This window comes from Castor canadensis, chromosome 7 (assembly GCF_047511655.1).
Source record: "Castor canadensis chromosome 7, mCasCan1.hap1v2, whole genome shotgun sequence".
NCBI classification, from domain to species: Eukaryota; Metazoa; Chordata; class Mammalia; order Rodentia; family Castoridae; genus Castor; species Castor canadensis.
This window is the reverse complement of record NC_133392.1, coordinates 53,498,699-53,642,877: the sequence shown is the minus strand read 5'-3', so window position 1 is coordinate 53,642,877 and position 144,179 is coordinate 53,498,699. Positions and strand designations below refer to the sequence as shown.

Here is a 144,179-nt window from a genome sequence, read left to right as displayed (position 1 = left end):
AGCCAGCAGCAGCAGCAGCATCAATGGCAGCCTCACAAGTAGCCTGCAGGTAGCCAATCAAAATTCTCCATCAAAATCTCACATCCTCCTTCAGCAAGTCTTTTATATCCTGTGGTAAACAAGGAGGTGGAGCAACAGTTCTCCAGGAGGGGCATGACATTGTAACAAGAGAAACCTGCTCTCTCTCTCTCTGAATGTAAACAATTTAGGAAAAGCAGCTGTGCTACATTTTGCCTTTGCCCCCTTCTGTGGCTGGGGCCATGCCAAACTCAGCCTGTACATCATTGAGCACAACTGTGCTTATGTCAAGTTCTCATAATCCACTCCCCACACTTCATATTAAGTTTCCTTCTGTGACAGACACTGTGAGGTACACCATTTCAGAGTCTTTACAATCTTGTCCACATTTTATCAAGAAAGGCTGAAGAATAGAGAAATTAACTGTAAGCAAGGTATAACCTGGCTCTTCTTTTTCTTACCTTGGAAACTTACAAAGAGAAATTCACCCTTATATAAAACAGTACAGTGAACATTTATCACAGGGCTGTCACCATCCCGCCCCCATCCCAGTCTTCCCTCCTATGCCTCTTGCTCACAGTCTTTTGGTGCTTCCCCTTAGGGCTCAAGTTTCTGTTATGTGGTCTTGATACTAGACCATGGGCTCTTATGTCATAAAAACAGTAGAATGGGACCAAGCCATGTATTACAAACATGACAGCCATGATCCTTTATTGTGACTTTGAAGGGAGTTAACAATGATCAAAGAGTTGATCTGGCTACTCACTTAACAAACAGAACAATAGACTTTTATTGATTTTTCTGGAGTGGGTTAAAATTTGGCAATTGTCTATTAGTCGTGGGTATAATTTCAAAAGTTTTTTTCTGTCTGTGCACAAGGATTCTGACCTGAGGTTTGCAGGCTAACAGGTGATGACTTAATACAGAAACTCTGAGTTACTCATTGTCATGTATAAACATCCTGGCTTCATGGTTTGGTCTGGACTTATGATAGGCTGAGGAACTGTAGGCTCTGAGATGTGGAGAAAGCACAAGGGCAGGGTAGAAGAAATGTATACCAACTCCAAGGGGCAACAGGCCAAGTTAACCCTGTATTATTATAGTCTTGGCTATAAATTTTTTCAATGATCAACATGTTTGCATGAAAAACTGAATAGCATCTGACCCAAGGGGTAAGAGACAAATGAAACAGACACAAGGTGAAGACAGAAATACCAAGCCTTTTATCTCATTTTAGTCACCCATCAGATATCTATCTGTAGACTCCAGGGGATGGTCTGTGTTTGCAGCAAAAGCAGTTTTTTAAGTTTCTACAAAGTAACTCACACATCAGAGGTGTTATAGTAAAACTAATAAAAAACTAATTAAGTATTACCAGCTGTATGACTTCCAAAATTAGTGATTTGATTTTTAAATGAACTAAGAACAAGTGAAACTAGAGAGCTTATTTAAGTTTTCCTGAGGTAACAATTCCTGCTTGTCTTTGTCATTTATGTGGCCATCTTGAATCCTACCAATTTAATTTAATTTATTTTTTTTTTTTCATTTTTCTTTTATTATTCATATGTGCATACAAGGCTTGGTTCATTTCTCCCCCCTGCCCCCAGCCCCTCCCTTACCACCCACTCTGCCCCCTCCCTCTCCCCCCACTCAATACCCTGCAGAAACTATTTTGCCCTTATCTCTAATTTTGTTGTAGAGAGAGTATAAGCAATAATAGGAAGGAACAAGGGTTTTTGCTGGTTGAGATAAGGACAGCTATACAGGGCATTGACTCACATTGATTTCCTGTGCGTGGGTGTTACCTTCTAGGTTAATTCTTTTTGATCTAACCTTTTCTCTAGTTCCTGTTCCCCTTTTCCTATTGGCCTCAGTTGCTTTAAGGTGTCTGCTTTAGTTTCTCTGCGTTAAGGGCAACAAATGCTAGCTAGTTTTTTAGGTGTCTTACCTATCCTCACCCCTTCCTTGTGTGCTCTCGCTTTTATCATGTGCTCATAGTCCAATCCCCTTGTTGTGTTTGCCCTACCAATTTTAGATTGGTCTAGACATAAAGGGCTCCTAGTCTGTAAGCATTCTGGCCTTGTAGCCTAATCTGGTGCTTTATGACAAAGCTGTTAAAGCATACTTTTAATTGTTAACTGGTTAAGGTCCCAGAGTTTATTTGCCTTTTGTCCCCTTGTGGTGTTCCCTACCTGTCTCAGTCTGTCTGGCTTCTCTCTGGTCTGTCATCTAAGCTTCACTTCTTATGCCAGCCTCAGGAATCTCCCATATGCCGCACTCTTTAAGAATACTTTCCTTCCTTCCCTTCATTATGGCAAGCTACCTATTGAGCCCTACATTTGCTGGTGGTTATTAATGGTTACCTCTGTGAGGGTACCAAGACCTCTATTTGAGCCATTATCTTAATTTAAACAAAAGGCTTCACCTCTACTGGCAGTTTTAGATACTGTTCTGATGATTAAAGAGATATTTTGCTGGTTGTTTCCTCATTAACTGTGGTCTCACTTATTATTAGGTGGTCTTGTGCAAGACTCTAGGAAAATCAATCAGAATTAATTTTATAAAAAAGATTCTATAGCAATTCAGCGCTAAAGTAATCTGAATTTCTGACATGGTTTTCCCTTATAAGTCTTTAAAAAAATCAGAGTTCTGTATTTCACACAAGTAGAGGAAGTCTCCACGCAATGTATGAAATTAGCAGACGTAAAAAGGAAAATTATTTTTGGTAGAAGAACAAGACTTCCTCTTATCTTTCAAGAAGAAAAAGCCAGGCTGAGGCCATTTATCATTACCAAGGACAAAATGTAATTTAGCATCTTAAACACCTTCAAATTCTCTTTCCACATAATAGTTGACTTTTAAAAAAGAGTCAGCTGTATCCAAAAGTATATTCAACATGCTTCCCTAGACAGAAAACATTCTAGAGTTTTAATTTATTTGTTTCTGGTGTAACTGGGAGGCAAGGAGAAAAATCCAAACTCTAAATAGATAACAAAATCTACATGCCATGAACTGTTAGAGTCACACTTCCAAAAACAGTCTTCCAAATGTTTATACCCTGTTTCATCACCCAAATAATGCTTCAGTAGTTTATTCATCCTTACTGCAATAGCAAAGAACTCTGCCAAAACTCTTCTGTAGAACAGGTATAAAGCTTGCCAGAAGCATAGAACTGGAGCCCCAGTAATCATTTTGTTCTGGTTGATACATTTAATCCCAACAAAAAGTTTGTAAAGAAGTATGTATTCCTCACTCCTTCCAATTTTCCTTGACATATACAGTAATAAGGCAGATACTGAATCAGAATAGAATAACTATGGCAATAATAAAACATGGCTGTACCTGTTTAAATATTGTACTTCAGGTTTGTGAAGTGGATCAAGTGATAGAGCACCTGCCTAGCAAATGCAAGGCTTTCAGTACAACCTCCAGTACCACATACATGGCTGCAAGTTCCTTGACAGTTCCCTCATCATTGAGAGATGGGATTCCTGTTCCTACCTTTGAATCTTGACAAGCTTGTGACAGCTTAAACTTCTAGAATGTGATTTCCAAGGCTAGGCCATACAATTTCTGCCTTGTTTGCCAGAATGTGCTTCTTGAATCCTTGAGCCACCATGTAAGAATCTGACTGCCCTGAATTCATGCCATACTGGAAAGGCCAAGGGGTGGCACTCCAGTGACCAGTCCCAGCAGAGTCCATACTCTTTCAATCATCTGTCCCGCCCAAGGAGACAGAGTGAAGCTAACCTTGACCTCACAGACAAACCAGTTTTTCCAGCTAAATACCACTGAGAAATAGGAAAAACAAAAACAAAACAGAAAACCTTGAGAAACTCTGCTGAAATCTTGACCTACAAAATCATGAGATGCTATTTTATCCAGCAAGCTTTGGAAATTTCATTTTATAGCAATAAATAACCAAAACAACTAAGTCTATCCTAAGTTGATAGGCATTGATCAGCACACCTCTATGAGGCAGAACAGTTCTATTTGACAGACAAGAAACTGAACCACAGTCACCCAGTAACACAGAACTAGAGCCTGATTCCAGCTATCGCAGAGAACTGTGTGTTCTTTCTTCACTACAACATCTTTTCATTTTGGTCCTTTTCAAATGAGGATCTGAAAAATTAACTGAGTCCGTTATCTTTCAAATTATGTGCTTTGGAGCCTGTGAGTTCCAAAAAAGGTGACTCAAAGCTCACCGTGGGGGAGGAAGCAGTGCAGGTAGGACTGCCAAACAAGAGGTGGCAGTTGGAGCATGAGGGTTGGCTCTGTCTCAAGCCAAATTTGTTATGCTTTCAGTAGTCATATAAAGAATGTTGGTATTTCACTTAAGATACTTTTTGAGAAAAAATTCCATTACTAAAACAAACCTAAAAAAAAGTTTTCAAAAAAGTTATATAGTCCAAGCTCCTCATTTTAAAACTAAAGAGCCATGACCTGATAAACAAAGTGTCTTGCTCAGTGTTATACTTACTTATTGACCAATCAGATTCCATGATCCTATTCCAGTGATCTTGCCATGTTATATATAATTAGCCTGCGTCATGCAAATTAGCAATACTCAAGACCAAGGTGGGTCAGTTTATCCCAGTAACATTCACTGAGCATCTCTCAGGTACCAGTGACACAGCAGATTCTGGAGATAGAATGCTGAACATTGTGGGTATGGTCATTGTTCTTATCATGGTTATAACTCAAATAGGAAATAACCACCAGCCAAAGAAATTACTTTTCTTTCAACAAATGGCTTCAGTTTCCATCCCCATCTTGTCCCTAAGAAGAATAATTAAGAGAGAAAATATTAAAGATCATTTTACTTAGTCTATTTCTGAAGAGAGAAGCTGAGTTGTAACCATAGAAAAGAAAGCAGGTTAAGTAGAATAATTCAGAAATATGCATATGTAGTTCTCCATTAAGCAGATTAGGGTCATGCATGTAAGAGCACAAGACAATATAGAGTCTTAAGATTACTGTAAAATTTCCACAGTGCATTTCAAAGGAGTACATCTACTTCTTTGTGTTGTTTATTCCATTTTGTGTGAGAATATTGCCAGAAAGTTTTTCAAGTACCACACTCTGAGATAGCATTTAATATAATACTGCACAAGAAGATCAAATTAAACACAAGTAAGAATGAGAGACAGCTTTCAGAAAAGAAATAGGACATTTGTGAGAATATGTAGACCAGGTGATTTCCAAGCGTCTTCATGTACAGATATAACTAAAAAAGTTACCACATCAATTCAGTCATAAAAGTTCAATCCTTTCAGGCAAATCAATTATAGAACTTGTGAACCAAGTAACTCCTAATGACTGAGATAACACAGTGGAGTCTTTTATTCTTCAAGGTGCAAAAGGGATATTTTAAACTTTATATTTTAATTTTAATTTAAACAGATAAAAGCTCTGCTTCAACTCTTGAGACACTCTGGCTGTAGGAACAATCTTTTCAATTCATTCTCCTCTTTAAAAGACTCCAATTTTGGTAAATTCACTCATCCACAAACTCTTTACTTTTTATGACCCATAATTTAACTAAAAAGTTTTTTTGTTTTTCAATAGAGAAAGCACATTTGTATGACATTGTCAACACTGAATAATATATTACATCAAACTAAAATTCTAGACAGTGATCATATATATATATTACATATGAATTATATTTACCATCTATAAAACATAAATAAAACTACTTCACATAAATATATTCTGATGTTTATTTAATTTTTGGTGGCTCAAGAGGCACAACAGTGTCACCGTTGTAAACATTTATTCTCTTTGTCTGCAATAATAAATATAAGTGCTGACAAATATTGAACTAGGTCTTTACTGGGCAAAATGCTAAAAAGCTTTTAAAATCAATCTTTAATATGAGCATTTTATGGATGGAACTGGAGAACATCATCTTAAGGGAAGTTAGCCAGGCTCAGAAAGCCAAAGGCCACATGTTTTCTCTCATATATGAAATATAGACCCAATACAAATACAAGCAATATTATACATATGTAGAAATTTATACAGAGCATGTATCAAAAAGTGGGTGTGGTAAAGAAGACCAAGGGATGAGGAAAAGAAGGAAAGAATGATGGTGAATAATAATGAAATACATCACATCTGTGAAGAAACAAAACACAAGGAAACATGCTGAAGACAACACAGATGAGGGGAAAGGGTGAGGAAGTGCAAATGTTGAGAGGGTTACATTGACTTAAGCATAATGCATGTACAGATATAATACAAAGTCAAAAATCTCACTGACCAACAAACAGTCACCTAAACAACAAAGGACAAGAATGAAAAACAGGTCACACAAAGGGGAGGGCACTAATGGAAGGGCGAGGATAAAAAAAAAGTGAGCATTTTACTTCCATTTGTCTAAAAAAGCATCTTTTAAAAAATTAATTTGTGCATGCTTACATACATTTATGTCCCCAAATGGCAGATGAACTTTTTGTGACTGCAACCTGAAGCTTTATATTTTGAAACTTTACTTATGAATCTCTCACACCTGAGCCCAACCTGAAAATAATACTCAATAAATGCTCATAGAAAATAGATAACCAATAGCATTTTATAACATGTCACTTATAGTCATTACTTGTGTTTTGTTTTTGTTTTTTGAAACAACCTTCAAAAGAAGAAAGTCAAGTAAAACTTGTTAATTTTACAAAATAATACTAAATGAGGAAACACTGAAACCATTTCCTCTAAAGTCAAGAATGAGACAAGGGTGTCTACTTTTCTCACTCTTATTTAATACAGTACTGAAATTTCTGGTCAGAGCAATAAGGCAAGAAAAAGAAATAAAAGGGATTCAAATAGGGAAGGAAGAAGTTAAATTATCCCTATTTGTAGATTCTATATTTAAAAGATCCTAAGACTCCACCAAAAACCTCCTACATCTGATAAACACTTTTGGCAATATAGCAAGATATAAAATCAACATACAAAAGTTAGTACATTTCCTACATACCAACAATGTACAGGTTGAGAAAGAAATCAGGAAAACAATCCCATTCACAATAGCCTCAAAAGAAAAATAAATAAATAAGGTAACTAAATATAAACTTAACCAAGGAGGTGAGAGACCTCTACAATGAAAACTATAAAACCTTAATATAAAAAAGTTGAAGAAGACACCAGAAGACGAAAGACCTTCTATGTTTATGGATTGGCAGTCATGAAAATGACTATATTACCAAAAGCAATATGCAGACAATGCAATGACCATAAAGTCTTAATGTCATTCTTCATAGAAATAGAAAAATCAATCCTAAAAGTCATATGAAAGAATAAAAGACCCTGAATATCAATAGCAACCCTGAACAAAAAGAGTAACACTGGAAGTATCCCAATACCAGGCTTCAAATTATTCTACAGCGTCATGGTAACCAAAACAGCATGGTACTGGCACAAAAACAGACACAAAGACCAATGTAACAGAAGACCCAGAAATAAAACCATACAACTACAACCATCTGATCTTTGACAAAGGAGCCACAGACATACACTGGAGAAAAGACAGCCTCTTCAACAAATAGTTCTGGAAAAACTGTCTATCTATGTGCAAAAGACTTAAACTAGACCCCTATCTTTCACTCTGTACAAAAATAAACTCTAACTAACCCAAAGATCTTAACGTAAGACTTGTCCTTTCCTACTACAGGACAAAATAGGGAACATGCTGGAAGATATAGACATGGGTAATTATTTTCTGAATAGGATTTGAATTGTCCAGGAAATAAGAGTAAGAATTGACAAATGGGACTGCACCAAATTAAAAAGTTTCTGCACATCAAAAGAAACAGTTATTACAACCAAGAAACAGCTCACAGAATGGGGAAAAATCTTTATCTGCTACTCAGCAGATAAGGGATTACTATCCAAAATGTACAAAGAGCTCAAAAAACTAAACAACAGAAGAACAAATAATCCAACTAAATGGGCAAATAAAATGAACAGACAGTTGGTAGAATAAATAAAAATGGCTAAAAAAAATACATGAAGCAAGGTTCAACATCCTTAGTCATAAAGGAAATGGTAATCAAAACTAGACTGAGATTCATCATCAAGAAAACAAATAACAAATGCTGATGAGGATACAGGGGAAAAGGAACCCTCATACACTGTTGGTGGGAATGTAAACTAGTACAATTGCTGTGGAAATCAGGTTCCTTAAAAAATTAAAATAGACCTACCTTGTGACCTTCCATACCACTCTTGTGCATATGTCTGGAGGAGTACAGACCAATATACAAGAGAGATATCTGCTTACCTGTATTTATTGCTGCTCTCTTCACAATAGTCCAACTGTGGAATCAGCCAAGGTACCTAACAAACAATGAATACATACACACACACACACTACTCTGCCACAAAGAAAAATGAAATTATGTCATTTGCAGGAAAATGAGTGGAATTAGAGATCATCATGTTGAGCAAGATAAGCCAAGCTCAAAAGGACAAGGAACACATTTTCACTGATTTGTAGCACCTAGACCTACATGATGATGATTATAATAACAATAATAATGGGACATGAATGTATATGGGGGATGATCTGGGGGGATCAGCAGGACTGGGGAGGATGAAAGGAAAGAAGACTGAGGAATGAAGAGGGTTGAAGTATGCTGCATATATACACATGAAGATAGCATAATGAAATCCACCACTGCTTGAAAGAAGTGAGGAGGGAGAGAGAGAGTGGGAATATATTGGAGGCAGTGCACTTGTTTAAGGTACACTGGATGTATTTATGGAATGATCACAATAAAATCCCCTTGTATTATTAATGTATGATAAATCAGAAATAAAAAAAATGTCACTCTTCCAGTCATAGTATTATTATGTGACAGAAACAGGGGTCAACTCTTGTTGCCAAATTCTGCCTCCTTTCTATTCCTAGGCTCTACCTCCCTCAGAGAAGGAGGAAAATCAAAACTTTCACATTGTTTGTTGTTATTCTGGTAAAATAGGACAGTGTGTGGTGAGTTCACATATTCATTTCTTTATTCTTTGGTACTGAACTTTTTCCATTTCCTTCACAATACTTATTATAGTAAGTTTGCACTAACATATATGAGTGTGTTTTTATTTGTTGTCTATCTCTCCAACCAGACTGCAAGTTCACAGGGCAGGAAGCAGGTCACTTTAATTACCCTTGTATGTTACCCAGAGCCCAGCCCAGCACCTCTGCATACTGGGCATAAAATAAACATTTTTTGAGAATAGAACATTGCATAGATTTTTTCCATTCTGTCCTCCCTCCTTAAGCTACAAGAGTATTGCAGGCATGTTTACCCTCAGGAGGAAGTGACATTGAGCAAATGCCGCATAAGACTGGGCATCCTGGAATCTACCCTTGTCTGTTGACATCTCAGTGCCACCTAATTGACGTTTTTTTCTCAAATATTAGCTGTTTGTCTCATTCACATGTTGTTCCATATTATCAGAAATTTTCTTCCCAGGTAGGAAAAATAAAACTTTTATAGATTCTTCATTTAATTGTCTTACATTTTTTAATTTTGAAAGAAAAATCTATACTTGACATATTGGCACAAACAAGGAATCTTCAAAGATCCATATATTTACTGGGAATTGGTGGCTCGCTCCTATAATCCTAGCTACCTGGAAGGCTAAGAATGGGAGGGTTGTGGTTCAAAGCCAGCTCAGGCAAATGGTTCATGAGACCCCCCCCCCCATCTCCAAATTAACCAGAAAAAGTTAGGCTGGTGGTGTGACTCAGGCAGCAGAGCACCTGCTCTGCAAGTGAGAATTTCTTAATTCAAACTCCAGTCCTAACAACAACAAAAGAACTCATATACTTGATATAAAAGTCAAACATATAATATATAAAATGTAAGCATTCCTCTAACCCAGTCCTATTTCCAGAGAAAACCTTTTTTTTTCATTTCTTCTGTACCCTTATATTCATTTATTTCTGTGTGTGTGTGTTGAATGCTATTGAATGTTAGTGTTCTCAAGGTGTTTCTTTCAAGTGTAATGTAAATATGTATCTTTTATATGTTGATTTTCAGAATCTGACAGCAATCTAAGAGCAATCTTAGTAGATATCACCTCCAAATTTTTCTCAATTATTTCAGTAAGAGAATTCCATTACCTCTCACAAATGAAATTAAAACATCTAATATCTTAAGATTAAAGAAAGACTCTGAAGCATTACTAAGATTTTATTTTTAATTTACCTTGTGATTTCCTTCCCTTCATTTCAGTTCTTTCTCCTTACCTGAATAAAACATTATCCAAAACACATACAAGCATAAAAGCTTTGTGATGAGGTGGGAAGAAGAGTGCAGGTTAAGTCCCAAGAACTAGTCCCAAACCAAGTTAACAATCCTCTCTCTACCATCATGTTCTTGTGTATGAAGTGTATAAAGTGAAGGTAGGACTTTCTGTTTTATAGGATATTTGTGCTCAAAATATATAACGTACCCAATAAATTTTCAAAACTACCTTACGAGCTCTTCGGTTCTAGCATTCATATCATATCTATGCTGGTATCCCTAACAAAGTGTCAGGTAGGGGAGATGCATGCAAATTACCTTTTTCAGTGAAGTGTGTTGCCTTCAGTGTTTCAGGGAGCCTGGGTAGAACCTACCAGTTTTACTGAGGACCAATTCCTATAGAGCTTCTAAGATTTTGAGAAACGGGCCCATCCCATCCAATCCTTAAATAAGAACATATTTAGATAAAGAGAACAAAAAATTATACAGCAATACCCTTAAGTAGGGTGATGTCTTCACTTACTATCCAAACCAAGGCACTTCAGAGGGTAAAAAAAAAAAAACTTTTAGTAATTGCACAGGGATAGCAAGCACAAACTAGAACCGTCTTGAGTAAACCTTGACATAGATCACCCAACCTGAAATGTTACCCAGACTTTGGTAGGATACTAAATATGACCTATATATACTTATATATGACTACATAATGACCTGGTGTGCCAAAATATCCAGCTGCTCAGTCCTTATGCTTTAGAGCTTAGTCTATGATAAAGCATATTGTTTTGCTCACCAAGGAAATAAGAAGACCTAATATCCAATGATGATGTGGCTGGGGTGCAGCTCAGTGGTAAAGCATGATTAGCATGCACAAGGCCTCAGGTTTAATCCCAGAACCCCACTCCAAATCTAATTATGATACTTTGATAAAGCTAAACTGATTCCACTTAAAGATGTATATCTTTGAGAGTATGTCTTTCTTATTCTTTGCTTTGGTACTTATATGTCATTTTAAGTGTGTGATGGTCACTGTTTTCTTTTTTCTAAATTTTTCTCAATATTAGTTTCAGTTTGGAGTGTATTCAATTATCAGGAATGGTAACCCACTAAAATAGGTCTGACAAAAATTTGGAAGTAGTAGTTAAGGGCTACTATGAAGGTTCTGTGCTGTCACCAAAGACCTAGGCGCTTACATTTCTACTCTATCAACCATTGCATGGTGGCTCTTCACCTTGTGGTAGCAATATAGCTGCTGCAATTCTAACCATCATATTCAAATTCTAGATAGGATGAAGTGGGAGAATGACAAGGGCCTTCCATCCATAATATTTAGTTGCTGCTTTTAAATTTGGTAATAGAAACCCCCCTGCAGTAGATACTCCTTTTCATTTCATTAGACAGAACAGGGTCATATGACAATCCTTAGATTAACTATTGGCCAGGGGACAGCATAACAGCAAGAGAGTTCTTTGTAAAATGAATTCCAAATCATATCATGCCTCTGCTCAAACCCTCCATTTATTTTCTGTTGTGCTCAGGATAAAAGTCAAAATCTAATAGGTGTTTTATCAACAATTGTTGAATGAATGAATGAGTTACCACCAAAGTCTTTACACCAAAATTATGACCCTTCCCACCTTGTTTCTGTGTTCCCTGTTTGACCTTGTCTCCTTTTGTTCTTGTACTTTCTGTTCCAAACATCCTAGCCTGTTCACTGTTCGTTGAGTACATTCATCTTGCCTTCCCTGCAAGGCCTCTGTACTTGCAGCCTCCAGATGCAGCACTCACTCCCTTCTCACGGAGGCCATCAATACCCATCATCTGTAAAATAACCACCGTCCCCTACCTCTCAGCCTATTGCTCCCTGTCTACTTCTGCTTAATTTTCTCCCATGTCTACCATCTGGTATACGCCATTAGCTTTTGTATTTAGTTATAGCTTATTCCCAGTAGAATACGGTCATACCTCAGAATTCATGGATTGATTTCAGAACCTCCACTTCATACCAAAATCTGTAAGCATTTTAGAATTCCTTTCATAAAATGTTAAAATATTTGCATATAACCTACATGTGTTCTTCCATATACTTTAAATCACCTCAAATTAGTTACAATACCTAATACAGCATAAGTACTATGTAAATAGTTGTTATATTATATTGTTTAGAGAATAATTACAATTTTAAAAGTCTGTACATGTTTAGTACATATGCAATTTTTTAATATTTTCAATCCACAGTTGGTTGAATCCAGGGATGTGAAAAACATGGACATGGAGAATCAACTATATAAGCTGATTCTTCCTCCTCCTCCTCCTCCTCCTCTTCCTTCCTCTTCTTCTTCTTCTTCTATAGTAAAAGGGGGTTTCATTGTGATGATGGCAGAGATGTGAACAATGCACTTTGAAGAAGTTCACCCCTTCTATTATATTCCTTTAGTACCCCCTCCTCTTCCCCTCCTTTTCAGTGTTTGGTAGACTATGCTATTTTCATGTGTATGTGTATGTATATGTATATGTATATGTATATGTATATGTATATGTATATGTATATGTATATGTATATGTATATTTATATGTATTTCAATCCTCTTCACCCTTCCCAGTACTCTCTCTTTCCCTCTCTTCCCAACCCCCACTAATATTTCCCCCATACAGTCCCCATATTACACTCAAGTCCCATTATTATAATCACATTTTAGGTTTAGATTCCACAGACAATTGAAAACATACAATATTTGGATTTTTGAGCTTGGCTTATCTTGCTAAACTTGATGATCTTCAGTTCCATCCATTTTGTATAAATGATATAATTTTATTCTTCTTTATAGATGAATAGATTAACTTCTTAATGCTTAATGCTTAAGCTTAATGCTTGCTAGGCAGGTATTCTACCACTTGAACCGTACTCCATCCCTATACATAAGCTTCTTGAGGGCAGGGGCTTTGTCTGTGTTGACCACTGCTGTATCTGGAAGTCTTGGAACTATACCTGATTCATAGTATGTGCTGTATTAACAATCATCGAATGAATGAATGAATGCATTAATACCAAAATCTTAGGATTCACCCTTAGGCCTAAGGTAGAGGCTTATAACGTAATGCTAAGTAAAAAACAATACTTAGAGTTGTTTTTGCAGATCTATAGCTATATACATTCCACATAGAAGCCAAACAAAAGATGAGAAAAAAAACACACCAAAATGAAACACTGGCTCTCTCTAGTTGGTAGATTAACTATTAATCTAGTTCGTAGATTAAAATTTCCACAATGACAATGAATAAAAATTTCTGTAACATTTTATTCTGAGGAGCATAGAATAAAAGGACTGTTTACAAATGTGTGGGAAGGATTTAAATAGAGTGATTGTCAGAACCCAGAGAAGGTGGCTGTATGGAGAAAGTTGTCTAACAGGAACTGAAGTCTTTTTATAGAGAAATGCTACCAACCCACAGTGATCCTGCAGGGAGGGAATAGGGGAAAAAAATTCCTCCAACCTCTCTCTCCACTTCTCCAATCTCTTGCTGGTGCCTCTTCTTGGCCAAAACCAACAGGAAGCCAAGGTAAGGAGCTGGTTAGTGCAGGCCAGGCTCCCAGCATACAAGGTAGGGTGAGGAAGAGTGAAGAGTAGATATGTGAAGTCAAATGGAAAATTGCTAAGACATCTGGGTAACGGGCTGATTGGTGATCATGATTTTCTCCTTTGTAGCTGTTTTCTTCCAACTTTCAAGAAAGAACATGTGTTGCTTTTTAAATGGAAAAAGTGTTTTCAAACCCTAAATATATTCCTTTTTTTTTTTTTGAGACAGAGTCTTCATATATAGCACAGGTTGACCTGTAAGTCAGTAGCCCAGGCTGGACTTGAACACAAAGTCTTCTTACCTTAGTGTCTCCAGTTCTGAGCTCAAATCCTAATTATGCTTTTCTTAATGCAAAAATGTAGTATATTTAGGAGCTAAAGGGTGTGTGTACACAAGGGAGTTAGGGAGGTGAAATCCACCCCATCTTTATAAAACCCTTTATTATAGCACTGGAAACAATTCAATGCCCATCAGCAATCAAATAGAAAGTATATTCCTAAAATTAATCCTATATGACTGCAAATAGAGTAAAATCTATACTCTTCGCCTCAGCTCTGGCCCTGTCTACCTCATCAACATGATCACTTCCATTCTGCTTTAGTTAACTGACCTTTACGTTCTTCAAATATGTCACTTATTTTTCTTTAATCTTTCATCTAGGGATTCTGCTTATTCATGTATTGTGTGATTTATTGTTGCTTCCTACCAGAATGTAAGCTCCCTTAATAGCAAGGACCTCATTGGTCTTAAACACCACCATCTTCACCCATAGTGCCCATTCATATTCAGCACTAAGCTCCTCCCATTTTAATGAATGTCTGTCTACTAGTTATTTCCCTTCCAAACATGCACCAAGGGAATGGGACAGAAGAATGGAGAGAACTATCTCCTTGTTCATATCTTAAGACAGAATGAGTACAAAGTGCTTTCAGGTCTGTTGTGAAATCCAGAGTTGAAATGGTGATAAAAGGTTATCTAGTTTCATGTAAAATTCCAAGAGCAAAGTCCCACTTGCCAAGAGAAACCATTCATTTTCATAAAGCATACTATTTCTTTTGAACATTAACTACTCAGTTATAACTTATAGTTTGGTTTGTCTTCCTGTGATGAGCCTGATTTTCCATTTAATGTAAAGGAACAGATGCTCCATGCACGCTGGAGGCTGGGAGATCTGTTCTCCTTGTGCTCATCTCTCACCCACAGCCCCACTGAGTATTCTCCACATTGTGACTTATCCCAAATTGTGCAGCACAGAAGCAGGCAGAATGCTGCCAATTTCCTGACATTTGATCATCATTCTGCTAAAACACACACACACACACACACACACATTTAGATTAGTAATAGAAGTGGATTCCTCATACAAGTTTGTAACAAACCAGGAAGAAGGAGTCGAACTCAAGTGATTAGGTTTTCAGACAGAAAACAATCTGTGAGTGTTAAAAGACAAATTCAGAATGTGTTTCTTCAAATCTAGTCAATTTCCAACAGTGATTACTGACCCAGAACTAAAATTTTTATTCCAATCAGTAAATAAATAGAGCAAGAATTTATCTCCTAGGGATTCTACTTAAATAATTTTGAAATTATTCTAATCTATTCTTTTTCAGGGTCTGATGTAGTCACTAGGATTTATTAATGGGTTGTTTCTTAGGAATTTATGTTTAAAACATATAGGAAAGTGTTTTACTTCTTTGGGTCCTATTTTCTACAGCCAGGGCAATAGGAATGTGGGGAAAGAGTTGCCTACTGTCTCCTTGCCAAGCATAGGCTCTCAGTGAGTTGGTAAAGAGAAGAAAGATGGCTATGAAGTAGTCCTGTACCTAGAAGGGCCACCAGACTCAGAGGCAGAGGATGAGATCATTTGCTTTGTTGAAGGGGTAGGGCAAAGATGAAATGAAGAGAACAATAATGTGGGTGGGTAGAAAGGTTTCTAGATACTCTAACCTTGGTTTTTCATTTCTAAAAATTAGTGGGAACTAACAGGATGTTTCAATTTTCCAAATGAAAGCATCGTGGCAGATACTACCTGCCACCCACTCAATAGTATTTCCTTCTCCCCTTCCACCTTACTAGTCAGACTTGTTCAGTTAGAGAGGGTGAATCATAAGACTTTGATGAATGTTAACTCATTCATCATTTAACAAGCATCTATTATGAATCAGTCATTAAAAGCAGAGGAAGATGAGGAGAAAGATGAGCAAGAGGTGGAGGTGAAAGAAGAAATTTACATAAGTTATTCATACATAAAAGATCTGTTAAAGAATAAATTGGTTTTCTCTGAAGAAGGGAACTAATTGACGAACAAGTGAGAGGAAGATTTTTCGTTGCAACTTTTTATACCTTTTAATTTTTGAATCACATGCATGTGTTGCCTATTTGCAAAAGTAAATTAATAATTTAAAAAGTTATAGTAGTCTACATTTTATAATTACAAGCTAATGACGCCTGTTCATAGTGTTTCTCCCTTCAATACTTTGCTTTCTTGATTCGCACAAAAAAAAGATAATGTACTGAGTCCTCCAGACAGGTGGTATTTGTTTTAATAGCTGCCTTTTTGTCAAAATCAGAACAGCAGGTGGGAGGTTTCCATAAACCCCAGAGAGATCTCTGATGCTGGTGGTGCTGCCAAAGATGGCTGTAGCAATGGTCAGTTTGAAAGGTCCATAGAGTCCCCTGGGAGCCTCAGATGGGGGTTTCATTGTTGTCCATATTGTATGGGGTCAGCAAAGGGAGGCTTGTGTGATTATAAGTGGTCACCCCCAAAGTTTTACCCAACAATGCAGCCCAAGCATATCAACAACAGCAAATAGCAGTGGCCTAGAGAGTCTATGACAGACAGAAACAATACTTTCCAGGGGTTATAGAGTGACAACTCTTAGCAGAGCTTCCCTTAATGGTGTGGAATCCAGGGAAGGAAAAGACCTCTTTTGTTTAAAGGAGCAAATTAAAGTTATTTCTTTTATCTCACTGTGTATTACTTTATAGTATTTCTTCTCTTTTCTGTTCTGGATTTTCCATTTCACTGACTATAGCAAGTTGAATATCCAATTAGCTCAGTGTAACCTAAGAACAGCCCCTCTCTTCCAAAGTAGATGTTTGGATTCCTCTACAAAAGGTTGAAACTTTCCAATAAAAGCAAATAAAAAGACACATTTTAAGTAAGTTGCACATGCATTCTCCTAGTTTTCTATGTCAGATCCCCAGAGAAAGCCCATTATTCCTCCAAATGGATTTTCTGACCCCTTAAACAAATACAGCATTCTGTTCCTCTCATTACTTGTCACAATAAATATTTTCAAATTAATGTATTGCACAGTTAATATGTATGACATTGTTGCTTTCTTATAAATTTGCAGTCAAACTTTGAAGCAAACAGGTACATAGTAGCAGAATACATCTACACAGTTTCAAATATATATAAAGCCCATTTTATTCCTTACATTCTAATTTCTGAAAGAATAACTGAAGCATAATAAATGCCTTCTTTCCTTACTGTAATTTCATGAACCTAATGAGAAATACAGGACACTAAAAATGCTAAGCCTCAAAACTGAAATCTTTCAATGTTTATCCAACAGATATTAGCTTCTCTTTCATGTTAAAATGTTTATTTTTAATGTACATGAGACTTTCCCATAGCTGTTCATGTTGCTTTCAAGTGGTTAAAAGAGCGAGGAAGAGAGAACATTACAGTCTTTTTTATTTCTATAGAAGATGTTTTCTAAGATGAAATTCAAGATGTTATCTATCAAGATATGTCTATTCCAAGCCAATATGAGCATTAGGACAAATTTTAGAATAATGTGTGTTTTAGGAAGTAAGGAAGAGGTCTGGAGAGATGAACCAATGTGGGTTGCAATACACATGTGCATGGAAGCAACACTAGGAATCTCTTTGTATAGCTATCATTATCTCAAACTAGCAAAAACACTATGTCTTTCTTATTATCTCTTATGTTTTCTCTTCAACAAAATTGGAGAACAAGAGGGCTGGACAGGTTCTGCCTGAAAGCAGGATGGGAAGGGTGGAGAAGAGGGAGATGGCCCAAACAATGTAATATATACATGTGAGTAAATGTAAAAATGATAAAATAAAATTTAAAAAATGTTGAGATGACAAAAAAAGACAAACAAAAAGGAAAAAAAGAGGTTATTTTGCAAAAGTACTTTGATAGCATGACCAAACTCAAAAGTTAGGGTAAGGAATAGATCAATGTTTTTGTTTAAAAATTTTATTTCTAAGAGCAAATAGGTGCCAAAGTCTGGATGAACAGTCCTCTGACTTTTGTATTCTTAACCTCTCATGTCAGACCTATCCAAGGAGAAATGTTCTCTCATTAACTCTAACTTACTTCCCTGGATAATTTCTGCACCCTTAATGTCTTTCCTTCACTTTCTGAACATTGCTGCATGTACTTTATGTATATTCAATAGTGAGCCCAATGGTGGCTCAGTAATTCATATTTTCACAATAGTACAGTAAAATATTCTAGCATATGGATAGTTGAATGTGAACAGGTCTTGAAAGCCTGGTGGCCCAAACCTGAAAGGAAAGTCAAGGCAATTTTAGCGTTAGTTATTTGAGTGTTACCAAAGTATGTCTCAGCAAAATAAAACTCAGAAAGTACCAAGTCAACTTTTAACATCAGCAATAGTTTCCTGGGGAGCTCATTGAGAGGAAAGTGGGAGAATGTTATCACTACAAAATGAGTTGGTAATTTTAGAGGAATATTTTACAAACATGAGACTTTGATGATCTGTTATTCAGTGCCTGAACTGAAATCTCTATTTTTCTAGACATAATTAGAAAACAAGGTCAGTTATAAATGCCATGATTGATGAAAATTAAAAATTCTGTTTTTATGACTTTATAATATGAATTAGAGATATGTGCACTAAAAAGTTGTAATAAAATAACTAGATTCTAAATCAACAAAAAGCCTAGGAGAGCATTTAAAAGTACAACCTTGCTACTACTGTCCCCTGTTTATTTTTGATGAGAAAGAGATTAGAAAAGTCATCCAGTGCCAGTGGGTCAGTCAGCACTAGCTTAGAATTAACCAAATGCACCAAAAGTTCATTTGTCCCTCTGATTTTGTTCATCATTTTCTCACAATCTTAACTTTCTAAAACTAATCTGTCATCTTACCTACTCTTGGAAGGTTTTGTAGAAACTTTGATTTAATCTTACACTGACTTGGATACCGTTCTCTGTCTTTCCTTTGCAAAACCATGACGTAGAGTACACGTGGCACTAATCTATTGTATTTTCATCTTTGGTTTCCTTTTTCTTCTGATTCCTTCACTGAACTGAAAAAGCAGGTGCTATGTGTCTTAATTTCTATATCCTCAGCACCTAGATGAAAGCCACGATGTATTAGGAGCTTAGTGAAAAATGTCTTTAAAAGAATCAATTGTGGCGGAATTCCAAGATGGCAGCTAGAGGTAGGAAGCAGAAAGCGAGCCTCCTATAGTGAAATCTTGGAGAGACACTGGAGACACACTTTGCAGGCATAATCACCGAGAAAAGGCATAACTTTGACTCCTCCACATCTCCAGCCGGCGCAGAGAATCTCCACTTCACGTTAAACGGAGAACCGAAGAGGACCCCCGGGCCGCCAGTGGCCGGCGCCCAGACGGCTTGGGAAGACGCGGACCAGGTGAGCTTTGCAGTACCGCGGTAGCCCCACAGACAAGCCTGGGCCAGAGCAGCATAGCCCCCTGGACAGACTGACCTCCACCTGGGAAAAAAAGAGAAACTGAGTACTAAGCAATAAGAACAGTTAAGACACGCTGGAAAGAGGGTGGGGCGCCCTGAGCGCTGAAGATTGGGGGAAGGGAATCCTTCCCGGGACTGTAAATAAATGAGCCGGGCGGGCCGGAGAGGCTCTGGCGGGAGCGGGGCGTGTGCCCAGCAACCAGGAGCGGGGAAGCTTGTGAGAGGAGGGAAGACCCACTTCCCACGTGAACTGTAAATAAACACGCAGGCCTGACAACGCGGGGCAGTGTCACCTTTCCCAGTGCTTGGAAAGGGGAAAGCCTGTAGCAGAGGCCCCCAGCACAGGAGAACTCTGAGCAAACAAAGCCTGTGGGACCAGGTGAGTGCTAGCTCACCCCAGAGATCTGCATAAATAACACCGCCAGCTACAGGCTGAGAGCAGCAGGCAGGCAAGCCACAGTTGCAGATACCACTCTCAGAACTGCCTCCAGACGCTTTTTTTTCTTTTTCTCCCTACCTTTGATGAGAGAACAACCGAATTACACCTGCAAGCCGAAAAACTTACTGAAACTGTATTGCATTTGAACTGGGGACACTTGGTGGGGCTTTTTTTTTTTTTTTTCTTCTGTGTGTGTGTGAGTGTAGTTTTGTTCTACTTTATGCATCCCCTTTGATGAGACAACTACAGAACAACATCTGAGGCACCAACTCCAGGACTGGAGATTGAGACGGACATCCAAATTATTAAGACTGAAATTGCATTGCATATAAACTTGGAAGTTTTTTGGTTTTTTTTTTTAATTTTCTATTTTCCATTTTATTTTAATTCATTTTTATAAATAGATATTACTTTCATATACTTATTTTTTATTTTTTTTATCTTTCATTTTCAATCCTCTCTCTGTCTCTCTATTGACTGTTCAGCTTACTGTCGATTAGTACACTAACACTCCCTGTTTATACCTTTGAAACTCTCTTGTCTGATACCTTGTTCTGCTTTCTCCCTCTTGTCTGTATATTTGTTTTCCCCTTTTCTTTAACTTCTTGCTTTCCATCTCAGCTCACTCTTCCATTCTCAATATTACCATTGTTATTATTACAAGCTAGAAAATACTTAATTACACACAGTACAGGGACAGTAACAACACCAAGGACAATGACAGGAAGACAGAAAAAACAAGGAAACCAGTTTCCCCACAGCAAAAAATTAGTACAGGAACCAGAGGGGAATGAAGAGGACAGAAACTCAGATCCAGACTCCAACAAAATGAAGATAAACTATGCCAAAGGACCCAATGAAGCCCACAAGAATAATTTAAAAGAAGACATACTACAAGTACTCAATGAGAATTTTATAGAGATGATACTGGATAGGGTCAACCAAAATGTACAGGAGACACTCAAGAAATTCCAAGACAATAAAAATAGAGAATTTGAAAAAGCAAAAGAAGAAATAAAGGAAACCATAGAAGCACTGTATAAACACCAAAGTGAAAGAGAGAACACAATGAATAAATGGATAAATGAACTCAGGACAAAAATAGACAACAATAAAGAAGAAAACTGCCAGGATATGGAAAACCTCAGAAAAAAGAACGAAACAGACCTGCAAAACAAAACGGAAGGCCAATTCAGCAGAATAGAACAAACAGAAGACAGAATCTCAGAACTTGAAGATGAAATGGTAATTAAAGGAAAAACTGAAGAACTATTAATTAAACAACTCAAGACCTGTGAAAAGAAAATGCAAGAACTCACTGACTCCATCAAAAGACCAAACTTGAGAATCATGGGCATCGAAGAAGGAGAAGAGGTGCAAGCGAAGGGAATGCGTAATATATTCAACAAAATAATAACGGAAAATTTCCCAAATCTAGAGAAAGATATTCCCATACAAATGCAAGAGGCCTCCAGGACACCAAACAGACCAGATCAAAATAGAACTACTCCACGACATATCATCATTAAAACAACAAGTTCAGAAACTAAGGAAAGAATATTGAAGGCTGTAAGAGAGAAAAAACAAGTAACATACAAAGGTAAACCCATCAAAATAACAGCAGACTTCTCAACAGAAACATTAAAAACAAGAAGAGCGTGGGGTGAGATCTTCCAGGCACTGAATGAAAATAACTTCAACCCCAGGATACTCTACCCAGCAAAGCTATCATTCAAAATAGATGGAGCAATAAAAGTCTTCCATGATAAGCAGAAACTAAAACAATATGTGACCACAAAGCCACCATTACAAAAGATTCTGCAAGGGATCCTGCACACAGAAAGTGACACCCAACTTAACCATGAAAAGGCAGGCAGCACCAAACCACAGGATAAGAAAAAGCAAGACAGTAGAGAGTAACATCAAGTTAGGTACACACAATCAAACCTTCAAACAACTAAGATAACTAAATGATAGGAATCACCACGTAACTATCAGTACTAACACTTAATGTTAATGGACTTAATTCACCCATCAAAAGACACCATTTGACAAAATGGATTAAAAAAGAAGATCCAACAATTTGTTGCTTACAGGAGACTCATCTCACTGACAGAAATAAGCATATGCTTAGGATGAAAGGCTGGAAGAAGATTTACCAAGCCAATGGCCCTCGAAAACAAGCAGGAATAGCAATACTTATCTCTGACAAAGTAGACTTCAAACCTACATTGATCAAACGAGATAAAGAAGGACATTCCATACTAATAAAAGGGGAAATAGACCAAAAGGAAATAATAATCATCAATCTGTACGCACCCAATGTCAACGCACCCAATTTCATCAAACATACCCTGAAAGACCTAAAAGCATATATAAACGCCAACACAGTGGTTGTGGGAGACTTTAACACTCCATTATCATCAATAGATAGGTCATCCAAACAAAAACTCAATAAAGAAATCCAAGATCTAAAATATGCAATAGATCAAGTGGACCTAGTAGATGTCTACAGAACATTTCATCCAACCTCTACACAATATACATTCTTCTCAGCAGCCCATGGAACCTTCTCCAAAATAGATCATATCCTAGGGCACAAAGCAAGCCTCAGCAAATATAAGAAAATAGAAATAATACCATGCATACTATCTGATCACAATGCAGTAAAAGTAGAACTCAACAACAAAAGTAAAGACAAAAAACATGCAAACAGCTGGAAACTAAATAACTCATTATTTAATGAAGAATGGATCATCGATGCAATAAAAGAGGAAATTAAAAAGTTCCTAGAAGTCAATGAAAATGAAAACACAACCTACCGGAACCTATGGGACACAGCTAAGGCAGTCTTGAGAGGAAAGTTTATAGCCATGAGTGCATATATTAAAAAGACTGTAAGATCCCAAATCAATGACCTAATGATACATCTCAAACTCCTAGAAAAACAAGAACAAGCAAATCCCAAAACAAATAGAAGGAGAGAAATAATAAAAATAAGAGCTGAAATCAACAAAATAGAAAACAAAAAAACCATACAAAGAATTAATGAAACAAAAAGTTGGTTCTTTGAAAAAATAAACAAGATCGATAGACCCCTGGCAAACCTGACTAAAATGAGGAGAGAAAAAACCCAAATTAGTAGAATTAGGAATGCAAAAGGGGAGATAACAACAAACACCATGGAAGTCCAGGAAATCATCAGAGACTACTTTGAGAACCTATATTCAAATAAATTTGAAAATCAAAAAGAAATGGACAGATTTCTAGATACATATGATCATCCAAAACTGAACCAAGAGGAAATTAATCACCTGAATAGACCTATAACACAAAATGAAATTGAAGCAGCAATCAAGAGTCTCCCCAAAAAGAAAAGTCCAGGACCTGATGGAGTCTCTGCTGAATTCTATCAGACCTTTAAAGAAGAACTGATACCAACCCTCCTTAAACTGTTCCATGAAATAGAAAGGGAAGGAAAACTGCCAAACACATTTTATGAAGCCAGTATTACACTTATCCCAAAACCAGGCAAAGACACCTCCAAAAAGGAGAACTATAGGCCAATCTCCTTAATGAACATTGATGCAAAACTCCTCAACAAAATAATGGCAAATCTAATTCAGCAACACATCAAAAAGATTATTCACCACGACCAGGTAGGCTTCATCCCAGGGATGCAGGTGTGGTTCAACATATGAAAATCAATAAACGTAATAAACCACATTAACAGAAGCAAAGACAAAAACCACTTGATCATCTCAATAGATGCAGAAAAAGCCTTTGATAAGATCCAACATCATTTCATGATAAAAGCTCTAAGAAAACTAGGAATAGAAGGAAAGTTCCTCAACATTATAAAAGCTATATGTGACAAACCTACAGCCAGCATTATACTTAACGGAGAAAAATTAAAACCATTCCCTCTAAAATCAGGAACCAGACAAGGATGCCCACTATCTCCACTCCTATTCAACATAGTACTGGAATTCCTAGCCAGAGCAATTAGGCAAGAAGAAGGAATAAAAGGAATACAAATAGGTAAAGAAACTGTCAAAATATCCCTATTTGCAGAAGACATGATCCTATACCTTAAAGACCCAAAAACCTCTACTCAGAAGCTTGTAGACATCATCAATAGCTATAGCAAGGTAGCAGGATATAAAATCAACATAGAAAAATCATTAGCATTTCTATACACTAACAATGAGCAAACTGAAAAAGAAAGTAAGAAAACAATTCCATTTACAATAGCCTCAAAAAAAATCAAATACCTAAGTGTAAACCTAACAAAAGATGTGAAAGACCTCTACAAGGAAAACTATACAATTCTGAAGAAAGAGATTGAGGAAGACTATAGAAAGTGGAGAGATCCCCCATGCTCATGGATTGGTAGAATCAACATAGTAAAAATGTCGATACTCCCCAAAGTAATCTACATGTTTAATGCAATTCCCATCAAAATTCCAATGACATTCATTAAAGAGATTGAAAAATCTACTGTGAAATTTATATGGAAACACAAGATTCCACGAATAGCCAAGGCAATACTCAGTCAAAAGAACAATGCAGGAGGTATCACAATACCTGACTTCAAACTATATTACAAAGCAATAACAATAAAAACAGCATGGTACTGGCACAAAAACAGACATGAAGACCAGTGGAACAGAATAGAGGATCCAGATATGAAGCCACACAACTATGAGCAACTTATCTTTGACAAAGGAGCTAAAAATATACGATGGAGAAATAGCAGCCTCTTCAACAAAAACTGCTGGGAAAACTGGTTAGCAGTCTGCAAAAAACTGAAACTAGATCCATGTATATCACCCTATACCAAGATTAACTCAAAATGGATCAAGGATCTTAATATCAGACCCCAAACTCTTAAGTTGATACAAGAAAGAGTAGGAAATACTCTGGAGTTAGTAGGTATAGATAAGAACTTTCTCAATGAAACCCCAGCAGCACAGCAACTAAGAGATAGCATAGATAAATGGGACCTCATAAAACTAAAAAGCTTCTGTTCATCAAAAGAAATGGTCTCTAAACTGAAGAGAACACCCACAGAGTGGGAGAAAATATTTGCCAATTATACATCAGACAAAGGACTGATAACCAGAATATACAGGGAACTTAAAAAACTAAATTCTCCCAAAACTAATGAACCAATAAAGAAATGGGCATGTGAACTAAACAGAACTTTCTCAAAAGAAGAAATTCAAATGGCCAGAAAACACATGAAAAAATGCTCACTATTTCTAGCAATAAAGGAAATGCAAATTAAAACCACGCTAAGATTCCACCTCACCCCTGTTAGAATAGCCATCATCAGCAACACCACCAACAACAGGTGTTGGCGAGGATGCGGGGAAAAAGGAACCCTCTTACATTATTGGTGGGAATGTAGACTAGTACAACCACTCTGGAAAAAAATTTGGAGGCTACTTAAAAAGCTGGACATCGATCTAACCATTTGATCCAGCAATACCACTCTTGGGGATATACCCAAAAGACTGTTACTCCAGAGGCACCTGCACATCCATGTTTATTGCGGCACTATTCACAATAGCCAAGTTATGGAAACAGCCAAGATGCCCCAGCACTGACGAATGGATTAAGAAAATGTGGTATCTATACACAATGGAATTTTATGCAGCCATGAAGAAGAACAAAATGTTATCATTCGCTGGTAAATGGATGGAATTGGAGAACATCATTCTGAGTGAGGTTAGCCTGGCCCAAAAGACCAAAAATCGTATGTTCTCCCTCATATGTGGACATTAGATCAAGGGCAAACACAACAAGGGGTTTGGACTATAAGCACATGATAAAAGCGAGAGCACACAAGGGAGGGGTGAGGATAGGTAAGACACCTAAAAAACTAGCTAGCATTTGTTGCCCTTAATGCAGAGAAACTAAAGCAGATACCTTAAAGCAACTGAGGCCAATAGGAAAAGGGGACCAGGAACTAGAGAAAAGGTTAGATCAAAAAGAATTAACCTAGAAGGTAACACCCACGCACAGGAAATCAATGTGAGTCAATGCCCTGTATAGCTATCCTTATCTCAACCAGCAAAACCCCTTGTTCCTTCCTATTATTGCTTATACTCTCTCTACAACAAAATTAGAGATAAGGGCAAAATAGTTTCTGCTGGGTATTGAGGTGGGGGAGCGGGAGGGGGTGGAGTGGGTGGTAAGGGAGGGGGTGGGGGCAGGGGGGAGAAATGAACCAAGCCTTGTATGCACATATGAATAATAAAAGAAAAATGAAAAAAAAAAATAGAATAAAGAATTGTACCCAGCCCGCCACCTTGCACAAAACAAGCGCTTGAGTTATATATGAAGGAAGGAAAAAATGTTTAAGAGAAATTTCTATCTCCATCCAATAAATATTGAATTGACCAAGAAAAAAAAAAATAAAAAAAAAATAAAAGAATCAATTGCTAGAACCAAGATCTCTCTACCTCCAAGATTGTTCTTTACTCATCATACAGCCTATATATAGGGCATGTCAATATTGACTTATTTTTATTATTACACTTAACATCTAGGTTTTGTTTACTTATTTGTTTTGTTTGTCTACAGGATCCACCTGCATTTTTCTAGTTAACGGCATTAAAAAATCACTCACTCTGTGCGGTTCGGGTAGGGTGAACACCATTTCTACCTCTGGCAGTAGTCAGGAGACCCAATCATTTTGTTTTGTGCCCCCTGGCTAAAAGAAGAGTTCCAAAGAATGGTGTAGAACTCAAGTCAGATGATTTTGACTAAATCATAGATTGCTATAGGAACTCTTAGGAAGGAAGTCCCCTTTAGACTGAAGCAGTATTAGTAACCAGGTGTTAGTTAGAACCTGTTTAGGTCAGCTACTTCAAGCTCAGTAATGAAGCCAACACAAAGCATACAGAGTGGAAAGAAAGAGATGAATATTAGGTAATATCCCTTAAATTTTGCAACTAGCCAAGCCTTGAGTAGACAATACTAGTTATAATGCTTTTGGCTACAAATAATAAAACATCTCATTAAAAGTGAGTATTTATTTACTTTCCCAACATAGTAAGGTGCATGAATAGTTTGTTCTAGCACTGATTTGGTAGAATGAATCAGGGGTCTTGGTCTCCACCTCTTGTCTAACCATTGCAGCATCATATCCTTATGCAGCTATATCCAAAGATGGGAAACACAAGTGGATTCTCCTCAAAACCACTTTCTTTTGGTTATGTAGAAAAGGGTTTTCCAAAAGTCTCAAGTTGACTTCTCCTTACATTCCATTGACCAAGATTAGGTCCTGTGCCTATGCCCTAGCTGCGTGGAGGCAGGAAAAGGCAGATCTGTCATAGTTCCGCCTCCACAGTGAGAGGCAGGCTCTTGCAGCCAGGAAAAATGTGATGGGGGGTTGATTATTAGCAGGATCTCCAACACTGATTTCCCTAGGATCTTCAGGTACATGAAGAAAAATAGCTCCCTTTTGTAGACCACTTTGAGTCAGGTTTCTGACCCTTGCAGCCAATCGTATATAATGTAATGTTTCCCTTTTAAAATTTGTATTTTTATTATAAATTATCAGAGAAATAATTAGTTAGGAATGTTCCTTTTTAAAATCAGGGTTTTATTTCCCTAGTTTCACTTAGGTTTACCCAAACATTCATGAATATTAAGTAGAGTCATTAATATACTTACTGAGAAAATAATTGACCCGTTATCTCACAAACCAGGCTTTGGTACAATTTCAAAATCAAATCAGCTAACATTTTGTAGGGTTCTTCATCTTTATCTTGTTTTCAACCTTTGAGATAAAAATAATTTTGAAGTTCAAGAGTAATATACTCTTTTATCCTCTACACATTCTCTAAATGCATGTCATTTCATTGCTCATTTTCTTTTTCTTCAAGAAAATTTTAAAGGAAGGCACAGAACAAAAAACTGCTCTCAACTGACTGGCAGAATTGGGACTCAGAAGTTTTCTTCTTAAAAAAAACTAGGCTATTTCCAATAAAAATAGTTCTTTAGTGAATTTTTCGTGACTAACTTTTAAAGACTTGAACCATTTGTAAATTAGATAATCTTTCTAGTTTTTTTTTCTAGATGATGTTGCTTTATTTTTTCAAAAGCCAAGACAGATGGCTTATTTATTTTTAAGTTTAATTATAGTTGGATGTGTGAGAAGCATACTTAATGTCTTTTGTGTAAATTTTCTCAAAACTTTGCACATAATTTTGTGAATACTAAATATTCTCAAATTTCATAATGGGTTCAGAGATTGGATATCAACAGGGCAGTTGTACTAATCTGGAATGAATAGTTATACAAAGTGAGCTTTTATTCCAATTATAATTTTATGGAGAATATCAAACTCTCTGAGTATAATTACAGCTTAGTGAATAAAAGTATACTCTGAGTAGGGAACTAAGGTAAATGCTAATTCTAATTGCATTATTGAGTTCTCCTGAGACAAATACTTTTTAAATTCTGGTATATTTCAAATCATTTGTTAATATAATTAAAGTTGACAATGCAATTGGTGCTTAAAATATGGAGAAGATGAAAATATTTAGAACCACTGGAAAATTTGGTGGGAAAAAACCAAAACCAATCTGACCATTTCTCAGGGTTTCTCAACCTTGGCACCTTTGACAATTTAAGCCAGATTATCCTTTGCTGAGGGGTCTGTACTGCAACATCCATGGCCTCTTTTTACTAGAGGCCAGTAGTGCCTTCCTCCAGTGTAGCAACCAAAAATATCTCTAAGCTTTGACAAATGTTCCCTGGGGAGCAAAACTGGCCACAAATGAGAGCTATCACTCATGTGTAAACTACCAAAATGTAAGAAATTCAGAGGACGGGGAAATGTGAAGGGTCAACAAAATCCAGATTCTGAGAAATTCTACGGGTCAAATGACCTGCTTTTTTCTATGAAGATTTTTTTTTCTTTTATTATTCATATGTGCATACAAGGCTTGGGTCATTTCTCCCCCCTGCCCCACCCCCTCCCTTACCACCCACTCCGCCCCCTCCCTCTCCCCCCCCAATACCCAGCAGAAACTATTTTGCCCTTATCTCTAATTTTGTTGAAGAGAGAGTATAAGCAATAATAGAAAGGAACAAGTGTTCCTGGTTGAGATAAGGATAGCTATACAGGGAGTGGACTCACATTAATTTCCTGTGTGTGTGTGTTGCCTTCTAGGTTAATTCTTTTTTTTTTTTTTTTTCATTTTTCTTTTATTATTCATATGTGCATACAAGGCTTGGTTCATTTCTCCCCCCTGCCCCCACCCCCTCCCTTACCACCCACTCCGCCCCCTCCCTCTCCCCCCCCCTCAATACCCAGCAGAAACTATTTTGCCCTTATTTCTAATTTTGTTGTAGAGAGATAAGCAATAATAGGAAGGAACAAGTGTTCCTGGTTGAGATAAGGATAGCTATACAGGGAGTTGACTCACATTAATTTCCTGTGCATGTGTGTTACCTTCTAGGTTAATTCTTTTTGATCTCACCTTTTCTCTAGTTCCTGGTCCCCTTTTCCTATTGGCCTCAGTTGCTTTTAAGGTATCTGCTTTAGTTTCTCTGAGTTAAGGGCAACAAATGCAAGCTAATTTTTTTAGGCGCCTTACCTATCCTCACCCTCCCTTGTGTGCTCTCGCTTTTATCATGTGCTGTCGGAGACAAGGCTCCCTTTGTGAGCCATTCTGTCTTGACCTTGCCCACGGTTGTTTGTCCCAACTTCTCCACCTCCAGCACAAGATGGCGCCGTCCCTGCTTCTCTTCCGGGAGTTTACCTTGCCGCCGGCGCGAACGTGCACCCTATCAGAAGTCCTATAGCAGAACCAGCCAACCAGCCTGCACCTCGTCGTACCCCTCACTCCCTCAGCACATAAATACCCCTGTGTGAACAATAAAATTTTGCAGCTTGATCAGAACCCTTGTCTTGCTGTCTCCTTCGTGTCTCTTGTCCCTTCATTCTTCCCCTTCTAGGTTCGCTACCCACGCTGATGTGTCCTGCAGGACGGGACATCTGGCGCCCAATGTGGCTGTAGCTATTCCTGTGATTGCGGGGAGAACACCGTCCTCTGGAAAGGCTTGGTGCCAAGCAGAGTTCGCGATCGCCTCGGCTAACGCAACCGAGAGACAGATCCAGGAGGAGAGTGAGGACGGCGAACGGTGAGTGACCCACCATGGGACAAGCAGTGTCGTCACATGATTTGTTTCTTTCAGGCCTCAAGGAGGCCCTCAAGACACGAGGGGCGCGTGTTAGGAAAAAAGATTTGAGGTCATTTTTTTGTTACATAGGAGATTTATGTCCTTGGTTTCCTCTTGAAGGAACCATTGATGGTAAGAGATGGCTCCGGGTCGGAGACTGTTTAAAAGACTATTATGAATCTTTTGGCCCCGAAAAAGTCCCTGTGACCGCCTTTTCTTATTGGAACTTGATTAATGAAATACTCAAAAGTGCTCCCTTTGATAATGGTACCTTAAGACTTGTTAAAATCGGGCAAAATGCTATGCAGACGGCTTCCCGCCCTCCTTCCAGGTGTCCTTCCGTTTCTATTGATATAGATTCTTCACAATCTAACTCAAAATCTGATAACCCTGCCCCACCCCAGGACCCAAAGGATAAAGAAATTACCCACCTCTACCCAGTCCTAAACCCTGACGATGCCTTAACTGTTGAAGAACAGGCTACCCTTGAGGAAACAGCTGCCCGTTACCGTTCAGAGCAAGACCCGTCCTTGACGGACCCCCCTTTATACACTCCTCCTGCCTTTTGTGCTCCGGCCCTGCAAGGGCCTACTGCCCCTCCAGACATTTTCTCTCCGCTTCCCTTACCTAACTTAGCCCCCTTACATGAGTCCCTCCAACACAGACGAGAGCAAATTAAACTTTTAAAAGAATTAAGGTCTCTTGACCTTGAGCTTCACTCATTAGCTCTAGACACAGAATCTATACGTCCCAGCCCAAAACAGTCTAAAATAAAAGCTAAGCCACACCATCGGGCTGTTCTCACCTTTCTGGTCACTCGCAGCCAAACAGAGACAGAGCTTTCCCATACGGAGAATAGGGAAAATGATGATAGGGACTCAGACTCAGATGAGGAGGAACACTACAATGCAGGAGAGGAACAAGAGGAAACAGGACAAAAACAAGGTTCAGAGGATGAGGAGCCCACCTCTAGGCAGGATGAAACCCAAAATGCCTATAAAAAATTAAGTCTACACTTTCTCGAAAAACTTAAAAAGGCTTGTGCTCAATATGGTCCCACTGCGCCTTATACGTTGGCTTTATTAGAAAATCAAAGCACACAATGGCTTACTCCAAATGATTGGAAATTTCTAGCCCGAGCTACTCTCAGTGCTGGAGATTTCCTGCTATGGAATGCAGATTTTAAAGACCACTGTAGGGAAACTGCTCAAAAAAATCTGACTAAAACCTCTTCTAAATCCTGGACCTATGCCAAATTAGTGGGTAACGCGCCATATGACACCAACTCTAGACAAGCATGTCTCCCTGTGGGGCTTTTGGCGCAAATTCAAACAGCTGGCTTACATGCTTGGAGACGCCTCCCTCAAAAGGGCTCGGCTACCACCTCCTTGGCAAAAATTCGACAAGGGCCCGATGAGCCTTATAGTGACTTTGCTGCCCGGCTCAATTTAGCTGCAGAGCGCTTACTTGGTCCAAGCGAAAGCGAAAGTGCCTTTGTTAAACATCTTGCCTTTGAAAACGCCAACCCAGCTTGTCAGGATGTTCTTCGACCACATAAGACTAAAGGAGAACTTTCTGACTTTATTAGACTTTGTGCTGGGGTAGGTACGGCCCATGCCATGGGCCTAGCCATAGGTGCTGCCTTTACCAAGGCTCTCCATAACCCTGGCTCACGGACTTGCTTTAATTGTAATCAGCCTGTCCATTTTGCACGTAAATGCCCAAAGGCAATAACCCCCCAGATCGGGGCTCAAACCGAGGCTAAACCACCCACCACTCTCTGCCCTCGTTGTGGCAAGGGCCGTCACTGGGCTAATGAATGCAGGTCTAAGACTAATGCTCTTGGACAACCTATTTTTCCCCGCTTGTCGGAAAACTCCTCACGGGGCCAGCCCCTGGCCCCGATATCCCCCAGGACAAACCCAGGGGCAATAAGGTTTGTCCCTTCCCAAGCCCCCAACCTTCCTCAAAACCCTTCTCCACTATCTCTTCCCTCCAAAGAGCCACCCCAGGCAGTGCAGGATTGGACCTCTGTGCCACCACCGATACAATATTAGATTCAATGCAGGGACCCCAGTTAATACCCACTGGAGTTGTGGGTCCCCCTCCATCTCACATGTGTGCTCTTATTCTTGGAAGAGCCTCCACCACCTTACAGGGTGTACAAGTCTTCCCTGGCATTGTTGATAATGATTTTACTGGAGAGATACAAATATTAGCCACAGCTATTAATGGGGTTGCAGCCATTCCAGCAGGAACAAGGCTCGCACAATTACTTCTCCTCCCCCTACACTCAGGAGGCACCTCCACTGCCCAGAGCCTACCACGGGGGACTGCCTCCTTGGGGTCCTCTGATATCTACTGGGTACAACCCATCTCTCAGGAAAGGCCCTCCCTTACCCTAGTTATTGAAGGAAAAGAGTTTCAAGGAGTTTTAGATACTGGGGCCGACGCCACCATTATATCCCAACAATATTGGCCCCCGGGCTGGCCCCTCACCCCATCCTTAACTGACCTCAAAGGAATAGGACAATCAAAAAACCCCCTAGTCAGTTCTAAGGTTCTTCACTGGTCTGATAGGGAAGGCAACAAAGGAACTGTCACTCCCTTTGTTATCCCTGGTCTCCCAGTTAACTTATGGGGCCGAGATATCCTAAGCCAGATGGAAGTTATTTTGGCCAGCCCTAACTCCATAGTTACCCATCAAATGCTCCGTATGGACTTTGTCCCAGGCACGGGCCTTGGTAAACAGAGACAAGGAATAACTAAACCCATACTAGCCACACAAAAAACCAATACACAGGGGCTTGGGTATTTGGATTTTTAGTGTCGGCCCCTGACCCTCCTGTACCCCATGCAGATAAAATTATTTGGGAAACTCAAATTCCTGTGTGGGTGGATCAGTGGCCCCTTACCCAAGAAAAATTAAAGGCTGCTTCCATGTTAGTACAGGAACAGCTAGCAGCCGACCATGTAGAGCCCTCAACCTCACCATGGAATACTCCTATTTTTGTTATCAAAAAAAAATCAGGCAAATGGCGCCTTTTACAAGATTTGCGCGCCATCAATAGAGTCATGCGCCCCATGGGAGCACTACAGCCAGGTATTCCTACACCAGTAGCTATCCCCAAAGACTATTATAAAATGGTTATTGACTTAAAAGATTGCTTTTTCACCATCCCTTTACATCCTGAGGATAGACCCTATTTTAAAGCCTTTAGTCTCCCTCGCATCAATTTTCAGGGTCCTATGCAGAGATTTCAATGGAAGGTACTTCCCCAAGGTATGGCCAACAGCCCTAGTCTTTGTCAAAAATATGTCGCACAGGCAGTTGACCCTGTGAGAAAACGATGGCCACAAATTTACATCTTACATTACATGGATGATTTGTTGATTGCCGCACCTGATACTCATAATCTTAATGGTTGCTACCTGGATCTCTATAAAGCCCTCACTACCTTGGGATTACAAATAGCACCTGATAAGGTTCAAACACAAGACCCTTATACCTATTTGGGCCTTCAACTCCAAGGCAACCAAATCCAAACTCCCAAGATACAATTACGTGTAGATCATCTTCACACCCTTAATGATTTTCAAAAATTAATGGGAGACATTCAATGGCTAAGACCGTATTTAAAATTACCCACTTGTGTACTCTTACCCCTTAATGATATTTTAAAAGGTGACTCCCACCCCACCTCCCCTCGAAAACTCACCCCCGAGGCTCAACAGGCATTAAACCAAGTCACAAAAGCCATTACCCAACAGTTTGTTACACAAATTTCTTATAACCTCCCCCTGATCCTGGTCATTCTACATACTCCCCACACACCTACAGGAATTTTTTGGCAAAGGGATCCACATTTTAAAAATAAAGGTTGCCCCTTGTTCTGGGTCCATTTACCCACCACATCCTCCAAGGTTATTACTGTTTATCCTGCTCAGGTAGCTTCTGTTATTGTCAAAGGTCGTTTACTCTCTCGACAACACTTTGGCAAGGACCCTGATAAAATCTTAATCCCGTACACTAAAGACCAAACCCAATTTTTATTACATACAGAAGACGAATGGAGCATTGCTCTATCAGGGTTTTTAGGAACAATTGATAATCACCTCCCAAGTGACCCCCTTTTACATTTTGCCCAATTACATCCCTTTATTTTTCCCAAAATTACTCAAAAGGCTCCCATTCCTCAAGCCCTCACTGTTTTCACAGATGGCTCCAGTAATGGCTGTGCGGTCTTTGTTGTCGGTAATCAACCTACTACCTTTGAGACTGCCTATCAGTCAGCACAGCTTGTGGAACTGTTTGCCATAGCACAAGTTTTTATAACCTTTCTCGATAAACCTGTTAATATTTATACAGACAGTGCCTACATTGCTCATTCTGTGCCCCTGCTGGAGATTTCACCCGCCATTAAGGCCTCTTCCAATGCGGCCTTTCTGTTTCATCAGCTTCAACAGCTAATCCAGACCAGACGCCACCCATTTTTCTTAGGCCATATCAGAGCACACTCTGACCTTCCCGGTCCCCTTACACAGGGAAACGCCCAAGCTGATGCAGCTACGCGCTCTATCTTTCCAATCTTTGCCGGCTCCATCCAAAGAGCCACCGAGTTACACACTCTTCACCATCTAAATTCCCAAAGCCTTCAATTGTTTTGTAAAATTACCAGACAACAGGCACGAGAGATAGTTAAGGCATGCCCTGCCTGCACTATCTCCCTTCCCATTCAACATTTGGGAGTCAATCCCCGAGGATTATTACCCAACCAGGTGTGGCAAATGGATGTTACTCATTTTCCCGAATTCGGAAAAACCAAATATATACATGTTACTATAGATACCTTCAGTGGCTTTATTTTTGCATCTCCACACTCTGGGGAAGCTACCAAAGATGCCCTTTCTCATCTTGTTTCAGCCTTCACCGTTATGGGTAAACCTACACACATTAAGACAGATAATGGCCCTGCATATACCAGTTCTAAGTTTAAACAGTTCTGTTCTACTCTACAAATTTCCCATACTACTGGGATTCCTTATAATCCCCAGGGTCAGGGCATCGTAGAACGTGCCCACCTCACTCTGAAAACTTGGCTAACCCGTCTTAAAGCCTCTACCCTTACCTTTACCACTCCCAGAGATCGCCTAAACCATACATTATTTACCCTCAACTTTCTCACCCTAGACAGCGACGGCCACTCGGCCGCGGACAGACACTGGCACCCCTCGTCTAACACTGTCCGCCCACCCGTCATGTGGCGCGATCCTCTTACATATAAATGGAAAGGCCCAGATCCTGTCCTCATTTGGGGCTGAGGCTCAGCTTGTGTTTTGGATCAAGAACAGGCTGCCCCTAGATGGTTACCAGAACGCCTAATAAAACAGGTTAATGACTTAACAAAACCCAGGGAGAAAGACCCTCTCCCTGAGGGCGCATTATCTTCTCTTACAGATGCTGTTCACACACTGGATGAAGATCCTGCTTGCGACACTCCTGCTAAACAAGTTTGCTGATGGAGGATTTCGGGACCCTGGCTTAGCCGCTCAAGAGCTTTTTGGTGCCCCCTGTGAATGCAGGGGAGGACACTTGTCCATAGCCCCCACCAGCTATGCCCTGACCGTGGATTGCATAACTAAGGTGGCTTATCAGCGTATAGAGCAAAACTCATACATTGGGGGATTTTGGCAGCCTTCTTGGGTATGTGTTAATAAACCAAAAGTCTCCACCGCTTCAAAAGAAATTAAAAATTGTTCAGCTACCTGTCACCACACTTCGGCAGTGCATAGCTCTTGCTATGCCCAAGCCTCTCTCTGCCGCGGCAAAAACGGACAACAGTTTTTTGAGGCCATTCTTATTGCTGGCTCTGAACAAGGGGTCATGGGGGAGGTAGCGCCGACTCTGTCGTGCAGATACCCGGCTTTCTCAGCCAAACCCAATATACCGTTCACCTCTCCGGCAAATTGGCTGGATGTGAGGGCAGCGCTGGCAAACCCTCCTGCTGGCCCCTTAAGGCCCCTACAGGGGTCTCTGACGGTGGAGGACCCACGGATGCTGTCAAACATCTTCAAGTGATTGAGCTTTTAAAACCCCAAATCCCCGAACTCACATATCACCCCTTAATGTTGCCTAAATCTCAGATTCCAGATTTAGATCCCAATACATTAGATATTTTGGGAAGTACCTTCTCCTTGCTTAACACTTCCAACCCCACACTTGCTAAGGATTGCTGGCTTTGCATGACCACAGGAGCAGTAATGCCCATGGCAATACCTGTCAACTCCACCATAAATAATCAGGATACCTGTCAATCTGGACTTCCTTTTAAAGTACAGCCTATGGATGCACCTACAGTATGCCTTCAAGGCAGGATGCAAAATAATTCTTATGATATTGACGTTGGGGTTAGTTCTTTTGGAAATTGCTCATCAGTTCTAAATTATTCCTCACCCACCCCAGTTCTTTGTCCCCCCAACGGTACAGTTTTTTTGTGTGGAGGAAACTCAGCCTTCCCCAGGCTTCCAGCAAATTGGACTGGTGGCTGTGTTGTTGCCTTATTACTCCCAGACATTACTGTTATTTCAGGAGATGAACCTTTGCCCATTCCTAGCTTAGACACCTTAATTAAAAGACATAAACAGGCAATACAAGCCTTGCCGCTCCTTGCCAGCCTTGGAATAACAGCAGCTATAGGCACAGGTACAGCTGGCTTAGGCACGGCTATACACTCTTACCGTCGCCTATCTCAACAACTTATAGATGATGTACAAACTCTATCTGGAACCATTAAGGATTTACAGGACCAAATAGACTCCCTGGCAGAAGTGGTCCTTCAGAACAGGCGAGGCTTAGATCTGCTAACAGCCAACCAGGGAGGTATCTGCTTGGCCTTAGGGGAAAGATGCTGCTTTTATGCCAATAAATCAGGCATAGTACGCACCAAAATTAAACAGCTTCAAGAAGATTTAGAAAAGAGATGAAGGGAGCTATTTGAAAACCCCCTCTGGACTGGGCTTAATGGAATTCTACCCTACCTTCTTCCACTATTAGGCCCCTTGCTAGGTCTACTTTTAATTGTGATCATAGGGCCCTGCATTATAAACAGGCTGATACAATTCATTAAAGAACAAATTAACACCTTAGCCTCTAAGCCTATACAGGTCCATTATCATCATCTGGATATGGAAGACCGTGCTCCTGAGACCCTCCTTTCAATAAGAACTCGCTAAATGCTCCATCTGGGTTTCCAAATTTTCTCTCTGCCACCCCCTCTTCTTATATAACATTCTTGACCACTCATCGCCCATTGGGCCCTCCTCCACTGGGCCCCTCTGCTTGGGGGAGGCAGCACCCAGGGAGAATGATCATAAAGGCTTTTCTAAACGAGGGTGCAGGTAAGACTGCAGGAGGGTGGATCCTAGGATCCCCAGACCCAAGACCTCTGTATGACATGCCCTGGTGCATGGCGGTTGGCATGCTCCTAAAAAATCCGCCTCCTCAAAAAACATGCCAAGGAGATTCTCTTGAGAACTTAGCAAGGACGCTTGCTTACAAAGCAAAATGATCTCCACCCTGAGGAACTGGGCCTCTGTCATCCCCTCTCAATAAGCCGACATATTCTGGTCATGTTTGTATAAGAATAAGGGGGAAATGTCGGAGACAAGGCTCCCTTTATGAGCCATTCTGTCTTGACCTTGCCCACGGTTGTTTGTCCCAACTTCTCCACCTCCAGCACAAGATGGCGCCGTCCCTGCTTCTCTTCCGGGAGTTTACCTTGCCGCCGGCGCGAACGTGCACCCTATCAGAAGTCCTATAGCAGAACCAGCCAACCAGCCTGCACCTCGTCGTACCCCTCACTCCCTCAGCACATAAATACCCCTGTGTGAACAATAAAATTTTGCAGCTTGATCAGAACCCTTGTCTTGCTGTCTCCTTCGTGTCTCTTGTCCCTTCATTCTTCCCCTTCTAGGTTCGCTACCCACGCTGATGTGTCCTGCAGGACGGGACAATGTGCTCAAAGTCCAATCCCAATGTTGTGTTTGCCCTTGATCTAATGTCCACATATGAGGGAGAACATACGATTTTTGGTCTTTTGGGCCAGGCTAACCTCACTCAGAATGATGTTCTCCAATTCCATCCATTTACCAGCGAATGATAACATTTCGTTCTTCTTCATGCCTGCATAAAATTCCATTGTGTATAGATACCACATTTTCTTAATCTATTCATCAGTGGTGGGGCATCTTGGCTGTTTCCATAACTTGGCTATTGTGAATAGTGCCGCAATAAACATGGGTGTGCGGGTGCCTATGGAGTAACCTGTGTCACAGTCTTTTGGGTATATCCCCAAGAGTGGTATTGCTGGATCAAATGGTAGATCAATGTCTAGCTTTTTAAGTAGCCTCCAAATTTTTTTCCAGAGTGGTTGTACTAGTTTACATTTCCACCAACAGTGTAAGAGGGTTCCTTTTAACCCACATCCTCGCCAACACCTGTTGTTGGTAGTGTTGCTGATGATGGCTATTCTAACAGGGGTGAGGTGGAATCTTAGTGTGGTTTTAATTTGCATTTCCTTTATTGCTAGAGATGGTGAACATTTTTTCATGTGTTTTTTGGCCATTTGAATTTCTTCTTTTGAGAAAGTTCTATTTTCTATGAAGATGTTAATCCATTCCAATGTATGGAATATATTTTGACCTTGACTCATGCATAATATAAAGTTATACAGCAATAAGAGATCTATGAACTCACTGACTGGATAGTTGATGATGTTAAGGAATTATTAGAATCGAAGGATTGTAATTATGTTTTTTAAAATGATTTTATATTTTAGAGAGCCAACTGAAACACTTCAGAAGAAGTGATATGTTATTTTGGCTTTGTTTCAAATTGATCCATGTCTGGGGCTGGGAAGAGAGGAGCAACTTACATAAAACAAGATTGGCTATGAGTTGACAGTGTAAAATCAGATACTAGGCTCATGAAAATTAATTGAGTTGTTCTCTTTGATTTGGATTGTGTTTAATATTTGTCATAAGAAAGAATTTAAAAAATTGTAAATGTGTTTCTAATAGCTTTAAGCTCATATATTATCCCTATACCAACAGCTTAATGTTTTTAGAAAGAGTGATTTAAAATATTAATTACTAAATTAATTGCCCAGAGAAAAACACAATGCATTTGTTGTAATCTAAGTTGGTGGTGTTTATTGATCAACTTCTACAAGTATTACTGAGTGACTATCTTCTTTTAAGCAGACAGAACAAAATCTGGTATATCACTGGTGTAGTAATTAAGTAATGCCCTCCTAGGCTACCATAAATATTAAATTTAAATTTCATCTTTTAACTATTTTCCAAATGTCATTTAAAAATTCAGCTTGGTAGTGGGCATTGTGTTGTATTTTTGTAATCTCAGAACTCAGGAGGTAGAGGAAGATCATGAGTTTCAGACCAGCCTGGGCTACATAGTGAGGCCTTATCTATAAACAAACAAACAAAGAAAACCCCAACTTTATGAACTCTCTGCTACCATACATGTAGGTTAACTCAATTTTCCTAAGATTAAGGTGTGAAGTTCTGCAACCATTGCTTAATTGAATAAAGGACATCCTGTGACCACAAGGTGATTAGTTGAAAAACAGTACAATTCTCATTACTAGTTTATATAAATCTGAAATTTCTCTATATTTTATACCCCTTCAGAAATGTAAATGTTTAAATTGTTTTATGACTTCAACTTACAACCATAATATCCAAATATTAATTTTGTGTTTATTATTATCTTTAACCAATGTAATTGCTATGGTATTAAATCTGGTATCTCCCCAAATATGTTGGCACCTAATAGCCAACGTAATAGTATGACGAGGTAAGACCTTTAAGAAAGTGATTAAGTCGTGAGGGCTCCACCCTTATGAAGGAAATTAGTGCCCTCATAAAAGAAGTTAAAGGGAGCTGCCTCACCTCTTCCACCATATAAGGACACATAGAAGTCAGATATATGAGAAACAGATCCTCACTAGACACTAAATCTGCTGGCACCTTAACTGTGGATTCCCAACCTCCACAACAAAAGATGTATTCGTTGTAGACTAGTACAACCACTCTGGAAAAAAATTTGGAGGCTACTTAAAAAGCTGGACATCGATCTACCATTTGATCCAGCAATACCACTCTTGGGGATATACCCAAAAGACTGTTACTCCAGAGGCACCTGCACATCCATGTTTATTGCGGCACTATTCACAATAGCCAAGTTATGGAAACAGCAAAGATGCCCCACCATCGACAAATGGATTAAGAAAATGTGGTATCTATGCACAATGGAATTTTATGCAGCCATGAAGAAGAACGAAATGTTATCATTCACTGGTAAATGGATGGAATTGGAGAACATCATTCTGAGTGAGGTTAGCCTGGCTCAAAAAACCATAAATCATATGTTCTCCCTCATATGTGGACATTAGATCAAGGGCAAACACAACAAGGGGATTGGACTATGAGCACATGATAAAAGTGAGAGCGCACAAGGGAGGGGTGAGGATAGGTAAGACACCTAAAAAACTAGCTAGCATTTGTTGCCCTTAACGCAGAGAAACTAAAGCAGATACCTTAAAGCAACTGAGGCCGATAGGAAAAGGGAAACAGGTACTAGAGAAAAGGTTAGATCAAAAAGAATTAACCTAGAAGGTAACACCCACGCACAGGAAATTAATGTGAGTCAATGCCCTGTATAGCTATCCTTATCTCAACCAGCAAAACCCCTTGTTCCTTCCTATTATTGCTTATACTCTCTCTACAACAAAATTAGAAATAAGGGCAAAATAGTTTCTGCTGGGTATTGAGGGGGCTGGGGGGGGAGTGAGGGGGTGGAGTGGGTGTTAAGGGAGGGGGTGGGGGCAGGGGGGAGAAATGAACCAAGCCTTGTATACACATATGAATAATAAAAGAAAAATGAAAAAAAAAAGATGTATTCGTGCTATTAATTAATTTCTTGTCCAACATATTTTCTTATAGCAGGCTGAAAAGACTCAGATTGATATTTGTACCAAGAGGTGAGGGTTTTCTTTAACAAGTACCTAAAACCATGAAAATGGCTTTGGAATTGGGTAATGAGTAGAGGTTAGAAGAATTTGGAGGTATAGGTTGGGAAAGGCATTGCTATGAATGGAACATAAAGAACAATTCTAGTGAGGGCGCAGAAGGAAAGAGAAGCTATCGAGAAAGGGTCAGTATTTCTAGAAATTACTTTCCTGGCTGTGATCAGAATGTTGATAGAAATATGGATAGTGAAGGCCATTCTGTTGAGAGCTCAGATGTAGAAATGAGGAACATGTTATTGGAAACTGAAGGAAAGGCTATCCTTGTTGTAAAGGGGCAAAGAGACTGCTGAATTTTATTTGCATCCTAGTACTTTGTGAGAGGCAGAGTTTGCCAGTGATGAGAGAGAATGTTTGACAAAAGAGATGCATTCCATTCCGTTCTATTCCATTTGAAAAGGCAGTGCCTTAAGCTCCAGAATCAGAAATATCTGTTTAAGTTCCAGCCAGGATGGTCATTTGCAGCTGTGTGAATTGAATAAGTTTTAAAATTTTCTGGGTCTTTGTAGCTTCTGTTTCTGTATTTACCTGCCTAAGGATTGAATCTTAAATGAGCTAGAACATACAATGCACTAAGCACCATGACTGCAAAACAAATATACCAAGTAAATGAAGTTGCTTCTGCTGCTTTTCTTATTACATACCCAATCTCTAATTCATACTTCACATCATAGTTCTACTGAAAAGATTTTAAGTTTTCATCTAAGCAAAAAGACTTCAATTCTATTTTTAAGTGGGGAGAATATTTAAAAGGTAGAAAGAAAACACAAAGATAGCATGCTTTTAGCTTGTTTGTATTGAGGCCCACAGAAATAATTTAAGAGAGTGCATAAATTGTGAAGTTGAAATAATTAAGAAATCTACTACTTTTCAGTAACATAGGTGAGCAAGAATTTGACCCCAATCAAGTTAAATGATGAACTTTACATTAAGAATAATTGGTTGGTAAAATTTTCATAAAAGAATTGTGTCTTCAGAATAACGAGTATGCTTATCTTTGTCTGCAGTTATTTTTGCTTTTTTTTTCAATTTAACATTCATTTGTAACTTAGCAATTGCTAAATGAAGTGGTAAATTCTACAAATGCTTAAAGAAATGACCTTTCTCACACGAGTCTCCATGGAAGAAGCTTAACCTTTTGTCATGAGCCTAGCATCTCTGCAATGTGCTTAAGAGTGAAAGGTTTAATTCTTACTCAACACTTCAAATCCATATTCTTTATCATAGCTCGCTAATGCTATGACTCTATTATGTCCTCTGCTGAAGAAATATCAGAGAGTTTGATTCTTAATCTCTTTGATTCTAGCTTAAATTAATAGAAGTTTTGTGTACCAAACATTGAACCACAGAAGTTCAAATCAGAGACAAAGATAATTAAAAACATTAATGTCCCCCCCCCTTTTTTTACTTTTAGCTAAATATCTAGAAGATGAGTTGCCCTGAACCAATACTGTAAGGATGAAAGGGATGTTTGTATTATGAAGTTGAATATGATTAATTTTAGAATAAATCCATTTGTACAAAATGTATTAGAAGCAGAACTAATAAAATTACTGAAGTACTATCATACTAGTGTGCAGTAATTAAATAGAAAATGAGCATATAACATTTAAGGGATGAAAACATGATTTATAATAGCCGTGAGGATTAATAGCTTGCAAGAGAATAGCTAATTTCTTTAAATAGTTTCATCTTATTAAAAAAATAGAAGTGTGAAATGACTTGGATTCATTTCATATTGACCCATGCTAGAAAGAAGCAAGTTGATTGTTAGGAAAGCAAATAAGAGCCAAGAGAAATGATCTATCCTAATTGACCATTAATTAATTTTGACTGGTTATTCTTGCTAGATATTTGCATTAAATTATTAATATTAAAAGTACTTCAATAATTTAGCCAAGTATGTGACATAAGTTATTTTAATGATACATGAAAGACATTAACATTCTGGAATGAATAACTTTATTTGTAAAAGCATAAATATGCCAGTCATAACAGATTCAGATTTGTATTCTCATTAAAAAAATTGATTTCTGTGGCATCATTTACCTAGTGTTGTGTAACCTTTCAATACTAATCTTGTTGATTTGAAGTTTGCAATGCAGTCACAGAAATAAATGATAGTGACCCTGAAAGTGATTTAAGTCGACATGTAGAATTTTACAAAGTTTATTTTAGCATTGAGTTTGAAGGTAGATGTAGCAAGGACTTTTGTTACCCTTTATTATGTGAAATATTAAAGACTTAAAATTCAGGAGATTAACCGTAACCTTCTCCAAGAAAAACTAAAGATGAAGTCAGCAACATTGAGGCTCTCTCTTGGCTTTAGAGAGATGGATGTGACTATTGCTCAAGAGCTCTATCTTAAAAGTAAATCTTACTTTGTTTTTGGAGAGAAAATTGCTGCTATGTAAGGAAGAAAAGATTATTTTCTTAGTGAGTGAATGAAAATATTTGTCCTGTGATGGGTGCAGCTGTGCCATACTATGGTCACGGCATCACTAAGGAAGCATTTTATGTAAAAGACATTGCAACTGTCATGACTACTGAGCTCCTTGTTGATTAACGAACCCCATATAAACTATGATAATTGGGTATGGAAGGCAGAATGACAAGTGGCACAGCAGGATCTTCAGTACGGGGCATTGTTTTATTTCTCATCCTTTCCTTCCCATTTAACTGTCTAACCTCCAACAACACTTACAACTTTTAGGCTCACAGCTGAAAAGACAAACCAGGCTACAGTCTTTCTTCTATTGCTGTTATAGCTGAGAGATGAGCATAAGGAGATGGCTGTTGGGGAAGTAATGCACTTGGGTGAAGCCTTAACCAATAGTGCAAGCAGTCATTTTTTAAAATAATGATAAAATATTGTGCTAGCCCATCATTAACAACTAAACCATGCCCTTTAAAAATATTGTTATCAAAAAAGGCCACATCAATAAACCTCTATGTGAAATGTTCTTTTACCAGGCATAGGGCTTATACCACATGGCATATACCTATAGTTACACAAATATGTAATAAGTGAAAGCTACCAATTTATCATACTACTGAAGATCTATAGAAAGAGATTGCCAATATGTTCTAGTAGCACATTTAAAGAATCTAATAAGTATAGATTCTTTTGTTATTTTTATAATATTTTATTGCAGTCTCTATAATTTTCTCAAAAGTTGTGTAATAGAACTAGATAGAGGTTCTCTAAGGCTTGTTTCAATTTCTAAAATTCATTGAATCTACTTTTCTTTGAAAGTTCTGCAGTACATTTTGCCAAGTCCTAAAAGTTCTGACCTGATTAAGCCATGAAGAAATGATCATTTTTGATAAAATTGTAATATAATAGATTTTTCTCTATACTATAGAAAAATATAGCATTACACCACTGATATCAAGTATATCTATACTTGATAATTGCTAAACCTTCTTACATGCAAAGTACATATGGAAAATCTTATGTTTATTCAAAAATATCTAATTGGTCCCTATACAGATTTAAAGTTAATTTTTAAGACAACCTAAATTATCAATTTCATTTTTGTTAAATTGTATAATATTAAAAAGTAATTTATGGCAATCCTGATTTCCTTAATCTTTATTTTAATCAATTTGAAACTGCAGTAACACACGTTTACTTTTAGTAAGAAATGACCAAAAAGGGGAAGCTAAGTTCACCTTGGATAGTAGAATATACATCATTTTGTATATTATTTCTAAAATTACCTTGAAACTAAGAAAAAATAAGCACAGAAGTGTCAAGTAGAATTTGGCTAAATAAAAACTATGTAAAAATAAGATGTTGGACATTGGGAAGAAAATCTTTTTAGTAGGGAGATTGCTTGGTCTTTTCTATTTAATATTTATGCAATATTTATTTCTGGGCACAGCAATTTTTTGCATTTTTCATTGGCGTATTTTAAATTGTACATAGCAAAATGTTTTTATCATGATATTTCCACTATGGCATAGAATGTACTTTGGTCACACTCACCTCCTCTATTTTGTTTTCTTATCTCCTCCTTCTCCTGCCCCTTTTCTCTTCCCTTTCTACCTCCCTAGTAGTCCCCCTTTAACTTTATGACCTTGATTTTCTGTATTTTTTTTCCTCTCACTTCCACAAATGACAGAAAACATGTGATACTAGACTTTGTAGGCCTGGCTTATTTCACTTAACATGACAATCTCCAGTTCTATACATTTTTCAGTAAATGACATAATTTTTTTTTCATTTTTCTTTTATTATTCATATGTGCATACAAGGCTTGGTTTATTTCTCCCCCCTGCCCCCACCCCCTGCCTGACCACCCACTCCACCCCCTCCCGCTCCCCCCCTCAATACCCAGCAGAAACTATTTTGCCCTTATCTCTAATTTTGTTGTAGAGAGAGTATAAGCAATAATAGGAAGGAACAAGGGGTTTTGCTGGTTGAGATAAGGATAGCTATACAGGGCATTGACTCACATTAATTTCCTGTGCGTGGGTGTTACCTTCTAGGTTAATTCTTTTTCATCCAACCTTTTCTCTAGTTCCTGGTCTCCTTTTCCTATTGGCCTCAGTTGCTTTAAGGTATCTGCTTTAGTTTCTCTGCATTAAGGGCAACAAATGCTAGATAATTTAATTCTTCTTAATGGCTGTGTAAAACTCTGTCTATTCTGTTTACTATTTAAACAGCATTTATTTTCTGGCACAGTGATATTTTAAAGGCATGTTTTAATTCAACACTTTTCAGATATGAGTCAAGTACATGATTAGTTAACAGAATTCTTCCAAATACTTACAACTGCATATTAAGAAACATAAATTAGCTGGGTGCCAGTGGCTCACACCTGTGATCCTAGCTACTCAGGAGGCAGAGATCAGGAGGATTGCAGTTCAAAGCCAGCCTGGGCAAATAGTTTGCAAGATGCTATCTGGAAAATACCCATCACAAAAAGGGCTGGTGGAGTGGCTCAAGGTAAAGGCCTGAGTTCAATCCCCAGTAACACACACACACACATAAACTAAAGCTGTAAGTAAAATTTTACCTATTATTTATAACATGTAAGGGGAAGAGTGACATTGCCACACCAATTTCCACAAAACAAATAAATAAAACTCTAAAAGCTGAAAATATTGTTGGGACACAAAAGATAAAAGGGTGGATCTGGTGACTCTATTCTCTAGCACGCATATAAATGTCCTTTAAGAAAAGTCACAGTCACATTATTTGAGTTACAAGTGACAAAAAGGTCCTTGCCAATATTATATTCTATTTTACACTTCATTTACTTGCTTCAACTAAAAAGAAAATTAGCATGTGGTTTAGAAATAAATGATTGCTTTTCTGTAAATAACAGGTATGAAGAAATGAAATTATATTAATTATATTATATTCACAATCTATAAAAGTATAATTACATTCATGGCAGAGTTGAGGTGAAGAGAAAGTAAAACAGGGTCCAGCACAAAGTAAGCTTTCACTTAGGATTAAAATTAACAGATAATTTGAGTATAACTGACCAGTAAAGTTTATTCAGCTCAAAATGAAACCCAAGTCTCTTAGATTTCCTTCTGCAAGCCAGAAAGAACAGAGATGAGTAATCCATCCCAGATCTAATAAGAGAAGGAACTCAGAGTTTAGTGTATAATTTTTCATTACAAGTGGTTATCACTACTGTGATAGTACCAATCAACTCATAGAATTACCATTGGGCCCTCCCCTACCCACTTGCATATTCATAAGCCAACAAATAGCAAGCCAGAAACAACCACCTCACAAGCCCCAGAGATCATCCTCACTGACAGATTAGCCCGTGCACAATTTAGCTCCTAAACTCTGGAAAGTTTTCGCAGGATGTTTTCTTGTCTTTAAGTTTTCAGAAAAATGATAGTAAAGACATGTTATAAGGCTCTTTGATTTGCGCTTTCTAGTGTGGTCATTTCATGGAAGACAAGGATCGATTCCTAGGGGCTCAGAATTTGGGGGAGAGAGAGAGGAAGATGGAGTTTGCAATCAAAGCAGTTTAATAAGCTTGACTCTACAGAATTTATGGTAAGCAAGTCAACTCAAAATTCACTTTGATATCATGCAACATAAAGATGAAATATTTTCTATGACCAAAATAAACTTTTTTTTCCTTCTGAAATTGTCTTTGGCTTTGTTTTTGTTAGTTATACTTTTAACTTTTGATAGGACTTCAAAAGCATTAAAGCCTCTTTCCAGAGTTTATGATTATAGAGTGTGCGTAGTCACTAAGATATTTTAGATGGCAATACCTCTTCTCCATGTTGAGATTATCAAGTCTTTCATTCCACTGTTATCTGATTTAAATCTTGAGTTTTCATAACTTCTCTAATGTTTTCCTCTTGGGACTGGCATTGTACATTTGGGAATAACCATATTCAATGTTATCAGTGATACCAGCGGCTTATGTTTGCACATGCCTTACATTTTTCAAATACCTTCACTTACACTGGATACCAAAAACAAGCCTGTGAAGCAGAGAGAGGAATAATTAGCATTCTTACATTATAGATTAAGAAACTCAGGTCTGGAGACATCAAATGACTTGCCAAATAGGTATTAGGTAGAAAGACTATAATTGAAATCCTCTGTCCCAAAGTTTTGTACTGTGCCAATCAGGTTGGGTCAGGTAAGGCTATAGCACCAAGCAATCCCCAGATGCACAGACTCAATACAAAGATATGTTTCTTGCCCCTATATATCTACCCCAAGATGCATGGTGCTGTTTTTAGTACTCTTAGACTGAGATAGTATACCATGCACAATCAGGACATTTGTCTGCCATTGGTAGAGAGAAGGAGAAAGAAAATTACAGCAGCTCTACAGAACTTTCTCAAAAGAAGAAATTCAAATGGCCAAAAAACACATGAAAAAATGCTCACCATCTCTAGCCCTAAAGGAAATGCAAATTAAAACCACACTAAGATTCCACCTCACCCCTGTTAGAATAGACATCATTAGCAACACCACTAACAACAGGTGTTGGCAAGGATGTGGGGAAAAAGGAACACTTTTATACTACTGGAGGGAATGCAAACTAGTACAACCACTCTGGAAAAAAATTTGGAGGCTTCTTAAAAATCTGAACATAGATCTACCCTATGATCCAGCAATACCACTCTTGGGGATATACCCAAAAGAATGTGACACAGGTTACTCCAAAGGCACTTGCACATCCATTTTTATTGTAGCACTATTCACAATAGCCAAGCTATGGAAACAGCCAAGATGCCCCACTATTGACGAATATATTAAGAAAATGTGGCATTTATACACAATGGAATTTTATGCAGGCATGAAGAAGAATGAAATCTTATCATGGATGGAACTGGAGAACATCATTCTGAGCAAGGTTAGCCTGGCCCAAAAGACCAAAAATCATATGTTCTCTCTCATATGCGGTTAATAGATTGAGGGTAAACCCAACAAGGGGACTGGACTTTGATCACATGATAAAGCGAGAGCACACAAGGAAGATATGAGGATAGGTAAGACACCTAAAAAACTAGATAGCATTTGTTGCCCTCAATGCAGAGAAACTAATGCAGATACTTTAAAGCAACTGAGGCCAATAGGAGAAGGGGACCAGGAACTAGGGAAAAGTTTAGTTTGAGAAGAATTAATTTAGAAGCTAACACACATGTACAGGAAATCAATGCGAGTCAACTCCCTGTATAGCTATCCTTATCTCAACTAGCAAAAACCTTTGTTCCTTCCTATTATTGCTTATACTCTCTCTTCAACAAAATTAGAGATAAGGCCAAAATAGTTTCTCCCTGATAGTGAGGGGGAAGGGGGGAAAGGAGGGAGCATCATAGGTAAGGGAGGGGGCGGGGGGGAGAAATGCCCCAAACATTGTATGAACATATGAATAAAAAAATTTTTTTAAAAAAAGCAGAAAAAAAAAAAGCTGTAACAAAGACCCTTCTCCTCATGATTCATCAGTCAAAGCAAGTCTCACAGCAGTGTCTACCTTCAAACAGGTAAACCTATGAGGAAGTGAAACAAATTGGAATTTTTTTTGTAAATGCAACTGATGGCACTGATAGTTGGTGTTTCTGCACACTAAATTTCAAGTTTACTCTCCTTTGTGACAGAAATAGGCAGGTGTTCCATGAAAGAGAAAACCTGGATGTTCTGTGTAGTGAGGTTATCGAGCTCAAATGCAGGATCCTGGATGACGATTGTAGTCCATGTATGGGGGTGGGGAGGAGGTGCTTCATGCCTGAAAGTGGCTTAAACCAAAAACCTATGAAATGAAACTGAATCCAATTTTCACTAGAAATGCATGTTTGGAATATCTTCGATCACTATTCCCATTTAAAAAGGAGAAGGATGGGAGACACACAGCACTCGCTGGTCTATAGTAGCTGTGAAATCTCAGAGGGCAAATATAGTAATGATTGTCTGTCCAAAGGGGAGAAAAATGTTCCTTGATTAGAGCTGGGAAGGGACTCTCCAGTCTATTGTGCTTCATGGCACTTGGCTCAACCTTCTGAAAAATTCTTCCTTTTCCATTTTGCTCAAAATGGATCACATTCAAAGGAAATACCAGACATTGTGACACTGTTGGACAAATAGCAGCTTTTTCAGGAAGAAAAAGAAGATAATGTGTTGAGTTTCCTTTAAAACCATTGTGCAGTTTAAAATGCTGTTCTTTAATTATGCTCTTCTTATATTTTTGGTGTTAAAATATCCTTTCCTGTGGACTTCTATATCAGCAGCATGGTGAACTTCATGAAAAAAAATTCCTCTTTTATGTGATAATGTGATGTGAAATATAAGTTTTAAATAAAATATAATTTTATAGCATTTCTGGGATATCTGGAAAGAATAAAAACCTCAAAGGACTAAAAATAGAATAACAATGAAAACAACCAAACAAAAAAGTCTTGAGTTGAAAGCAGAGCTCTACACAAGAAGTACACACACACACACACACACAAACACATAAATGATTTTGCTCTGCTAGAGAGTTTCTCATATTAGGTCTAGGAATCTGGGTCAACTGGTCTCAGACATCTGGAGCCTTATTGCTCCCAGTGGAAGTATATTCAAATCCTTTCTGTAAGAAAGTGTAGATTAATAATACAAACAGCCAATCAATGATTACAAACACAAGGAAACAAACTACTCATATAACAAATTCTATATGTAAATGTCAGTGGAAATGACATCAGATAAATATCCACAAGAACTACAAATATTGGAATGATTAGATGAATAATGTACATCATTGTGAAAAGATTTATACAAATAAGAGAGAAACACAGACATAAAAACAGAAGATTATTCAAAATAACTAGGGAAAGTTGGGCATGATGACACTTGGCACGCTGAGACAGGAGGATTAAGAGTTCCAGACCAGTCTAGGCTACATAGCAAGACCACATCTTATCTGCCCCCTCTCCCCAAACATGAATGGGGAGATTTAAAAATAAATAAAATTGAATTGTTACAAATTTAAAATTTAATTGCTGAGATAAAAAGTTCAGTGGATGGATTTAAGAGGAAACTAGACACAGGTAAACCAAACATATGCTTAGACCTAAGTGGAAAGAACTGAAAAGTTCATTGAAAGACATCACATCTACATCCTGAAAATATGAGATGCTCATGGACATTAATATTCACTATCCTAAACATATAATTAGAAATTCAATCTAACTGAATTTCAATACAATTCTGATAAAAGTTTCAACATGCTATTTTGCTCCTTTAGAACTTGAGAAGTTGAATTAAACTTTTACAGAAAGATCAAAGGACCAATAATAGCCAAGATACTCCAGAGAAGGGGAAAATTGTGGTGAGTATCTAAAAAGAGGAAATTTCCAAAATCTAAACATGAAGAGAGAAATTTGTCTGTCGCCTAATTCAAGGTATTAATGTAACATGGGGGAAAAATTGCCTAAAGAAGGTGCTGAGAGTGACTGAGAGGTCTTGGGGTATAGAGCGAGAAGAATCAGAGAAGAATTTGAGGAAGCAGGTCTGGTTCCATCTGCAAGTGTACCTTCTTCTACTCATGGATGTGTCCAGTTGTACTATTATGCTGCTAAGTACTTAAATCAGTACTTTCAAAAAATTTCTATGCAAATACTCCTAAAAGCTTTTTAAAAAGCTTTTTACCTTTACATATTCCTAAGCATCCATCAGGTCTTACCATACATTTAAATAATTACAAAGGATGTAATTGTTGGTGTGTTGAAAATAATTACAATTCTAAATTTAATATATGATACTTATTAAAAATGTACCCAATGAAAGAGATGATATCCATTCACCATCACCCATTTAAAAAATGTATGAACAAAAGTAGACTTCAAACCTACATTGATCAAATGAGATAAAGAAGGACATTCCATACTAATAAAAGGGGAAATAGACCAAAAGGAACTAATAATTATCAACCTGTATGCACCCAATGTCAACGCACCCAATTTCATCAAACATACCCTGAAAGACCTAAAAGCATATATAAACACCAACACAGTGGTTGTAGGAGACTTTAACACCCCATTATCATCAATAGATAGGTCATCCAAACAAAAAATCAATGAAGAAATCCAAGATCTAAAATACGCAATAGATCAAATGGACCTAGTTGATGTCTACAGAACATTTCATCCAACCTCTACACAATATACATTCTTCTCAGCAGCCCATGGAACCTTCTCCAAAATAGATCATATCCTAGGGCACAAAGCAAGTCTCAGCAAATATAAGAAAACAGAAATTATACCATGCATTCTATCTGATCACAATGCAGTAAAAGTAGAACTCAACAACAAAAGTAAAGGCAAAAAATATGCAAACAGCTGGAAAATAAATAACTCATTACTTAATGAAGAATGGATCATCGATGAAATAAAAGAGGAAGTTAAAAAGTCCCTGGAAGTCAATGAAAATGAAAACACAACCTACCAGAACCTATGGGACACAGCTAAGGCAGTCCTGAGAGGAAAGTTTATAGCCATGAGTGCATATATTAAAAAGACTGTAAGATCCCAAATCAATGACCTACTGATACATCTCAAACTCCTAGAAAAACAAGAACAAGCAAATCCCAAAACAAATAGAAGGAGAGAAATAATAAAAATAAGAGCTGAAATCAACAAAATAGAAACCAAAAAAACATACAAAGAATTAATGAAACAAAAAGTTGGTTCTTTGAAAAAATAAACAAGATCGATAGACCCCTGGCAAACCTGACTAAAATGAGGAGAGAAAAAACCCAAATTAGTAGAATTAGGAATGCAAAAGGGGAGATAACAGTAAACACCATGGAAGTCCAGGAAATCATCAGAGACTACTTTGAGAACCTATATTCAAATAAATTTGAAAATCTAAAAGAAATGGACAGATTTCTAGATACATATGATCATCCAAAACTGAACCAAGAGGAAATTAATCACCTGAATAGACCTATAACACAAAATGAAATTGAAGCAGCAATCAAGAGTCTCCCCAAAAAGAAAAGTCCAGGACCTGATGGAGTCTCTGCTGAATTCTATCAGACCTTTAAAGAAGAACTGATACCAACCCTCCTTAAACTGTTCCATGAAATAGAAAGGGAAGGAAAACTGCCAAACACATTTTATGAAGCCAGTATTACACTTATCCCAAAACCAGGCAAAGACACCTCCAAAAAGGAGAACTATAGGCCAATCTCCTTAATGAACATTGATGCAAAACTCCTCAACAAAATAATGGCAAATCTAATTCAGCAACACATCAAAAAGATTATTCACCACAACCAAGTAGGCTTCATCCCAGGGATGCAGGGGTGGTTCAACATAAGAAAATCAATAAATGTAATAAACCACATTAACAGAAGCAAAGATAAAAACCACTTGATCATCTCAATAGATGCAGAAAAAGCCTTTGATAAGATCCAACATCATTTCATGATAAAAGCTCTAAGAAAACTAGGAATAGAAGGAAAGTTCCTCAACATTATAAAAGCTATATATGACAAACCTACAGCCAGCATTATACTTAACGGAGAAAAACTGAAACCATTCCCTCTAAAATCAGGAACCAGACAAGGATGCCCACTATCTCCACTCCTATTCAACATAGTACTGGAATTCCTAGCCAGAGCAATTAGGCAAGAAGAAGGAATAAAAGGAATACAAATAGGTAAAGAAACTGTCAAAATATCCCTATTTGCAGAAGACATGATCCTATACCTTAAAGACCCAAAAACCTCTACTCAGAAGCTTGTAGACATCATCAATAGCTATAGCAAGGTAGCAGGATATAAAATCAACATAGAAAAATCATTAGCATTTCTATACACTAACAATGAGCAAACTGAAAAAGAAAGTAAGAAAACAATTCCATTTACAATAGGAGGGGTGAGGATAGGTAAGACACCTAAAAAATTAGCTAGCATTTGTTGCCCTTAAAGTAGAGAAACTAAAGCAGATACCTTAAAAGTGACTGAGGCTAATAGGAAAAGGGGACCAGGAACTAGAGAAAAGGTTAGATCAAAAAGAATTAACCTAGAAGGTAACACACATGCACAGGAAATTAATATGAGTCAACTCTCTATATAGCTATCCTTATCTCAACCAGCAAAAACCCTTGTTCCTTCCTATTATTGCTTATACTCTCTCTACAACAAAATTAGAAATAAGGGCAAAATAGTTTCTGCTGGGTATTGAGGGGGTAGCAGGGAGAGGCAGGGGGCAGAGTGGGTGGTAAGGGAGGGGGTGGGGGTAGGGGGGAGAAATGACCCAAGCCTTGTATGCACATATGAATAATAAAAAAAAAATGTATGAACAACTTTACCTCTAAGCTGGAAATTTTAAGTGTACTTAAAATTTAAGTATATGTTTTTCCTACTTAAGCACATGTTTTTATTTTACTTCCCCTACAGAATTTTATCCTAAGACAAACATTTTATGCTTCAGAGGTCTTTTTGTTCACTTTGTCATATTTCTCAGTATCAAACATTTACATAAATTTAATTTTATACATTTTCACATTTCATGAGATGGATAAACCCTTTTCCCTCCATTAGTTTACGTATCCATGGGTAAATATTACTTATGTTAGAATGAGACAGGGTTCAATAATTATACATCTGGTTTTCATTTTTATAAATGGAAGCATTAAGCTCCTGGTTTATTGCTCATAGCAACGCAACCCCAATAATTTTAATTGGCCCTTCAGCCCCAGTTGGTTTTTATAGCCTGGAGCAATGTACTAGGGATGGGTAAAAGTGACAGCTTTCTTTGGACAAATGGGAAAAGGACATTGTGAAGGAAAGGAGGGCAATGTGAGGCCTAGCAAGCAGGTAAGTTGACACATCAATTTAAGGACAGGAAACATAAGTTGAAGATATTGACAATTACTCCCTTAAAACTTCAGACCGTGGAAAGTCATTGTTCCAGTTTGAAGATCACTGATTCAAATCTTCCTCTGACAGATTTGCTTGGTCAGTAAGGAGTATTCTGATTATAATGTCACTTGAATGTCCTCAGGCTTCTGTGTAATATGCAGGATTCATTGGCAGTAATAACTTCAATAGCACTTAATTTTGTCCCTACCTGCTGACAAGACTTTCCATGCCTCTGGACCCCCAACCCCCCCACTACTCCCGAACTGTGGTTCTTAAGTGGTCACAGAAAAATTCACAGAGCCAATTCTTCTGCACCTCTTTCTGGGCACAGGCAACAATGCAATACAGCTGTGCTTCCCAGGCTTTCAAATAATTATAATGTACCGGAGATGGATCAAATGTCAAGTCAAATTTTGGAAGCCAAAAGATATTATTTTGCAAGTAAGTTTTTTAAATGCTATAGATCATCACTATTGTTTAACTTTTGAAAGGATATTCTACATATTTGAAATTATTTATTATGAAATGTTTGATGTATATAAAATACATAATATATATGTAAGTTAGCATGTAAACATTAAAATGAAGACCTATGGATTTATCACCCAACTTGATTAAAACTTGACCAGTAAGTAGCTTTGTATCTGCAGGTCCTGCCTCTATCCTGTCCTCTTGCCTTCCTCCCAGAGACAGCCCCTAATCCGAATTTTGTTTTTAGCATTCTGTTAGTCAGCTTTCCATTGCTGTGACAAAAACACCCAAGAAAAACAGCTTAAAAGAGGAAAGATTTATTTTGGCTCACAGTTTCAGAGGTTTTAGTCCATGGTCAGCTGACTCCATTTGATTCCATTGCTTTTAGGCCCTAGATCCATGGCAAGGCAGAAACATCATGGTGAAAGGTCATAGCAGAGAAAAGCTGCTTTCACCTCATGGAGAATAGAAAGGAGAGAAAGGAAGAAAGAAAGAGAAGGAGGAGGGGGAGACAGGGAGGGGGAGAAGGAAGGAAGAAGGAAGAGAGAGAGAGAGAAAGAGACAGAGTGCGAGCTCCAAGTAGGCCCCATACCCCCTGAAGTTTCTACCACTTTCCAAAAATGCTATCAAATTATGAATCATCTATGAATAGATTGATGAAGTCAGATACCGCATGATCCAATCATGCTTCAAAAACCCCACCTCTGACCACTGCTGCACTGAGTACCAAGTCTTTAGCACATGAGCCTTTAAGGGACATTTCAAATCCAACCCAAAACAAAGCATTATTTGTTAAATACAGACTTTCATCATGTGCCTGTTGCCATAAACAATATTGTTTCAGTTCTCTTGTTATTGTGATTCAAAAAGTTATATCATATGTACTCTTCTGAAACTAGCTTACTTCATTCAGTGTTTCAAAAATTTACCCATATTATTTCATATACCTATTATTTGTTCTTTTTTAAAGATATATGGTATTCCACTGGGTACTGCATCACAATTTATTCATGCTCCTCAAATGAACACTTGGATTGTTTTAACATTCTTAAAAGTAATGTTGCTAGTAAAAATTAGCAAGAATTTCCCAAAGGATACATACCTATGAGTGGAATTTGCTATATCCACATTTTCTACTTTACAAGACACTTCCAAATTTCTTCCAAAGTGATTAGGCCCATTCACATATCTTCCACCAATATGTAATATCCCTCAGATCTGCAAGTTCACCAACTCTTAGTACTGTCAGGTTTATTATTATTGGTGACTACAAAATATTATCTTTGGGACTTTAATCTGCAATTTACAGGCTAATAATAAGGTTGAGTAGTCTTCCATATTTTATTGTCTATTTGGATTCATTGTCCTACAATATATTTATTTTATCCTTTGGTGATTTTCCAACTGGATTTTTATTGATTTATAAGAAGTTTCATTGCTGTTGTTGTTTTAGTAAAGGGGATGGAAGCCAGGGCCTCACGCATGACAGGCAACTGCTCTACCACTGAGCTAACATCCCTGGCCCCTTTTTGCTTTAAGACAGGGTCTGGCTAAGTTGCCTGGGTTTGCCTCAAACTTGTGATCCTCTGCCTGAGCCTTCTGAGTAGTTGGAATTATAGGAGTGCACCACCATAACCAGCTTGTAGGAGTTTCTTTTTTTTAAGGTATACTCTAGATAAGATTTGTCATTCCCGAACATATACAAGCTTTTCCCATTCAGGTCTCAGTGTTCTGCAGGTCCTCCATAGGATGTGTCTTCTTACTCTAGTAATGGCTTATGTTTTTGTGGGAAAGCCAGTTTATAAAGCACTTTTGCAAACCTTATCTGAGTCTCCAAGCAACTTTTAAAAAACAAGATGGGTAATATTTTTCCTGTTTTATAGATAAGGAAATTGAGTGGCTTGCCCAGGTCATAGGTTAATATGTCCTCAGACTGCATTCTATATTTTCCTTCTGATTATATGATGCTTTAGCAGTTTGTAGATTATGGGTTATTCATTTAAGAAAATGCTACACCTCTGCTTAGCATCTTTACCTCAGTTCCTTCTATTTCTCTTTCTTAAATATGATTCAAAATATAGTTCTAGCTTATGAAGCTCATTCTAATTCTATTATTTTTATGATTAACAGATGAATAAAGGAAGCCCAAGAGAATCTTCTAATAGGATTTTACTGAGTCTAGAAAGATATTAGAAATCACAATAATTATCTGTTCTTCAGTAAACTACATTTTAACAATAATGGGTCATATGTAAGGGGGAACTGAGTTCAAGTTCAATATTTTCTTTTAACCTCTCAGGGAGTTACGAAGAGGAATACAGGGACTAAAGAGAAGAAAATATACTTAAGTATTTTTATTATTGGCTGCCCTATGTCAAACATCTACTTTCTACGTAATTACTAAATACCATCTATGTGTTATATCAAATATAACTAATACCTAATGTAATTTACATTAAATATTGACTTTGTCACAGGAAATTATATTGGCAGGGCAGTGATTCCATCACTCAACATCCCTCCTGAACCTTCTGTACCTGTGCAGGGTGGTGGATACCCACCTTCTGGGAGAGCCCAAGGAGGGTGTGTTAAGAGATGCCCAAATTTAACTCTCAAATATTTGAGGTGGTAAAAGATAGTACTTCTTACTTTCTGGAGTTGTAAGATAATTCTCAATTTAGTCAAACTACTGCATGGGAGCTCTAACCTTTTAGTGTTTCCATAGTTGATTTTATTTTCACATGTATTACAAACACCGAAGAGAACTGTTTGATGAAACTAGCAGTAACAAGAAAGAACCTGGGAATAAAGAAGGAATCAGAGGTCCTGCTCTGAGTTATTTTAATCACCAGAGAGTAGTTTGGTACTTAAGCACTTCCAGCCACATCCCTTGATGAAAAATGAAGATAAACCCACATCATGTCTTCTCCAAAGAAAAAGGTCTTTAACAGCAACTATCTATATTCTATAAATTACCAAATATGGCCTTTTTTAGATCACTTTCTTGGAGTGTTATAAATGTATCTACAGTTATATACCTAATATTCACTCATCAAATACTTTTACATCAGTATTCAGTTTTACCTTGGTATCCTGTCTGTTTTCATGAAGTGCTATCTTACACATGTATTTTGATTTCTGGGAGCTGTGTGTGCTAAAATACACTGTGTCTGATGATGAGCTCTCTGTATTTCTTTTATGAGTCAGGTATTATCCCATGCAGCTCACATTAGTAGGGGATAATTATACTACAAAGTGGTAGCATAAAAGAGAGGTGTGCACTTGGGGAAGGGGAACCTAATGACAATGGAATTCAGATCTGTGTTTGGATAAGGTGAGTTGAGCTCTGTGTTGGTAATTTTGAGTTCCACTTAACAGTTGTGTACTAGGATATAGGTCATTAGGAATGACCCACTCCTAATGTAAGGGGAGTGTCATTCCTAACTAGGCAGCTTCTAAGTATCACCTGGTCCAGAGTATCTCAAAGGAGTTAATCCTTTTGAAAGGAAGAGCACTACACCTTCAAACTAACTACTCAAAAAATGGCTTTGTGGATACCATAGTCATGTAATTTAAAATTCACCTGTCTAGGACAAGTCCAAGATTGGTGTGATATTGGGACAACAGACCCAAACAGGAATTGTCCCAGGCGAATAAAAAACATGGTCACCTTATTCATGCAGGGAACAGTGTCCAAGGCCTTCTATAAGGAGAGGGTAGGTGGGCTGATTTGGGTTGACCTTTACCTCAGGGGAAAAAAAATGTCTGAGGCTCAAAAAACGCTTCCTATACCCTTTTCAAAGGGGGCTATCAGAATAAACAAAGAGCAGTGGATTTTAAGGACTTCACAAGGGCCTGAAATCCCTTGAATTAAAAAGAGTTTTTGAAATAACCATTAGGGACAGGAAGAAATAGGGCGCTTGAAAAAAAGTACCCGGTTGTGTTGTTAGTTTTGAAGTTTGTGGTGGTGGTGGAAGGGAGAGAGGAAGAGGGAGAGAACAGAAGAGATGAGAGAGGGAGAACACTGAGATGGGAAGCATCTGGAATCATAAAGAAACCCTGGAGACAATAGATGAGACCTCAAGAAGTGCCTGCTGGTGTTCCAGGAGCCTGATTAAGGCCATGATCTCTGAATGACTTGTTGACCATGAGAGGAGGGACAGCACGCTGAGAGCGATGTCACTGGTTCTCCCTCACGCCCCCTGGTGTTCCTGAGGTGTCTGTGGGCAGCCGCAGCCTGGAGTCTGTCTGACCTCGACCACTTTGGTCGGCTTTCGGTAGGATGCAGACTGAAGGCTCCTAACGCCAACGCAGGACACCATCACCACGCGCCTAGTCCCCACCAGCGGTCAGGTGCGCAGGTCTCCAACTCTTCCCCGCGGCCCCGCCCACTAGCACCTAGGCCCCGCCCACTCCCCCATCCGGTCACGCCCACTTCCCCACCAGCGCCTTAAGTCCCTTGGCCCTCGGGACACTGGCTGTGGGTCTGCGCTTGGGATCTCGGGTTTCCTCAAGCTTCTGGCGGCGGGAGGCGCGCCGCGGGCCCACTGCGCGTGCGTGCAGCGTCCCCGGCGCCCCGTCCCCCTGCGGCCCGGACTTGGTACGGCCGGGCGGTTGGCGTCCTCTTCTGTTCCAGCCAGGGGCGGGCTTTTCAAATCTTTCCTCTGGAACTGTGGCAACGGCCCCGACGTGGGCGAGGGAGATGGAGGGTCCGACGGTGCAGGGGCCGGAGCCGGGCCTGGCGAGGCTTCCTACCCAGCAGGTGAGTGCGAGGGCCAGGTTCCCGGGAGGCCGTGGCTTCCTGCGGTCCTCTGGGAAGCCCCGGCTCGCCTCCGGACCTCCGCCAGAAACAAAGGAGGCGCCAGAAGACGCGCCCCGGGGGTGTTAAGGGGGGAAACTGAGGCCCAGAAACCGGAGGCGATGACAGGGACCTGCGGCGCCCTGCCTGGGGTTGGACGCTCGCGGTTTTGCAGGTGTAGGTGATGCCCAGGGAATCGGGGACCAGGGAACGGCCGGAAAGCCATCGCGCCAATGGAAGGCCGGGCAAAGGAAAGCTGGAGGACACTCTTAATTAGATACACATTTGGGTTTTGTTTTTTAACCATGTAAAGTGGCTAGGGTAGAGATCTTTTTACTTTAATGTGAAGCGTTATTTCTTGGCAACATCAGTTATTAAAGTGTTTATTATGCGTCCCACTCAACCATTTTAATTTTAGTGTCTCGAAAGAAATCGCTGGTGTCTTTTAGCTGGATCTTCACTTCTATTTTAATCTACTTCCTTTTACTGACTTATAAAGTGCGGTCGTTTAAATCACGTAACATTGCCAGGTTTGATTGCTAGCAGTCTTGTTTTCTAGTGTGTTCTCAATATGTTGGGGTTCTTGTGGATATCATAAGTAGGTGTTGGTGTGGCAGTCCGGGTGTATTCACTAGCTTGGTGCGGCGGTGATATTTAGGACTGGCACAGAAAAGAACAACAAGGATAAGGGCTTGGAAGATGTTCAGCTACATGGAATGAAAATACGTGTATACATGTTAAATACAAAGGGTGGGTTGCATACATGTGCGAAGGTAATTTCTAAACATTGTAATATTGTAATACTAAACATTGTAATAATTTCTAAACATTGTAAAATCAAAATAATTGAAATGTAGAATTGTTTATTTTATTTGGATCTTGAAGAAAAATCGCAAACTAATAGTGTCAACTTACCAAGAATTCTGAGAGTTAGTAAGTGAATTTTATGTTTGACTAAATCTGAATTTTTGCTTTGTGTATTTTTTCTCCAAATGAGTGAAGTTGCCATTTTATAAGGTTAAGAGGAACAATTTTGAGGTGGTTAGTCACACACTAGTCAAACACTTTACTCAACCTTGGGGTCATCTCTGATTCTTCACAGCATAGAATATTGGTTTTGGAGTCAGATTCAGGTCAAATCCAACTCTTGTGCAATTTTGAATAAGTTACCTGTCTTTTTTAAGTCTAGTTTGCAAAGTTGTAAAATGTCTAGAATGCCTACCCCTGAAAGTTGTTAGAGTTTTAGAATTTCTCAAAAGTACTCAGCACAGTATAGCACTCAGGACATGTTTGAGAGATGACTATTCTTGTTATTAGCCTTTGTCCCATTCATCTGAACAGTTGGGCCAGTCACTTACCTCTTCTTCTAAGTGTTGAAGCTCCTAAAATAAAAATAAAAGTTTGAGAAGTAATGCCACCTTATTGCACAAAGGTATATGTAGGAAGAAGCATGAATTTAGTAATTCTCTCCCCACTTCCCTTCCCCGGAATGGCCAGGATTAATTCTAGACTTTTTTCTGTACCTAAACAATTTTTAAAATACATTTCTTTTAGAAAACTGAGATTATACTAAATATACTTTTCTGTAATTTTTCTTCTTTTTGGTCTCTTAGCTACCATTAATTCTAGGTGAGTGATAATTTTTTATGAGGATTACTTCTGAATAATTTCTATCTTGTACCAGCAACTTTGCTTTTAAAAATCACTTCTCTATATCAACAGTAAGACCACTTTCTTTGTGTCATTTTAGCTCTTAAGACCTAGTAGAGTTCTCTCTTTTATACAATCTAGATTTCTTCTTTTTAATTTTTGTGATGGTGGGGATTAAGCCCAGAGCCTTGTGTGTGCTAGGCAAGCACTGTACCACCAAGCTACCCCACACCCCCAGCCCTAGAGTTCTACTTTTAAGTTGTCGTATTTCATGTAGAGCCTTACTCAATTTATTTTTATCTACCAACTTTTAAGTACTTACAAGATCAGGACAGTGCCATAGTGCTTCTGTTTGACTTCATTATAAGCAAGTCCTTATTCAGAAATTTGAATCAGAAATAAGAAGAGGATGGCTTTATCCTATTCTCTGTTCTTCCTGGAGACTTGCATTCAACTATTCCAAAAAGGGATGGATATATGGAGCCATGCTTTTGTCTTTGGTCCTAATCAGTCTTGAGTACCTTTATATCCTTATGGTTGAAGCAGCAACAGTGATGATTATAGCTCTCTGTTCTTTAAGGTCAGTAAGTATCATCATTGAATGCTCAGAGAAATAGTCGTTATTCTCACTGTGGATGGCACTAGACATCAGTTCCTCCCTAGCAGCTCTGTGAACACTTATTAACTAAAGACAAGTCCTTTGGCTCCATAAACCATTCTTTGGCTATAGCTGGTACTGCTTGATCAGAGAGGTTTTTCTCTGTTGGTAAAGAATAGATGTGTACCAAAAGAAGTTACATGGGAAACACAAAACAGGAGGACAAGAGAAAGTGATAGGGAGTAGATATGATTGAAAAACATTGTATATATGTATGAAAGTGTTATAATGAAACCCATTATTTTGTAAAGTAAAAAAAACTCCCACTCAACTGGCTGTAATAATAGGCTTTTATTATTAACCGAGTACATCCAAAAGCTTAGCAGTTTCCTGCTTATGTCAACCTTCCTAGATCCACCTAACTCATTAGCCTAAGACCTGCTCAGCAAGGGAGTTAGGGTCTGAATTTACTATATATATTAATTGGGCCCTGCTGGTAAAGGGCCAGATAGTAAATACTTTCAGCTTTGCAGACCACAGTCTTTGAAATTACTCTGCTATTGTAGCTATGAGTAAACGGGTGTGGCTATGCTCTGAAGCAGTTTTATTTAATTTACGAAAACAATTGCCAGCTAGGCCATAGTTTGGTAGCCCGTGCTCCAAAAGATAAAATTCTAATAGTATCTGCTAAATATACCTCATTTCTTTAATGAATATTAACTTACGCTTACACTTTTTAAAAAACCCCGACATTTCCTTTTTCACCATTTCCTAAGCCTCTGTAATTTTATGGAGTCTTTTTCAATAAGTGATGGGAAGAGGACAATGTTTATTCAGAGGATGCCAACCCTGGAAGCCCATACTGAATCCTTAATGTGGCTGTGGCCACCTACTGGTGCCTTATGGTTGATGCATTTTCATGATCTCTGGAATCTCACAGTCCAGCAATGGTCATCTATCCCAAGCATTGAATTACTAGAGGAACTTTTTTTAAAAAAAAGAAAAAAAGAAATCTCAGGCACTACCTGCAGATATCCTAACTAGTTTGTGTTGTTAGGAAACAATTTTAGTTACTTTTATAAGGCCCTTCCTCTCTGCTTCAGATGATTCTAAAGCACAGTCAGTTTTGAGAACTACTGTGCTTGTTCAACTGGCTGCCTTATTGCTGTGACTAAAAAGCAAAGTTGAATTTAGTGGCACCAGATGGTATTTACTTGTATCTGAATTGTGGGGTAAAGCTATTCATCCCAGCTTCAAGTTGTTCTCTGAGTGCACTCTCCAATTCTAACCAGTCTGTCATACTTTGTTTATAGACATATGGATCACATAGATAATTCTTATAATTAATTGCTAATTACATTAAAGAAGAATTTACTTTGGGGCTAATAAGTCATAAAAAGATGAAATGGAGTTGTTGAAATTCAGTCATGTGTAAAGAAGGAAAACTAGCAAATGACTACATTTAAATAGTACACCAATTTTGAGTTACAACACTACAGGAGGTTTTTATGTGGTGATTACATGATGTAATTACAGAAGGCAATTAAACAGATTTGGTTTTGCATGTAAATAATACAGTTGATTGATTTGGATAGTCAAATCATTTAGTTTCCTTTTTTGGGTGTTTAATTTTAATAGAGTATTCTAGCTTTCTTCTACTTTTTTAAAAACTTGCCTTTTTAATATTTGGAACTTGTGTTATTAGATTTCATTCACATTTTAAAATTTATATTTTAATATAATTAGAAAGGAAGTAATAGTGGTCATTTTTTTTAATCACAGAAGCCAAGGTGGTCACTTAACTTTTAGAAATAGATATGCTAGAAGCATTATTACATGCTTGTAAAGAGTGACAAATATCTTTATCTTTATAATTTTTCAAAGCTGTAGAGAGTAAAAGCAGAACTGTACATTTGATTTGTAGAATTTTAGTGTTACAAATACAACTTTCATATGAAATTGAGCTATTACAAGATCATTAAATGGAAAATATTTTGAGAACTGAATTACTTAGTTGTTTCTTAGTGAAAAAACTAAAATATGCTCAGAATTGTGTTCTGAGACTATTTGTGTGGCTAAGAACCCCTGCAACATTTTCTAAGCATACTGTTTTCACTCTGTTTCTTCTGAGATTTTATTTATACTGCTTACCATATAAGTAGTCTGTTACCTCCTTGCTGCGAAACCTTTTTTCCTGTATTCAGCATCTGCTCCTTAAGAGTTTTTTTCCTTTGTTAATTCAGTGCTCTCAACTATATCTTTCCATCTACAATACAGTTTGTGTGACAGATAGTGTGGTAGATCATTCACATTAGTTATTGTATGTTTCTTAAGGCTGCCATAACAAGTGGTCAACAGTGGGTGGCCAACAGTGGGCAGATGCCAGAAAGTCTGAAATCAAGGTATTAGTAGAGCCATGCTCTCCTCTGACGGCCCTTGGGAAGAATTCTTCTTTGCCTTTTCCAGTTTCTGGTCGTTGCCATGAATCCTTAGTGTTCTTTCACTTCTGGATTCATTACGCTAATCTCTGTTTTCATGGCATTCTCTGTGTATCTGTGTCTTCACATGTCATCTTATAAGGACACGATCATTGGATTTAGGTTCCACTCTAATCCAGTGTTATTTGATCTTAATGAATAACATCTGAAAAACCCTATATCCAAGTAAGGTTACATTCTGGGGCTCTGTACGGACATGAATTTTGGGGACACTATTCAACTAATATAATTGTGGTATGAACATGTAATGTTTCTCACCTTTGTTTCTGTTCTATAATGAAAGAAATTAAGGTTTTATAAGCGCTTTCAAAAATAGCGCTATATATATCATGCATTAAACATTGTTTCCTAACATGGCATGAATGAATGATAGCTAGAAAATTTTCCACCTATTAGGAGTAAAAAGAAATGTAATTTTGGATTTTTGCTACCTTTTTAAAATGCTTCTGTCTTTATTTTAGGACTGCAACATTCAAGAGAAAATAGACTTTGAAATTCGAATGCGAGAAGGAATATGGAAACTCCTTTCTCTGAGCACTCAAAAAGACCAGGTTTTACATGCAGTTAAGAATCTTATGGTGTGCAACACTCGAATAATGGCTTACACATCAGAGCTACAGAAATTAGAAGAGAAGATTGCAAATCAAACAGGAAGATGGTTAGTAGCATAGTTTACCCATGACTTTTAATGTATTTAAATATTTGAATTGTAAGCACAATATGATTTAATTATAAATACAAATACCAAATCACCAAACATTTTACAAAACACATCCATTGATGTAGCATCTTATATCATAACCATTTTAAAAGTAGAGCTCTGAGTGAACTTAGTATAAAACAGCAACTTTCATTGGGCAGTTTTGTTGTGTTCAACATGTGACTATAAAATGGAAGTGGTTAAGAAGCAAGGGCTAAGGGAATACTTCAAGAAGAAAGACTGATGGTCGAGGACATAAAAATAAAGTTTTAAAAAATTAACTGCTTAGAGATGTGCTAATAAAAAGGTACTAGCTAAGAATAATAAAAACATAGATATAGAAATCAAGAGATAAAACCTTATGAATAAAAGGAAGCTTAAAAATCTGCTAGTATATCCCTTCATAAGATGAACATAAATTCTACAGAGGCAAGTGATTTACTTAAGGACATGTGACTAGCTAGTGACAGAGGCTAATCAGAGTTAGGGTTGCTAAGTAACTTCTCATCCTGTGTTCTTTTGCTCCATGTTGCCCTTTTGGATTAGACATATGATTTGTGTATAGAAATATATGCTTATCCTATTTACAATGCCAGGTCTTTCTTGGATCTAAGAATCAACTCAATTTAGTTGCTAGATTCTAGTGTCTGTCTCTTTTAGTATAAATAGCTGATTAGCTGGATAGCTGTAACACAAGTGAAAATGTTCTGTGTAGACAGTAGTGGCCATTGGGCTAAGCGTAGTCTAACTCCATTAAATTCTTGGAAAGTAAGATTAAAAACAGGTCAAAGAACACGATTTCCATAAAAATAAAATATTAATGAGGTCATGATAGAGTAGAGACCTGGGTATGAAGTAGCTAAATTTATTAGTTGTCTTGGCATAGGATAGCTGTTTTAATTTTTTTATGCCTCCGTTCCTTCATTATAGCAGGCATGATAAATGAAAATTGATATTTTACATATATAAACCTAATTTAATGCCTTTTGCATACTTAGTACTTAACAAATGTCAAATAGTTCTCATTATCTGCTTCAGGCAATATTAATGAAATTGTTCCAGTATCGTAATCCAGGAAATATTTTTTAGCTAGACATATGCTGGTATAAGTCAGCACTTCTCAAACTGGACTGTATGTTACTGAGAGTGCATGCAGAGCCTCAGAATAAGCATGGGCACATCTTAGGACAGAATTTAGAACATGGTATAGTTTTAGGTTATGTTCTCCTCAGCTTTTATTGGAGTATTTACTAAGAAAGGGTAGCTGAAGTGGAAAAGTTTGAGAAATATTGGTTTAAGAAAGTGTAGGACTAAGTATTGAGTATTATTTCTCATGGTGTCTGGAATATTCTTCAGGGATCTATACCTATTCTATATTTAATGCTCTTTAAATATTTATAATGAATTGTGAATTGGCAATTTATTAATTTGGCAGCATAATTTTTCTGAAGTTGCTGATTTATACAAATGTTAAATAAGCCTAATCCCTGTTAGATTTTTACAAGGAAAATCTGGGACATTTTAATGAAAATTTATGTGAATTTTAATTTTTTTCTGATTACCTTTACTAAATGAAAATATTTTTGTTTTTACATCACACCCACGTTTATACTTGTTCATTATTCAAATGAAAGCAATGTTAGCCTTAATAATCAAATTATTTTGAAATTAAAAAAATCTTGAGTAGTCCATATGGATTCTTTTGTTTACAACTTTATTTTGTATACATAGATAAAACCTGAGGCCATTGATCAAGCATAACTAGAAATTATGGTATTTCTTATTATATTAGACTGAAGATTAATGACTGTTACAGTTTTTTTAGTTCTTTAAAGAAAGTCATATAAATTACTGATTTGACTAATCATGTATTTCCCAAATATCTATTACTTATAGAACACTTATGAAGCACTGTGCATGTGTATCCACATTATTCTCCTGTGGTGAAAAAGTGAGTAGTTCTATATACATATGCAGCAAATGCATTGCCTTTAGAGGCTCAGCAGTCTGTCCATTAGTTTTAGTCTTTTAAGGTAGATGAATGCTCCATTTTTATATTACTGCTAGAGTTCAAATAATAGTATTCTAATGAGAAGAACGCTAGTTTACTTATAAATTTTTATTATAAAATGTCAAATTAATATAGACAATAAATCTAGACTTTCTCAAAGAAGAATGTCTCATGAAAGAATTAGATATGAATCTTATAGATGGAGAAAGTTTGGTTAGGTGAGTAGAAAGAAAGCAATATCAGAGAGAGAAACTGAGAAACAGAGAGAAAAGAAAGAAAGGAAGGAAGAAAGAAAGGGGAGGAGATGAGAGGGGAAGGAGAACGGGGAGGAAGGAAAGGGGAGGAAAGGAAAAAAAGATGAAAGCTTGGGGTGAAAGATGAGCATGAATGATACAAGAGCAGTGAAGAGATGTGTTTGCTTGAGGTTGAAGATCAAGCCAAAGATAAAAAGGAAAAGGGAAGTAAAATTTGAGTAGGCCTAAACTGGGTGGCTCACACCTGTAATGCTAGCTGTACAGGAGGCAAGGATCAGTAGGGATCATGGTTCGAAACTAGCCCAGGCAAATAGTTTGTGAGATCCTATCTTGAAAAGCCCACCACAAAAAAGGGCTGGTGGAGTGGCTCAAGGTGTAGGTCCTGAGTTCAAATCCCAGTACCACAAAAAAAAAAAAAAAGATTTGACAAAACCTAGAATGCCAGGGAGTTTCCTGGAATTAATCAGTAGCTTTTCTAGGTGCTGAGATTTCACAAATATCTTACGAAAAACTGAGAAAGGCATAAAACATCTTTATTATAGGCTTGGAAACAAAGATGTAGAGCAATTAGGCAACTTTTTTCAAGGGCACACAGTGCCCTTATAGCTAGACCATGATCCCAGATAACTTCTAAGACTATGTAACCCCTCTTCCAAAGAAACATTCCTGCCTTTCTACCATCGTGCCATGGTGAGCTATTAAAGGACTTAACATTTTCTGATTATTTCTTATCCTTTATCATTTTATTTTAAGTGAGGAAGAGATGATAAAATGGGTGTTTGGGGGAGGTTTTCTGGCAGCTGAGTATTAAAAGGGTGATGAGACAAAATAATTGTAATTACTTATTTTTAGGGCAAATAAGAATAGGCGAACATAGACATGATCTAACAATGAAATGACTTGATTAGAGAAAAGAAGAAATCAAAACTGGCACATGAATTTTTTTTAGGGATTATCTAATAGTTCTTTATTCAAATGTTCTCTATTATAAAAGAACCATTCTGCCAATGGTTTTCAGTTATTTCTCAGTCTGATGAGTTTATTAAAGCAATCAAGTAATCAATCTTGTTGCCTTTTAAAACTGGGGCTCAAAAAAAGAATTAAGTCCTAACACATCAAGACATGCACTGACATAATTTCTATACACTAGAATAGTGCTAATTTTGTGCCATCCTGGGAAGAATTGAAAAAATCACCCTAGTTTAGATGTTTAGGTGTGAAACACCTTGTAACATACTCCCTGTTTTATGTGCCTGAATAAGCAAAAGATATTATGTATAATTCACTGTGGAGTCAAACTGATCCAAAAGAGTGGAAGTAGACTTCCTTCTACATTGGGTAAACATTAGGTAAGTGGGGAGCACAGATTGCTTCCTGCCTCAATTTTCAGAGTAGAATGGCAGTCTGTCATTTTGCTATTCTTTTAACTCACAAGCTAGACTATTTCCCCTACCTTTTTCCTACATGTATCTACTTAAAAGACTATTCTGTCCACTTCTGAGAAAATCTCTAATGGGGTCCATTTATTAAAAGTCCTTAGATAAGCATTCCAAGATTTTTGTGGTCTAATTTCAAACTATTTGATAGTCTTATCTCTCAATTTCTACTTTACAAATTTATTGTAAACAAAAACATGCTTGATCCCAAACAGTTCTTGAATTTTCTTGTCTCCAGGGCGTTTGCTTATATTAAAGTACTCTGTCTTCTATTTTGCCCACTTGGCAAAACCCTTGTGTCCTGAGATATAAACAGTAGCATAAGAGTTTTCTTTATAATTCTCTCAAGGAATTCGATTTAGAAGGTGAATGTTTCCTCCTTGTGTACATAGTAAAGGCTCAAAGATGTTAACTTGACTCCTAGTTCTGGTAACATCAGACCTGTGAATACCTTACTGTACTTGCTACATTCTAAGGGCTGTTTATAAATACATCTTTTCAATTAGAGTATGAATTTTGGAAATGGGGACACTGGTTCTTATGAAATAGAGATGATACTTCATAAGATTTATTATGAGGTTTAGTTTGTGGAGCTTTGAGACACTCAGTTAACTCTGGTTCTCTTCCTCATTCTTCTTTGTATACCTAAGATCACCTGTCAGTGCTGTATGTATACTAAAAAAAATCCTTCAGAAATACCCTGTATTCTGCATTTGTCTTTTTCCTTGGGTATCAGTGAACCTTTTCTCATATTTTCTGGTTTTGATATAGCTAGAAGTTGGGTTTAAAGGCAAGAGTTTTTTGCAAGAATTTTTCTAGGAAAGGTTGGGTGCTCTATATGTTTCCAATTCATGCAATATGATATCCTATCTTAGGTGAGGCTGAGTTTGATCCTTTGGTTTATTTTGTTTACTTACTTTGCAGTGCTGGGGATGGAATTCAGGGACTTGCAGATGCTAGGCAACTACTCTTCCACTGAGCTATACCTCCTATTACCCTGGTCCCTTGGTTTAGATGGCAGTTGCTAGCTTTCTGTTTTGAGATACAATGGTTTTCTCTTGCATTTTGTAAGTAATCTTGGAGTGTTGGGATTGGCTAAGTATTCTGTTTTCCACCAAGCTTTAATTTAATGGCTTTAGCATCCATTTGTGATTTTTTTGTTTTGCAAACCCCAGTTATAGTGAAAAACAGTAACTATTCTGTTGTTTTTGCACTTGACTAATGTTCTTTAAAGAAGGGCATTCTTTTCTATTTTTCATGTATTCATGGGTTTTAAAATTTATTCTATGTATTGTTAGCATTAATCTTTCTGATAGTAAAATTGTCCCAAATATCTTTAGTGGGAGTCCCTTCAAAATGGCTTGCTTGTTCTTTTGCCTCTATTAGTCTTTAAGAGCTTCCTTACATTGTGACATGAAAGAAGACTAAGGTTTGCCTTTTATTTTCTCTGCTCCAGGCCTTAGTTCAGCCATTTCTGAGTCCTGGATTATTTTAATGGTGAATACATTTTGAAATGGAAGGTCTGGGTATTGGGTATGATCATTATTAACTAGGGTGCTACTGGTTTTAAGCCATTTCAGTGGATATAGCTATAAAAGTAATGTAAATCATGAATATACATTGATATTTCTAGCCTTTTGTTTTCTTGATTTATTTAAAATTTGTACCTCTTTTCTTACTGGAAATCTTAATTCCCAGTTATAATAATGTATTTTATTTTTAGACCATGACTATGTAAAATTATTTCATAGTTACAGACCATTATTATTGACACAACCTACTAGATAGATTCAGGATTTCTTTGCAGTTCTTTTTCAATCTACAGAAATTATTGTGAAGTTTTTCCAACATACAAAATAGTAGAATTGTATAGTGAAGATCTATATACTTATCACATGGAGTCTACAGTTAATATTTTGTTATATTTGCTTATTTTGCTTATTTTAAAATCTTATATCTATTATTCTACCCATCCATTAATTCATCTTACTTTTTATGATGAAATTAAAAGTAAGTTCTTTACACTTTGCTTACACACACACACACACACACACACACACACACATGTGCACACATACAGCATTCCTGTGGATTTGGAGCAGGGAACTGGGTTTGAAACTTACTTGATGGCACATACCTTTAAGTCCAGCACTTAAGAGGATGAGGCAGAGGTCCGTGAGTTCGATGCTAGTCTGGGCTATATTATTTTTCTATGTATGTTCGTTATTAGCTTCATAAACTGGATTATTTGTTTCTATTTGTATTTACTTTTTTCTCTTTGAATTAATCCGTGCTTTTTGGATATATTGTGTTTTCTTCTTCCCAGTTTCTAGTCCTTTTCTCCAACCCTACCCCAAGAAGTAGCTACTGTTTTATTTTCCACCATAGGTTAATTTTGTCTGTTCTAGTACTTAGTATAAATGAATTATACATGAGAGGCTTTTTTCTTTCAGCATAATACTTTTGAGGCTGCTCACATGATAAAATGTTTATTTTTCCCTCTTCATTGATAAGTACTATTCCACTGTATGCATATACTATATTGCCACTGCCTCCTTTTCCCAGTGTTAGGCAACTTTAACTTTAGTGCCGTTGCTTTTACTTCCCCGCACCTCTTACTAAGCTTCTATTCTCTTTTTATTGGGGTAAAAAGTTTGCAGTGTTTGTTTAGAAGATCTTGGTTAAATACTGTTTTTAAGGTCTTCTATAGCCTTACTTATTTTTTGACCACTTGGAATGTCTTGTATAGGAAGCGATAGGTTAAGATTTTTTTGTGATTAAGGCTTTGTTGTCTTCATACTTGTATCTCTGTACTTTCTGCCTCAGAAGATGCTATATATGGCATTTGGTACCTTAGGTACCTGTAGTATAGCCATTGTTAATTGCATCCTTTAACATTATAGAGTATCCTTTTGTTCTCTCAGTGATACTTTTGGACTGAATTCTGCCTTGCCTGGTAGCAAGACCACATCCTCTGCTTCAAAACTGTTCGTATTGTTTAATATATCTTAGCCCATCTCTTTATTTTTAACTTATATGAATCACCTCTGAAGGTGTATTTTTTATATTCATCCTAGAGTTGAATTTTACTCTATGAGCCAAACTAAAAATTCTTTCAATGGGGAAATTAAATCTGTGTACACTTAACATGACAGATATTTTTGATATCAGGTACTTCAAGTAAATAATCCCCACACTCACAGAGCTGACATTTTAGGAGCAGCATCCACTCTTCTTCCTCCCCACCTCACTCAGTCCATTTCTTCTTGACTTAAATTCTGGAATGCTTTATTTGGCTTTGTAAAAAATGTTAATTAGAGTCATTTATAGGACTTAATTATGTGTGTCATTCAACATAATTGTGAGCTTTTAAAATAGTGCCAAAATAACTTTGTAAGCTTTGTGTGATTACTATGCATGTTTCTTATATTACAGTTTCCTAATTTATTGCTTATGTACTGTAAATTAAAAGAAGAAAAAGTGTAGATTAGAATGTATTTAAAGGCATTGCTGATTTTATTTCTCAGTCTTTCTATAGTTTGGTGTCCGTTGGAAAGAGCTTATATCATATTTGGAATAGAATTCAAGATATTTATGCAGCTATTAATTTTATGCAAGTTTTAAGATGACTTAAAATTCCACAATAGACACTTCTCAGTGTTTCACTTTTTTGCTTACTTCCATAAGAACTTTTGTAAATGTCACGATGTATCTCCACCCAGCACAACAATTAAAAAAAAAGAAAATGTAAAATACTTTCTCATATTGTGCTATTTCTCATTATAATTTGCTAATTCTGTCAAAGAGATGCTATTTTAAATCCCCACATGGAACAACATAAAATAGGACTCACTATTTACCCAGAACATTTTAATATAGATTTTTAAGCAACAGAGTAGCAAATCTGCACCCTCTATTGGCCATTTTATTTATCTGCAGCCAGAAATATGAGTAATAAAGTTAAAAGTTTGTCTTATGGATTATATCAAAATAATGTTCTACATTAGGTTTATATTAATAAGGTACACAGTTATTTAGCTGTTCATTGTTTCATTAATTTTGTGGTTATTTGTGTTTTTCCTTCAGGCTGGCTCTTTTAATTGTAACATTATGAATTGGCATGAATATTGCAGATTTTCAAACAAGTATTTATTAACTGTAACAAACTATTAGGTACAGTAGCACATTATTAAACAGATAATGTTTAACAATTTTATTGTCAATTTAGATCAATTAGAAGAACATCACATTTTTGTTCCCTAACAGTTTGGGGAGTTATTTGAATTGAAAATAATCAAAGTTTCAGAAGAGGTTGAGTTCTTTCATTTTTTACAACCTAGACTTAGTCTATAAGATTATTTAGTTAGTTATATGTATTGTATAGTTTGATAAGCTTTGTATGTAGTAAGTTTTCTAGTTCTTGGATATGCCTCTGCAAATAATTTATTATTGTACAAAGCTGTACTCTGCCAGGTAGTTGAGTAGTATGGAGGGAGAAAATTTCTTCTGGTAAATATTTGGCAAGTTTGGTTTTGGTGGTTTTGATATTTCAGAATTGCACTTACCTGACAAAACCTCAAATTTAATCCAATTTAGTAATCATAATGGAGCTCAATTTTGGCATAAAGTTATTCCATAAACTTAAGCTACCCACCATTTTAGAGTTTCTTTGCATTTTTCACTGAAATATTTTAAGAATTTATATTATAAATTGCTCATATAATAGGTGTTTTTAAAGATACTACTTACAAATATCAACCAGCTGCATTTATGTAACGTTTCTTACCAATTTGAAGAAACTGAGGTTTGTCTTTGATTTCCAGTGTTTTTTTTTTTCAGTATATTATTTCACCAAAATGTGTAATAAACTATTCAGATGAACTTTTCACTCTATGACAAAGTAGTAAGCAATATGTTCTCCAAAATAACAAATTAAACTTTATCGTTGAACTTCACTCATCTAAATTTGTGATTTAATGAAACATTACTTTGAAATAATCAGTGAAGACTTACATTTTTCACTGAGTGAATTTCCTAAATACCAGGTGTGAACATAAAGTAATTAGGTAGATTCTGAGAATATATGACTTTAAATCTACTATGTCATTTTACTCCTATCTAATATGTGATTCTATAAATACATGTAAGTGTCCCTTAAAAGCTTGTCAACTTAAGTTTGTCAGTAAATTATTTTAGCTCATTTGGAATATACTTTACTTGTGATACTTACTTTGTTACTCCTCGCTGGATTAATTTTCAAATTTGGATGCACCATAATGAATATATAGGTAGTCTTTTCAACAAGCTTACTGAAAGCAAGTTAGTGTCATCCTCTTCTGAAAATTATTAGTTAGATAACTTCCCGCTTTAAACTCTCACTCAGTCTTTCTCCAGAATCTCTCTTAAAATCAAATAGAATTCAAATGGAAAGTTTCCATCCTATTACATATTTAAAGTACCTAGTTAAATTAGCTAGCGGTTAATTAGCTAACCAAATTGAATAAGAACAAAAATACAAAGAATTTGCTTGGAAATATTGACTCAGAAACATAATGCTAATCTCTAAATTTAAGTTATTAGGAAATGGGATATGGGGGAAATAGTCAAGGATGGGGAATTGTTTTGATTAACAAGGGGATATCTAGTTTAAAAGTATTTTTATGATAGTGTATTCTGACATCAGATTTGCATGTGTCTTATATCCCCAGAATTTCCTTTGAAACTTTTTTTACTGCCATGGTAATATTTTCCTCTCCACATTTTATTCTCTGTACAGAGCCTCTCCCTTCCTTTCCCACATTTATTGTTGCCTTAGTATGTACTTAGTTTTTTGGAATTTAAGAAAAATGAAACATCATATTAGCTGCATATAAAAATATAGCAGAGAGTAATTTTTTTGTTTTTGTTTTTTCAGATTCTGAAAGGATAAACTTAGCCTTTCAACAATACATTGTAGGACTAGAAGTACATTAACTTTTTTAGGCCACTGTATTTAGTAAGAATGTAATTTATAAACTAATGATCCAAAGGTATTACACTTCCAAGAATCAAGGCAAATATTGTACATCTTATTTACAAATGCAATTAAAGGCTGTCATTATAAAGTAACCAGTGCACAATAATTAGAGAATTTCTCTCTATATTTTTCTCAACCCTAGCTAACTCTTGACTAAACATTTTGAACTTTGAGTCAAATAATTTACATTACTGGAAGTCATTATTATTCACAGGTACGTATTTTGATACTCAGGAATTTGTGAAAGACTTAACAATTTATTCAAACAGTTCTTTTTGTTTATAAAAGATTTTCTTTTCTGACAGTGATGTGAATTTTGAAAGTAAAGAACGCACAGCATGCAGAGGAAGGATTGCTGTATCAGGTATGCACTTGATGGGACATTGTATATTACTGAGTAAATTTGTAAAATAAATAAGAGTTGATGGGTTTTGTTTTATTCTGCTTGCAACCTCTTCATTTTTCATGCCTCTATCAGAATATTTGTTCTAAATATTTTTATCATTTTGCCCTACATTTGTGTAGAACTTTACAATTTGAGCAAAACATTTCATATATTACACATATTAGCCTTTACTCCTTGGTTCAACCTTTCCTTTAATGCTTATGTAAAGCACAAGTTCCATGAGGGTTGGAACTATATTTATTTTGTTCATCATTTTTATACCCAAAAGCTAGCACAGTACTTGTACATAGTAATTGTTCAGTGAATAGTCATTAGATAACTGTTCTTTGTTGCCTATAGGATAAAAACCAGATTCTTACCCCCTTCACACACACACACACACACACACACACGTTTCCATTCTGACCCAATTCTTTTTCTAGGCATATCTACTATTACTCCTATACAGAGGCCACCTTCTGTCAACACACCCCATGTTCCAGACACCTAATTAACTTGTGAAGTAACTATATTTTCTCCAAGATCTGTTTGCTCATCTATAAACCCTCCCGTTATCATTCTAACTAGAAATGTTTCCTGTCTCTGAATTACTAACACAGTTAGGAGACCCTTCTCCACTAGATGGCACTTACGCTGTGTAGTCTCAGTTTCTCCAAAGTGTTAAGGAAGCTAGACAATGGCTTGGAGATGCCACAAAGTCAGATGCAGCTGACTCATGTGTACACTATTAAGGAAATGCACTTTTACAAATATTGTATCATCAGTACCTATTGGAAGCAACAATTTGTACCTCCATCAGTCTTTAAGTAATAACTAGCTTATTCCACTGGCCAAAAGCCTTGTATTAGAGAGCCTGCTATGATGTTTCTGGTCCTGACACTCAAGAGCTGCTTTCCATTTCCACCTTCACTCACTTTATGGCTAAACAAAAATGACCACACAGGAAGGAAAGACCTGCATTTTATTTAAAACATCATTGGCTAAAATCAGAGAAATTTCCCTCAGCTAAGCGAAAAGTTCTTCAGAAAAGAACTGAATTGCCTAAATGTCTGTTGCATGTTTTATAGGTATTTACATTCTGTTTTCATCTTTCTAATTATAAGACTGACATAAAATGTTTTATATTGCCTTACATTTTTAAGCCAAACATAGTATATTTATGTAGTATATATATAGTATATTTATGCTCATGATGTTTAAGTATATTTTAGCATTAATAAATAAGATATTGTAGAACTTAAAAGGGGGATTTTAAATAAATGCTTAAAAACAATCCTCCTTTTCTTGCTTTAATATGACACCATTCAGTACATAAATGATGTATGCTAAAGAGCTACCGAACACTCAGATTCTATAATAGTCAACATTAATTGTCATTTCAAAATGGTTTGTTTATTGCCACAATTCCTGATGAAGAATTAACTGTACTTTTAGAAGGTAAAAGCATTTAAAAGAAAAATTTTCATGACCATAAATACTCACATATAAAAACTGAACTTACTTCTGCATGTGTTAAATTAAGGAACTGAAACTCTCAGAAGATGGGATGTAATTTATTTTCTTCTTTGCCTGGACTTAATTATGTCTTGTTTGTGTATATATAAAAACAAAGAAAATTGAAAAATGAATTCACCTTTATAAATCTATTTTCTTTTGACAGGATGAAAATGTGTCTTTCATTTATGCCAAAATGAGTATTTGCAATAAAATATAATGTTTCTAAGATTACCTTGATATCCAGGAGAGAACTGGATTTTCTGTTTCTGGCTTCACTACTCACTAACTAGATCTTTATAAATACTAAAATAATAGCAGATTTATCCTGATTCTTTCTGTCAAACACCAAATACTGGCATTGTGGAAATTGTCTTAGCCTTTTCACTGAGTACTAACTCAGTGACTAAATGAAATCAGATAACCTCCTGCCTCAATAAGTTTTTACTTTTGAAAATGGTAACTAGTGTTCTAGGACCTAATAGCATCAAGTTAACTGTGCTGTTATAGCTCTCTCAGTTTACCATTAAATGTCAGCGCAGTTATAAGAAGGGATAAAGGTGACCCACAGGCTAAACTGCAAAGAAAGTCCATGCTTCTCCCAGTGTGGTATAAATAGTTAAAACTAGCCTAGCAGAGCAAGAACAGCTGTGAACAAGAACAGTTGTGAAATGAAATGAGTCAGCAACTGTGGTCAAGCAAGAAGTGGGCTCTGACAGGACATCAGCAGAGTCGTAATTATAAAACAGTAAAAGCATTCCATTAAAATCAAGAGCAAAATAATGATGTCTGTTATGTCAATATCATATAATACTGTTTTGGAAATTCTAGCAAAATAATGGATGAAATTATTGAAAATAAATAGACAAATAGGATGCTATTTGAAGATAATGGATTTCAGACCTATAAAAGCTAAGGAAATTTCCTAAAGCACTGTTTGAATTAATAAAGAATCAAGTAAAATGTGGCTGGATTTAAGATAAGTAACTCTTAAAACAAGCAATAACTAGCTAGTGAGTATAAAGGAAAAAATCTACAACATAATAGAAAACATTAAATACCTTAGAATGACCTTAATTAAAGTGTAAGTTAGAGCAGGGAGTGTAGTTCATTGGTAAAACTCATCTACCACGTACGAAGCCCTGGGTTTGTTCTATGTAAAGACAGATTGTTAAAAAGTTATTTCTTAAGTCAATTTGGATAATAGAATCTAGTACTAATAAGACATTTGGGGGAGGCAAAATAGTTCTAAAATTCATATAAAGAAATTACAGTAAGATGCTTTCAAAAGAAAACATTTCTGACACTAAATTGTATTACACAAGTACAACAGTTTATAATACTGTGGTGTTGGCATTAGGATACATAGTGATTGATGAATGAGTCAATTCAGTCCATAAGATGCATAGCCAAGGAACACTTACTCTGACATATCTGGTGGAGATGGCATTGTAAATCAATGAAGAAGAGAAGGAGGTATATGTGGACTAGAACAATTTTTTAAGAATAATTTTTACCTCACATACCCCACAATTTCACATGTATTAAATAACTTTTAAAAATACAAATCATAATAACTAGAAAATGTATCATTTGTATTTTGGCTTTGGTCAAAATCTGTTATGGAATTCAGAAGTTGTATGATATATGAAATAAAACTTCGCAAAATAATTCCTTGTCATTTTTTTCCCTCCTTTGTAGATATTCGAATACCACTAATGTGGAAGGACTCTGATCACTTCAGCAATAAAGAACGTATGTATCGTTTTAATTTGTAGTTGAAATGCTTTCTTTAGTGTATAGGGAACTTGTGATTATTGAGGGAAAAAATCCTCCATACTGAAATCCATTGACAGAATAAGCAGAGTGTTGCAGAACTGTTGCTTTTGAGTTTGGGTATAAGTAAGTTGCAGTGCTTCATACTGATTGAGATAATGCATGCTAAGTGTACCTTATGTTGTTGATAGGAACCTGAGCCAGGACACAAAGTAATAGGCTCAGAGTGAGGAGAGGGGGAGGAAAGGGGGAACAAAAGAACATGGTTAAGGAATAAAGGCAGCATTTCTTCTGTTTGACCAGAATCTGGAAGGTCTTTTTTTGTCTCATTTTGTTACTGCAGATTGTTTAACAGATGTAATAAAAGATTTTTAGCTTGATCTGATTTTATTTTTCCTTCACCATTTTATAGTTTTATACTCTTCACAAATTTATGGATTGTTTAGGTCATGGAAATTAACCTCAAATGATTTGTACCTGTTAGAGACACACTGGAAAAAGATATACTCCTTTGTTTTTCTTGTCTATTGTGATAGCTTTGTTCCTCATACTTTAAAAAATGGAATTGTATTGAGCATAATTAGTTTTATATGAAGAATTTAAAATCAGGTTAGTATTTGTTATTCAATTAGGAAATATAATTTACTTTACAAAGGAATGCATATGGGAATTAAGTAAATCTTTCTGATTACTAGAGAGAATAAGTTTTTCTAAAGAGCTACATTTTCTTTATAATGAGGATTTAGTCTTTTAATCACCTAATTTTTTTTTAAAACATCAGCAGCTTTGTTTTTGTGTTTCTATGTCTTCTTTTTATTGAGTGTGTGTGTGTGTGTGTGTGTGTACATGTACATGGTTTCCTCCCTTGCTTTTAGTTTAGTGGAAAATGTTTTGTGGTTGTTAATTTGCCTACTCTTAAACTCTTCTAATAAAAAACATCTTTTTCTTCAATAGACTTGGGAGCCAAAATGACAGAGGTAATAATACACACACACACACACACACACACACACACACACACACACACACACAAAATTCACCATTAATTAAGGCTTAAAGAGTTTTTCAGGAATAAACCTTAGGACTTTGGTGATTTCTTTGGGCTGCTAAGAGTCCTGTATATTTAATTTTATTTTTTGATATTCCCTGCCTTGAGTTTATGTTCTAGTTGTGTAAAGTATTACTGAATACTGACAGAATAGCCATTATAAAGTGTCATAGGTCACCATATTCAATGTATGAAAATATGAATTTATTCACAAATATTGGAGCTAATATTTTTCCCTTTTAGGGTGATTTTAAGTAATGGGAGGCATAATTGATCATATGTGTTGTTTAAAATGTTGCCTTTTTTTCTCTAGGATCACAGCGCTATGCCATTTTTTGTTTATTCAAAATGGGATCTAAAGTTTTTGATACTGACATGGTTATTGTGGATAAAACAATCACAGATATATGTTTTGAAAACGTAACCATATTGTAAGTATCTTTAATTTTTAGAGAATGAAAATAATCTAGCATTCTAATTTTTGAAAGGCTTAATCATTGTGTCTTTAGATTCTTATGCCTAAATATTAGGCCCTTGAATTCTGAAGCATTAAGAGCTTTTAATGTTTAAAATGATTTTGAAAATTTCTTTGTTCACAAGAAAGCCATTTCTTCATCTGCCATTTTCTGTTGTAAAATAAAATGGAAATCTCGTAATTAATATTAACAAACATTTGACCCGTTGGATATGATAACTTTTTAAAATAAATTCTTATGTAGTTCCATTGTTAACTAAGCTATGAATATAATAGAGTTTCATTTGACATTGTTTGATTTAGAGTGAATTTGGGTATAAAACAGATTCTTCTACCTTATATATAAGAGTTACTTACAGAAAAAAAATAGTAAAACACTTTTATTTATAAGATAGTCCTGAAGTATGTCTCATAGCAAAATACTTTGGTAAAATTTTGGGGTGTTCTTTTTCTTATGGTGCACTTTCATGTACTCCAAAACAATAAAAAAAAAAAAAAAAAGGTGGGTAATCCTCGGGGCTGTTTTTATTGCCCCTGCTTTTTTACAGGCCTATTTTATTGTGGTCATAATAGAGAACCAGAAGGAACTCCTCAGGTAGCCATAGAAATCATTTTTAAATATTCATTCCTGGTCTTTCTCAAAGGTTCTATTGGCCTAAATCATTGTGGGATTTGTTTGTTTCAGGCTTCCAAAGACACTATCTTCATATCTGAATGTTAATAGCCACTGAACTGTTAAGATAAAATCAAATATGTGTTTTTTGCCATTTTTAGCTATGGAACTTCAGTTGAGATTTCAGAGGACTAGATTTATGTTCATACGGCACTGAAAAGACTATAGAAAAATGTATTTGGTGGCTTTTGGTACAATGTCCTGTAGTAATTGTATAGTGCAGAAAAACAAAATATATTGTCCTGGGTTATTAGCAGTAATTCAGGCCTTCTTACAACTGTATTAACCAAAAGGACTTTATTTAGGGTTCTTCCTCAAAAAAATCCCTGAATGCTTGTATAATTCAAACTAAATTTTTTTCCACAGTTATCCTAATAGATTTATTAACAACTACTACTAATGATTTTTTTTCTGCCAAAATTATCCTGTTAATGGGCTCTTTTCTTCACATCACTTTGCTATTGTTTGTTTTTACCACAAAGACAAAAATCAGACTGTTTCTTCAAGGAAAGAACAATACAGATTACTCAGGAAGGCAACACATGATTTACTGTTTTTTAAAAAATTCTGTAAATATTTAAAATTGTTCTAAAAATAACTGCTGACAAATGTTCTAAATGTTAAAAATGTGCTTTTTATTATGGTGATTTTTTGAATAAGTATTCAATATTTATGAATCTGTTTTTTCCCTCAATATTGACATTTGTTAGTCATTATAGGAATACTGTATTTTAAAAAGCTGCCAAATAATGAATTTTAAAAATATCTGGAAGTTATTCCTTAGATTTATCCAAACTATAGATAGGCTGTATAAATCTTTAAAAACCTATGCTGACTTTAAAATCTCTGAAGCTGATGGATCTTCCATCTGCAGGCAACATCTGTTGCCGATGGATACCATCTTAAGAATATTTTATCATTAGTAGCACCACCAGTTTTGTGTTCAAGGTACTTCATTGTATTGAAAAAGGGAAAAGCCAATTTTAGCATTTACGAAAACTGCAAAATTTGTACATACAGGCCTAAAAAGTATGTATTGAGCCCCTCCTAGTTCAGGGCCCCATGCTATATTAATAAAGAGAACACCTAGACACACTTGCCCTTGGAGTTCATGCTTTGAGTATCTTTCTCTCTCCTTTTTTTTGAGGGGGGGCACTTTATACCCAAAAAAGGAAATGTTTATAGTTATTATGTGTAAAAGTGTAATGGAGATGACAGTGGTGATTAGACCATTGACTGAAGAAGAAATAAAAACTAAAGTTTCAATAGATTTCATTTTGGAGGAATAGTCATTTCAGGAAACTACACATAGATGGAAATACCTTAAAAGTAGTGGCACTAAAGGACTGAAAAGAAAAAATAGCACTGGCAACAAAATGACCAGAGTATTTTATTCTTTCTCTTTAAGTAATAGGCCTATATACTTTGTTTTGAGTTGAGGTTGCTCTTGTATAGAAGTTGATAGCTCTGAAAGTTGTAGTGACTGTATTAGGCTATGTAGATGTTATGTAAGCACAGGGAACTTGTCTCATTATGTATATTTTGAATGCTGGTTTTGAATATTATGAAAACAAAGGATGTTTGTAACTTTATTTTCTATTGAGTTAAATTTCTAATACTATAAATGCTCTTCTTTTTAGTAATGAAGCAGGGCCAGACTTTCAGATAAAGGTAGAAGTATATAGTTGCTGTACAGAAGAGTCTTCCATAACCAACGCACCAAAAAAGCTAGCTGAGAAACTTAAGACATCCATAAGTAAAGCTACAGGAAGGAAAGTAAATTCAGTGCTTCAGGAAGAGAACCATGAAGCATGCTTGCTCTTCAGTTGTGCTGTTTTGTAAGTTTTCTAATCACGACATTTATGGTGATATAATTATGTTTGTGATTTTTCAAAGTTTTGTATGTGGAGTAGTATATGTTTGCATTTTAAATGGAAAAACATCTGGAAGCAGAAAGAAAACTTGGTTGTCTGACATTTTCCCATTTGAGATACTTTTAATGTCTTCCTTTGAAGGTAGAAAGTCAGGTAACAGAGTGTTTTGGAATTCCAATATCTGGAAATATGAAAAGATTTTCTTGAAAAGGATTTGTGCATATGTGAAAGTATTTGCTACTTTAGTAACTAATGTTTACTAACTGTGTGTGCATGTGTGTGTGTACACACACCAGGCTTTATTCTCATAGAGTCTTAAAATTTTTATCACCTTTTAACAAACGTTCATTATCATTATCAGTCATAACAAAATAAAAAATAAGCCCTTAATATAATCTAATGGCTAGTCTATATTTGGATTGCTGCAAGTTTTGTAATAGTCCATTTGTGATTTGTTTGTTCAAGTCATAATCAGAATCCAAATAAGGCCTAGAATATTACATTTAACTTAGTTTAAGGTTGCTTTAATCTATTATAATTTGTTCACATTTTTCTTGCTATTATTTATGGAAGAAAACAGGTCTTTTAGAATTTCCCCTATTTTTGATCTAGTTGATTGCATCTTTGTGGTCTTTCATAAACATTTTTCTGGCTCCTATATTTCCTGTAATCTAGTAGGAGATCTGAAGGACTGATTAGATTTAGATTCCCTTTTAGGGTAATAATATTTCATGTTATTAGATGTATTTTCTACTGTCACCCCTTAGGAAGCCTTGTCCCACTTTTGGGTTCAGGTGTTGCCAGCCTGATCTATCTATTACAAAGCTTCCTATCAATATTTTATCTAATGCTTTTGGTAGCCATTGCTGATCATTTATGATTTCATTGAGGCTTATAATTTGATGACATCCTAATTTTGTCATGCATTTTCTTTCTAAACTGGCATTTTTGGAAGGAGCTTTCCGTCATAAACTCTCTGGTTACAACTGCAATAAAATTGGCAGAGGAAAGGTAGGAAAAATAACTTGATTCTTGCATTTACCAAATTTAGATTACAACAATTTGATATCCTAGCAACCTTGGAAGTGAAAAATGTGGTTTTTTGGTTTTTGTTTTTTTGATGCCCAAATTTTCCTGTCTTTACCAGTGGAAATCATTCAAGTCAATTCCTGCATCCTTTTGGTGCCATCTAATCTTTGATGGCTTTTTTGCTCTTTAACACGATAGGACATTCCTTGTTCATTTTGTATTTTTTGGCCCAGGCTTAGAATCATCATTTCTCCATAGAGCCCTGACCACTTTCCTGTACTTTCTTTAAAAATTGTATTTGTTTCATCACAAATAGTTTTATATCTATGTTTCATTGGGAAACTGTTGATAAAGCTGCATTCCTAGAATTTCTTTGCATGCATAGTAGAGTTGGCTCCTCAGTACATCAGTAATTTTAATATAATTACAAAAAATGATATATTTTAGCTATAGATTCTGGAAACATCAGTCATCAAAATGTAATTCAATAACTTCCGTGTCAGATATATTACATATGAAATGTGTGTTGGCACTGTGGCATAGTAGCTTTCCATTTATTTTGAGACTCATACTAGGAAATACATTGTGCATCATGATTGCACAACTATGTAAGCAGATAGGTTTCATGAGGGAATACTTAACCCTTGCCATTTACAAAAGAGTTAGGAATTTTTTATTTTAGTTACTTTCAGCTTTTACAAACTGCCACGTGTGAGTCATTAGTAGGTCTTACACCACTGTCTGAAAAAGTCACAGAGGATTCTTTCTAATACAAATGTCATTTCAAAGGGTGAAAAGACTTTTACCTTTCTTCCTTGAAATCTAAGACCATCTTAAAAACTATTCTACATTATGATTACATCAAGTATTTGCTGCAAGGTACTTTAATTCAACCATAAGGTAGCAGAATTGTTTCTTTTTTATGATAGGTAATTCTGTTGCCAGGTTGAAACATGGGTTGTAGAACTGAATGAAATCTTTTAGATAATTACCTAGTTCAATAACTTATATTTTTTTAAGCAGCAATATTCCTTATTTAAGAAATAACAGGACCAGTAGTAGCTCTTATCCTACACTATACCTTGGACATGATACATTTTTCTCTATGCCTCAGTTTTCTCAAATGAAAGGCAAAGATGCTTAGATAAAAGCATTTCTTTTTAGACAACTCCTTAGACATATTTCTAGGGTTTCATATTCCTTTGAAGCATATAAAAACAATGAATGAGTTCTTAGTTTAAAACTTTGTTGTTTGGCAATGAATGCTTAATTTTTTTTCCATCGTTTATTACTTGTGTGACTCAAGGCACATTAATTTACTCTCTGGGCTTTTTTGCCCCCCGCTGTAAAATGAAGATAGTAATAGTAATAATAAAATGATTATAACATCTAATTTCATAGGATAATTATGAAATTCAGTAAGATGATTTGAGGACTTGGTATAAAATCAGCATTTAATAAATGTAGTTCTTACCATTATTGTTATTATTTTTACTCTTCAGACTAGTGCTTTTTCTAAGCACTAAGTTTTTATGCTAAATAAAGCATTGTAGATAGGAACTTGAGATAAGATTATAAAATGGTACTTTTTTTCATTTAATAGGAGAAAATAATCTAAATGGTATTTTATATTTACCCTGTATTTCTTTTCAAAGCTTAGTGGTATTTTTGAGAATAACATTAATGTGTTTAAATTACTTTTTATAGGGATAGGTGTATTTGTCTTGAAGTAGTCTTTCTCATATTCAGATTTGTCATCCTACTTGTTGTATTCCTGAGTTCAGATACAAATTTTCTTTGTGAACATTTCCCATGAAACTTTCATGCTATTTGCTTATTTTATACCACTAAAGTTTGTGAAAAGATGCAATAATACCTTTTGTAACATTTCACCAAATCCTGTTCTCCTTATACCAGCTTTCTATTGGTTTTTTGGTTAGAATCCAGAGTATACTAGTTGTACTCATAGCCCAGAACTTCATTTACTGTCTGCTTCAGCACCATGATAAGAGTTTGAAAATAGCATTAATCATCAGAATGCCTAAGAGGATTCATTTTGTTTTTTAGTAGTGATTTAATTCAGTGGTAAGACTTGTGTTGCAGATTTTAGTAAGATTTGTGCCACAGATTTTAGTCCTTAACCAAAATGCATACATGTAAAACAATATAAATCTTCTCTAGTAAAATGACACGTGACCAAATATAGCTATTTTTGACTACCATTTAACGAGTCTTTTTTTTTTCTTACCATTCCCTTCACCCCCAATGTTACAGCAGTTGGCTTATTTGATAGAAAAAATGTTAGTTGATTAAACTTTTGGGAATTCAGTATTAGGGTTGGCTAGAAGGAATGAGTATAATGTTTTAGAAAGAAAATGTTATCCTGACAAGAATGTTTTAAAAGTGAAGTCATTGTTGGTTTTGGAAGTAGTAGCATTGTAATTAGTCATGGCTAAAAAACGAAATAACTTGAAATATCACCATAAGTATTGTTGGATCTGTAAGAAGATAGTGAACATTTTTGGTAATTTTTAGTATGCTCCTTGATGTGACTCATTTATTCATTTTATTTATGGAACTTAACTTCCTGAAATTAACTGAATTTTCCCAGTGCTTCTAATAGAGAATTAAGTATTTTATGCTTTGTGATAACTATTCAGTGCATTATTCTTCATTGTACAAACATACACCTTTTAAAAAATGGTTCTGTGAAAACTTAAAATTGAATGTGGTTATTTTTTCTTTTTAAAAAGCAATTCTCCACACTACATTTAGGAAAAAATTTATTATCGTATTATTGCTGTACTGGGGGTATATCATGACAATTACCAAAGTGCTTCTAATATATCGTAGTTAAATTCACCCATTCCATAATTCTCCTTTATCCTCCCCCTTTCTACCTTTCTTAGAATAGTTTCTGCAGATCTCATTTTTCCATTTCCATACATGTGTATATAACATTTCCACCATATTCACCTTCCTATACCCTTTCCTTATATCCTCCCCCCACACAATTGTACCAACCACATATTAAATTAGACTGAAGTTACAGAGCGAGTATCCTAATACTTGCTTGGAATCAGTAGGTTGTTTTTGTTTTTAGAAACAATGTTGTTAACAAGTAATGTAGTTTCTAAACATAACTAAGTACTCAACTTCATATAATTTGTTTATTTAATAATCTTAGAAATGATTATTCAGCAATTATGTCATGTGGTACATTAGAGTCAAGGTCAAGTCATGGCCCTTGCACTCAAAATTCTTTCAGTGTTATAAAATGTGGTTACTCTGTCTAATTCTAATTTTAAAAGTACCTTAGTTTTATAGTATTTATTAATAAGGCATAAAGGTAGTATGGTATGGTGGAATCTTCTTGTTAGCTACAGGCAAGTCAGTTATATTATTTGTACTTCGTTTTCTTCATCTGAAAATGTAGACAAAAATACCTTCCTGCCTAGCCAAAGTAGATGTTTAAAAAGACCTTAAAAAGACATTGGCAAAGTGCCTCAAACTGCACATAAATATATAGAGACTTGTAATGTTCTGCATATCATTGACTCTTAGGGGTGATTTTCATTAATAATTAACCAATTAGTTATTTCATTAGGAAAGTGATATAAATTTGAGACCCTAGAAGAAAATATTACTCATATTTCCACCACTATAAACCAAATAGTTTTATGATTTTGGTTGATGTTTTCCTCTCAAGTTTTTAGATACCTAGGTTTGGGAGATATTTAGATAGTCCTAAATCTATTGTACATTTAACTTTTCTCCAAAGTTATTACAGAATCTTTAATTTTAATAGCCATATTTATTATTTGGTTAAATCCAATTTTAACCATTTTGGAAGAGGATGTTTTATTGTAACTTTCAGATGTGTCATTCATGGGAAATAGAGGTTAAAGTCGTATACATTTATTTACCTTATAGTAACTAAGGGAAAAAATTAGTCATGATTAAGGCCTTGGAAAAAAATAAACATGTAATTTTGATCTTTACATAATTTTAGCCTCTTTTGCCATACATTTGTGTTTTTTAAACATACTATCTCTCCAGTGCTCCCAGTGCAAATACACTTTATAACATATTTCTTCTCATACACACTAATAGCAGTATTTTGTATTCTCCATATTGAAGGACTGTTCCTGAAATGAAGACTACCCAAAGTTTTTCGGTAGTTAGTGAGGATAAATTACAGTATTACTCCTAAAAGTAAACCCCTAAAGTTTCTTCATTCTCATTGTCTTGCTCTCCTGCCATTTTGGATATTTTTTTCTGCTGGACTTATACATGTAGATAACATATCTAATACCTTGATCTCCTAGCTCCAAGACCTTCTTGCCTCTGGTGATGAAGTTCTCATACATTTCAGCCATCTACCCCATGAGTATTCCCTGGGTCTTGTCATTCCTAATTGCCTATCCTTTGAAATGTTTACAGTAGGTATCTTTCTTTCTCTACCACCTCCCATATGTCCAGATTCTTCCCTTCAGCATTGTTGCTCTAGCTTAACTTAGACCTCAGGATTTACCATTGTTTTCTTTCCTAGCATCTCTTTCCTTTTGTCATACTTATCTTGGAAAAGCTCCAAACTTGGCTAAGTGTTCCTTGTAGCATCTTCACACTTGCAGTCATGAGGAATAGTTGAGGAAGCCAGAAAAAGCACATTAACTCCATCCCATCCTACAGAAACTCCTCTTGTCAAGTTTGACCTCTTTGTCAAGTTGCCACATCTGATGGTCATTTATTGGTTTAGTCTTCCTGGATCTTTCAGATTACAAACTGATCACTCTGTGAAATGTACCCTCCTACCACCAGGATACCATTTTCATTTTTTTTTTACTTCTACCTTAGTGATTATTCCTTTCCTGTCTTCTTTGTTCATTGCTCTTGACCCTAATTTGAAATGATGGAGTATTTGATCATTGGATTGCACTTAGCTTTCTAACTTTTATTAAGTTTCATCTATACACTGGTAACTCCCAAACTTATGTCCCTAATACCTCCTATCTCCAGGTTCGTATACCCGGCTGCCTGCCCAATAGTCTATCTAGATGTCTAAATATTTCAGATTTACTTGGCCCAGATTAAATTATTCCTTCCCGCATTGGCCACATGGGCCTCCTTGTTGTTTGTCAGCTATACCCAGCATGTGCTCACCTTGGCCGTTATCCTTCTGTCCTTTCCCTGAAATACCCTTCTTTCTGTTCTTCTCATGGCTTATTTATTCCATTGAGGTCTGTGAACAAATATTACTTCTGCAGGTAGGGCTTCCTCTTCCTTGCCCATCTGAAATAACATTGTCCTGTCACCTTTAATCTCTTTACCGTGCTTTGCTTAGCCTCATAGACCAGATATAGTTATTTTTCTGCCTTCTTTTTCCTTCCAAGAAAGAAGGACACTCCCACCCTACATTTTGTTTATTATTATAGCCTCACCCAGAACAATACCTGACAAACACAGGCAACTGTACTTATCAATAATGTTTTCCTAAAAGATAACAGATCTTGTATTCAAATGCTAATAGGGAATCTATTTCCTGTTATTTCATGTGGGAGATTCATAATGCTTTATCAATTTAAAATATTCATCTGTTTTTTTTTAAATGTAGTTCCATAAAACAATATGTTAGAGTGACAATTACAATTTTGGAATAATGCTTTTGATGACCATATAACTAATATTATTAATAGGCAGTTTTGTGTGTGGTAGCATTTGCTCTTCCATTGTCATTGCTGTTTTCAACTACTTTGATTATTTCTCCAGTTTTCTTTAATACTTCCTTAACTTCTGGGGGACTCATATGAAATAAACAAAAATAAAATCTAACTATGAAAAACTCTGTAGAAACTTGTACAGGATAGGTCAATAATAGCAGAGAACAGCCACACTAGTGTGAGGCTAATGCTTCTCTTAGTTCTAGCAATAGGGATTTGTTGATACTTAGTGAACTTTAGTTTGACATCATACTAGTTTTTCAAAATGTGACTTGAAGTCTTATTTATGCTTTGTTTTGCTTAAAATGTCAGGCTGAGATTTGGAGACAGAAACACAAATTTTCCCATATAAATATTGACCCAAAACACTGTATTGAAAGATTTTGCTGGTCTAAAATGGTTATATTTTATAAACCAAGAGGCATTCTCTAAGGGAGTATATTCTGTGGGGGGGGGTTATATTTTTATGTATTAAAGGAGTGCTTGCATGCATTGTGTACCCTTCACAGAAACATTTGAGTTAAATAATTTTCAGATTTTATTGACAAAATATAGAGATAAATGTGCTAAATTGATTTTAATAACTTGCCTTGAATGTGTCATCTATATTATCTTTTGTTTGTTTTTTCAGACAGGTTCTACCTATATAACCTAGGCTAGTCTTGAACTTACAATTCTTCTGTCTCAGACTCTTGAAAACTGGGATTACAGGCATGCATCACTGTACATTGCTTATAATATCTGAGTTTCATTTTTGTATTATAGTAGAATATATGTGATATAAAATGTACCATTTTAATGTTTTTTTAGTACACAGTTCAGAATCATTAAGTACATTCACATTGTACAACCATCACTACCAACCATCTCGAGAAACTTTTTCATCTTCTCAAACTGAAATTCTGTACCAATTAAACATGATTCCTCCTTCCCCCTCACAACCACCATTTTACTTTGTATTTTTATGAATTTGACTATTCTAGGTACCTGTTATAAGTGAAATCATACAGTATGTGTCCTTTTGTGACTGGAGTATTTCACTGAGCCTAATGTCTTCTGGGTTAATCCATGTGTCAATTCTATTCCTTTTTAAGGCTGAATAATAGTTTATTTTACATATTTATATATAAACATATTTATATATAAATGCATATTTATTTTATATACGTGTATATATTTGAATATATATGCAACCTTTTGTTTGTCCATTCATGCTTGGATAGATGCCTGAGTGTTTTCCACTTTTTGGCTCTTGTGGACAATGCTGCAGTGAATATAAATGTATGAATATTTATGCAATTCCCTCTTTGGGTTTTGGGGGTATATATTCAGAAATAGAATTACTGGATCTGACTATAATTTTATTTTTAATGTTTTGAGGAGCCACCATTGTGTTCTCCATAGCTTCTGCACTATTTTACATTCCTACTAGCAATGCACAAAGTTTCCACATCCTAGCCAACATTTCTTATTTTCTGTTTTCTTGGATTTCTGTTATTATTGGTTTTATTAATAGCCACCCTAATGGATGTGAAGTGGTATCTTATTCTGGTTTGATTTGCGTTTCACATAACTAGTGATGTTCATTGTGTTTTTATTGACCTTTTGTGTATTTTTGGAAAACTGTTAAGTCCATTACCCATTTTTTAAATTAGGTTGTTTACTGTTTTATTGTTGAATATCTAAATGTTTTATCTAATATAGAATATACAAAAATATTTAAGACATTCTTTTTTCTCACTGTCAGTGGTGTAAAGTATAACTTGCTAGCTCATACTACCCTAACCTTGGAAAGTGCTGAGGATAGCTTCAAAACCCATAATCTGTCTATTAATGGAAATGGTAAGTACATTACATATATTATGTCTCTATATATGTCATTCAGTTATAATTTCTAATTTTAATAGGTTAAATGTCATACCCATGAGTAAGTCTCTGGGTTCTTTTTGATATGTGTATCCTTCCTTGAAAGGGGAGTATGCTTAGATTACTTTATAAAGTGACCTAATGAGAATAGAAGGATTTGGGGTATTCTGAGTCCTTGTCTTTGACTTGAAATTAGTCATCACTCTTCTAACTGGAAATGAAACCTGCCTCATTTTTAAATTTGAAATTAAGGAATCTAACCCTTGTTTTGGTAGAAAGCAGAAGACATAAGAGAAGGTAGGACTAAATATTAACTATTCTCTCTGAGTAGTGGTGGTAATTGTAGCTTTTCTAAAAGAAATACATAGCAATATGTAAAAGGAGGTTAGGTAATTAGGAAGGTTGAAAAACTTGATATGAGGACTCTGCAAGACTATTTTTACCTATGACAAAATATATAGACCGGTGTTGGAAAAGCAGCTTGGAAATATTTAAATTATGTACTTGTTCATTTTCTAAAGGAAAATACATAAAATTATTTGATAAATGTGCTCCATTATACTTATTTCTGTAAATATTGGTGACTGTATAGTGATGGGATTGATGATTTCACAATTTTTTTAAGTTCATAAAAAAAATTATACTACAAGTGGAGAAAAGTTCATAGGATGTAAATCTGTACTCTGAAACAGTTGTGAAACAGGTCTCTACATAACCACCTCTGCATCAAGAAATGGGACATCCCCAGTACCACTTTTCCTCAGTAACTGTAGTGTAGATGTGTCCCAACATTTATGGTGTTTGCTTCCTTGCTTTTCTTTACGATTTTGCCACCTGTGTGTCCTTCCCTAAACAATATAATTTAGGTTTGCCTGGTTTGGACTTTATGTGGATAGAATCATACTATACAGTTTTAGTGATTTGCTTTTTGTTCATCATGTATTTTTTTCTTATAGGATTTCATTACATGGTTATATCATTATGTATCTTTATACTGGTTCAATTGTGTCTTAATAGATACTGGGTTCTTTTGGTTTCTCTGGGATTTTTTGTTCTCATTCTTGCAATAGGCTTGTCAGTTTCATTATTCACAGCATATTCTAAATATACTTGTTGCTTATTAGGAATAATGATTGTAGTGTACATATTCTACAATTACAAGAAGTGAGACAAAATCTGTGATTGTGGACTTTTAGTTTTCATAGCTATGTTTGGTTTTGCTTTGTGTACTCTTAAGTCTTTGCTAGTTGATACATGTACTTTTTAAATTGTGTACTTTGGTCTATTCTTTTACCTCAGGCTGAATTTTTTTATATAACAGACCTTGCTCTTCAGCATTAGCTGGATTTTGACTTTTTTCCAATTTGACAATTTTTGGTTTTTTTAATTTTAGCCTCTTTGCATATAATAACATGTAGCTGTATATGCAGGTTTAAATCTACCATGACAACTTGTGCTTTCCATTTGTCTTTTCTATCCCATGATTATTTATCTGTTGGGGGACAGGTGATTTTTTTTGGCCTTAATAAGTATTGTTTATTTTTGTTATTTGAATATATCCCTGTTCTAATTATATTTATGCATTCTTTTTGTCACCTTTTGGAAATTACCCCTAAAAATTTCATTCATCATTTAAAGTCTTAAAAAATAGTTTTCCCTTTTTCTCAGATAAGGTAAGGACTTTAGAACAGTTACACTCAATTTTTCTAATTTGCGCACTCTTGTTATATATAATTTATTTGTTTTTTTAAAGTTCATATGATACTGTATGTTTTTAATATTTATTTAGATTTAGCTACGTTTTTATGTATCACTTGTATCTGAGATAATTTTCCCTCTTAAAATATAATCCCTAGAATTACTTCTTTTTTTATATGTTATAATGTTTTCCTTTATGACATTTTCATACATGTGTAAAGTGTACTTTGATCATATTCACCCCCACATCTTCTCTTGCCTTGCCACCAGCCCTGGTCCTCTTCCCAAATAGTCCTCCCCCTGAGTCCAATCTCCAATACCATTAAATTAATATAAAAGTAAGCATAATTATTTTATAGTGGGTGCTTAATAACTTAAATACCTGAATTCAAGGTAATTGAAATTTGGACTAAATTGATGCTTCTGGTGGGCACCTGTAGGAACTGAGTCCAGGCCTTTATCCTAAGGCCATTTCTGAGTTGCTCTGGACCCTTCCAGCCCTGTCCTCAGGCAATGGGAATCTGGGCAGCAGTTTTATTTTACTTGTAGTTCATCACTGCACTGTTAATGTTCCCTTTGAGTTATCAGTTTAATGTAAGGACAGTCGCACACACACACAGTTAAACTGCTTACATAGTGCAGGCCCTTGAATCTGGTTTCTCTTTTGCTTCTCTCATCTTGCATGATTATTAAATCATAAAATCATAAGTTCAGATTTGCTGAGATTAGTAAATGCACTCAGGTCAATTAGCTTTTGGGCACACTTTACTTGCTTGTTTTCATTACTCTTTGAATTTGTTCTGATAATTTCTTAGTCTTGTTACTGCTTTGTTGCTTTTGGAATAATTTTTTACCTTATGTTTTATTCAGCAGTTTTACTAGTTTTCAGTGGGAGGGTTGATATGCAATATGAGTTACAATTATCAATCAGAAGAAAATCTGAGAAGTAGAGTTTGTTATTACCCCTTTTGGGTAGTCCTCTAGAATAATTAATATTGTCACCATGGGTTGAGTGTCTATAACATGTCAGAAATTATCCTAAACACTCTCAAAGCTGTTTTTACTCTTAAACTCTGTGAGATGCAGTTGTATGGACACATCCTAATAAAGTGATGAACAGTGGGAATTCTAGAGCTATCAATCTTGGATTTATATTCTAGCTCTACCATTGGCTAGCTCTGTGACCTTCAAAAGGTTCTCATTTTATCATCATTTACATTTTAAGGGTAGTAAACAGGCTGTGCTCCTTCTGCTGAACTTTGTTGTCAGGCATGGTTACTATTAAAGCACCCCAGAGCAGAGTACTATGATGTGTGAAGATAATAGAACTGATGAAGACCCTATTCTTTCAACCAAATCAGCTGAAAAGGAGTGGAAAGAATAAAATTCATAACAAATAGATTTAGAAGTAATAACCTCAGTTGTCTTCAGTGTTTGTAAGGTATTCCTAGATTCTCCTGCCACAAAGTATTGATGGACAAGTAAGCATGTAGGCTATGTGATGTAGTTCTTTCTTAGGGAAATACAATGCCTACATATTAAAGGATGTGAAAAGACCTCTGCTTAAAATAATAGAGCCAAACAAATAGAGCTCATAGATTCCACAGAATAAATTTTACAGAACACCAGACTATTTGCCAAAGTGTGTGCAATTAAAACTTTGTAATTTGAGTATATTTTGAAAAAAAAAAAAACTTAACTAAAAAGAGACAAAGTTTTATATAGAAAAAGTCACCTTCCAACTAATATAAACCTATATGTTAATACAGTGATTTTTCTTAAATAAAGTTATGGCAATATCTTCTAAATGCTATAAAATTAAGAGGAGATACAAGATTTTTAAAAATTATAACTCACTTTTATTATTCTTGCTAGTTAAAGCCTAAATGATATCGTAAAGTTTTTGTCATGAAGAAATGTTTATTTTTATAACATGAAATTAAATTGTGAATATTGGCATATATAACTGAAATGTTTTCTGACTTTGTTCTCCATCCCATATTTTTGTCTTAATTTTTAAACTCCTTTTTATTCCCCATTTGAAACTATGGATGAGTTGGTTTGATGTGAAAGATGTATACCTACGTGCTCATTACATTGAAGTAATGTCATAATGTTTCTTGAAAGAACTTTTTAAAATCTCAACTTAAAAAGAAATCTTGTAAGTTGAATGTCATTATCTTTTCCCCCAAGAAAAATACGTGAAGGCAAATTGTTCACATAATGCCCAGTGACCCCCAAAATCTGTTAATACACACAAGTTCTATCAAGTCATTCAGCTATCGCATCAATTCAGGAAATAAACATTAGTACGTGACTGCCATCTTTCTAATCCTTAGACTACAAGTGTTGCTCATCTTCCACAATGTTCTTTATGACAAAAGAATCCACACACTGCTTTATTTACCATGCTTCTTTAGTTTCCTTCAATCTGGACCAATTCCTCAGCCTTTTCTTTGACTTTCATGACTGTGACATTTTAAAATATTATAGTTAGTCATTCTGTAAAATGTCCTTCAGTTTGGGTTTTGATGTTCTCTCCATAAGATTCAGAATATGTGCCTTTATGATAAAAGCGAGAGCACACAAGGGAGGGGTGAGGATAGGTAAGACACCTAAAAAATTAGCTAGCATTTGTTGCCCTTAATGCAGAGAAACTAAAGCAGATACCTTAAAAGCAACTGAGGCCAATAGGAAAAGGGGACCAGGAACTAGAGAAAAGGTTAGATCAAAAAGAATTAACCTAGAAGGTAACACACACGCACAGGAAATCAATGTGAGTCAATGCCCTGTATAGCTATCCTTATCTCAACCAGCAAAAAACCCTTGTTCCTTCCTATTATTGCGTATACTCTCTCTACAACAAAATTAGAAATAAGGGCAAAATAGTTTCTGCTGGGTATTGAGGGGGTGGGGGGAGAGAGAGGGGGCGGAGTGGGTGGTAAGGGAGGGGGTGGGGTCAGGGGGGAGAAATGACCCAAGCCTTGTATGCACATATGAATAATAAAGGAAAAAAAAATAAGAATATGTGCCTTTGGCAGTGATGCCATGTTCTCTTCACATCAGATCAGGTGGTACATATTTTGATTCATCCCAATACTGATGATGTTCATTTTGATACTTAATAAGGTCGTACCCACCAGGCTTTTCTACTGTAATTACTCTTTCATCTTCTACTTTGTAATTAATATGTACTTTGTGGTGGGAGTAGGGTACTTTGAAATTATGTGAGTATGTATTTCTTACTGTTCTTCCTGTTTATGATCTCATTGTTTTTTGTTTTAATCAGTGCATCATAATCTGTTAATGTCAATATATCAGCTTATTTTGAGGTTCATATTGTCCCAACTGTGACCAATAGAAACCATTTGAGATGGGTTCTGTCTTTTTGATAACATTCTTTGCACATTTTCTTCCTCTGTGACATACATCCCAAGATATTCCCATAGTTGGGCTTCCCATAAAACATGGTTATTCTTGTCTGCTTGGGTTTAATGTCATACAGAGACCCTCCTAGCTATGCTAGGGCTCTGATTCCTCATACCAGGCCATTCCTTGGTGGCTCTAATGCTCAACCTCATGGTGCCCTTCCACAGGGATCCCCTCTCACTCTGCTTGCTTGAGACAGACTCCACAATCCAGCTTGTGCCTTGGTGTGAGTGCCCTCCAAGGCTGTCCTTAGCTGAGAGTGTTGGCAGTCGTCTTCCTCCTGCCTGGCTCTAATACCCAGTGCAAGCACTTCACAGCTCCTTCCCCCTTCAGTCCTTATGCACACACACTCCCCTTGGACACTACACCTGGTGGCTTCTGTCCTGCTTACTCAGTAAGAGAAGGGGAAGAGGAAGGGCCAAAAAAAAAAAAGTTCCACTAGATTATCTTAAGTTTTTGGCTGAGATAATGTTTCATTCAGAGGCTCACCTTGCTTGTTATCATGAGAATCAGATCAAAAAGTAAAAATTGGCAAACATGAGTCACTTTTATTAGAGTATTTTTAATATTAAATGAGATTACTTACATTCTCTTTTAAGATCAAGTTAGATCAAGAGACTAAAAGGTCTATGATTATTCCAAGTGACAGCATACTGTAAAGTATCAGTTTCATATCATCCTATCCTCTCAATTTCTCATAATTTGATTTTGTCACTAAATATGATACTGGATTTTGAGTAAGCAAGCCTTTATATAAAAATGAATCTAAGAAATATATTCTTGTATAAAGCAAAAAATTATAAAAAGAAAAATATCAAACTGTATAAGACCTTAAATAAGCATATATTTGTAACTTATTTTTTTTTTCTTTGTCCTTTAAATAGAGGAGTCTTCATTTTGGCTTCCCTTATATGGCAATATGTGCTGCCGTTTAGTCGCCCAGCCAGCTTGTATGGCTGAGGATGCATTTGCAGGATTTCTTAATCAGCAGGTTAGAGGACTTTAAGTATCTTACAACAATTGTAGCTCTAGTTGTAATCTTAGTATACAGGCAGTTGTTTGACCTTCTAACATGGAGCTTTTTCTGTAATGTTAGTTCTCTAATGTGATTAGACATACACTGTGGGAGGCATGGGTGAGAAGGATGCACGGGCGGGGTTTCTGGTGCAGTTTTCCAGGGCCTCTGGAGCTACCTTCCGTGCTCCTCTGCCTCACCATCCTGCAAGTTACAGGATAATTGGCCACAGTTTCCTTGTGGAAACTGACTCTGGCTGCCCAACACCTTTCACGTAAAGGCCTTTCTGGAAGACCGCTTTTGGCATGGTTTAAGCCTCTGAGCTTCCAACACTGCCTCTATGCCACCTACTCCTGATTTATTTATAACCATAGTTATTTATATGCAGTAAATAATTAATTGTGGGCTTCATTGAATCAATAGCTTTTTCTAAAAGATTCCATTAGGAGGAAAGAAAATTTGCATTCTTACCAGGTATAGTCAACATTTTCTAATGTTCTGAGAACAGTAAGGGGAAATTATATTTTCAACATTGAGAGTTGTTTTTATAATTTTCCTGAGTCATTTGATAAATTGCTGTGGAATTCTAAGCAGTAATTTTTAATAGACTAGCTTTTCTAAAGCTGCATTGATTTATGATTTTATGTGTAAGAGTTATGTGGTAATCATTACCTTCATTTTGCTTAATGCTTTTGAGAATTTCAAACTTTTCTTCTCTGATATTAACTTACTCTTGGATTTTGGGCAATTAGACTTATTTTATAGCAAATTAAAGGGTAATTCTATCACATTTTAAAGTTCTAAATAATCAACTTTGATAACTTAAGTATTACATTGAATTTATAGCCAAGGTGATAATATTTAACATTGATATTTTCTTGATTTTTTTTTTCAGCAAACAGTAGAAGGTCTGATTAGTTGGAGAAGGCTATATTGTGTTTTGCGAGGGGGGAAACTGTATTGTTTTTATGGTCCAGAAGAAATTGAAGCTAAAGTGGAACCAACTTTGGTAATACCCATTCATAAGGTAAATGAAGTGTTAGTTTGAAATAAAGATATAATTTTTATAAAGTTTGTTCTTATCTGTATACTTCACATTGTTCATTGTATTAGTTTATAAGGATAATTTAATCTATTTTTATTTTCTTTGTATTATACAGTTTATACATCAAAGAGAATACTGTATATTTCCTAAGAATACATGGTAATGAAAGTTCATACCTAGTAAATAGGTTTTAAAACCGAGAATGTAACTCCACATTAATAATATACTTATATTTTTCATAAATTTAAGAGATTATATAAGGATAAATTGTCAGCTTAGGTTACAATAATGTTCTTTCTATTTAATGCATAAAAGACATTCCTGAGTACACTTTCTGAATTCTTATAGGATTCGTGAAGAATATGTTTTTATATACACACACACACATATATACACACACACAATGGAGACTGTTGAAATGTATTTATAATTTTTTTCACTCAACATTCTATAGAAAAAATTTTCAATATATGGCAGACCAAGTTTCTTTTATTCCACTTTCTCAAATTTATTTTCATCTGTTGTCGAAGCCCAGTGTTTATTAAAGGATTTTTCTTTCTCTTGTTTTTATAGGCTTCCTACTCTAGAACACTAATGGTATTTCTAGAGCAAAATAGCACGTTTTCCACCTAACGAACTGCACTTAATTGTTTTTACTGGTTTCACATTGCTTGCCTTTGGAGTGGTCTAACTGAAGTCAGTGTATGATAAAACAGGAACTATAACATTTGCTAACTGTACATCTTCTATTTTGTTTGACATATTCTCTTAAAGAAAAATGTAAAGTCATGTGTCCTTTTTTTTTTTTTTTTTGGTATAATAGTTGTATTCCTGAAAACATGTGGATACCAGTCTTCTCATCTGTTTAGACTTGAGTTTAGTCCTGTGATCTTTTCTAATAACATTTTGACTATCTCCATCCTGCTTTTAGCAATTACAGTGCTTTTTTACCCAAAGGAAACCTTTAAAGGATCCCAAAAGGTACTCTTACTAAAAGAAGACCTTTTATCATATAGTTAAACCCATCTAATTTAACTGTCTTATTTATTAGAAAGATTAGTGTTTTTCTTTAATAATATAAATTAATAATGGCTCAGTATTATGAATTTCTTTTTGTTTAGAAAATTAGATTTGATATCCAGTGCAATAAGAATCAAGTTCAGAGAGAAGTCAACTAGATGGCATCCAGTCACAAATGTAGTTTCAAGGTAGAAGAGGTGGACCTAAGTCAGGTAGAGCCCTATATCTCTCCTAGACTCCAGCTACACTACGGCTTGGCTTTCTTCACTAATTCCCTCCTGTGCAGGGAGCTTTGCTATCTTTTGAATAAACTTTGTGCTTGGTTTACTCTTAAAAAGAAAAAAAGAAAAAGAAAATTAGATTTGAGATATGTCATTTTATTAATGAAAAATTGATATACTTTTTTCCATTACTTACCAACTTTTGTATTATTTTGTTTTGTTCATATAGTGTTCTACTTCTCATTTTTCCATATCTTAGTCTTTGGAAATTTTCAAATGTACAAAAAGTTGGAACAGATTAATGAACACCTGTGTATCCTTCACCTTCATTCTTTAGCTATACACATTTTTGTCACAGGCTTTCTCTAGGTAAATTTTTTTTGAATTATTTGAAAATCAGTTGCAAACAGCATAATATTTCTTCCCTGAGTATTTCAGCAAGCTTCTCCTAAAACCAAGGACATATTTCTTTATAGCTTTAATATTGTTATCATAAATCAAGAAATTTATTGTTGATTCAATATTACCGAATATATGGAATTGCCCCGGTTGTCCTGTTCTTTCTAATTTTTATAATTTCTTTGATCCAGGACCCCTGGTCATCATGTCCTTCATTTCCTTTTACCTATGTTGTACCACTCACATCCTGCCTCCATTTGTTCGCTTGTTTTGTTTTTTTCATGACATTGACATTTTTAAAAATCCAAACCAATTTTTTCTTGGAATGTATGTGACTAATTATTTCACTAGATTCATGTTAAATATTTTTGGAAGAGTTCTGTTGTGTGTGATTATGTCTAACTTGATTTTTACTATATAGCTAGATAGTAAAAGTGAAATCCTACCTATTTTTTCCTTCCATGGTATATTACACAATATAAATAGTAATAAACCAAATTAAAGTATAATCTAACAAATGATATTTTAGTCATTTTCTTATTTGGAGAAAGTCTTTAAGGTATTCCACTTACCTTACCTGAGCCCTTTAAGTAGGCAGAGTGGGTATGGTGACCCTGTTTTACAAGTATGTTATTTCTGTTTTACCAGTGAAGAAATAGACTCAGAGATCAGATAGAACTTGCCACACTAGTAAGGAAAATTAGGTGAGTCACTCTTCCTAATGAGAGGAGGAAAAATCTGTGGGTTGTTTTTCTACTTTCTTATAGACCTATTGCTTGACTAGACATAGAAAGACAAAATTAGACTTTTTCCTGTCTCCATACCCACTCTGAATCAGTTTTGAAAGGAGAAAGTAGCTCTGAAATAAGGTTCTGAGTTTGAAGCCATATTAGACCTATGGATGATGGCTTCGGCATGTGTTGAATCTTTCCCGTTTAAGTTTAGGAGTATATTTATGATGAAATTCCTGTTTTTAGAGCCTGTGCATCTGTATTTCCTGTCTAATGATGAAGATGTAATTCCAGAAGAATGGTACAGTGTTTGTGTGGCCTGACCAAATTGACCTCTTTCAGAGTTTTTTTCTGGTGGGAATAAAGGTGACTGGTGAGATTCTAAAATCAAATCAGTACTAACATTAAGATGACTGAAATCATCATACTTAGAAATTCTCATGTTCCACAATTAACCATTGCATTGTCCACAAGATTATTAATGCAGTAATATATGTAGATTTGCCTTAGACTTGGGGGCAACCTGGCCACATTTAACCCTAAATGACTGATGACTTAAATGTGTCTTCCCATTGTTACATGACTTTAGTTTTAAAGTACCAAGAGATTTTTAAAAGTTAAACCTGAGGTGCGAACCAAGGTTGGGAAGGTCAGTATAACTGAATTGCTCATTTCAGAGTTGAGACTGATGAGTCTTCATTTTCTAGCTTTATCATATTGCCATCTTAATTTTCTCTAGCTGATTCTTGTCCTTTTCTCTATAGAAACTATCCTTTGCAGGTCCCACTTGTGCTCTAGGCTTTATTCGAATCCTTCTAATCATTCACCTGAATACTTCTCACTTATGGAAAATGTCATTGATCTCTATATTCCATATGTCAAACACTGTCCAGTCAGAAATATATTTACTATGCTAAGATCTGGTGTCTCAAACCTGGCTACCTGGGAAGCTGAGATCTGCAGGATCACAGTTTGAGGTCAGCTAGGGCAGATAGTTTTCCAGACCCCCATTAAGCAGAGCAAAATGGACTGGAGCTGCACCTCAGTCCCACCAAAATTTAAAAAAAAAAAAGAAAAGAAATGTATTTGTTACTTCCTAAAACCTGATAGTCAGTTATATAATTGTTTCCCCATTAAAGTAATTTTTATTTTTCTCAACTTACAAAAAGATTCAAATATATATAAAAAGGTAAAAAAATACTATAGTGATCACATGTATACCGATCACCTGCATTTAATTGCCATATTTGGTTTCTCTCTTTGCTTATATCCTTACTTTTTGCTGATCCATTTATTTATTTATTTATTTTATTCATATGTGCATACAAGGCTTGGGTCATTTCTCCCCCCTGCCCTCACTCCCTCCCTTACCACCCACTCCACCCCCTCCCTCTCCCCCCCACCCCCTCAATACCCAGCAGAAACTATTTTGCCCTTATTTCTAATTTTGTTGCACAGAGAATATAAGCCATAATAGGAAGGAACAAGGGCTTTTGCTGGTTGAGATAAGGATAGCTATACAGGGAGTTGACTCACATTAATTTCCTGTGCGTGTGTCTTACCTTCTAGGTTAATTCTTTTTGATCTCACCTTTTCTCTAGTTCCTGGTCCCCTTTTCCTGTTGGCCTAAGTTGCTTTTAAGGTATCTGCTTTAGTTTCTCTGAGTTAAGGGCAACAAATGCTAGCTAATTTTTTAGGCGTCTTACCTATCCTCACCCCTCCCTTGTGTGCTCTTGCTTTTATCATGTGCTCAAAGTCCAATCCCATTGTTGTGTTTGCCCTTGATCTAATGTCCACATATGAGAGAGAACATATAATTTTTGGTCTTTTGGGCCAGGCTAACCTCACTCAGAATGATGTTCTTCAATTCCATCCATTTACCAGCGAATGATAACATTTCGTTCTTCTTCATGGCTGCATAAAATTCCATTGTGTATAGATACCACATTTTCTTAATCTATTTGTCGATGGTGGGGCATCTTGGCTGTTTCCATAACTTGGCTATTGTGAATAGTGTGGCAATAAACATGGGTGTGCGGGTGCCTCTGGAGTAACCTGTGTCACAGTCTTTTTGGGTATATCCCCAAGAGTGGTATTGCTGGATCAAATGGTAGATCAATGTTTAGCTTTTTAAGTAGCCTCCAAATTTTTTTCCAGAGTGGTTGTACTAGTTTACATTCCCACCAACAGTGTAAGAGGGTTCCTTTTTCCTTGCATCCTCGCCAACACCGGTTGTTGGTGGTGTTGCTGATGATGGCTATTCTAACAGGGGTGAGGTGGAATCTTAGTGTGGTTTTAATTTGCATTTCCTTTATTGCTAGAGATGGTGAACATTTTTTCATGTGTTTTTTGGCCATTTGAATTTCTTCTTTTGAGAAAGTTCTGTTTAGTTCACTTGCCCATTTCTTTATTGGTTCATTAGTTTTGGGAGAATTTAGTTTTTTAAGTTCCCTATATATTCTGGTTATCAGTCCTTTGTCTGATGTATAGTTGGCAAATATTTTCTCCCACTCTGTGGGTGTTCTCTTCAGTTTAGAGACCATTTCTTTTGATGAACAGAAGCTTTTTAGCTTTATGAGGTCCCATTTATCGATGCTATCTCTTAGTTGCTGTGCTGCTGGGGTATCATTGAGAAAGTTCTTACCTATACCTACTAACTCCAGAGTATTTCCTACTCTTTCCTGTATCAACTTTTGAGTTTAGGGTCTGATATTAAGATCCTTGATCCATTTTGAGTTAATATTGGTATAGGGTGATATACATGGATCTAGTTTCAGTTTTTTGCAGACTGCTAACAAGTTTTCCCAGCAGTTTTTGTTGAAGAGGCTGCTATTTCTCCATCGTATATTTTTAGCTCCTTTGTCAAAGACAAGTTGGTTATAGTTTTGTGGCTTCATATCTGGGTCCTCTATTCTGTTCCACTGGTCTTCATGTCTGTTTTTGTGCCAGTACCATGCTGTTTTTATTGTTATTGCTTTGTAATATAGTTTGAAGTCAGGTATTGTGATACCTCCTGCATTGTTCTTTTGACTGAGTATTGCCTTGGCTGTTCGTGGCTTCCTGTGTTTCCATATAAATTTCACGGTAGATTTTTTGATCTCTTTAATGAATGTCATTGGAATTTTGATGGGAATTGCATTAAACATGTAGATCACTTTTGGGAGTATCGACATTTTTACTATGTTGATTCTACCAATCCATGAGCATGGGAGATCTCTCCACTTTCTATAGTCTTCCTCAATCTCTTTCTTCAGAAGTGTATAGTTTTCCTTGTAGAGGTCTTTCACATCTTTTGTTAGGTTTACACCTAGGTGTTTGATTTTGTTTGAGGCTATTGTAAATGGAATTGTTTTCTTACATTCTTTTTCAGTTTGCTCATTGTTAGTGTATAGAAATGCTAATGATTTTTCTATGTTGATTTTATATCCTGCTACCTTGCTATAGCTATTGATGATGTCTACAAGCTTCTGAGTAGAGGTTTTTGGGTCTTTAAGGTATAGGATCATGTCTTCTGCAAATAGGGATATTTTGACAGTTTCTTTACCTATTTGTATTCCTTTTATTCCTTCTTCTTGCCTAATTGCTCTGGCTAGGAATTCCAGCACATGTTGAATAGGAGTGGGGATAGTGGGCATCCTTGTCTAGTTCCTGATTTTAGAGGGAATGGTTTCAGTTTTTCTCCGTTAAGTATAATGCTGGCTGTAGGTTTGTCATATATAGCTTTTATAATGTTGAGGTACTTTCCTTCTATTCCTAGTTTTCTTACAGCTTTTATCATGAAATGGTGTTGGATCTTATCAAAGGCTTTTTCTGCATCTATTGAGATGATCAAGTGGTTTTTGTCTTTGCTTCTGTTAATGTGGTTTATTACGTTTATTGATTTTCTTATGTTGAACCACCCCTGCATCCCTGGGATGAAGCCTACTTGGTTGTGGTGAATAATCTTTTTGATGTGTTGTTGAATTCGGTTTGCCATGATTTTGTTGAGGATTTTTGCATCAATGTTCATTAAAGAGATTGGCCTGTAGTTCTCCTTTTTGGAGGTGTCTTTGCCTGGTTTTGGGATAAGTGTAATACTGGCTTCATAAAATGTGTTTGGCAGTTTTCCTTCCCTTTCTATTTCGTGGGACAGTTTAAGGAGGGTTGGTATCAGTTCTTCTTTAAAGGTCTGATAGAATTCAGCAGAGACTCCATCAGGTCCTGGACTTTTCTTTTTGGGGAGACTCTTGATTGCTGCTTCAATTTCATTTTGTGTTACAGGTCTATTCAGGTGATTAATTTCCTCTTGGTTCAGTTTTGGATGATCATATGTATCTAGAAATCTGTCCATTTCTTTTAGATTTTCAAATTTATTTGAATATAGGTTCTCAAAGTAGTCTCTGATGATTTCCTGGACTTCCATGGTGTTTGTTGTTATCTCCCCTTTTGCATTCCTGATTCTACTAATTTGGGTTTTTTCTCTCCTCATTTTAGTCAGGTTTGCCAGGGGTCTATCGATCTTGTTTATTTTTTCAAAGAACCAACTTTTTGTTTCATTAATTCTTTGTATGGTTTTTTTGGTTTCTTTTTTGTTGATTTCAGCTCTTATTTTTATTATTTCTCTCCTTCTATTTGTTTTGGGATTTGCTTATTCTTGTTTTTCTAGGAGTTTGAGAAGTATCATTAGGTCATTGATTTGGGATCTTTCAGTCTTTTTACTATATGCACTCATGGCTATAAACTTTCCTCTCAAGACTGCCTTAGCTGTGTCCCATAGGTTCCGGGAGGTTGTGTTTTCGTTTTCATTGACTTCCAGGAACTTTTTAATTTCCTCTTTTGTTTCATCGATGATCCATTCTTCATTAAGTAATGAGTTATTTAGTTTCCAGCTGTTTGCATATTTTTTGTCTTTACTTTTGTTGTTGAGTTCTACATTTACTGCATTGTGATCAGATAGAATGCACGGTATAATTTTTGTTTTCTTATATTTGCTGAGACTTGCTTTGTGCCCTAGAATATGATCTGTTTTGGAGAAGGTTCCATGGGCTGCTGAGAAGAATGTATATTGTGTAGAGGTTGGATGAAATGTTCTGTAGACATCAACTAGGTCCATTTGATCTATTGCATATTTTAGATCTTAGATTTCTTTATTGATTTTTTGTTTGGATGACCTATCTATTGATGATAATGGGGTGGCGTTTATATATGCTTTTAGGTCTTTCAGGGTATGTTTGATGAAATTGGGTGTGTTGACATTGGGTGCACACGGGTTGATAATTATTATTTCCTTTTGGTCTATTTCCCCTTTCATTAGTATGGAATGTCCTTTATCTTGTTTGATCAATGTAGGTTTGAAGTCTACTTTGTCAGAGATAAGTATTGTTACTCCTGTCTGTTTTCAGGGGCCATTGGCTTGGTAAATCTTCCTCCAGCCTTTCATCCTAAACCTGTGTTTATTTCTGTCGGTGAGATGGGTCTCCTGTAAGCAACAAATTGTTGGATCTTCCTTTTTAATACATTTCATCAAGCGGTGCCTTTTGATGGGTGAATTAAGTCCATTAACATTAAGTGTTAGTACTGATAGGTATGTGGTGATTCCTATCATTTAGTTGTCTTAGTTGTTTGAAGGTTTGATTGTGTGTACCTAAGTTGAGGTTACTCTCTACTGTCTTGCTTTTTCTTTTCCTGTGGTTTGGTGCTGCCTGTCTTTTCATGGTTAAGTTGGGTTTCACTTTCTGTGTGCAGAATCCCTTGCCAAATCTTTTGTAGTGGTGGCTTTGTGGTCACATACTGTTTTAGTTTCTGCTTATCATGGAAGACTTTTATTGCTCCATCTGTTTTGAATGATAGTTTTGCTGGGTAGAGTATCCTGGGGTTGAAGTTATTTTCACTCAGTGCCCGGAAGATCTCACCCCACGCTCTTCTTGCTTTTAATGTTTCTGTTGAGAAGTCTGCTGTGATTTTGATGGGTTTACCTTTGTATGTTACTTGTTTTTTCTCTCTTACAGCCTTCAATATTCTTTCCTTAGTTTTTGAACTTGTTGTTTTAATGATGATATGTCGTGGGGTAGTTCTACTTTGATCTGGTCTGTTTGGTGTCCTGGAGGCCTCTTGCATCTGGATGGGAATATCGTTCTCTAGATTTGGGAAATTTTCCGTTATTATTTTGTTGAATATATTATGCATTCCCTTTGCTTGCACCTCTTCTCCTTCTTCAATGCCCATGATTCTCAAGTTTGGTCTTTTGATGGAATCGGTGAGTTCTTGCATTTTCTTTTCACAGGTCTTGAGTTGTTTAATTAATAGTTCTTCGGTTTTTCCTTTAATTACCATTTCATCTTCATGTTCTGAGATTCTGTCTTCTGTTTGTTCTATTCTGCTGGATTGGCCTTCCGTTTTGTTTTGCAGTTCTGTTTCGTTCTTTTTTCTGAGATTTTCCATATCCTGGGTGGTTTCCTCTTTAATGTTGTCTATTTTTGTCCTGAGTTCATTTATCCGTTTATTCATCATGTTCTCTGTTTCACTTTGGTGTTTATACAGTGCTTCTATGGTTTCCTTTATTTCTTCTTTTGCTTTTTCAAATTCTCTATTTTTGTTGTCTTGGAATTTCTTGAGTGTCTCCTGTACATTTTGGTTGACCCTATCCAGTATCATCTCTATAAAATTCTCATTGAGTACCTGTAGTATGTCTTCTTTTAAATTATTCTTGTGGGCTTCATTGGGTCCTTTGGCATAGTTTATCTTCATTTTGTTGGAGTCTGGATCTGAGTATCTGTTTTCTTCAGTCCCCTCTGGTTCCTGTACTAATTTTTTGCTGTGGGGAAACTGGTTTCCCTGTTTTTTCTGTCTTCACGTCATTGTCTTTGGTGTTGTTACTGTCCCTGTACTATGTGCAATTAAGTATTTTCTAGCTTGTAATAATAACAATGGTAATATTTCGAATGGAAGGGTGAGAGGAGATGGAAAGCAAGACGTTAAAGAGAGGGGGAAAACAAATACACAGACAAGAAGGAGGAAACAGAACAAGGCATCAGATAAGAAAGTTTCAAAGGTATAAACAGGGAGCGTTAGTGTACTAATCGACAGTAAGCTGAACAGACTTTAGAGAGACAGAGAGAGGATTGAAAATCAAAAACAAAAAAATAAAGATAAGAATAAAAATAAAAAATAAGTAAATGAAAGAAATATCTATATATAAAAATGAATTAAAATAAAATGAAAAATAGAAAACTAAAAAAAAAAAAAAAACAAAACCAAAAAACCTTCAAGTTCAAATGCAATGGCATTTCTGTCTTAATAATTTGGGTGTCTGTCTCAGTCTCCAATCCTGGAGATGGTGCCTCAGATGTTGTTCTGTAGTTGTCTCATCAAAGGGGACGCATAAAGTAGTACAAAACTACACACACACACACACACACACACACACACACACACACACACACACAAGCCCCACCAAGTGTCCCAAGTTCAAATGCAATACAGTTTCAGTAAGTTTTTTAGCATGCAGGTGTAATTCGGTTGTTCTCTCATCAAGGGCAGGGAGAAAAAGGAAAAAAAGTGTCTGGAGACAGTTCTGAGAATGGTATCTGCAACTGTGGCTTGCCTGCCCACTGCTGTTAGCCTGCTGTTGCTGGCAGCTTTATTTATGCAGATCTCTGGGGTCAGCTTTGTACTCACCTGGTCCCGCAGGCTTTGTTTGCTCAGAGTTCTGTGCAGGAGGCTCTGCTACAAGCTTTGCCTTTCCAAGCACACTGGGAAAGGTGACACTGCACCCGCATTGTCAGGCCTGCGTGTTTATTTACAGTTCATGTGAGAGGTGGGTCTTCCCCCCTCTCATGTGGAGTTTTCCTCCCACCACCACTTTCACAAGCTTTCCTGCTCCTGATTACTGGGTGGTGCTGCTGCTCCTGCCAGCCGCCATGTTTATTTACAGTTCATGTGGGAAGTGGGTCTTCCCTCCTCTCCTGTGGAGTTTTCCTCCCACCGCCACTCTCACCAGCTTTCCCGCTCCTGGTTGCTGGGCACGCGCCCCTGCTCCTGCCAGAGCCTCTCCGACCCGCCCAGCTTGTTTATGTACAGTCCCTGGAAGGATTCCCTTCCCCCAATCTTCAGCGCTCAGGGTGCCCCACCCTCTTTCCCATGTGTCTTTATTGTTCTTATTGCTTATTACTCATTTTCTCTTTTTTTTTTTCCTGGGGTGGAGGTCAGTCTGTCCAGGGGGCTACGCTGCTCTGGCCCAGGCTTGTCTGTGGGAGTACCGTGGTACCGCGAAGCTCACCTGGTCCACGTCTTCCCAAGCCATCTGGGCCTGGGCGACTGGCAGCCGGGGGCCCTCCTGGTTTCTCCATTTAACGTGACGTGGAGATTCTCTGTGCTGGTTGGAGGTGTGGAGGGGTCAGAGTTTTGCCTCTTCTCTGTGAATATGCCTGCAAAGTGTGTCTCCAGTGTCTCTCCAAGATTTCACTATAGGAGGCTCGCTTTCTGCTTCCTACCTCTAGCCACCATCTTGGAATCCTCTTGCTGATCCATTTAAACATGTCTTCAGCATTATGACTCTTTATCCTTGAATACTTCAACATGCAACTTTTAAAAATAGGAGCTTTTTATGTACATATAATTACAATAGTATAACAACTGGAGAAAATTAACAATTTCTTTATGTCATCCAACATCTAGTCCATACTCAAATTTCCCCCAGTGTCCCCCAAATGTCCTTTTATCTTGTGTTTTCAACCTGAGACTGTTCAAAGATTTTATACCTTCTTTAGTCATTCTAAATTGCAGACGATGTCTGGAGAGTTGATTCTATTCATTTAAAACATTTTTTTCTACTCTACACTCTCATAGATGATGTTAAACTAACACTTTATAGAGAATCCTGTTAAGAAGGCACGTGATGTCAGGCTGTCTCACCATCTTTCCAGCATATAAGCAATCTCTTTACAACTAGCAAGTAATCAAGGAGATGATATCTCATTGACACTATGTGAATATCTTTGTGGTCTAACAATTTTTCACATGGTTTTATCAACCTAATTTCTCACCTCAACTGATTATAACATTAGAGATTCCACATGATTTTCACATACTGTAATTTCTGGCAATCTTTCATAAAGAAACACTTTTTCTTATCACCTGTGGGTGAATTACAGTCTGTCCCAAAAAGATAGGATAAACGTTTAATACTTTACCAATTTCAAAGTAGGAATTGATGTTATATATTGTATTATATTGTGTTGGCAACATGTCTTGAAGTTGGTATTGCCCCTTCAATGAGTAGCAAATAAGTCGACTCTCATAACAAACTCATAGATTTCATATTTATTCAGTGTTAAATTACTTCGTCTTAAAATACAATATAGATATCTCAGTTGCTTTTACTTTCTTGGAAAATTTCTAAGGGATGCCTGCTATCAATATATTCTTAAAGTATCTTTGATATGTGCCAATTTGGTCTTTTCTAATTTTTTTTTATTTACAATGCCAAGTCTCTAAAATCTTTTTAAGATTAATAACATTAAACACTGAATATAAATTAGAGTTCTGTGGTTGTCTTTTTTTCTTTACTACTTAACAAATAATAATTTTGTTTAATGCCACTTTCAAAATCATGTGAAAATAAATTTTGTAGTTGTTAAGGTATATAAATAATAGTTCTGTCATTTTGATCATAGGGTCTGTTCCCTAGATATAATTCTTGTTCTTCTAAATGGCATTTCCTGTAAGGCTAAGTCAGTTCATTAATTTTCATAGGGAACCATCTGTGGAAATAGTCACATTAAGGGAAGAAAAGCCTAAAAGCTATTCCCCTCCCCTTTTCAATCCAAATTTGAAAGGGTGATTTACTTCAAAGTGATTGCTTCAACTTCAAAAAACTTCACTATGAATGTTGTTGAGTAAGACATTCTGAATAACGGGTACTTAACTGAATCTCCTATACATTGAATAAAGCATTTTATTAACTAAAGCTTTATCCATTGACAGTAGGGTGGGTAAGATGGAAAAGAAGTATGGGTCTTTGAGATCAATAGTCTGTTCTTGATTTAAATACTATACATTATTCATTTTAATAATATAATCTGTACTGAACAAATCAATAACACCACTTGGTGTGATAGACCTTTATTAAATTGTCTTGAAATTACTTTTAACTATTGTATTTGTCATGTACCTCAGAGAGCAAAATTATAAACACCTAGGATTTTTTCCATTTATGTTAGTATTTAAACACTATTCAGATTTGTTCTTTATTAAGTATAACAAAAACAACTTTTGAAAAGAGCCTTTATTGACATAAATTGAAAGTAATTCTATCAAACTGATATTGATCATTGCCTAATGCTTGGTTTATTCTAACTGTGCTTATGCAGCTCAGACACTCCTTACTGTTTAGTGTGAAGGTGTGCTTTATTTGTCACTGGAGAATGTATAAACTCTGAAACTTGTTTTAAGCAGCAACATTTGTTTTCATCCCTAATTAATAGGACATTAGACCAAACACCTTTAAAAGAACTCATTTATCTTTATAGTGTATTTGTGAGGAAGAGGTGGAATATTTATATTACATGTAAGAGAGGGGCACTAAAGGACTTATTTGTATCTTACCTAAAACTTTTCTGGAAATTTTCAGAGAAAAGTATAAACAAACCCATCTTTACCCTTACAAATTGACCTTCCCAGAATTATTTTGAGCAAATCATAGAGACCATATCATTTTACTGTAAATATCCCAGCTGTGTGACAAGAAAATATTGGTGTATATATGTGTGTACACATATATTATGTATAGTTACCTATACAGTGATTTATAGTTAATATATCATCAAAATTCCAGGCAGTGTTCAAATTTCTCAACTGCATAATTTTTGTAACAGATTTTTAAATTGGAATCCAAATAAGGGCCTTATATTTCAGTTAACTTATTAGATTTTTTAAGTTTCTTAGTTTATTGACTACCCTGTGTGTTCTTGTTCTCTTTCCAATACACACTTATTTGTTAAACCAGAATTTTTCATAATCTGAATTTTGCTGATTACATCTTTGGGTTATCTTATTTTCTATAATTTTTTGGATCTTACTCAGGTTTGTTGGTTAGTTGGTAAGAATGCACCTTGGAACATGTATACTTTTATCAGTAGACGTAGATAAAATATGTCTGAGTCTTCCACTCAGGTGCTAAAAAAAAGTATTTCTTTATGAAAGATTGCCAGAAAGTACAGTATATGTTAGGGATTATAAACTGACTATATTTTAGCATTCTTCATTTATTTGCTGGGATACCTCTATGACATCGATTGTTTGCTTACTCTGAGGTACAGTTCTTACGGGGAAAGCAGGACAAGTACTTAATTTTTACATTTATGTATTGGTTAACAAAATAATGAGGTGGTTCCCTGGCATTCTTCAAAGGTGACCAATGAGTTAAATTTTAAATACCAATATGTATGTTTGGATTCAAAGACAGGTCCTATATCAGTCCATTACATTATTATTTTTATTGGTGCTTTAATAGTCCCATGTTTGACTAACAGAATCTTCACACTGGCTGTTGAGGCCTTGTGATAGATCCTGGTTATCTCTTAATTTCTGATAGGACAAATGTTCCAGAATCATCTTCTACATTTCCGGGCATGTCTAGTAATCAGCCATTTCTCCAAAGAGCACTGATTCCTTTTTATAGGCAAGAATATTTAGAGACCAGTGATTTCAGTAGCAGACTTTTTAAAGATTAAGTAGTCAAAAGTAAAATAATTTACAAATCTAGTACTGATCTTGTAATTGTCCATTTACACAGAAATGGAGAGATTGCAGAACAGTTTTAATTCAAAGGAATAAAGCTCTGCCCAGTGCAGTGATGCACCTATAATATTAGCTACTTGGAGACAAAGATCAGGAGGGTATGGTTGGAGACCAGCCTGGGCAAGAAGTTCCCAAGACCCCATCTCAACCAAGAGCTGGGCTTGATGGCACGCCTCTCATCCCAGTTACTTGGGAGGCACAATTAAGAGGATCAATCATGATCCAGGCTGGCCAGACATGAAGACAAGACCCTACTCAAAAAATAACTAAAACAAAAAGGAATGGTGGCATGGCTCAAGTCGTAGAGTGCCTGAATTCAAACTCCAGTACCAGCAAAAAGCAAAACAACAAATAATCCTACAGTATTAAAAATCCTAAAGGAAAGTTCTTTGACTTCAGAGTTTTTTCTGTTTCTGTTGCAAAACTGATTATGTTGTATGCTCTTCACCTAGCCTTCTCTGGGTACCCCTCGGTTTTATGCAGCTGAGTGTTAAAGTTTAATACGTACTGATTAACAAAAGCAAAGCCAGCTAAAATATCATAGTAATTAATCTCAGATACATTCACAAATGAGTAAAGTTGAATGTAAAGCTTCCACATCAACAGAAAGGGTTAGGGTTAGCAAAAGCATAAGAAACTTGTCTCACATAGAACATATTCCTCACCTGTGAATTAACGGATTTGATTAGGTACAATTTGTAGGGCCTGAGTCAATTAAGGCAGAGCTTTGTTATTCCCTGAGTTCTTTTCCCATCTCATTCTTTTCTTCATCCAGTATTTTTCAGTACTTTGGGGTGTTGTGCAATATTTTAGGTGGTAGAAATACTGGGGGTAGGGAGAATTCCCAAGATGTTTGCTTTCATACCCTGCTTAGAGGAGGTAGTCACTCATCTATACTTTGTGCGAGTCTGTAATAACAGTTCTAAATTCACATTGGTGTTTTCTAATCACTTCCTTTTTCAAGAAATGAAGACCCAAGCACTGTTACTGATATTTGGAACCAAAAACAACTTGCATGAACTTTCTGACATTCTGAGAAACTATACTTGTTCTAATCGTTTTTCCTTTGACATGTAATTTTTAGTTAAAATGTTTTCCGGTACTTTTTTGGGGATGATAAAATATAGAAGTTCATTTAAATTCTGCATTTCATTTGCACCTTTTAAAAACCTCTCACATTTTAAAAATGTAGTGGTACTTATGGTTACCAGAGTTAATGGAATGTATAGTATTTATCTGTATATTGTTATATTTTCTTTGGAAGCTATAAATGGTCTACTTCATATATTCTGCTAAGCAGTTTCATTTGAAATGATACCATGTTAAAAACATAAGTTCATCTACAAAAATCACATTTTCCTTATTTAAAAATTGAATCTATTTTAATCCCATATTCAAAAATTAGAAGCTTGTATTAAAATAAAGTTAAGTGGAGGGAAGCACAACTTCAGTAACAAGAATACCTCTTTCTTAAATAGTAACAACAATGCCCCCACCCACTGTGACTCAGCCTTCAATTAGTAGTCTGATAGAACTTCATGTCAGAAATTCTTCCTAGAGCTTAAGCCATTCTCTGCTAATGACAATAAACCTTATTTTTAAAGAGATTGATTAGATGCATCTTTCAGCTTTCAAGGATGCCATTTATGGGCAGAATTTTTATATTATAGAAATAATTATTTTAAAGAGCTAATTCACAAAGTCAATTACCAAAACATAATGTACAAAGACCCTGTCATGATAACTTATGCTGATCATGAGTACCATTACAGTCCTCTAAAATCAGTCAGCATTCCTAGATTTCTGTAATGACAGGGCAGACTGACATTAAGATGGTTACCAATCCTTATATTTTGTGGTTCTCTAAATGTTCAAAGCATACATTTTTCCTCATGTGATTTTGTGTAAAAATTCCTTTGGAAAAGGACTCCTTTTGTAGTATATATGGTTTTCACCTCTTTGTGTTTACCCATTTTTCAGGGAGTGAATGGCTTTTCTTCCTAACTCATTGCTACTTTTCTGATACCCACATAAAAATCATTGTATGTTCATGTAGGTTTTGGTTGTTACTGTGCATATATCTTTCTACTCAATGTAGTAAAGAAGTTCTTCTCACTCTTAATAGGTTTTTGTTACTGCCAGTCCAAATATTCTTCTGCACACATTATAGTAAGCTTAGCCATGTTCCTCTAGAACTACTCTGTGTAACACAGCCACTAGCCTCTAGTAACTGTTGGGCACTTTAAATGTTGCTAGTCTGAATTGAGATGTGCTGTTAGGTATAAAATACAAACTAAATTTTGAAGTCTAAGTATGAAAAAAGATACTTTGTATATCTTGAGTTGTACAAAATACGCTTTTAATTAATTTCACCCATTTCTTTTTACATTTTTAAAAATGGTATCTAGAAAATTTTAAATTATATATGTGGTATACATGGTATTTTTACTAGACAGTGCTACCCTACGATAATGTAAAACTTATCATTATGCAGACGTCTTTGTATAATAGTTAGTTCTATTCCAGACTTTAATCCTCCAAAGTCTCTTGGTGTAGTTGCTATCAGTAGCTTGCCATGTGGCATGGCAGTGCCTGTGTGTGACTTGTGGATAGATCTCTCTCTCTCCCACATGTAGACACAGTAAGTGTAATCACAATATCTACCTGGTACCATTCAGAAAAAGAGGTTTAGACTATCAACATAAATGAAACCATTGCCTTTGAGGTACATATTATATTCAGCATTAAAAAATAATTTTAACATGATAAAAGTTATATTGCCTTTTGATCTTATAACTATGAGCTTTGTAAATGGGTGTTACGTATAATATAAATGTTAATGAGGAAAGCCTGTTTTGCTGCAGTGAACACTGAAGTTATGGTTTTACTACTTTAACTGATAACACTACAATATGATTGAATATTAGAATAAGAAAAATAGTTTACTGATTTAATTTTGCTACTGTTGGAAATATAGTTAACATATAACCCATATTAAATTTATGACATGCTGTACTTGTTTTATTACAATTTTAAGATGTATATAAAAAGCAGCAAACTCATTTAAACATTTGAGATAGATCAAAACAGAGACTGTATTTTAATCTCAATGTAATTTGGTATAAGTATAGCATATTTGAAACATTACTTTGGTTTTTAATATAAAGCATTCTTTTTAAAGACCTCTAGATTTGTTTGAATATTGAAATTCTCAAAATTACATATTTTAATTGTAAATGATCAGCAATAAGATTATAATTACACTTGTATAAATATGGTGACTAAGCAATACAATATTCATTTGATCATTGCAGAAATGTTCTCTTGTAAAGTAACTTCATCTTAATTTTTAGGAAACCAGAATTCGGGCAATGGATAAGGGCACCAAGAAAAGACTCCATTCTTTCTCTGTCATCAGCCCTGTTGCTGGACAAGCTATGACTCATATTTTTTCAGTTGACACTAGAGAAGATCTTCAGAAGTGGATAGAAGCCTTCTGGCAGCATTTCTTTGATCTTAGTAAGTAGACATTGGATTTTCTAGCATATTCATAACCTAAAAGCTTGCAAATGGAAATCTAAATATTAAAAATTATAACTTCACTGTATGTAGCAAGAATTTTTTTATCTTCTTGAAAAAGAAGGTATATCATCAATACACTGATGCTCTTTTCTCTCAGTCTCTTTCCATTGCCCAACAGACTGTCGTGTAGTGTATCTTTGAATGCCTGCACCCTTTCTCATACTTTCAAGTTCCTTTGGTACAATAAAACCACATTTTCTCAAAATAGTAAGATTTTAACTGCTTAAGGCAATGTAGTTGATTCCATGGATCAGAAGTCATTTGAGGAGCAAAAATTTTTTCCAAAAGGGTAATGATGATCCTAAAATACTGAAATGTTCAGAAGGAGCCTCATTTTTATTTAACCTGTTAACTACAAATTTGTTATAATATCCTCTTGGATATCACCCAGAGATACTTTTTTTAACCAAACATATGGTTTTTCCATCTCAGTAAAGCAATAGCATGGGTTATAAAATCAGTGTGATAACATTATAGTGTATAAAATATGAGATTCTAATAATTAATTAACACTTAAAGGAGACTTTGACCAATAGGAAACTACTGAACATGTAGCAGTGCTTTCTTTACAGATGATAAACTTAGTAGCATATCATTATTATAATTTTATATTCAAAATGTAGAATGTTGCTATTTCTAATCAAACTATACCTACTACTAGATTTAACTGGTATTTTATGTCATAGGATGCTCTTCTTTAGAATTACAAAGCCGAATCATTTCCATACAGTGAAAAGTTATTTTTCTAACTCATGGAAGTAATCCTTGAGACAATTTAGCAATTGTTTTTTTCTGGAACATTATAAAGAGTCAATACCTGTAGTTCTCAAGTTAATATTTTAGACCTCTTCTGACCTGTGGCTTCATCAAGGATTAGAGTGAAAGTTGGGAAAGAGGCTGGTGAGGAATTGTTTATTGAATGATTACCTCTTCTGTACCACTACCTTCATTGATTTCTTATGACATCCCCATGAAGTAGAAGTTATTTCACTTTGCTCTGAAGATGAGAAAACTGAGGCCTGAAGAGGTTTGTGGTTCATGGCTTTGAGCTGGAGGGCTGGAGGAGTGCTGTATGACCTCTTAGGTTTTTTAGGATTTGTTTTCCTTAAGTACCATCCCTAGGAACTCAGTAAGTTAAATTGGTAAATATTTGTTCTGTGTTTATCAGCTTGTGTGTATTTCTTTAGTTTAAAACTTCCAGACATCTTAGGCATGTGTGATGGTGTGTGACTTAGACAATAACTTCCTTTTTTTTTTTAAATTGTTGTTTTTGGTTTTGCTTTGTTTTTTTGTAATTCCAACTGGCCTCAAACTTGCCTCTGCCTCACAAGTGTTGGGATTACAGGTATGCACCACCATGCCAGGCCATCAGCTTCCTTTCTTTTGTTAACCAATTGTTGCTAAGCTTTTAACTGCTTTCACAAATGTTTTGATTTAGAGAATCTGTCTTATAAAAGGCCATATTATTGTTAGAAATGAGTCTGCTATTCTATGCTTCTTATTGGCATTAAACAGAAAGGAGAGCTATATGAAGGCAATAATGCCAAAATATGGATATCAACTAATATTACAGTATTTATTTTCTAGATTATCTGAAATAATTATCATATTAAAGTGGGGAGATAAAAGGATAAGAATTTCATCATATTTTTGTACTATCAAAGTAATGAGTAAGTGGTGACAATTTGGTTCTCAGACCTAGCTATTTCTTTTGGTACTTGCTACTATTTTGGATAAAACCTACCAATCCAGGGCTGGCAGAGTTGCTCAAGTGGTAGAGTGCCTGCCTAGCAAGCATAAGGCTCTGAGTTCAAACTCCACTGCTGCCAAAAAAGAAGAAAAACAACCTACCAGTCTGTATAATTTTTACAGTATATAAGTTTGTTACATTAATACTTTGAAATTTATTGTAGATGGAAGTATGAAGCAAAAATGGAAGTGTTTATACTATTCTTAATTTTGACTTATACTTTTAAATTTTAATTTTCTTAGTGACAGGTGTAGTCTCAGGATTTTGGTTGAAATGTGGTATGTAGAACTAAGTAGAGGAAGATCTTAAGAGCAGAATTGAGTAAATTTGAAGCAAATTTCATTTCTTTGGCCCTACTTCAGAGTGGATAACCATGAGGGTGAAATATTTAAAATTTATGAAGAAACTGATGGAAATAGGTCTGTTTAGCCTGTAGATTAGCTAAGGCATGGAGATTAGAAGACAAAGGAAATACAATCACTGTTTTTGATATTTGAAAGCTTAGCAGACATGTATAAAAGAGATGACCTAACATAAATATTGAGTTATATTAGCAACTTAGCATAATAGGTCATTTTGACTATATAATCTTTGTATAATGCTTTATATTGATAAAGCATTTCATTGCTAAACTAGAAGCAGAATTCTACAACAATAAATATAACAATAAATAATGTGGAAATATCTTCAATACAGAGGAACTGTGGCGTGGCTCAAGTGGCAAAGCACCTTCCTAGCAAGCGCAAGGCCCTGGATTCAAAAAGAAAAGAAAAACAAAGCATCTTTAATAAAGAGGTTTTATGTGAACAAAACAAATCCATTTAATATTTATTTTTTGTATTGGGCCTTCATGTTAGCAAATTAACTATCACATGTATCAATACATACAGATTTATTCACTGGTAGAATTAATGTTTCAATTGTAATGTAGTGACCAGTGAACATACCACATTTGTACCTCTGATATCAGTAATATGTAGAATGATGCAGCATTATATTCCAGTTTTTACCATTACTATTCTGCTTCTAGTTTAACAGTGAAATACTTTATCAATATACACAAAAAGTACATACTTCATAATAATTTGCCCAAGAATATGACAGAGAAATATTTGCCATTTGATAAAGGATTTTTTTTTTTTTGTCTGCTTCCAAGAAAAAAAAAGGGCTTTTATATATTTATCTAAAAAAGGAAGTAAGGGAAAGAATAAGATGTCATGTCTCACGCAGATCCTACTGGATTTAAATTCTGGAGAGCAACCTTTTCAGCCTGTATTCAGGAATTTATTTCTTCTTTTGAGTTGCTAAGGGAGTTATTTTTAAATTTTTGCCATATTCTGTATAAGCTTCATAATAAAACATACTGAAAAGTTTTTATGTGTTTCTTAACTAGTTAAGGCAACAGGTTTAAAATTTATGCATATGTTACCATTTTGCCATTACAATATATTCAACTAGAATCAACAAAATGAAAAGAACAGGTAATTTAACATGAATTGTCTTTAATTTTTAAGCCATAGAAATAGCCAAGTTGGATACTGAATATAGATATTGGGACTATAAAAAAAGATAGAAACATAGAACAAAAATCAGTTTGCAAAGACACATAGATTATGTTTACTTTTCTATTGGTAAGAAATATAAGAATGGTGAGCCCAGTAAGTTTTTTATAATATTAATACCTAGATATGCAGGATCTAGTACAGTTGCTATGCAGCATGCAGATATATAATAAACAAATTTGATTAAAATAGTGAAATACAACTAAAAAAAAAAAATTAATGTGCACATTTTAAAATTTTTACCCAGTATTTGAAACAGCTTGTTCAAGAGCATTATTTTCTGTCTTATTCCCAATGCCTGTGTCTTTGCTAAAACAAAGTGGACTCAGAATTTTATTGAGTGGTGTTTCTTTATAGTAAAAGGTTTTTATTACCTTTTATTTAAATGAAAACAATGTTTTTCTAGAATTAGATGCTTTTGAAAGCATGATAATTGTAGAGACACAGTGGTTAAATCTTATTTCTTAATTAAAATTTTTGAGAACCACCATTTCTTATGTTTTTTTCTAAGTCCTTCAAGGGAGCAGTATTGCCATGTATATTTACCTTTTAGGTATCTTAAGTATTGGATGTTTTAATTTAATATTTAAAAGAAAATAACCTATACAAACTTTTGCACTGTATTTTTTAAAGTAATTGATGATTTAGAGAAATAGTGTATCTATAGTATAGTCACTGTGCATAGGACTTTAATCTATTTTTAAATAGATTACTTTTATGCACAGAATTTGACTTTGAAATTATGAGTAGTCTAGGTTTTTGTGCAAGTTTCCTTAATAGACAATGCTTTATTTATAAATTCACTGTTATTTTTCAAAGCAAAAATATGTTGATGTCTCTTGAAAATAAAGCATATCTCTTCACATTTATGCCTAAACTAGCCTGCTTTTTTCTTTCTTTCTTAGGCCAATGGAAGCATTGTTGTGAAGAACTTATGAAAATTGAGATTATGTCACCACGGAAACCACCTTTGTTCTTGACAAAAGAGGCGACCTCAGTCTACCATGATATGAGTAAGTGGGGTTTGTCTTTTCTAAGCTGCAGGGTAACAAAAACAACATTGTCCATCCTCAAGCAGCTTATTCTATTAACATTAAAATGCTTAAATTTTCAGGCACAATCAAAATGAATGGAAAAAGACTATGATTATAGACTAAGGAACTCATGTTTAATAGATGAATTAATACAAAACTAATGAATACACATTTGTCATAGTTTGAATGCTCAAGATCAAATGAAAATTTTAAGGTTTAAAATGAATAAAGGTACACTGAAAATAAATATCAGCTGAGTAGCTGTTGAAAATTCTAAACTATAAACTTGCAGATTTTAAAATGAAATCATGTTCACTTTTTTTCTGTATTTTATTAAATTTGTTTTTAAGTAGAGTTGATAGGTGAATATTAATGAATGGAAGCTTTTCATCTCTAGCCAAAAATAATTAAGTCTAATATTTTAGAAAATTTAAAATTTCTTAACTTACTGATATTTCATTTTCCCACACTTGAAAGGTACTTATTTATCTTGTGAGATTGCCTCAGTGAGTGGAAGTGGGAGCAAGCACATGCCACAAATGTTACTGGACTTGTACATATTTTAAAGGATCAGATTAAAAAAGATACATTTGGGTTTAGACATTTCGATATACTTGTAATTCATTTAATGCACATTTTACCTAAGGATAATTTCACTCAGTACCTTACCACCAAAGTAGTACTATGAAGGCTTCATGGGCCTTCTCTGTTTTTGATTTGGGGACTTTTTCTGTTTTAAGAGATTTGGCTGCTCTATAGGAAAGAATACTAATCTGTTACCCTCATTCCAGTTTATATATATCATGTTTTCCTAGAGGCCAAAATAAGGTTTAAAATCCAATAAAAACTATGTAATAAATACTTAGTCTATAGAATCTTTAAAAGTACTCATATATCTGCATTTTGTTTAGGAACACATTTTATGTGTGTATGTGTTTTGTATTTTGTGCATTATTATAGATTTGTGCACTATATATTTTACATGTGTATTGTAAAACACATGTATGTATTGCATGTATATATAATGTATGTAATGCAATGCATGGTGTCCTTATTTTTGGTTCTGTCGATACAGTTATTTTCACAAGTAAACATTTTATTCATTATCATGCTCTAAATTTTGATAGCCATTATAGGTAGCATATTAGTTTGGAAAACAATAACTTACTGAGGTAAAATGCATATAGCTTTTGAATTTTTTCCCATGCACTTTTTCTTAAAATTGTTACAGGCATTGATTCACCTGTGAAACCTGAAAGTTTAACTGACATAATACAAAAAAAAATTGCAGAGACAAATGGACAGTTCCTTATTGGTCAGGATGAAGAGTCCTTACCACCTCCTTGGGCTACTGTCTTTGATGGTAATCATAAAATGATCATCCAGAAAAAGGTGTTGTCCCCTGCCAAGGAGCCTCCACGTGATGGGAAAAGGAAAAAGAGACAAGCTCCTCTTCCTTCTGATAAGCCTCCATTCAGCTTAAAAACACAGTATAATACAGATCAATTGGTGAAGGACAACGGGGGAAATACAAGTGTGTTTCGAGGCTTGCCTTTGGATACCAGACTATCAACCCTAATGCATCACTTACAGAAACCAATCGTGGCCCCTCAAAAACTTCTTCCTGCCAGGAAAAATAGTTTAACTGATGGTGAGCACACAGACACTAAAACCAATTTTGAAGCTAAGCCAGTGCCAGCTCCAAGGCAGAAATCCATCAAAGACGTTTTGGACCCTAGATCATGGTTGCAGGCACAAGTATAGAAAACCGTTACTGTATAAAACATTTAACAAAATCTATAACTGGAAGACTTAATTCAGAAGCATTATAAATGTAGTAATGTTTCGTAATTGTATAGGTAACTACAGTAGCAATTTACATAAATAATTGATAAGCTATTAGGTATAGAAAAACATCTTATAATAAAGAAATGGATTTCGCTTTTACTTCTGATTTTCAGAATGTAAGTGATTTTCCCTGCAGAGTATAAGAGGCAGTTTCTAGACAATGTCCTAATTGTTGGAAGGGTTAATTTATTCCAAAATTAGTACCAGGCAGTGAATAAGCACTAGGCAGAAGAAAGCATTAACATTTCTTTTGGGGAGAGACTGTCTAGTAATTTAAAATGTGTTAAATATGAGCCATATTCTCATTGTGAGAATTTTAATACTAATGGAATGTTTCAAAGGCTTTATTCAAACCACAAATTATAGAATCCACCCAAGAAAATTTTCTTCTTAGCATTCTGGAATTCTCATCTAATGGTTCACTGGCTCTCTTCTATTGTTTAACTCACTCATTTATAGTCTTGACCTTTTAAATTCCTGGGATAAACTTTGGAATATTAGATTCTTTGTCTTTAAAGGGAATGTGTAATATGTTATTCAAAGCTGTTTCCTTGATGTGCCCTGAGATCCTGTTGACATGAGTGAAGTATAACATTTATTAGCATAGAGGAATGGTAGATGAAATGCTCCCTGCATCCACTTTTCTGTTTGTGGTGCCCATTTCCATTGTACCTTTGGAATTTGGGGAAGTGAGTAGCTGATTAACACCTTACAATTTATTTAACACTCATTTAAAAAGCAGATGGCAGATTAAAAATATCAGAAAAAATGGTCATGGTAGTAATTTTCAGAATTAAGCCTGTTTTAAAATTTTAATTAGGTTTCCTTTTTCTAGCAAGGATTGCTGTCTGCTATTGGTATTATTCATTAAAAATCATATTCTTACAGTAATAACATTGGAATCATTTCCATAGGAGGTAATTTCCATAGCAACTAATCAGAATGACCCAAACAGGATTATGAAATCAAGTGAGGAATAAATAGCAAAGGGATGAATATCTTAAAGGAACAAAAAATCCATTTTTATAACAGTTCTTATAAACAAGAGCTGAACAGTTTTAAAAATCTAATCAGAATTTCCAAATAAAAGTTTCCATAAGATGTCAGCAACAGAGCTAAAAATCTCAACTCACACTGAACCCTAAACGCCATTGCAAGAAGTAAAAATACAAGAATTAAATTACTACCCTGTATGTAATCTCTGGAGGTCTTTTTTTAAAGCTGTTAAAAACTCTATTTGGATCAGAACTATATTATTGTGAAATAAAATGAACACTTGACCAAAAAAAGCATTAATTTAAATGGAGCCTTTCGTTATTTTTAGATAGTAGTGTCTTTATTTCATTTATGGAGCATGACGTAACTGTCAGGTTACTTTGTGCTTATCCAGGACTCTAGCAAGAATTGAAACCCAAGAGAATACTGATTCAAAAGGGCTCTTGTGACTAGGGACATCAGAAGAGACCTAGCCCTTGGTGAGAAGAAAATGCTACATGCTTGCTTGATGGAATTTAGAGACAATCACATGTATGAAAACTTAAAAAGTATATTGATTTATTCTAACTAAAAGGCTCTCAGAAATTTCTGTTGTGGTTGCCTTTTCAGCAAATGACAGACTAAAAATGCAAGGAATATTCTGTTTGAATTTATTTTTTAAAACCTTGCTGCTGGTTTTGACAACATTTATGACAATAGCGATTGTCACTGCATTACATTTTTTAGAAGCTGCTGCAGGCAAGATGATTTCCCACACTGGCATCTAAGCATTCTTTTTTTTTTTTCCCCCTTCCTTTATTACAAGCCAGTATCACAACTTCCAAATTCTGTCATTTCTCTTCATAAAAATTGTAGCTAGAAGAATTTAAGTTATACAGGAAAGAGAATTAATTCATGGAGAAATTACCTTAACTGTATTTTCTCAGAGAGGAACTTTGAAATGTCTGAAATCTTCCTAGAGCCATTTAGGTGAAATCTGACCAAGAACACCTTCCACCCCATCTGTTTCTGGGAACCCATTTTACTATAAGCTAGAAAGCCTTTAAAATCAGCCAGAAGTATTCAGCTGCATGTCTTTGACCACTGTGTTCTTTAAGTACTAGTTCACACCCCTCTAAAAAAGGAGAGTTATACACAAAGTTGGGCTTTTTTCTTTTTTTCCTTCTCCCTCCTTCCCTTCCTTTCCCCTCTCCCCCAACTTCCTTCTTTGTTTCCTTCACAATTTAAAAAATTATCTAACAATACTGAGTTTAAAATTGTCAAGTAGTTAATTTGTTTTCTAATTTCCTAAACCAGAAGTTTATGACAAAGAAATATTTCATGTGAAATGAAAGATGTTTCAACTTTTTATGAGCTGACTTTCCACATTCCTTGTTTGCCCTTTGAATTCATTTTGTGGTGTAGGAAGAATGTAAACTTGAAACAAAGAGTTAGCTATCAGGCTTTAATACTATTATAAACAATGGAAAGAACAGATATTTTATGATATTATAATTCTGATGATCTGAAAATAATATCTTTGACAATTACATTTACATTTCAAGCTCTAGAATACAAATTTCTTAAACTGCATTTAAGGTAGTGTTATTTTCAATTGCTACAAAGTGGAAATTTTTTTATTTTAACCTCTTTCAGGGACACAGAATACATGTTTTTAATTAAAAATGCACACTTCCTAAGGTAAAGTCTGTCAAAAGTATCAGGCATCCAGCTCTTGCTGAGTTTTGTTAAATCCTCCTTAACTGTCTAGAGTTCTTCTAAAGGGATGTGGATATGTGTGAAAAACTAAACCCATTTATTATAAATGCCTTATCTTTACCCTTTAGGATTCTTTTAAATATATTTTACTTGGTACTATTTATTAAAAATGGGAGCTGCCTTGATTTAGAGACAACTCATGTAAGGTAGGTTAAGTAGTCAACTGTTTCTTTAGGCCTTATGTTCAGCACCTCAGCCACCTACTGTGAAGTTAATTAATTCAGTCCAAAATGAAATTATAGGGCAGTTTGGTGCAGTTTATGTAAAATGCCATTTGAATATAATCATCTGTGTCACCACAAATGAGAAACCACCATATTAGATAGAGATAGAATGTTGTATCGCAAACGAGAAGCTGCTTTTCCAGGAAAAATACCTATCCTTGTGTCAGAATTTATCAAAACTGAGTTTTTTAAAGAGTGAATTATTGAACAGTAATTAAACTTTAATTGATGGCCATTTATATTAAATGGTTGTCTTCACTATAGGTCTAGTCCTAAACTATAATGTGGATCAAGTTGATTTTTTGCACTTACATTTCAGTGCATTACTATTTTAAAATTTTTGGATATTTATGTTTAGCTGTTTCATTGCTAATAATTGGTATATGAAAATTCTTTATTCTGGATTATGCATTTTTCTAGTTGACCCTGGGAAAGATGTTACCTTTGAGTTTTTAAAAGATCAGATTTTATTTGAAGATGTATTTGGTTGATACTTTCTGGCAATCTTGTGCAGTTAGCATTGTTTAGGATTTTTTAAAATTGAAGTGTATAAAATTTTTGGATAAAAAATATTAATTGTATCACATATTTTTAAATATCAAAGACTATTTGGTAAGGAAGCCTAAGTTATGTGATTAAAACTTCTGTACATTAAAGGAACTGGTTCATGAAGACATTTTCTAATATTTTTCCTAGGTCCTGCCTCTAGGATAGACTGTAGAATTGGAGAGTGTGGTAAAATTGGTTTAATCAGAGAAAGGCATATGCGGTAGCTGATGCTAGTTATTACAAGACTAACACTCTGATTGCCTTTGTATAATTAACATATATTCATATATAATATTTCTTAAAAATCCATTGATGTTACCTTATTTTTAGTTTAGTGATTCAGAATTTCCCCGAGAGGTTTAGTCAGTCTGATAACAAATTAAGTAGCTTGTGTATTCAGTCACCATTAGTCACAAGGAGACTCCTTATTTTAATTCACCTCCCTCTGTACTTAATTTATTCCCATGGAGCACTTGAGGGGGAGGGGAAGAGAGTGAACAATCCTGGATCAATTATATTATTTCGACATTTTATCTGTAAGTGTGTGGTATGATTAGAAATAGTTGGCATTTCTTTTCAGAAAAAAAAATTTGTTTCTCTAAGGAGAGACGCCTACTAATCAGTAGGCTTAGATAAACAAAATACCATAAGGTTCAGTTAACAAAAAAATAAGCTATTACAGAAATAATTTTAAAACATCTTTCTCTGCATATAAGAAGAAAATACCAATTCTGGTGTATTTGTTAATTAAACAGGATCAAATTTTACTGAAAACTGGGTTTCCAGTTGTAGCAGTTTGCTTTTGAGAGATATGGTAATCTCTTAATGTAATAACTACTAAAAGAGCGGTAGATTGCAGAGATCCTGGATATTCATAATTTTGCTATGTCACAAGCATGTTTCATTGTGCCAAAATTTTGTTGAAAATGGAGAATTTTCTACCTTGTATCAAAATATTTTTATGTTTACGCCCTCAAAGGAAAATAAACTTTTTGCTTGTGTGATCAGATAAATTTTTGTTGAACTTATCTATCTTAATAAATAAGTATTTTAGCCTAGTTAGAGGATGTTTACAATTTTAAATTAAAAGGAGAAATGTACTAAGAATTAGCCCCTTGGTTTTTTCCAAGATGGCAGATAGCCGAAGGACCCCGCGTGCCACAATTTCAGAAAAAGACTTCAGATTTGTGGTAGCAAGTATCAGGTGGCTTGGCTTTTTTTTTTTTTCTTTTCCAAATAGACACTGCCAATACACAGGATGCACATGAAGTATAGGACTGTCTCTGAAAGTTGGCTTTTTGTAGCAGGTAACACCCCTAGACGCTGGATGCTGCAGACTGCTGCAATGGGCTCCTGTCTGGAGAGCCATTTTTCCTTTTCCTTTTTTTGGTTTCTCTTCTCTTGGCTTGCAAAAGTGCAATACGGAGAACTGTAGAACAAGTTCTGCAAGCAGCTGGAATATCCTTGACCCCCCATAATTTGGGACACAGAACCTCGAACTCCTGCCTGCCTGAGCCTTCCTGATTACACTGAGTGTAACTTCAACCCCACTAGGTGAGTACATCGCATCATCTACTCTGGAGGGAACCACATAGTTCAGCACAGCTGGTAGGCAGATTGCACCTCCCCTCCCCCAAATAAAAAGTGATGGCCAAATAAAGAGAGGGAATACATCACCTCTGCCTGGGGGTGGTGTAGAATGCTGAGCTGATCCAGCCTGTGTGGAGGGTGTGGCCCAGCTGCAGTCTGTGAAAACAAAATACCACCACCTCCACCTTAGAGAAACTGGTAGTGAGCTGAAGCTGACAGACTTCCAAAAGAAAAGCAGTGGACCAAAAAGCTGAATTTTAACTCCCAGGCTTCCCTGCAGACAGGAGCTGGCAACAGCTCACATATCAGCTCCCAGGACCACTTCAGAGAACCTGCCTACACCAGACAGCCCATCCCACCAAGGAAAGCCTAGACTCAAAACACCTTGAGCTGAGTCTTCCCCCCACACCGCCCAACCACCAAAGCTGCCTGGTAGGGAGGAGCAACACCAATTGCCACTCAGCCAGCATACCAACCTTAAGAAAGGACAGAGACAGAGAAAACCTCTATCAAATGTCAGAGGAAAAGAGCCCAGAACATCCATTGAACTGAAAAGAAATCCATTCCTTTCCATAACAAGGAAGAAATTAGGACAATAAACACATATGTATATTTTCCTATTTAGTATTTTTATTTTTTCTAATTTTTTTATTTTTTTAATTAATTTTAATTTGTTGTTACCTATCTCCCTCTTCCATTCTTTCCAACTATCAATTTGGTTAGTTCTCTCTTATTCTACTTTCCTTTCTCCCTCCATTTTTTTCTTCTCTTTGCTTCTTTCCTCTCTTCCTTTCTTCTTATCGTCCTCTTCTCTCCCCACTGTCCCTACCTCCTTCAAACTCACCACTCACTAAATAGTCTGTTGTACCAACTTTACACGTTACCCCCCACCCTTCCTATCCCTCTGCAATCCCTGACAATAGCACCCTCCTCCACAACAACTGAACTATACCTTTACACACATTAGGGCCTTATTTCCCTGTAGCCCGCACATCTCATACTTCTTCTTCCCCTTGCCCTAACCCCCATCTCCTCTTCTAGCATCAAAATTACCTAAGTATCTATGTAAATAACTGGTTTAGCATTGAATTTTTTATTGCTAAGTTATATCTCCAGGTCAGGGAACAGAAATATTACAACAACCTACCTAACTACTAAGCTACTCAGAGCACAGAAATTAAGTCAAGGGAAAGATAACAGGTGATTAAAACCCCCAACTAATCAACACATGAGCAAAGCACAAAATAGAAACATAGGGAGAAAAAGAAGGCAAGGGAATATAACTCCTCAAAAGACTAACAATAGCAGACTAACAATAATATAATAGTGGATTTGGTGGAAAGTGAAGGGGAGGAATCCTCAGTTGCTGACATCAGAAGAATGATAATAAGAATGTTCAATGAGTTTAAAGAGGACATAGAAAAACAAAGAATCCCAAGAGAACAGGAATAAAAAACTCAAAAAAGACAGAAAAAACTAAGTGATGAGGATTTCAACAAATTCCAAAATTAAGGAGATAAATTTTTAAAAAGAGATAAATGAAATGGAGACAGCACAAGATATGAAAAAGAAGTTTTACAAAGATATAGAAAGTCTCAGAGAAAACAATCAAAAAGAAATCCTGGAAATAAAAAGTTCCTTAAATCAAGTAAAAAATACAGTTGAAAGTCACTTCAACAGCCTGGAACAAGTGGAAGAATTTTAGGGCTTGAAGACAAAATAGATATTAAAGCCAAAACAAGAATTTTTAGACAAAAGCTATGAAAGGAATATGCAGAAACTCTGCAACTCCATCAAAAGACCAAACCTACAAATCATGCGCATTGAAGAAGAGGTACAAGCCAAATATATAGGTAATACATTCAACAAAATGATGGCAGAAAATTTCCCAAACCTCAAGAGATACCTATCCAAGTATAGGAAGCCTCCAGGGCACCAAACAGACATGACTAAAATAGAACCTCTCCACAGCATATTATAGTTAAAACAAAGAACAAAGAAAGAATATTGAAAGCTGTAAGAAAAATCAAATAACACATAAAGCAGATTTCTCAACAGAAACCTTAAAAGCAAGAAGGGCATGGAGTGTGGTATTTCAAGCACTGAAAGAAAGTTTATAGCCATGAGTGCATATATTAAAAACACAGACCTCAAACAACTTAATGCTACATCTCAAACTCCTAGAAAAACAAGAAGCTAAACACAAAACTAGCAGGAGAGAAATAATAAAAATAAGGCTGAAATCAATGAAATAGAGACCAAAAAAGCCATACAAAGAGTCAACTAAACAAAAAGCTGATTCTTTGAAAAGATAAGATTTACAAACCCCTGGCAAATCTGACTAAAATGAGGAGGGAAAAAAATCCAAATTAACAAAGTTAGACATGAAAAGGGGGAGATAACAAACACCAAGGAAATCCAGGGACTCATTAAAGACTACTTTGAAAACTGTAAATAAATTGGAAAATCTAGAAGAAATGGACAAATTTCTAGACATGGCCATCCAAAATTGAACCAAGAGGATATTAATCACTTAAGCAGATTTTTAACAGGCTATGAAATTGAAGCAGCAATAAAGAGTTTCCCAAAAAAGAAAAGTCAAGGACTTGATGGATTCACTGCTGAATTCTACCAGACCTTTAAAGAAGAACTAACACACACCAGCCCTCCTCAAACTTTCCCATGAAATAAACAGGGAACGAACCCTGCCAAACTCATTCTATGAAGCCAGTATTATACTCATCCCAAAACCAGACAAGGGTACAACAAAAAAAGAGAATTACAGGCCAATCTCTTTAATGAATATAGATGCCAAAGTCCTCAATAAAATATTGGCAAAATGAATTCACCAGCACATCAGAAAGATCATACATCATGATCAAATCTGTTTCATCCCAGGTATGCAGGGATGGTTCAACATGTGCAAATCATTAAATGTAATACAGCATATTATCAGAAGCAAACACAAAAACCACATGATTATCTCAATAGATGCAGAAGAAGCCTTAAACAAAAAATCAACATCCTTTCATAATAAAAAGCTATGATGAAACTAGGAGTAGAAGGATTGTACCTCAACATATTAAAGGCTATATATGACAAGCCTATGGTCAACATCATACTTAATGGGGAAATTTCCCCTAAAGTCAGGAATACAACAAGGGTATCAACATAGTCTTGGAATTCCTAGCCAGAGCAATAAGACAGGAAGAAGAAATAAAAGGAATACAAATTAGATAGGAAGTAGTTAAACTATCCCTATTTGCAGATGACATGATCTTATACCTAGAAGACCTGAAAACTCCACCAAAAAATTCCTAGACACCATAAACAGCTTCACCAAAGTAGCAGGATACACAATCAATTTACAAAAATCAGTAGCCTTTCTATACACCAATAATAAACAGACTGAGAAAGAATACAGGAAAATAATTCCATTTAAAATAGCCTCAAAAAAAATACTCAGGAATAAACAAAGGATGTGAAAGACCTCTACAAGGTAAACTATAAACCATCAAAGAAAGAAATCCAAGAAGACTACAGAAGATAGATAGATATCCCATGCTCATGGACTGGTAAAACCAATATTGTGAAAATGGCTATATTAAAAATATCTACATGTTAAAAGCAATCTACATGTTCAATGCAAAATTCCAATGACATTCATCACAGATTGAAAAATCATCCCTAAATTTCATCTGGAAGCACAAAAGACCATGAATAGCCATGGCAATACTGAGCAAAAAGAGCAAAGCTGAAGGTATCATAATACCTGACTTCAAATTATACCACAGAGGCATAGTAATAACAACAGCAAGGTACTGGCACAAAAACAGATAGTAAGACCAGTGTAATAGAATAGAAGACCCAGACATGAATCCATGCAGCTACACCCACCTGATTATTGACAAAGGAACCAAAAACATAAGATGGAGAAGACAGTCTCTTCAACAAATGTTGCTGGGAAAACTGGATATATGCAAGCAGAAAACTGAAAATAGATCCATGACTTTCACTCTGTACAAATATCAATTCAAAGTGGATCAAGGATCTTAATAAAAAGAACTGAAACTTTGAAACTAGTGCAGGAAAGAGCAGGGAATACATTGGAATTTATAGGCACTGACTTCCTCCATACAACTTAAGTGGCCTAGCTACTAAGAGAAGGATGGGCAAATGGGACTACATGAAATTAAAAAGCTTCTGCACAACAAAAGGAACAGTCTGTAAATTGAAGGGACTGCCCACAGAATGGAAAAAAAAATCTTTGCCAGTTATGCATCTCACAAGGGATTAACGACCAGAATATACAGGGAGGGGAAAAATGTAAACTCCCCCAAAAAATCAATGACCCAATTAAGAAACGGGCAAATGAACTGAACAGAGCTTTTCAAAGGAAGAAGTCCAAATGGTTAAAAAACACATGAAGAAAATGCTCAACATCCCTGGCCATAAAAGAAATGCAAATCAAAACCACGTTAAAATTCCACCTTACTCCTGTTAGAATGGCTACCATCAAGTGCACAAGCAAAAATAAATGTTGGTGAGGATGTGGAGAAAAAGGAACCCTCATACACTACTGGTGGGAATGTAAATTATTGCAACCACTGTAGGAGACAGTATGAAGGCTCCTCAAAAAACTAAAAATAGAACTGCCATATGATCTAGCAATTCCACTTTGAGGGATATACCCGAAGGAATGTAAGTCAGGTTACAATAAAGGTACCTGCACACCCATGTTTATTGCAGCATTATTAACAGTAGCTATGGAAACAGCCAAGCTGCCCTACTACTGATAAATTAAGAAAATGTATTTATATATGATGGAATTTTATTTAGCTACAAGGAAGAATGAAATTTTGTCATTTGCAGATAAATGGATGAAACTGGAGGACATCGTCTCAAGTGAAGTTAGCCAGTTTCAGAAGGCCAAAAGCTGCATATTTTCTCTCATATGTAGAATATAAACCTGATACAAATACAGCAGTATTATGAAAAATAGATCATGCTAAGGGGAGGTCACATACAAGAGGGAACTTGTAATAAAAGGAAGTTAAGAAGGTGAATAATTGTATGAACATGTATGTACATATCTCTAGTTTTATATTTTACATATACACATGCATTTTAATATTTGAGGTTAAGGGGATAATTCCTTTTTAATATGCAAACAATTTTAATATAATTTATTTTTATTTAATTGTGCTGGGTTAAATTCAAGTTCTGCCATGGCCTGGCTGTATGATTTAGGAATGGATAGGGTTTTTTGTTTTCTTTTTAAAATCTTATCTGCTTTTTTTTTTTAATCTTTAGGGTAAAAATAGTACTTAATCTGGTAGAATTGTCATTATTAAAGAAGATAATGCATGCAACACATAGCTCAATGCCTGGTACTGAAGTTATCAGTTGTTTCTATAACATGGCAAATAGTGTTTAAAAATTGTATAAAAAGGGCCAAGAGGGTATAACTGATTTATATATATGCAAGCCCACAGTGACTTAAAAGTCACTTGTAACTTCTCTCCCACTTTTTTTTTTTACTTTTTTTTGTTCAATGTGAATGTGTTTGGGCTCATAGTGAATAAAATTTTAGGAAATACGTAAAAATTTATCCAAACACTTATTGTGCATTCTGTCTCAAACCCTATATTAGGTACTATCTGGACATGAAACTTCTTAAGAATCCCACACTCTAGTGAAAGCGACTAAGCATAGTAGATGATACTGAGATGAATTACTGCTTGACCTGCCTATGACCAGGAGAACTGGAAGATAATGGTTTCATAATATTTAGCATAAATCTATCTGGGTACAGATATTTAAGACAGTCTCTACCATTAGAGAACAAGTTGTAAAGATTAAAGAATACATAAAACAATGTGGACAATATAAAAAAGGGGCAATATAAAATTAAGCATCTAATTTTAAGTGCTATGAGATATAAGTATAGGATATGAGAACTTTTACCAAGAGTTTTTTCAAGTAAATACAAAAGGTCTTATATCTTTTTACTTTTAAAACAATGAGTTAAGTAGTGCAAAATTATATAGTGTAAATATCTTAAAATGGTGTGAGGACTAGTTCCAATAGAACTCTTCAAATCTTGGAGAGCTAAAGCATGAAGTAGGATACAACTCATCCAATGAGTTCCTGGCGGGGTTTAATTCTGCAGTATTCACAGGTAGATTAGTGGACATGAAAGTTGTAGAAAGAGCAATTGGTAAAGCAGTTGACTGGCAGACATGGAAGGAACATATTTAAGGCTAGAATTAAGACAGGTAGAACGAGTTGGCATGACTAATGCCAGTTTGGTGATATGTTAAACCACATATAGGACCTTAAATTCAAGTACAGGGAAATAAAGTCAGGTTATTGGAATAGTTGACATTGTTGCAGAGTTAGTGAAGTACTCAGCTTTTGAATTAAGGAGATTGGATTCTAGTTCCTGGTTGCCATTAACTAGCCATGTTCCCTTGGGTAAACTATTTATTCCCCTGTTTAACTTCCTTATCAGTAAAACATCTGGCAGGACTGTTGATGTTTGTCTCTCCCTGATAGAGAGAGCCAGGGGCTTCTGAGTTGATGCTCTTGGGATAAGGTCAAGCAAGTGAGCTTCTGGGTCTCTCCTGATTGAACTGGAGCAGCTCTAAGTTTATCTGTTTTGTGTTTTAACCCCACGGGGTAGGGTTATAACAATCCTCATTTTATAGTGGAGCAGTCTAAGGATTTCTACCTTATCAGTCAATATCCAAACTGCTTTCATTCTCCTCAATGTACTAGCAGCTTATAGTAAATGTGAAAGAACAAAAACACTAAAGTCAAGTTCTGCCTGACTACTCTTTTTCTCTAGCAGTGTGATCACTTGGTATATTTCTTTGCATTAAAGTTCCAAATAAAAATCCCTTTCATAGTCAGATCCAGCCTGTACTATTATAGGCATGATGATACCTGGCCCTGGGTCATGAGAATATTTGGGTATATGGAAACCTGACTCTTCTGCCAAGCTGTGGAAAGTGTTAATAGAAATATGAAGAAAAGATAAATTCCAATAACATCTGGGAGAACTGGAAGAAGAGGTATTTGAGCCAGGCCTTGAAGTATGGGTTAGTCTTCATTAATTACATTTCTTTAAGTAAAAAAGCAACAGAAGCCAACTTAACCCAAAGAGAAGGGGGTGGGGAAAGTGGAATAACTTGTTGAAAGGCTGACAGAATCGTTCAGAGGATTGTAGAATGCCTATTGAAGGATAGGTAGGAAAACTTGGGGGTCCTCAGCAGCATAAGATTGAAAGAATAAAATGTGTTACTCTCCTAGCTTCTCACAATAGTCTTTCAGAGTAATGAGTTTGGTGATACAAAGTTAATCACAGAACTTAATTTGTCTATGGGTCTCAACTAGGAATGATTTTTACCCATGCAGAACATCTGAAAAATGTCTGCAGACATTTTTGGCCATGCAGTTTACCTCTAGTGGAAAGAGACCAAGGATGCTGCAGTGCACAAGACAGGTCCCCACGACAAAGAACTGTTCAGCTCAAAATGTCAGTAGCGCCATTGTTGATAAACCTTGCCTTGGAATACATAAATACCATCTAAGATGAAAAGCAACTGATGTAGTTTAAAATGTAGAAAATATTATGGGAATATACAGAAAGGAAAGTTCTTAAGAGGTAGGGTTTTTTGGAGGAAGTAGCATTTGAACTGGGTCTTGAATGGCATGTAGATTTGGGGGGTGGTGATTCAGGAAATGGTATTCTGAGCAGAAGAAACAGTGAGCAAAGGGGCAGGAACAGTGTGATGGTTTAAAATACATCCACAAATTCTTTGACACTCTTCTTTCAAATATGGAGCCCAATTCCCCTTTCCTTGGATATGGGCTAGATTTAGTGATTCTCTTCTAATACAGTATGGTGAAAGTAATACCATGTGACTCTTTAGAGTAGGTCATAAACAGATACTTACCTTCTCTCTCCTCTTCCTCTCTTCTCTCCCTTCCCCTGGTTCAGTTCCAATCTCAGTAGAAACAATGTTTTCGTAACCAGTAACTAAAGTAAAATGACAATTTCACAATGTACTTTTGTTTTAGACACAGAACTACATTTCCAAACAAAATCTTACCTAGACCTTTACTACATAAGACAGGGATAGAACTGCTGCAGAGGAGCAAGGTGGTGCATAGCCTCTCTCTGATGCTTTGCCATCCCATTCCCCAGTGCTCCATGAAGCTGCTCTGTAGGACTTGCAGTTTCCAAGAACAGTTTGAAAACTGCTTGTTTAATGTATCGCTTGATTAATCTCAATGAAGTACTGCTAGTTATTCAATTTAAAAGCTGACAAGCTTTAGACTAGTTCCACTTCTTCCTTGTTGCAGTGAACTGGCCTTCTAGAGCCTTCTATTTTGACAATTTTGATTGGATTACTCAGTAGGCAAAACTAAATAATGTTCAATTCAATAAAAACACAAGAGAACAGATTTTTCAATAGGAAAAAAGCTGTCTTCATGATGAGCATGGTGATACACCCTGAAATCCCAGGCACTCAGGAAACAAAAGGCAGGAGCATGCCAGTTCAAAATAAGCCTGGGGCAAAAAGTGAGACCCTACCTAAAAAACAAACAAAAGGGTTGGGGACATTGTTCAAGTGATAGAGCACTTGCTTAACCTGCATAGACACTGGATTTAATCCCCAGCACCAAAAAAATCCACTATCTTCATGTGTATAGCATATGTATACGATTTATATTTTCTGAGTTGGTATTGTATTATTTTTAATTATATAGTGGCAGGGGGGAGGGAACCAAGTTCTTCAGTGCTTAGAGTCTCCCAAAGGCTATATTCCCTAACTAATCAACCCTCAGCTTATTCCTAGAACCATGAATCATGGAGAAAATATGTTTCCTTAAATTGTGCATCAGGAGGATCTTGATTCGAGGCTAGCCCAGGCAAAAAGTTCACAAGATCCCATCACAACCAATAGCTGGGCATGGTAGCATGTGCCTGTCATTCCAGCAATAGCAGGAAGCATAAAACAAGAGAATCACAGTCCAGATCAGCCCGGGCAAAAAGTAAAACTTTATTTCAAAAATAACCAGAGCAAAAAGGACTGGAGGTGTGGTTCAAGAAGTAGAATGTCTAACTTGAAAATACAAAGTACTGAGTTCAAACCCTAGTCCTGCCAAAAAATAATAATAATAATAAAAAAAACACCCTAAAAGAACCACACTAAGAATCAAAACTGAGAAACTGACACAATCAAGTGCTCATTACCTTAGGAGTGACTCACTGCTTAGGTCCCTGTCAACTTGGAGAGAGGCTGCCAAGTTTTTTAACTGGAGAGGTCTTATGTTTGATAAACTATACAAGCAAGAAGTGACAAGTCAAACTATCATAAGAGAAGACTAGAGTCATCTGAACTTGGTGCTGACATCAGAAATGTGGGTGGCAAATTAGACCAGAGAGCAAAAGCAATGGGGATGATTTTAGTGAGATTTTTGGGGAGCTTAGGGGATGGAGATAGGGGCAGGGTCCCTGGAGGGACCACTTACCAATTAATGGTTTCCTATTGAATTGAACAGATGTTTTTAATTGATCTAAGATTTCTAATTGATCTTCAGGCAAAAGAATAATAAAAACTATACTTTTATTTTCTGTTTAGTAATCCAAAAGAACTCTTTGTTTTCCTTACTCAACTCTTGTTTGAGATCATTTTTAAGTAATTATAAAATATAAATAGAATATTAGCATCTTGGGTGTATTTGGTTGTTGAGAAATCTTTCTCTAGAGAAAATATAATTTCATAATTGCTGTAGTTATTATCAGCTTCTTAGAGGAGGAAGGAATCTCAAAGGTAATCTACTCCAACCCCTTCCACAGGCAAAAGCCACTTTCCCAACCCATTCATGAATTTACAGACTCTATTTAACAGGAGTTTCTTTAAGATTGTTTTTAGAAATTTCAGCTCTGTTTCCTGTAAGTTTCAGTTCTAAGAAAGGTTTTCTCATATATCGAGATAACTCATTTTTCCTGAAACTTGCAACCTTTTCCACTAACAGCTCTTTCTGATTCTGATTGGTGGTTATTTTCAGGTTTGCTCCTTGCCTTTGTAGAATTTACAGGTGATTTTTTTTCAAAATGATAGTAAAATAGCATACTCTCTAGAAACTGATTTTACCAATAACCTCCAAATTCCAATTCACGTAGTATCTCAACTACTTCATTAGAACAGTTACACAAAATTCAAAATTCTCTAACAGAAAGTAAGCCTCATGTGGGAAAAGACTTCCCTTCTTCCTGTCCCTAGCACCCCGGACACTACCTGATATGTAACAATTGCTACAGAAGGGTATTTAGGAAGAATTGAATGAACAAAATTTTGTGGAGCTGTCATCTTTCATTTTCCAATCAGTGTTTATCAATAACTTTAAAGTTATCTGCTATTTGCACAGTTACTTCATTGTTCATTAGTACATGACTCTGGTAAGTATGTCTCCTGTGGAGAGAAATATTATAACAAACTATTATGGCATTTAACACTGATATTTCAGTTACTCAACTAATCCACCCACTGGTAGAGTGAACTTTGAATTAAATGCTTTGAACACTGAAGTCAAGCAAACCTTGATAAAAATCAAAGGCTGCAAAAATCTTGTTTGACAGAAGGCATGAACAAGAATGCTAAAATTAATACTGTTTGGGGAGAAACACTCGTTCCACAGCAGACTAAATGAGGAGTAACAGTTCAAGAGTATCAAAATGCCTGTGTGATCAAAAGACAAAAAACAGCTTCTTTTCATTGCATCGCTTAATATTACAGGACTGTTTTCTACCTAGATGAGCACCTGTCTTAGCGGTAACTCAAATTATTTGATCACTTTTATCTCATCCAACCTCAAACTTCCTGTGAGGGAGGTAAGCAACTGAGAGATCTCGGTACTGTTTTCAAGATGAGGCAAGTGAATTAGAGAGGCTGTTCACACACTCCAAATTTCAAAGAAGTCTGTGGGAGGAAGTGAGGGTAAGAATTAACAGTTAACTCCTCGTTAAAGCAATCAGCATCAGAGCTTGAAAGGACATTGTGAGCCCCTGTCCATTGTGGGATTTCACAGTAACACTTATTTGTGGTCATTTGACTCATTTCACCACCCACACAAGATTTTAAGTAATTTTTAACCATAAAAGTTATATAGGCATGCATATATACATACTTGCATCAGTGATACAGAAGACTATTTTTTAAAAAATCATGTGTATTATTCTCTTTCCTCAAATCCCAGTGCCACTTTTCAGAGTCTCATTACCATACTTCCAAAATTTTTCTATGTATTTTAAAGTTTGTGTATGAATACATTCACACATGTGATTATATGTTCCAGCTCTTAGAAAAGAACTGTACTTGGAAGCCTAAGTCATTTCCAACTGCATGACGTTGTGTTATTCTCTCCCAGTCCTTCCCTGACAGCTTTCTTGATCTAGTGAATACCAATTTCATCCTTCCATTTGCTCAGATCAACTGGCAGTCATCTTTGGCTCCTTCTTCGGCTTTCTCTATTCCTGTGTACAATTAATTTATCAGCAAAACTCGTTGGTTATATGCTCAGAATATCCAGAATCCAACCACTTATACCTATCTCCATTGCTTTCACCAAGTTCAAGCCACCTTCAACTCTTGCCTGAATTATTACAATAGTCTTCTAACTGGTCTCCATGTGCACAGATACTAACTGGTCTCCCTACTTTGACTTATCTTGTTATTATCTAGTTTCAGAGTGGTGCACGGATCCTGTGAAAACACAAGTCAGATTGTGTACTTTTCATGCTCAAAAATGATCCAAAGATTCCCCATTTAATTCAGAGTGAAAGCCAAAGTCCCTACGGTAACTGACTACATAGTACATGATCTGCCAACCTCCTTGCTGCTATGATTTAATAAATTGGATTTTATTTTTGTTATAATATTTTGAAAGTCCTTATACATTCTGGATTAAGCTCTCTGTCAGATATATAATTCATAATTATTTTTTTCCCAAATGGTGACTTATAAGTTCATTCAATGAATAGTACTCTTAGTTTTGATGAAGTAAAATTCCTGTTTTTTGGTTTTTGTTTTTGCATTACTGGGGCTTGAACTCAGGGCCTTCACCTTGAGCCATTCCACCAGCCCAATATTTTTTTTGTGGTAGGATTTTCAAGATAGGGTCTCACGAACTATTTGCCCAGGCTGGCTTTGAACTGCAATCCTTCTGATCTCTGTTTCCTGAGTGGTAGGATTATAGGCATGAGCCACTGGTGCCCGCCCTGTTGTTTTTATTCTAGAGAGCTTGGTTTTCGCATCATATTGAAGGTTTTTGTCTACTCACATTCACTGATATTTCTCCCATCTTTTCTTCTAAACGTAGAAGTTTTTACATTTTACATTTCTCCTGTGATGCATTTTATAGTCCATTTTGTCATATGATTTGTTAATCAAATTTTTTTTTTCTTGCATGTGAGTGTCCAATTATTCCACCACCATTTATTGAAAAGACTACTGGTTCTCCACTAAATTGCCTTTGCACTTTTCTGGAGAATCAGTTGCCAATGCATTGTCTGTTGTTTTTAAATTCAAATACTCCAGTGATCTATTTTCCTGACATTATACCAATGGCACACTGTTGAAATTTCTCATTTTACTATGGGTCTTGAAGGCAGGCTGTTAGCTCTACAACTTCATTATTTTTCAAAGATGCTTTGACTCTTTGAGGTCACTTACATTTCCATATGAATTTCAGAATCAGCTTATCAATTTCTTCAAAATTCCTGCTAGCTGTTTGGGATGAAGTTTCATCTCTAGGTTAGTTTGGGAGAAGTTGACATCTTCACTGTCTTCTGACCAAGGAATGAAGTATATTTTTCCATTTATTTAGCTCTTCCTTAATTTATCTCAGAAATGTTTTGTAGTTTTTAATGTATGGCTCTTGCACATCTTTTGTCAGATTTCTATCTAAATACTTCATTGTTGTGATGCTATTATAAATTGCATTTTTATTTCAATGTCTGCTTATCCATTGCTAGTAAATGGAAGTACCGTTGACTTTTGTATATTGACCTTGTATCTTGAAACCTTACTAAACGTCCTTTTTAGTTCCACTAGGTTTTTATAAATAGAATCTGTTGGGTTTTAGCATAGATGACCATGTTATCTTTGAATAAAGACAATTTTACTTTTTTTCCTTCACAATCTGGATTTCTTGTGTTTCCTTTTCTTGCCTTCTTGCTCTGGCTAGAACCATCAGCATGATGTTGAATAGAGGTGATAAGAGCAGACATCCTTGTATTATTTTTGATCTTAGAGGGAAGACATCCACTCCTTCATCACTGTGTGGGATGTTACATGTATATCTTTTTTAGATGCTTGGTATTAGGTTGAGGAAGTTCTCTTGCATTCCTAGTTTGCTGAGAGTATTTATCAGAAATGGTGTTAGAATTTATCAAAGACTTTTTCTGTATCATTTGAGATAATCATATAGTTCTTTATTTTGGCTTGCTAATTATAGTTAATTATATTATTGATTTACAGATGATAATTTATTTATTTACAGATGGTAATTTTTACATGTTAAACCAAACTTACATTCCTAGGGTAAATGACCACTTGGTCATTATCCTTTTAAAATGTTGGTAGAATTGACTTGGTGAGGTTGTTTTTTTTTTTTTTTTACAACTTTTATACACTGTTCATACTGGTCTGTAGTTTCTTTCCTTATATGTCTTCATCAGATTTTAGTATCAGATTAATGCTGGCCTCAAGGAAGTAGTTAGGAAGTATTTCATCCTCTTCAATTTTCTGGAACAGCTTGTATAAAATTGGTATTATTTCTTCCTTAAATGTTTGGTAGCATTCACCAGTAAAGCATCTAAGCCTGAAATTTCCTTTCCTTGAAGTGTTTAAACAAAAATTTTAATTCCTTTAATAGATGTAGGGCTATTCATGCTGTTTATTTCTTCTTGAGAGAGTTCTAGCAGTTTGTGTCTTTCAAGGAATTTATATATTTATCTAGGTTTTCAAGTATATAGCCATAAAATTACAATATTCCTTTGATATTTTTTAAAATCTGGAGATACTGCAGTGATATTAAGATATTGATAATTTATTTTCTCATTTATTGCTGATTGGTTTGGCTAGAGGTTTTTTAATTTTATTGACCTAAGAAAATTTTATACTATTTTATTGCTATTCTTTATTGCTTCTTTGTTTTCAAATTCACTGATTTCTACTTGATCTCTGTTGTTTCCTTTCTTCCGATTTTGTTTCATTTGTTCTCCATTTTCTAGTTTCTTAAGGTTTAAGATGAAGTCACTGATTTGAGACTACTTTTCTTATTTACTATAGAATTTAGTACATCAGTTTCCCTCCAAATATAGTTTTAGCAGCATTGTATAAAAATTTGACATGCTATGTTCTCGTTCTCATTCAGTTTAAAATATTTCCTAATTTCCCTTTTATTGCATCTTTGATTTTAAGTTATTTAGAAGGGCCTAATTTAATTTCTATGCATTTTGGAGATTTTCTAAACATCTTTCTGCTACTGATTTCTAACTTACTGTTATCTCAGAGCGCATGTTTTATTTTATTATTTTATTTTTTTTATAATGGTGAAATTAGGCACTTTATTTTTTTTAATTTTTATTTTATTCATATGTGCATACAATGTTTGGGTTATTTCTCCCCCCTTCCCCCACTCCCTCACTTATCCCCCCCCACACATATGTTTTATAACTTGAATTTTTAAAATGTATTCAGATTTGTTTTATTGCTCAGGATGTCATCTTTCTTGGTAAATTTCCATATGCACTTGAAAAGAATATTCTGATATAATTGGCAAAAGTTTTCCATAAATGTCAATTAAGTCCAGTGGTTGGTATATTGTGTTGTTCAATTCTACATGCCTACAGATTATTTATTTATATATTTATTTTTGCAGTACTAGGGCTTGAACTCAGGGCCTTCACCTGAGCCCCTCCACCAGCCCAATTGGGTTTTTTGAGATAGGGTCTCACGAACTATTTGCCCGGGGTAGCTTTGAACTACAATCCTCCTGATCTTCACCTTCTGAGTAGCTAGGATTACAGACATGAACCACCGACACCCAGCTCCTACTGATTTTTTAATCTACCTGGTTAAGCAGATATTGAGAAAGGGATATTGAAATCCCTGACTACAGTCGTGGGTTTATTTTTCCTTGCAGTTCTGTCAGTTTTCACTTCATGTATTTTGAAAATCTGTTATTAGGTTCATCAATATTTAGGATTTTTATGTCCTCTGAAGGAACTGGTCTTCTTAGTGTTAGGAAATGACCTTCTTTCTCCCTGCCAATATTCTTTGCTTTTTCTTCATCTAATATTAACATAGCCTCTATGGCTTTCTTTTGATTAGTGTTAGCATTGTATATCTCTTTTCATCCTTTTACATTAAAGCAAGTTTCTTTTAGTCAATATATAGTTAAGGTCTTACTTTATAATCCAATCTGAAATCTGCTTTTTAGATCATTTTTGTTTGGTGTGCTTATTGATATGAATAGAATTAAATTGATTATCTTACTATTTGTTTTCCTTTTGTCCCATTACTGCCCCTTTTCTTCTATTTCTGCCTTCTTTTGTATCAACTGAGTTTTAAAAAATCATTCCATTGATCACCTTTGTTGGCTTTTATCAGTAACTCTTTGTTTTAATAGTTTATTTGGGATATATAAAAAAGGCCATCTGGATAAGCAGTGAGGTTTCTCTGCTACTTTGCTGCGTCTATAGGAACAACAGTGTTTGAGTATCTACTACATGGAAGGTGCCTTCCAACACTTTAAACACAGAAGCTCATGGACAATATTGTGAAATTCAGGCTCTTATTCACATTTTCATATGTGAAAACTGAGGCTTAAAAGATACAGTAATATTTGTTCAAGATTATACAGCTAGTACAAGATTAAGCTTGGATTAAACATTTTCTTTAGCTTTGGATCTGTGAATCAGTAAATTCATAGTGGTGATATTGAATCAATATTATATGTTGTAACTATCTCCTTTGAAAATTTCATTTTGTGTTATTGTTATTATTTTAACTCACAAACCTGTTTGTGGTAGCTCGAGCATTAAGGATTTCCTTGCATTTTTAATTTTATGTGATTTGGAGAATTGCCACCCCACGTCTCATTTCATGACCCTCTCAGTTCCTGCACAGTAATTCTTCAACCAGAAACCACAGCATTATCGTTCTAAATATTCTTCAACTGGATGCTATCTTTAACTCCATCATCTTTGAAGTTCTCTCTCAGCTTTGCTAGTCTCTGAGTTTTAAAATTCTACCCAGAACTGAGTACTAAAAGGTTGTAATCTGTTTATAACATTTAAAATGTACTTCTCATTTAATATGGATGTACATTTTCTGTTAAGACAATGTTACACCAAAATAACGAGATTTGGTGGCTTTGCAGGAACACCAAGATATACTAGTTCTCATTGTATT

The 144,179-nt window shown here is 35.8% G+C and overlaps 1 protein-coding gene and 1 long non-coding RNA gene across 5 annotated transcripts; both read left to right on the top strand.

Annotated features, from left to right (window-relative positions):
- The first annotated feature begins 30,099 nt into the window (after positions 1-30,099).
- LOC141424800 (uncharacterized) lies at positions 30,100-38,128 on the top strand. Its single transcript, XR_012449715.1, has 2 exons — positions 30,100-30,171; positions 37,947-38,128. It is a non-coding gene; the product is annotated as an uncharacterized lncRNA (long non-coding RNA).
- A 21,571-nt stretch (positions 38,129-59,699) lies between these two features.
- Positions 59,700-123,871, top strand: Rtkn2 (rhotekin 2). 4 transcript variants are annotated; one of them, XM_074078957.1, is made up of 12 exons: positions 59,700-59,897; positions 65,141-65,337; positions 75,402-75,460; positions 78,698-78,751; positions 80,134-80,251; positions 82,609-82,806; positions 91,339-91,433; positions 97,469-97,575; positions 98,495-98,626; positions 116,147-116,312; positions 120,593-120,700; positions 121,953-123,871. In XM_074078957.1, the coding sequence occupies exons 1-12, from the start codon at positions 59,838-59,840 to the stop codon at positions 122,483-122,485; spliced, it is 1,827 nt and encodes a 608-aa protein (XP_073935058.1). In that variant the 5' UTR covers positions 59,700-59,837; the 3' UTR covers positions 122,486-123,871. The 4 variants fall into 4 exon arrangements, with proteins under 4 accessions (XP_073935058.1, XP_073935061.1, XP_073935059.1 ...); XM_074078958.1 differs by lacking the exons at positions 59,700-59,897; positions 65,141-65,337 and adding exons at positions 67,275-67,330; positions 75,239-75,310; XM_074078960.1 differs by lacking the exon at positions 65,141-65,337 and having other exon boundaries at positions 59,877-59,897.
- The last annotated feature ends 20,308 nt before the right edge of the window (positions 123,872-144,179 follow it).

What these genes read in the sequence shown, in the direction of transcription:
- Rtkn2 (XM_074078957.1), top strand. Translation starts at nt 59,838, where the DNA reads ATGGAGGGTCCGACGGTGCAGGGGCCGGAGCCGGGCCTGGCGAGGCTT. An exon ending in CGAGGCTTCCTACCCAGCAG is followed by an intron (nt 59,898 to 65,140) that starts GTGAGTGCGAGG and finishes TCTTTATTTTAG; the next exon opens with GACTGCAACATTCAAGAGAA. An exon ending in TCACTTCAGCAATAAAGAAC is followed by an intron (nt 78,752 to 80,133) that starts GTATGTATCGTT and finishes TTTTTTCTCTAG; the next exon opens with GATCACAGCGCTATGCCATT.